Here is a 144,179-nt window from a genome sequence, read left to right as displayed (position 1 = left end):
AAGCCCACACACATTATCCAATTACCAAGGATAATCTCATATATTTAAAGTCAGCTGATTGTGGGTTGTTGGAAAAACACCTTTAAGTCTGCACCTAAGTGAGTGTTTCATGAAATAACTGGACACCACCGCCTAGCCCAGTTATCACACAAAACTTCCGTCCAGGTTAGGAGCTTAGGTGTCACTGAGGACTGATGCATTCAGGAGGCCCAGTGTCCCCAACTTCCCCACCTGCTGGGCCAGCCCAGTTCTGACTTTGATTTGTTTATCGTCTACTTTTACTATGATTCTGATCAAGTCTGCTTTTTCTTATTCTCTTAAAGGACAAGAGAATTAGCTGTTTTTGCTGAATCAGAAGCGAGATTTCATCATTCCTAAGATCCTACATCTCCAAAGACTATGGGCCATCAAATGTTCTCTCTGTTTTCACGGTTCTCCTTCAGTGCATGTGATCTGACTCACTTCACTGTCTGGGATGTTGAGTATCTTGATGGCAGAACATACTTCATCTTCACTTAATGGACACTTGATCACCCCGATGCTATTGGAGGTCTGGGCTCTTCTTGTCCCAAATGAAGAGTTGAAGAAAATATGGAAAGGCAGGAGTAAAACCAAAGATTTGTTAAAAGGGAAAGGAAAAGGAAAATGCTCACCCCATGGAGGAGAAAGCAGGTGGCTCAAGACCTCCCCATTTCAGGTCCAAGAGCTTTTAACTACACAGGAAAGGGTGAAGATCCCTGGATGTGTGGACCGTGTTTGACCGGTACAGATGACTGACTCCTCCAGGTCTTGCTATGTGTACTTTTCAGGAACCACCTCCCGATACTCTTGGAAACGATCATATGCATGAGATGTAGTTCATGTGCATATCTCTTCAGTCTGTACCCGTAAGTGGTTCGTGATGTCCCAAAGGCCACCGTAAGGAGCCTCCCCTTGATGTGCTTGTCCGCTGGAGCAGGTCTTTCTGGGTCTCACTTCCCAATAGTGGTTAGATTTTTCTGTCGAGCATAGAGGGCTCATATGGTCCAAACGGTACTCTTGGAGGATGGTCTGCTAATGGTTAAGTCCCTTCTTATGGCTCACAGTCAAGGACATCTGACCCCCAACTTCCTGATCCAATGGCTTCCTTAGGTAAAAAATAAATTTAGATGTTTTAGGTGTAGTGTATGAGTTTGAGATGCAGGCAATTGATGTAGGTATGTCTTCTATCTGTTGATTTCATTTATTAATAAAGAAACTGCCTTGGCCAGCCCTTAGGTGGGTAGAGTAGACAGAACAGGAAGAAGGAAATGAGGTAGATGGCTCAGACAATTGCCCTGCCTCGCCTAAGTGAGGCAGACCGCCATGCCTCTCCTCAGGGAGACAGATGCGATGGAGCCAGCCGCCAGGTCAGACATGCTGAATATTTCCCGGTAAGACACCACTTTGTGGTGTTACACAGATTATTAGATATGGGTTAAAGCAAGAGATGTGAGAATTAGACAATAAGGGGCTAGAAATAATGGGTCAGGCAGTGTTTAAAAGAATACAGTTTCCGTGTAATTATTTCGGGTAAAGCTAGCCAGTGGTTGGGAGCCAGGCGGCCAGAAGCCGGCCCGCAGCTCCACACTACAGGCAATATTTAAATTATTAATTCTAAACCATCCATTTGTTTTAATTCTTTGTCATTTATCACCACATCTGCTCATCTATCCTCCCACCCACCCACCCGTTCATTTACACATATATTACATCATATATAATACATCATATATTTTACATATATCCACTTACCCAGTGCATCTCTGGTTTTTGAGCAGCTGTCCTAGTCACTTTGTTGTTGCTATTCTCTTGCCAACTCGATAAGCTAGAGTTAGCTGAAAAGAACCTCAACTGATAAAAACCCTTATTGGTCTGTGCATCATTTTCTTGATTAATAGCTGACATGAGAGCCCAGCATACTGTGGGCTGTACCATCCCTAGGTAGAGAGTCCTGAGTTGTATAAGAAAGTTGGTTGAGCAAGCCAGCGAGTAGCTCCCCTCCATGGCCTCTGCTTTGGTTCCTGCCTCCACATTCCTGCTCTGTGTGAGTTCCTGCCCTGACTTCCTTCAGCGACGAACTACAATGTGGAAGTGCAAGCCAAATGAACCCTTTCCTCTCTGTCGTAGAGTTGCCACTGCTGTGATAAACACCATGACCAAAGCAACTTGGGGAGGAAAGGGTTTGTTTAGCTTACACTTCGACCATCACTGAAGGGAATTGGGACAGGAACTCAAATAGGGCCAGAACCTGGAGGCAGGAGCTGATGCAGAGGCCATGGAGGGATGCTGTTTACTGGCTTGCTCTCTCTGACTTGCTCAGCCTGCTTTAGAACCCAGGGATGGCACCACCCATAATTGAGTTGGTCCTGGTCCCATTCTCTTTTCCCTTCTCAAATAATTTTAACTTGTATTAAGGTTGACAAAACTATCCAATACACTCACTAACTTGCTTTTAATTATGGTGTTTCATCAAAGCAATAGTAACCCTAGTTAGGACAGACATTGGTTACCAGGACTGTGGAGTTATTGGTGTGATGGATCTGACCGTGTTTAGGGGAGGATTGTGGAAGGACTGTGGAACTTTGAGCAAGAAGGGCCGTTGAGTGTTGAGAACTCTGTGGGACGTTCTATGGGAGCTGGGAAGACAGGAATGCTGAGAGCAGTGCTGGCAATTGAGCCTGGGCCGTGAAGCTTCAGAGTGAAGTTTGAAGACTCTCCTGGGGCCATTTGATTTTTGAATTAGTTGTCTGTGGTTCTGGTTAACTGGGGCTGAAGAATCAGCTGTGATTAACAAGGTAGCAGAACCACTAAAGTGGAAACTCTTGCTTTGCTAGATGCTCAGGGCTGGTGAACTGAGGGATTAATGGTGATCTAAGCAGGTCTCTTAATCGCCAAGGTGAAATCTGGAAATTGTTTCCTTAGGACCAGCACACTGAAGCTGTGGTCCAGAGGTGGCCAGCGTTGTACCCTGCGCTGGCAGCTGAAATTGGTCATGTGTAAAAGTCACCCACGTGGTGCTGGTTTTGAAGGCATGAAATGTTATGGAAAGCAGCTAAGCCTTGGCTGGGCGAGAGGCCAGGAGGCCCCTGGTGAAGGTGCAGCCTCAGTAGCTGTGGAAGGCCCAGGATTAAAGGGGTCATGCAGAGAATTGAGAATCAAGTCTTGGCACCATGAAGAGATCTCAGGAGAGGCTGTTGGTAAAAGTGCAATAGCATTTTGGAGATGCCAATACCAAGGGATGAGCACCAGGAACAGCAGTAGCCAGGGAGTGGAGCTGACTCTAACGTGGAGGACAAGCTGTGCAAGGCAGGAGGAGCCAGAGCAGTGGCCAGGATCCCAGAAGATCCTGACTGGGTCCAAGACATGGGAGGGATTTGCGTAGTTGGAGTTTGGTTTTGCTTTGTTCAGACTGTGACTAAGTCTTGGTTCTTTCCTTTTGAAGAAAGCATTTAACTTAATTTTTATTTTTACAGAAGCCCACAGAAGAGAAATTTTGTTTGTTTGTTTGTTTGTTTTTTAAGGAGCCTGGGATTTGAGAAGAATGTGGACTTTTAAAGTGACTTATGCTTTACGTTGTGATTTTAATATTACATGCCATCCTGGGGATAAATGAGAAAGAAAAGATTCTAATTGAAAAGTGAGGTGTCTGTGTGTTGACAAGGGGTCAGTTGTTTTGGTCTGGTTGGTCTCTTGACAACTTGACACAAGGTAGCGTCAGCTGAGAGGAGGGAACTTCAGTTAAGAAAATGCCTCCATAAGATCAGGCTGTAGACAAGTCTATAGGGCATTTTATTAATTGTGTGGGAAGGTCCAGTCCATTGTGATTGGTGCCATCCCTATGCTGGTGGCCCTGAGTTCTATAAGAAAGCAGTCTGAGAAAGCCAGTAAGCAGCCTTCCTCCACAGCCTCTGCATCAACTACCACCTCCTGGTTGCTGCCTGTTTGGGTTCCTGTCCTGACTCCCTTCAGTGATCAGCTATAGATATGTAAGCGTAAGCCAATAAGCCCACTCTTCCCCACTTGCTTTTGGTTTTGGTGTCTCATCATGGCAATAGTGACCCTGGCTAGGGCACCTTTATGTTTAGTCCTCTTCGTTGCCTTCTCTTGCTTAGGTGCTTAAGGGGATGGATTCCTCTTGTGCTTTTTTACTCAATGTTGTTTCAAAAACTTAGTAAGGCTAATAAAAATGCACGATTCCAGGAAACATGTTCTCTTGATTTTACATTTAATAAGGATGTGAACTTGGACTTCCTGCTTCCAGGTAGAACTGATATCACAGAGAGATAATGGCTGGGCATCTGGCACCCGTCATTAGCAACCAACACAATAAAAGTCATATGTGAGTCATCCTGGAGAATAATTGGCAACTGAGTGAGTAATTTCTTGAACCATTCACATCATTTTAGAAAGTCTTATTTCTCTGCTGACCAATCCTATCTCACATTTACAACTGCGTTTTGTCAATGAAGTCTTGGCTTACTATCCCTGTGGAAAATGGAGAATGGAGACAAGAAAACACTTTCGAAAGTTCAAAGTAGGATAGACTTTTGGTAACAGCTCCTGAGTACCTGCATCATCCACCCCCTGCCTCTACAACATCCAGAAAGAACCTTTTGAACAAAATTCAAGAGCGTGAAGAATTTGGGGGTGCAGAGGGGGGGTTAGTTTGGTTTAGTTGGATACATCTAGGCTGGGCCTGATAGCAGTGGTGTCTTCAAGAGTAAGGACCATTGCAGCTTTCATCCAACACTGGCTAAGATGACATCAGTCAATCTCTGGTGCTCTTGACAGAGAATATATTCCAGAATATACCATTTGGAACTGGGAATCTTACAAGGGTCTCCTCCTGCTTGTCAGAAAGAAATTTCCCAAAAAGTCCTACTTTAAAATGAATCTGAATTGAGAGGATGGGGGAGTCACGGAGAATTATATTAGATGTTCAGCTTCTGATGTCAGTTCAACAGACTAGTCAGTCCCCCTCCATAATTATGGGATGGTAACCTTGCCTACGTAGCTGCTTTCTGAGCTTCCACAGCCCAAGCTGTAGGATGGGTATTATGTGTTCAATCCAGTCGATATGATAAATACTCTGGCAAAAGGCAACTTATGGGAGAAAATAGATTATCTAGGCTTAGAAATCCTGGTCGCAGTTGATTGCTGTGGGGAAGTCAAGGCATGAACTTCACGGTCCCGTCACGTGTCTCATCAAAAGCAAGGGACATGAATGCACGTGTGCTCACTAGCTGGATCGCTCGCTCACTTTCTCTGCTCTTTTTTGTTTCTTTTTCCTTTTTTTCCTTTTCTTTCTTTTTTTTTAGACAGTTTTTTTTTTCTGTGTAACAGTCTTGGCTGTCTTAGAACTCACAGAGACCCACCTGCCTCTCCCTTTCAAGTCCTGGGATTAAAGGTGTGCACCACCACCGCCCAACTCTCTACTCTTATATAGGTAAGGGTTCCCTGACTAAGGGGAATGGTGCCAAGCACGGTGGGCTGGATCTTTCCACACAAATTAACTTAGCTGTGACCACTCCTCACAGACGGGCCCACTATAGCCAACCCCACTGAGACTCTCTTCTCAGCTGATTCTGAGTCACGTCAGCTTGGCAATCAAGGCTCACCGTTGCAACGCGTGAATCATGCGGGCAGCTGTTTCTAGGGGTTTCCTTTTAGCTCTCGCATCTTCAGGTGTCTGGGAAAAGTCTCCAACGTGCTTCACAAAGTGGTAAAGTTACCGATCCTTGAGCAAAGATGTCCTGTCTGCTTTCCTGTCTTAAAATCAGCGCACATAGAATCCTAATTTTCGTTTCAGTTGCCTTTCCTGTCTTTGTCGTATTTTGTGATCTAAATACAAAACACGCCATATTTTGTTGCTTTAAAACCCCATAGAAACGCATGAAAGTAGGTGCCACTTCTGTGTTGCTGTGGCAGAATGCCATGACCGGGGCAGCTGACAGAAGGAAGGGCTGACTTGAAGTTTACAGGTCCAGAGGGTTAGAGTCCGTCACGGAGACAACACGGCCCCAGGCAGACGGGCATGGCACCGGTCTAAGAATGCTCACATCTCGATTCTCAAGCAGGAGGCGGGGGGGGGGGGGCTACCTGGAATGAAGCAAGACTTTTAATTCTCAAAGCCCATTTCCAGAAACACCCCTCCTTCAGCAAGGTCACACCTCTTTATCCTTCCCAGAGAGCGCCATCTGAGGACCAACCACTCAAATGTCTGCGATTCATTAGGGGAACCTCATTCAAATCACTGCAGCAGGCTCACTCTCAGACATCCACTAACACAAGCAAAGAGTCTAAAATGAATGGCCCAGTATTTTCAACTCCTATATGTATTTTCTTTACATCCCCTGTTGCCATTAGAAATCACATAACATTTTTATTTTCCTATTTATCTGTTTCCTTTACTAAAATGCAAAGCTGAGGAGAGCAAAGACTATTGGACTTGTTCCCCAGTGTGCCTTTGTCACCCTGAACATATTACATAAATACTGAGATGAATATTCAATAAGTGAACTCTGAAATGGGCATTTTTATTACTTGGCTAAATATGTGCTCACAGCCTCAATGCCCTCCTGCTTTTATTATTTATCTTGTCAGATGTGACATTTCCAATGTAATCTATTTGGACCATCACTTGGTGAATATGTAATTTTCATCACACTGTGCTTTAATACTAATCAGAAGGAAAAGACTCCTTTATGAATGCTCACTGAACTTGGTCATGTCTGGTGTTTGCAGAGTGAGGCTGGGGGAGACTGCACGGAAGATCCAATCCAATCTAATCAATGGAGAAAACGGAGCAAGTTTAAAGTCAAAGCTAGCAGTTGAAGGATTGATAAAATGTCCAAGACTTTGGTGAGGTTATTCGGGAACAATGAGGAGGACACAAAGAACACAGGGAACAATAAAGAATATACTAAGCACAAGATGTAGCAGGTGCTTAGGATCACAGGGCATAGGATCCCTATAGACCCAAATCTTAGACTGGACAGTTTTACAGCAAGTGTAACTTTGCAAAATTAACTCCAGAAGAAATAAAAGCTCAGAACAAACCATTAATGGTTAAAATATTTTGTATAACTTCATTCTAAGGTGAGAAGAGACTGGAAGAAATTCTTAGCTCATTTTACTGCAACACAAAACTTGACAACAAAATACGTAAAATTATCCTAAAAAACACCAAGTAGACAGCAGGATTCAGCTCTCACTGTTTACAAAAACTGGAAGCAAAAGGAAAACAGATGGGGACTCTTTAATCTGATTTTTTATAAAAAGCCCAAACAAAGATAAGCATGAAAGAAATAAACACAGAACTCAGATAATCATGGATAAAGCTGAGGAGGTGTGTAGGGTTTCACTGACTCGTGGGTCCACAGAAGGCCTCGGCCTTGAGCAGGACATTGCTCTTTAGGCACAGCCTCTGGATGGGTGAGGGCGAGTGGCTGACCTCAGCTTCAGAGGACCCAGATTCTATCACAGCAAGGCCAGACTCCTGTGTAGGAATAGAGAGAGAGAGAGAGAGAGAGAGAGAGAGAGAGAGAGAAAGAGACAGAGAGAGACAGAGAGACAGAGAGACAGAGAGACAGAGACAGACAGACAGACAGAGTCAGAGAGACAGACAGAGAAAAAAGAGGCAGAGACAAATGATTTGAATCTCTAATTATGAGGGAACTAATCCCACTCACAGAAAGTCAGAACTCAGGAGGCAGAGGCAGGTACATATGTGTGAGTCTGAGGTTAGCCTGCTCTGCACAAAAGTTCTGCACCACCAAGTGCTACATAGTGTAAAAGTGTAAATAGATCTGTCTAAAAAGTAAATAGATTATTTATTTGCTTAATTAGTTAATTAATCAAAATTAAAAGCAAGATGACTTCATATTCCCAGGGTAACAATCAAGGACATATCTTCCAAGAACAGTGTATTTATGTTTGTAAGACAAGACTCAAGTGCTTTACAGTTTCCTATTGGAGTGTTAAGGAGAGAAAAGCAGACCCTCTATAGACAGCACCCTGGGCATGGTACTCAGTCACCCCCTGCAGACAGCACCCTGGCATGGCACCTCGTTACCCCCTGCAGACAGCACTCTGAGAATGGCACTCATTCACTCCCTGCAGACAGCACCCTTGGCAGGACACCCAGTCACTCCCTACAGACAGCACCCTGGCATGGCACCTAGTCACCCCCTACAGACAGCACCCTTGGCAGGGTACTCAGTCACCTCCTGCAGACAGCACCCTTGGCAGGACACCCGGTCACCCCCTGCAGAGAGCACTTGGGTATGGTACCTAGTCACCTGCCCATTTTAAAGTTCTTCAAAAAATTTTCTTGAAAGTCCAGACTTCATCTCTATGTTAACTGTCTTTAAACACTTGATTTGAATGAACTTTTCCACTCTTTGGTATTTCTGATTGGCTCTACACAGAGTTCTCGGTTCCTTGTTTTGATTTCAAGCAGAAATCACCGAAGCGGCATACCAACCGCAAACAAGCCTATTGGGACTTTTAGCGGACACTAACTGCTGGTCCAAACCATTTCCCCTCAACCAGCAAAATACCTGCAGGAACACCTTAGATACTGTTGTGTAACTGCACCCTAGGAACGAACCTCCCCTCCTGGGGAGGAAGGGGACTCCTAAGAGTCAGGAAATTCACAGTTCCAGGAAGCTCACGAGACATGCTCTTGACACTCACCAGGTCCCACGGTTCACAGGACTCCTCTGAGGCTGGAGAGTTGCCAGAGAGAGAAGATTCACCATTGGAACTGCCTGAAAATTGGACAGGGAGCTCCCGAAATACGGCTGTGTGCGTGTGCGCCGTCACCTATACTGGGATGGGCTTTCGGATGACGCGACTGTCTTTCTGTAACCCATGCTTCTGTAGTGACCACAATACACTTAAAGTTTTGCCATACTGCACGTGGGTGGGACATTTCTTTTATTTTGGGATGAACAGATGTTTGTCGGAATGAACCTCAAATCACCAAACGGTATTAACTTATAGCCTGTTCCCAACTCATTTCCTTGTTTCTGTTTGTACCCAAATGTCCTTTCTGGCTAAGGTGTCACATCTAGGAAGGTGGGGGGGGTGCTATCTTAGAGCTTACGAAAGACAAGCGTTTCTTGTGTAGTCCCCCGATAGTCTCAGCTGTGACATTCACCTACAAGTTGCCCAGCAATAAGTGGTTTAGTCAAAGCCCTGGGGATATGGATGCACGGTTAGACAGGGAGGAAATTGGAAGGCAATGAGCTATCTCTCTGAGGAAAGAAGTGTCATGGAGCCACGGGCCCTCTCTGAGGAGACTGTGAACAGGCAATTCACCAGAAAACAGGGACCCTGAGGAAAGAAGCCAGGCAGCAAAGACAAGGCTCCCTCTGGGTCAGTTCTTCGCTCCACTGACAACTCCCATTGTTCACCAATGCAGACTTTCAAAAGCTGAGGACAAGAGGTAAGATTTGAGGGGCTGGAACTCACCTGGGTTGATCTTTCAGATAAAAGGCATTAGCTTCTCCGGGTCATTGACCTAGGGCAGACTGGGTGGCACCTCTGCAGGCCCTGGCTCCGTGCAAAGGGATGCTGCAGGCTGCAGAGATTAGGCCTCTTGTAATAAAATCAGCCCTGCAAGCCATTCCGGAGACTCACGATAGGGATCACTACCCAAATTAATTTGCTAGCAAATAAAGAATGGGATGCCAAAATCAACAAGAGAGGGCCGCCAGCTGGTAGGCTGCAAGGCTTCTTGTTTCCCTTTGTTCTGGAGGATGCAGCTTGGTCTTTTCTAAATCATAGTGACTTAATTTTTCTCATGGTATTTATTTGGGGGCTTTCATAATAAGGTTTTTATTTTTGAGTTTAATGTTTTTATCTTTAAATGATAATTTTCCAGGTTGGTAGGTTGCAGGTATTTTTTGATACTGCAGAATAATTGATTATGCCAGGTAGTTGGCATAGTCTTCACCTCACACACACAGCTGCCATTTTTTAAAATTCACTTTTCAAGTTAATACTGAAAGTAAATTAGTTTCATTATACTGTTTTCTTTTTCTTTTTAGGTTTTAATAGTGCATGTGTGCACGTGTGCGTGTGTGTGTGTGTGTGTGTACATGTGTGTGTGGTCAGAGGACAACTTTGTGGAGCTTTTCAAGTCTGGATTATATTACTTAATATGATGATTTCCAGTTCCATCAAGTTTCCTGTAAATGTTACAACTTTATTTTCCCTTATGACTGAATGAAATCCCATGTTGTGTGTGTACCATGTTCCACAGCCTGTCCTTTCGTCTGTTTGGACAACTAGGCTGGTTGATTTGTCAGCTCTCACCAACTGCTACGGACATGGGTGTGCAGGTGTCTCTGTAATGTGTTCCCTCGAAGTTTTCTGGGTGTGGCTCCTGTAAGAACTAGGGCATCGGTACTGCAGAGACCACTCAGCAGGTAAGCCCCTGTGCTGTTGTGGCAGAGGACCAGAGTTCAGATTCTAGGACCCACATCTGGCTTCAGCTCACAGACACACATACACACAAATAAAATAAAACTTTAAAAAGTAAATAAAATATAAATATTCTGTTTCTAACACCAGAGGGTCCTCAGACTTAAATTTACCAGCTCTGGGCCCCTGTCTTCCCCAGCAGCTGGCACCTGATTACATGAGTACTTTTAGTGTTGCTTAGGGTGAAAATCTACAGTCAACTGCATGGCTCAGCCCACAAATCAGGGGAGGGGAGGGTACTTGTAACCCTGGGTATTCACCAAATGAATCTGTGCACTTGGAGTGAGTGCAGAACTGAGAGGAAGTGAAACTAAGCCCTAGAATCAGGAGTCTTGAGAGAGGGCTACTCTAGACAGCATAAAGTGTCTACCTCCCTGAAGGGCCCAGGCACTGGAGAAGACAGAGCCCTGAGGGATTCCAGTGAGGACAATCGAATCCACTGCTGTGCACTAACACAACTCATCAGCCGTGTTTGCCCATGTGTTTGCTTCCACCACTCGGGGTCTCCTGAATCCCTTATTATGGAGAAGGCCATGCTTATCACAGTGTAGAGCGTCAGTGCAGGGTCATATTGGAGCTCTGAGTGTAGGCTTGGGAGAAACTCCCCACTGATTTCCATGTGACCACGTCAGTTCATGCCCTCACCAGCAGCAAACAAGGAAAGGTCCTCTCCCCCATCCCTCTCTTAGCACATTTATCATTAGTGCATAAAAAATCTAATTTTTAAATGTTCGTTCATTCCTTTAGCTCAATAACTTATTAGAAGTACTTATTTGTTTAGGAGATTTCCACTGGTGTCTTTAGGGACTTTTAAACAGAGCATCACGGTGTCTATAAAAGGTGAGCGGACTTCTCCCTTCCCCATCTCCAGCTGGCTGGGATTCCCAGAATTGTGTGAAAAAGACTGCAGAGAGCGGCCGCCCTTATCTCACTCAGATTTTAAAGAAATGCTTTCAGGGATTTTGCTACAGTTACCACAATGGTGACTGTAGCTTTGTCATATACATGTCTGTCACGTATGTATGTATACATGTATGTATGTAAGCATGCTTGCATATGCGTGTGTGTGTATTATGTCCACCATGTTGAAGCTTGCATCTTCTGTTCTTTTATACTGAAGGGATGTTGAGCTTCATTAGAGAACGTCTCCTCATCTGTCGAGACAGTCATGTGATCTCATCCTCCAGTCTGTTGACTGCTGTGTCTCACAGTTTCTCTCTGAAACTGACCCCAGCCACCATACCTGGATCACAGAGGCTGAGAAGAAAGGCTCCTCCTTCACCGCCCACCTGCCTATCACTAAGGCTCACAACCGGGTTTGAGGTCGTGGGGGTCTATGAATGTCTCCTGGGGGTGGGACTCCCGTCTCTCACCTGACTTCTGTTTCTATTCCTCTGGTCAGGAAGTTGAAGCTCTGTTCAGCTTGCTTCTTATCAGTATACTGTTTTTTTTCTCGGCACTTTCCAGTTATCTTTCTGTTTCCTTGGTGAATTCCCAAGACTCTTCCTTGCTTCCTGTCTTGGGATTAAAATCTACTTTTAAAAATCTGACTCCTTTGCCAGGTCACACAGGGGCAGTGTCTAGTAATCAAATTCATGCTGTTCTATCATAGAGTCTTCCTTGAACCATCAGCCTCCTGACAGCATGCCAGGACAAAATGAACAAATTTGCAGTAGGGCCTCTGTCTGTCTGTCTTGTATCCCAGAGCCTCTGTCTGTCTGTCTTGTATCCCAGAGCCTCTGTCTCTCTGTCTTGTATCCATAGCTTCTGTCAGTCAGTCTGTCTTGTATCCCACTTGACAGTAAATGGGGATCTCCAGAATTTATCATTTAAGGGGAGGAGAAACAGCAAAATAAATGGAAATGCTGGGCACCTTGTAAAAATTATGAAAGCTTTCAAGAGAGCAAGAGCAGAGTGGATCCCTTGGGAGGATAGGCCCCTGGGTAACAGTGAAGGACCCTGGGTATCTCAGTGAAGACAAGCAAACCCTTCCACCCTTGACTTTAGAACTTGACTTTAGACTTGAGTTCTCTAATTTGGAATTTCTCTAGTTTCAGAGAAATGCTTTAGGTCTGAACTCTGACTTTAATAAAAAGCTGTGCATCCAGAAGAAAACAGTCAGGAGGCAGCTGCTTTGTCACCACAGATTCTTCCAAATCTGAGCCGATCCTGCGACACCGGGGCTCTGTCCTCTGAAATCCACGGTGACCTGGCTCCATTTGCATTCGGATCCTGCATTTGCACACCTGACTTTATATTCATGCTATGAGTTATTTGGACACATTGTTATGACATGTATCTGTTAGGATTTGACATTGTGTCAACATGAAGTACCGTCTCAACAGACAACATTTAATTTTCAATATGTTATTTCTCAAACCAGGTTCTACAGAAGTGTTCTTGGGGTGTCCCAAGTCCCAAGTTAGGGAAACATTGCCTTAAGTCTTGCCAAATTCTGTCATGAAGGTTTTGAAGCCTTGATGATTACTAAAGAGATCTGTGCGTGTCCTCGTGACTGTATGCCAGGAATACAGTCTGTTGATTAAAATATTGCAACCTATTGGGTGTGGAGCAAGGGCAATGTTACTAACAGTGGTGGGTTTGAGAGCATATGGTCTCAAACGTTTGTTCTCAGTCCTTTGATAGGGGATAAGTAAGAAAAATAACCAACGATTGGAAATTATTTGATAGTGTTTTGTTCCTGCAAAGGGTTCAAAAAGGGGCCACGGGCAGCACAGAAGTAGTGTGAAAACGGGGATTGGAAGGGGAAATTCCTCTGCCTGCACAGACTCTGACAGTTGTTTATGCATCTTACCTGAGCAGACAATGGGACGACCTTGACCACAGAGCAAAGTGACGCTCTTCCAAGTAACTTAGCTCATTCTCAGTGTTGCCAAGAGCAGTGTCTGGTCTGATGGCAGGTGACGGGGACACGAAGAGTCATCCCAGAGGCGGTGAGGGAACCCCTAAGATGAAGGAGGCAATTAAAATGCCACCCCAGGAAGAACTCGAATACAGCCTGTCTCCTACTGATGAATCGCTTCCAGAGTCAGCGTTTCACCACGGAGGGTGTCAAACCATGGTTGAAATAATGAAAATAAGGCACTAGGAAAATTGTGCCCATCAGCTAAGTTTAGGAACTAACATGGCTTCCTGTGTGACCAGCTTCCCACACAGTACACAATAGAATATCGCTGTTTGTTTGGGAAAAAAAATGCATTTGAAGCATCGATTTTCAAAAGAATAGACATAAAAGCATCTGAGGTCACTTTATGCTTTTGCCAGATGCAGAACAGGATGTCCTCTCCATTGAGAGTGGTGGATGTTTCCCCTGGCTTCACAAGGGGCAGCATGTGGCTTGGTCATGCTGACTGGGGAGAGACCCTGGGTGGCATCTTTGATGTCTGACCTCAAGTTGTTCAATCAAGCTATTTTCTTGTGATAGAAAATCTTATGTGCCAATCTGGAAGTGTTTAGGGAGAGGTTAAGTCATCTGGTGAGAGAAGAGCATTTTACAGGGTGGTGTAGTTTGGATCCTCCACACTCCCTATAGGTCTAATGTTCTGCCACAGGATGGACCACATCCTCTGACACCAGAAGGCACAAGGAAGCTTTCCTCTGGCATGTGTTTCTGTGTGTTGACCTCTAACATAATGTGAACCAGTTCCATACATGCATACACACACATACACACATGCACACACACATATGTGAACACACACACACACACTTCTCCTGGCCTCCTGAGTTGAATCCTTGAGCACTGTGCATACACATGTTTTGCTCAGTGGGGAGAACTGGGTTCTGCTTCCTTTCGATACAGTGAATCATTCCTAGTGTAGCTGAAATAGATAAATACCCAAGACAATGGGTTCAAACCTGACTTCTACCTCTTGGGCAAAATGTTTAATTATTTTAAATCTCAGTTTCCTCATCTTTAAAGTCACAATAATAAGAATGCCTAACGCACAGGATTGTTGTAAGAATTGGGTTGATGCAGGCAAAGTGTTTTCCCATGGTTCTAGTACTCGGTAAGTCTTTATCCCAGTTAACACAGACCAGAAATATGTATGCTGGAACACAGAAGAGTTAAATCGTTATGGAACAACATTAATAACTACCAAGTTTTGTTATCAACACTGTAGGGCGTGACTGACCTCACTTCATTTCTTTGCTCAGGGAAGAGGGTTCACTCGACGCTGGAAATGTGCCTCTTTTGCCAAGCATCTTGTTTCTCTCCCCTGGCAGAGATTGTAGGTCCCACTGCTTTGGTAGCTGCAGCGCTGACTCATGGGCTCATCAGCAGGCAAGCAGATAAATAGAATTTCACATCTCGGATAGATATTAGGGAGCTTTCCTGTGACGCTCACCTTTGGTAATGATGAGGAAGAGTTAAAATGTAAATGTACAATTATTGACTAGCTTTCTGAGGTCATGCCTGGTGTATTTCATTCTGAACGTCTTGCTCAATGCCTTTCAAATCTCTCCTGCTAAATTTGCTTCCTCGGAAATTATTCCTCCAAGGCAGAAAATTGGCAGTCAAGTAAATTTCATTGGCCTTTAGATCATTGTGTTTTTTAACTTGTAATTTTCCATTGCTCTCTGTTCTCCATTGACTTCCCATTGCAGACTACATTACATGTGGGCTACCAGCATTGATCTCGACCCATGATACATACTCCCTTGTCAAGAGCCAATCCATTAGGTAGGGTTCTTCCAGGAATGACTAGACTATGTCTGTCAATTGAAGAATGCTATGTATAGACACACAATGACAATTATAAATAACTTGAAAACCTATGCAGAGACGATGCTTCTCAGGAGCATTGAAACGAGCTTTCTTTATTTCTAACAGCTTACATCTATCACGGGTAAGTAGCCTGTGAGAAAGTTCTCAGTTTGGCCAATTACTGAAAGGAAACATATAACACAGGGGAGAGAGAGAGTGGGAAATCAAAGCACAAAGGCAAAGAAGGTAAATGACAGAAAGTTAGAAGGTTGTGCCCTGAGTTTGTTTGGGTGTATTTCAGACATCCGAGTGGAGGGGTCAAGACCCAGTTGGAAACAGAAGTCTAAAGTTTCGAGAGAGGTTGAGGATGGACACGCCCGTTGGCGAGTCATCAACATACACGACAGCTGATAAGCAATAGCAAGTGCTACGGAGAGGAAAACTAAGGAAGAGAAGTGGGTCAAGAGCTGAGCTCTGTGTGTTTTGAGATGGGACATTAGGAGCTCTGAGGCGTGCCTTGGGGTTGAGATGGTTGAAACTTGGCCGTGAAGAGAGTACAGAGGAATACCAACTCCAGTAGTGGTGCTTCATCTGTGTTTTAATAAATAAAGCTTGAACTTCAGAGAGTAAAACAGCCGCACTTGCCAGCCTCACAGACCAGGCAGTGGGCACACGCACCTTTGATCCTACCTAGTTGCTTACACTAGTTGCCATAGAAACCGGGCGGTAGAGCCTTTAATCCTAGTGGTGCACACCTTTAATCCCACAACTAGAGAGGATTATAAAACAGCACCCACTTGGGGCTCTCAAACCCACAACCCTGAGATTAAGGGTCTCTATTATTATTATGAAAGATATATGAATTCTTGTGAAAAATATAAGAATTTTCCCCTAAACTGTGAAAATTTGGGTTTGATTTTGGACAAATGGTAGCTATGTAGGTTACAATACAGATAATAAATATAGTCAATAAACAACCAGAGCAGCAACTGAAAGTGATCTAGACCAGAATCCATGGAGATACACGTTAAAGGAAGCTGATAGTCATAGAAGCAGCCTTTCCCTTTCTCCTTCCTAGTCAGTTAAGATATGAACAAGTAGCTCTCTCTAGCTCTGACCACTGTGGTGCTGATATCATGCTTGCCCCGTGGACTGTATTCTATTAAATCCAGAACCAAAATATGCTTTTTGTCCACTAAATGCTTCCTTTCATAACAACAAAGAATTCAAATAATCAAGTAATAAGAAAATTGGAACCAGGAGTGGGGCTGTTGATATAAATCTGATGCAGTTTTTAGAACTTTGGGACTTATTTACAAGAGAAATGAGGCAAGTTTAAGATTATAGACCGGATAGTCTCTTGAATGTTGTAAATTGATTATAAACTATATATTGTATTAATTATAAAAAGGAATAGTCTGAGCAGTTTGTTTCCCCCCTAGATTAGAACACAAGGATTTTTTTTTATTCAAAGAAACTTTCAGACTACCAATATGTCCATGAAGGTAAGAATCAAGGAGCAATTTCCAATAAAATCAACCAAAAAGGGCAACATTTTATTTTATAAATGACTAGTATAAGTGATGAAGGTAGTAAATAAAATTTGAAATTATATTAATATTAAATATTGGGGAACATTTTAACAACTATTTAAAAATCAGATCTTTAAAGCCAAGGCTATACACTTGTGACATGGAAGATTACCACATTCATAAAGGGATAATGAATTAATAATAATGAATAATAGGGAAGGAAGGAAGTGTGTTGATTTATTAAAAACAAACCAACAGTGTATCCTGAACAGAGGATGTATATGCTTGGGAGACTTGAAGGAACTCCTGATTTGTGTCCAATGGGCAGGAGGATGCCACCTATCAAAGAGTGACCCTGGATTCTTGAAAGAACCAATACTATGATTTATTTTGCCCAAATCATTGGATTTATGAATCATTTATTCTAAAACTATTCTGTTTTGTTTTACAGAGAAGACTTGGGAATCGGGAATGTTCTGGAATGACGAGGCTCTCCACGCCGAGACTGAGAGCTCAGCCCAGCCCTGGTCCATCCAGCTCATGCCGTGGCTACTCCCCGGGAGCTCATTTCTATTGCTCGTTCTCCTTGGCTTCCATATTTAGTGAACGCACGCTTAACTGCAAAGCTGTCATCAATAAAAGCTCTCATCGTGCCTCACGTGCAAGCATCTTCCATGTGTGCTAGGCATTTTCAAAAGCTTGATAGTCTGCGTCAGGTTTGCATCATCTTGTTTACACAAAGGCCATACTGGCCGTACTGCCTAGCGAGACTGGCTTTGAAAAATTTCAACAATTTTTGCAGCTTTGTAGTAACAATCTGCTTCTTCTGGGTTTGCAGAAATGGTTCTTCCCTGCATGTTTTTACAAAAACGGGGACAGTAGGTGGGCAGATAGTGGCTGGGAAAAGCGTCTAGGATTAAGAAGGTCGAGAGCTGACATATCCTTAGAGAAACGACTGATATATCCTTCTTAAGTCTTCCTCATGTCATGGCAGTGACTGAGCTCTTGGCTGAACCTTTACCAGGGAGGGGGTGAAGGCTTTGATTCCATTTCTTACTGCTCTGGGGAACCCCACCAACATCACGCTCTATGGAAATGTGACTCTGAAATTGATTCTCAGTCTTGTGGAGTAGTGGCCAATCATGGCTGCAGAGGCAGCCTTGTGACACAGCCTAGTGAGGTGCTCCAGAAGGTGACCCATGCTCCTCCTCTTGTTTAGTGTAAATCTGAAGGTGATGACTCCGCCCTGTGCCATTTTGTACTTAGGCTTCTTGGAGGGAACTAAAATTTCAGCCAAGCAGTAAGTGTCTGGCCAATACAAAGGAATGCATAGATAGCTCCAATGGAATATAAAAATGGTTCAGAGGGAGGCAGGTTAGTCTCATATAGAAAGGTCCCACGCAGGCATACGCACACATGTGCACACACGTGCGTGCGCGCGCGCGCACACACACATACACACACACACACACACACACACACACAAGTGTTGAAAGTATTACAACAAACCAGAGTCCTTAATAGTCAGTGCTCTGAAAACCTGGGGGTGTGGCTTTACTAACTTGGAGAGAAAGGGCAACGAGAGCAGGTGAAATTCTTGTGTCTACTCAACTGAGAGGTCTCGAGCTGTCAGTGATTCCTAAACTTGAGGTTCCATTGGTAAACATGCAACCTTCTGTATGTCAACATCATGCATGAGCAGCAGCGTGAGTGACGGGCATTGTGTGCACTGGGCACATTCTGGGCTTCATGCCCAATGGGCACTGTTCCATGCTACCATCCTCACGGTCACTCATGTTCCCATGCATCCCCAATCCACTGATTAGACAGAAGTGGAACTTTGAATCTGGTTTCTAAGACCTCTGTGGTTATGGTGGGCTTGGCTGATTGAAGGCTGCTGGTGATCACTCTTGCTCTTGATTAAGCCAGTTCTCTTTGCAGCTTAGCAATCAATGCTTACACAGGCTTCAATTAGGAGACTGGACCACAAGTGAAATGTCCTCTGGCTGTGGGTTCTCAGCGTGACTTGGGTCACTTCTTACCCTGTTCCCTTCCGGCCTCCTTCTGTCTATGCTACTCAGTTGTGAAACTAAATCTGCACCCCCTCTAGTGCCTGATGACCCCTAATACAGCCTGGGCTTTGACCAAGTACAGACGAGCAAAGACACGCCTTTCTCCTACAGATCTCCCTGCTACACAGTGCGTGGGAAAATGCCTCTCATTGCCTCCTGCAACCGCTCTCAGCTGCCTCTGGCCTCTTCTGATGCCGAGCTATGGCTTTTCAGGCTGGCTAGTTGGTGTCAGGAGAGGCAAGTGTCTACCTGAGGCTAGTTCCAACCACACGATGCCTTGTCTACTAGATGGAGTCACCACTCCACGGACATGTCTCAGTTCCCAGATGCCGTTCAAGTGGACCCATTTTATCATCTTAAGAATTAAATTAATGAATTAACTTTGGGGAGGGTAGCGAGCCCACCACAGCCCATGCACAGAGGACAACCCGTGGGAGTCAGTCCCCTCCTCCCACCATTTGGTTCTAGGGTTCAAACTCAAGTTGTCAAGTTTGACAGCGGAGGGCTCACCCGCTGATATATATATAACTCCCTGATCCTGCTCAGGGGACGCTGGCAGGAGGAGCTCACAGACGCTCAGCTTAGCGGTGGTCTCCTCCTATCCAGAGGCCATCTGGGCCATCTTCCTGTGGCACTAACCAGTCGGAACCAAGCACGATGGGTACCAGGCTGCCCTCACCGTCAAACGTGCCTGTGTCTTCAATATGAGTCAGCCTGGCTCATTGTTAGCGTCTTCCTTTTGTAAAATGGCTTTTTTTTCCCCTCAGGACACTGAAGCAAACCTCAAGGTTTCACACACATCACTTGGGGTTATTCCTAGCTAGACAGTCTTTGCTTTCCACATCAGGCCACATCCTCACGACTTTGTGGTCCCCACCTCTGATTCCAGGTGAGCTGAGTCAAGTTTCGTACTCGAGATTCCCAAGGTCTGCGATTAGAGAGCAGAGATTCGATCCAAAAGCAGGTAGGGTCTGTTCCTGGCAGCACCAGCTCAGCATGCGTTTCTACATGAACTCAATTTCATAAAGACACAGACAGTAGAGTTTCTGAGCGGTGTGAGGAATGGTCCCACCCACATGACAGCAATGTAGGAAAAAAGAGGAGACCAAGTCTCTGGGGTAATTGATACAGCTCAGGGGTTTAGGATGCTTTCTGCTCTTCCAGGGAACCCAGCACCCAGCTCACAACTGTCTGTAACTCCAGAATCAGAGGATCCAACACCGTCTGCTGGCACCCACAGACACATAAACAAAAAAAGAACTTTCTAAAAAGAAGATATCAAGTCTCTGTGGGGTTTTGTTTGTTTTGTTCAAGAAGGAGATGAAAACAGCTCTGGGTTCTGAACCCAGAATGAAGCCAAGGGTACTTATCCTGGGAGGACCTGAGTCTCGAGGACTCTCAGCTGCTCTACTTGCATGGGGGCAATACACAGGAGGCTTCAGGACTGGCCATAGGCATCAGATACTTTGGCAAGAGGGCCACATCCGGCAACCTTGTGATGATTTGATGAAGAAGTGCCTCTGAAGATGAGTGGGGCAACTTCCGTTCCCTCCTCTGCATATATACTGCACATCCCAGGCACCCTCCCAGTTCCTGCTCATCTTGCTGCCTTCAGAGCCCATGGGAAGAGGCAAGGCCTTCAGACAAAGGCAGGATGGCCTTCCAGGAGCCCAAGTATAAACGTCTGACTGCAGACATCTAATGTAATCTCATTGTACATCAGCTCTGGACAGTCAACACAAGGGTTGTTGTCCTTCTGCAGAACTCAAGTCAATGGAATAATCTATAAGGGATGTTTAGCATCTGACCACAAGTCAGAGAAGTAACTTCCACTCCCACTCCTGATCCTCAGTCTCTGGTGATCTCACGAGGACTGCTCGAGAGCAGCGGGAACCTCTAAGTCAAAGGTTGGTTGTAGTCAATTCAGACTTTGGCTTCAGACTTCCTCTGGGAGGGATGGTCTACTCCGCCACTAGGGGGCATCAGTCGCATGGGAAAGAGAAGTGTTTGCACTGTCCTGGAAGGAAACCAGGTCCCTCATTATTTTCTTGGGGCTGAGTGCAGCAGCAGTGCTTGCTGGTTTTGCTGGGGACCTGGGAGGTCAGGCCAGGGGTCACGTGATGTGAGGAAGCGCTCCCCAGGGACTGAGCAGCTATCTGTCCTGAGCATGCGCTTTTTGCCTTGTTGCCTTCATGACTCAGCACCGTTTACTTTCTCTATTCTCCTCAACCTGCACTTGCTCTGAAGTCCCTTTGAGACAGGCAATCCACCCAGTGAGCAGGAGAGGCCCGTGGGAAAAGAAAGGTCCTCACATTAAAGACTGTCAGGTCTTTCTTTTCTGCGTGTGTGTGTGTGTGTGTGTGTGCGTGTGTGTGTGTGGTGTGTGTATATATGTGTGTGTGTGTGTTCACGTGTAAAAACGCACATGTGTGTGCAGGAGGCCCGAGGATGACAAAGGGGTCTTCTGCTATTGCTCAACTTGTACAGTGAAGTAGGGTCTCTCCCTGAACCTGGAGTTCTCTGAGTTAGAGCTTCCTGCTGCTCTCTGGAGGTCTTTGTGAGTTCACAGGACACTGGGGATCAGGAGTGAGAGAGGAAGTTACTGCTCTGACTTGTAGCCATACTATGTGCTAAACATCCCTTATAGATTACCCTGTTAACTTAAGTTCTGCAGGAGAAGGGCAACTACCCCTCCACTGACTGTCCGGAGCTGATGTACAATGAGGTCATGTTAGATGTCTGCAGTCAGATGCATAGACTTGGGCTCCTGGAAGGCCATCCTGTCTTCATCTGAAGCCCATGCCCTTCCCATGGGCTGTGAAGACAGCATGATGAGCAGGAAGTGGGTAGGGACCTGGGATGCAGAGCAAATGCAGAGGAGGGGACAGAAGCTCCGGGAAACCCCATTTTTGGAGATCTGAGCTCAGGTCCTCATGCCTGTACAGTGGACACGTTAGCCACCAAACCATATACATCCTCCCTACTTCCTCTTCCCAACCAGATCAGATATTTTGCTTGTAGGCATATACAAGTTATGTTCAGAGATACCTGGGGTTTGTAGGAGTCCTTTGGTCAGTATTAGTCCTCCATTGTCTCTGAAGGTGACTAGACCCAGGGATGCCATAAATGTTATGGGCATCCCAGAATGCACATCAGGAGAGAGGAAACTGAAAAATGGTGAATTGACCTGTTTTGTCCACAACAAGGTATGGCCAAGGTAGGAGGACTCTTCCCCAGAAGGAGAAGTGTGCAGTGTCCAGCAACGGCCTGTCCAGGAGTCTGGAGGTCAAAATGGGCTCATTTCCTTAGTGAGTGTGGGAATTATCTGTAAGAAGAGTCTCCCCAAGGGAACCTCCCAGAAGACAGGTGCTTTAGTGGCCTTCACAATCACGTCAGCTGAGTAGGATCTCTCACATGCTGGTAAATCCTCGTTTGAGATGCCAGGCACTCCCTACATGTGTATTACCAGGAACTTTCAGCCAAACTCAAGCTCAGTCTATGAGATACCAAGCTCACTCTTGGTGTACAACCCAGGCGTTTACAAGGGGTTTGTGGATGGTCTTACATTCCTCGAGAACTGTGAGACCCGTAGATCCAGAGGGTAATCCAACCTCTGTTGGTGTTGGAAATAGATTGACTATGTGCTCCCCAGAGATCCCTTTGGGTAGTACCAATACTGTGAAACTGCCAAACAAAGAAGCACCACCAAATGGCCAGAGTCAACAGTTTCCATGTCCTAAAGCCACACAGATGCCTGACACACTCAGCAGGGTAGCTTTCTTTGACTTGAGACCTGTAGCTGGCTTATCTGATGGCCCAGAGCTGCAGACTGGTGCAACAGGGCTATGGGTGAGATATGGTTGGCATTTCCATTTTCATTTGGTCCACAAAGCTAAAGGGATGTGGGCTGGGAGCAGCAGAGGTGAGGGGAAGAGCCAACGGCAGAGGAGGGCTGTGCAAACATCTGCACCAGCAAATGGTCCAAGGCACAGAGCACAGAGTACACCCCCTCCTAGAACCCTCGGCTGGAGTTCAAGGTGAGCTGTGGCGTAAACACAAGATCAGCCCACTGTTCTCCTAAGGAAACGGGATGGAGGTCTGCAGAGGAAACCACTTCAAACATCCTGCATCTGTTGGTGCTCCCGGCAAACCACTTTTAGATGCATCTGGACTCTATTCATCTTCTTAGGTTTCCAGGCAGGAGCAGTCAGTGGGTACTGCACTGACCGAGACCCTGACCTGGCAGCAAAAACAGGAAAGCAAACCACCAAAACACTCAGAACCTTGGGAATGGCCAGGCTGGACACCTCCCTTTAAAGCTGTCCCCTTGAGAAAAGTCCTTTCTTGTGACTGCATAATGTATAGATTTGACACAATTGCTAACGATCACTAAGGCACCCCTCTCCTGGAAGTCCTTAGGGGAGACACTTCTCACAGATAATCCCCATACTCACCAAGGAAATGGATCCATGTTGATGTACAGATTAATAGGATAAAGGGCCGGCCATGCCTGGGACCCCATTCAGAAATGCCCAGTTCTTGCCTTAGTGTTCTGCCTTGGCTCTCTTGAAATTCTTAATATTGTTTGCACATAGAGTTCTGTGCTTTCATTTTGCCCTGGGCTCCACGACTTAGCCAGTTCTGGTAAGGTGACTAGGGCACTGAGAGGAAGTACGGTTGCACACTTAGTGATTGCCAGCTTGGACAAGTGGGAATACCCTCCTGGCCTAAGTGTTCTCCACTACAAAGCAGACTTACTGAAAATCTCTCCTGACACTGTGGGACTATTGTGAAATCACATGGGTTCACCTAGTGAATACAGGAGGTAGCCTGGGCCTGGGTAGCAAGCCAGTGAATGAAAATGATTTGCCTAAAGATTAATTAAACTGCACCCAGTTCTTGAAATACACAGTTATGTAACTTAATAAAATGTGTATTTCCTGAGCAGCTATTATACAGCAGCAACATCTGTATTGATAACGAGCTACTGCAGGGCCAATTTTAAGCTTGAAGGATTATTTTTAATTATAGTTTTATTTGTTCACTGAAAATTTTGTGCGTGCCTCCATGTATTTTGAACACGTCCGTCCCCTCTGCCCCTCTCCAACTTCCTCTGCCTTCCCAACGCATCTTCTTCCCAGCCTTGTGACTTATAAAAAAGTAATTCATTGAGTCTGATAGAGCACAAGGCTATGAGTCTACCCACCAAGCAGTCTGCTGGAGCATGGGCAACCCATGAGTGGCCAAATCTCCGAAGAAAAGCAACTCTCCCTCCTCCGGGAACCAGGACCTCTGCTGGCTTACCAGCTAGAGGAGGGGCCCCCAGGCTGGGATTCTAACTGGCTGGGGTTTGTGCGAGATGACCAGAGCTACTGTGAGTTCCCTGACAGCAGCCCACAGCCTTCAACCTCACCTCCGGCTCTTACACACATGCCTTCTACTTCCTCTTACTCAACGCTCCCTGAACCTTCAGGTAGGGGTGGGGAACGCCTAAGACCAAGGGTTTTTTTTTAAAATTTGACATCCTCCCCCTTAAATAAGAACAGGCTGTCATGTATTCAACATGATGTGGCCAGAGCAGTAGTTACCAACTGTGAAGCCAATCTCTAGGTAAACTCCTTAGATAATCAAGAGTTAGCAAGCCAGGCATGGCGGCACATACCTGCAGTTCCAATGCTTGAGAGGCAGAGATGGGCAGATCTTTCTCTGCAAGTCTGAGGCCAACTAGGTCCTCAAAGTGAGAGCGTGTCTCAGAAGACAGAACAAAACAATAAATAGCAAGTATCCAAGTATCCAGCGAGTGCTTCAGGCTTCATGTCCTATGTATGACATGACAACCTGCAGACCACAGGTCTTCCTGTCCTGGCCCTGCTCTGTCCCTTCCTGTCTGCCTGTCAATTTTCCTCCCTCTTTCTCTTTTGTCTTTATTCTTACTGCTGGTCTCCTCCAATTTGAAATCTGGCCATCACTTGGCTCTTATTTATTTACTTATGATTTGTTTTTATTTATGTGTGCACATGTCTACCAGTATGTATGTACGCTCACATACAGTAAAGTGCCACAGAGGTCAGGAGAGAGGACTAGATCCCATGGAGCTGGAGACAGGCGACTGTGAACCATCCCATGTGGGTCCTGAGAACCGAACTCTGGTCTTCTCCAAGAGTAGTCTGTGCTCTTAACCACTGAGCCATCCCTCCAGTCCTCACATTCCCCGGTTCTTGACCACTTAAGGGCGCCCCATGCCCCTCCCAAAGACATGAAGAACAACGATTTAACAGGTATGCCGGGCTCACTTCTGAGATGCTGTGTCAGCATGGCTCAGCATCCAGACCCTGGGAGGAGAACAGAAGCTGGCAGAACAGGGGGAGCTGGGCTTCTGGTTTTGTGATTCAGAAACAAAACCCACATATGGCCTGACCAGGCAGGTGCTGATGAGAGATCAATAAATAATAGTACCTTGAAGATTTTATCAGCAACCGTCTCTAAGGAAAGCAGCTTTCTGGGGCCCGTCCTCCTAAGAGCCCCTCCCCCTTTGTTAGGTGATGATTCTAGAAGTATAAATTAAGATTTGCTTTTGCCTTATGATTATTCAAGAACTTCTATGCTTATTTTCAAGGGACTTGTGTACAGTAAAGTAAGAATTCTCTGTAGACAGAGTACTCTGCTCTGCTCTGAGCCACTCCCTCCTGAAGGTGTGTGGCCCCTATGGAGCGTGGTTCCTCCTCTTCCAGTGCTGCCTGGAGGGGGTTACTTAAGAGCTCTTATGTCAAAGGGGTGCGTAGAACATCTCAAGCAGGCCCCTAGCTATGCAGGACTCCAATTCCCTTTACATACACAACAGGCAAGAAAATCTAAACAATAAACACAGATGGGGGAATCCTAGGCCTCCCTGCCCTTGCAGTCCAAGGTCTATGGCAAGAACTGGACCTGGGGCACCGTTACTGGGAGCCTATCCCTCCCTTGGCTCTGGTGCTTTTCTCCAGATGAACAAAGGTGGCAGGTACCCTGTCCTTGATAGTGACATAGGGACCAAGTGGAGCTCCATCGATTCGGGGACCGTCCTGGTTGACTCTGACTGGGCCTTGGAGCCTGGGAAGGAAAGACTGGTCCTCGAGCAAAAGCTTCTGCCCCACCCCGAAGTCATCGTTCCTTTCCCTTCCACAGCCTTCTCACCTGCTGACCGGCTGCAGCCTGGTTTCCATCTGCTCATCACCCCCAAACACCGGGTGCAGACTATGACAGATGGTGATAAATGGGGAGAAAGAAGTCATAGAAGTTTCAGCGCTGATCACCCACAGATTTACCAACAATTATAAAATTTGGCTCCTTCCGATTCATTTTCATCTGCGAGCCAACAGCGGTTGGTTGTATTAAAGTCCAGCGTCGCTGCTGTGCTTTTCTTGCCAAGTCAGTTGGAGACCAGATGGTGACGTTGACCTCCCCGTGTGCCTCATTCTTCCCAGGAATGGGACATTCGAGGAAAAGGTTGGCCTCTGGGCTTGACTTGGGAGCTTCAGTTTTGTTTGGAGCACCCACACCGCCCCAGGGCTCTAACTTCCTGCTTGTTCCTCTCAGGAGAATGGTGCACATTCATGCAATTGTAGGCGGGGCAAGCTCTTCTGCTCTATCCCCGCACCCTCCTGGGGGTACGGCACCTCCTCTTCTAGCCAAATCGTCCTCCCTGACTAATGAATACTTTTCTCACTTCCCAGGGTTAATCAAGTCCTGTGCCAGTCCCTTAGAGATCCACAAGGATACAAAGAGAAAGTCATTCTCTGAAAGTGAACTCACAAATCGGACGCTTCCCAGTTTCGCAGCGCAAATGAACTTGGAGACACTGTCTTCCCAAGTGCTGGGCGGGCTGGCATCAGTGTGTTTTAACTGCGTGAATCTGTTACTGGTCAACAACATTGCGGCAGAGGGGTAGGCTGGGGAGTTAACAACAGACCCCAGGCTCAAGACCGTGGGGAGATCTGGACAGATCTGTAGAGCCTGGGACCAACCTTGGTAGCTAACTGTGAAGCACAATCAAAGCATTTGGCACGGAACGAGCGCGCCGCTTGCCAAGCACCGCGGGCATCTATCTTCTGCCCTGCTAACCGCTGTCTTGCTCCCAAAACACGCTGTTTTCATAAATCTGGTCCTGAGTCAAGAAGAAGCCATTACCTGTGAATGCTTTCACGTGGAGGCCCCCAAGGGTGGAGTCTCTGGCTAAAGCAGGTGTCGGCGTTTCTCATTCCCACCTCCTTCCTCTTGTTGCTTAGGCGCAGCTCCTTCATTCTCACCATCTGGTGTCTCTGGGACTCTGGGGCAAAAGGGGTGAAGCGCTGACTCCGTCAGCAACTCCAGCAGAAATTCAACTCGTCTCATCTCACCCAGCAAAGGCATAGTGCGGAGCAGGAGCAGCCAGCTAGGGCCTTGCAGGGTTTGGCTCTAGATAAAGAATGCCTGGTCTTTTGAAAGAGATTTTGGAAATATTCATAATTCTGAAAGCCTTTCAAGTGTTTTTAAAGTTTCTATTTGTTTTGTTAATGTGCGTGCGTGCATATGTGTGCATGTGCATGCATGTGTGTGCTCGCGTGCATGTATGTGTGTGCATGTGTGTGTGTGTGTGTGTGTGTGTGTGTGTGTGCGCGCACACAGTGGCTGGCTCCGGGTTAGTTCCTGTGGACTTTCCCTTTGACTATGGAAAGTCCGGGTCTTCCCTGACACTTTGGATCTGTATTTCCCTCTGCACACAGCCTTGAGAATGAACCTGTACCAGGACAGGTTGTTTGAGCAAGGCGACGGTCAAGGCCATCCTTGCTGTCACTCCTATCCTAATTTACCTCAACTGTGGCCTTCACTGCACATTCCATGTGGCTTCAATACACTGCCACACATCATATTAAGACACATTTCACATACTGTCAGCACATTATATATTATATTAATAACCCATGCCAGCATATGAGCCAATAAGTCAGTACACACGATAAGCTATAGTGAAAATGACATATTGAATCAATATATGTTACAGATGGCATTAATAATACCTTGAATACCATGCCAAAATGTACACTGTGTCTTAGTTTTTCCAGTAGCCCTGACAAGAAAACAAAAGCAAAAGCAAAAACCCAACAAAAGCCATGTCAGGAAAACAGAGTTTATTTGGCTTACAGTTTGGGTTATGGTCTGTCACGGAGGGAGTTAGAGGGTGGAGCCTGAGAGAAGAGGCCATACCCCCATCCATAGTCGGGACTGGAGAGCAATGCATCGATGCATACATACAAGCACGCAGCTCACCCCCCATCTACACAGCCTGGGGTCCCCATTCAGAGGATGCTCACCACCACCCCCATCTATACAGCCTGGGATCCCCCATTCAGGGAATGCTCAGCACCACCCCCGTCTATACAGCCTGGAGTCCCCCATTCAGGGGATGCTCGCCGTCACCTCTTACATAGCCTGGGGTCCCCCTTTCAGGGAATACTCACATCACCCCCATCTACACAGCCTGGGGTCCCCCATTCAGGGAATGGCTTTGCCCACAGTTGAGATGGGTCTTCTCACATCAATTAGTAAGACATAGTTGATCCCTCACTGACATTCTCAGAGGCTCGTCTTTATCTTGTCACGTCACAGTAGTGCCTAGCTGCTTGCCTCCTAGATGTCAAGTTGACGGTCAAGACTGTCATAATACCTCATATGATTTACAGTATGCACTACTAATAGCCTCTATATGACATCATGAACACACTAAACATCATACTTGCACCCATGACAGCATTGACTGACATACTCTGTGTTACACTGACAGTACAGGGCATATTGTATCAGCAAGTATTCGTGTGAACAACACGCTACATGTTATACTCCAACACAGTCATTACCTCTCACAACGGTGAGCATGTCATACTATATCATCAGCCCTTCACATGACAGCAACAGCACAAAGACACGGGCACATTTTTATATCATATTAATAATACATTGCTCTATTAGCGGGCTTCATTGGTAAGAAATTACCCACTCCATCAGCACATAGTGGAAACCCACTCTGTAGTATGATTGAGTGCTTGGCACATCCTGCTAACGTGTACCACATTATCGTAACTATCCATACGTGCATCCTGATGTTGAGCACATCCTGCTAACGTGTACCACATTATCATTCTATCCATACGTGCATCCTGATGTTGAGCTAGAGGAAATGTCATCCCCTCTGGTCATCTCCAGTCCTGAAGCCGGTTCCTGATCCCACAACAACCAGACAGTTTCCTGCCATGGAGCTCCTACCCTTGACCTCACAGGGCTCCTCAGCTGCCTGAGAAATTCCCATCCTCATGCCTCAAGGCAAGTCGACAGCCCTTTGGTATGACTTTTACCCCCAAGAGACCCTGATCCGTTAAAATTGCTCATCAGTAGCTGCTCTGCTGGGGCACACACACCAGCCAAGGAGGGGCCAGCTCTCAGCAGCACCCAGAGTCCAGACAGCCATTTCTGGGTGCTCACCAGGCCCGATAAGGCAGCAATCAGTCCCTGTGCTAAGGAGAGGGAGGATACTGCATAAAGGCTGAGATGACTTCCCCAGCCTCGTACAGCGAGGTAGGTGGTGATCATCTATTAACGAATGACTTACATTTGAAGGCAATGTGACATTATATCTAGCCTCCAGGAAAAACCTCATTTGATTCCAGTACATTAGCCTTCCTGCAGGGTGAGGGGATGCTTGCTTGACTCCTGCCTCCCTCCCAGTGAGCTGCTTGTTCCTTGTCTCCACACGTGTGTCGCTCCTGCCTTTGGCTCCTTCCTTCACACAGGTTTCTGTAAATGCAAATCTCCAAAGCAGCAGATGTTGAAGCCTTTTACTGCCGGGAGCTTCACCAGTCCCATGACGACAGTAGTTTTAAGTGGACATTTGGCAGGAAGAGCTTGCCTCATGCTGGCTGGCTGGTGGCCCAGTTGCACAGAGGCTGCTTCAAGTATTCGTTCATTAAACTGCTGCTGCGTGAGAGCCTCGGACGCTGGGTCCTGGGAAGGACACCCTGGTGGCTCCTGAAGGATCACGCGGGCTGTCGTCCAAGTTCAGCTGTGGAAACAGCAATGCCGTGCATTGGCACCTGTGGCGTCAGGCCCCAACAGTGACGTCATACAGGCTACCACGCAGTGACAGTACTAAGGCACTCTACAGTGGACTGGACAAGTCACAAAGTGCACCTTGTCCCTAGCCTTCCTCCCAGCACGGCAAAGGTCCATCCGTCCTTAGCACCATCCTGCCCTGCAGATGAGGAAAGTGACCGACGGTGACTCCAAGGCCAGCACTGTGGCCTCAAGTCCAGAGCTGTCCCCACCTCTGCCTGTTCGCTGCTCTATGCAGTATCCAGATCACGTTCCCTACCCTACAAGACCCGTCCTGTTGTCCCCCCATGACCTGGGGTATCTGCTCTCCAGAATTACCCAGCGTCCCTGCCACACAGTCGGACCCTAGCTGCACCATCGGCCAGTACTGTTCAGGAAAAGCTAGGTGAGAGTACAGCTCATTGAGCCCCAGTTCTGCCAGCTAGCCCGCCCACCCTCACTCCTGATCCGTGTGGACAGGAAGCCACAGACCCCCATCCTCACACACACTGCAATGAATGATGCCGTCAAGGTGTCAGATGAATGTAAAGTTTTGCTCTAACTAGGACACTTTGGCTGGTGAAAGAGGATTGTTAAGAACTAGTCTAGGACCTCCTCCTGTTTGACCAGCCACAAGCAGAGGCTATGGGACCCAGTGACCAGAAGAAACAGTGAGCACTAGCTTGGTTTGGTCTTAGTTCTGGATCGCTGAGAACAGGAAGCTGTCACCACACTCCCAGACCAAACCTAGTGAGGAAGGAGGTCACACTCTCTTCCAGGAGTCTCCTGAGACCATGTTTCTTCTCACCAGGAAGGGAGCAGGACCATGACTGGTGGCCCACAGCTTCTCCTTTCTGTGCAATTCAGGCTGTGCTGGACCTCGGAATGAAGGGACTCTTTGAGGCCTTCTAGACTCAGACCTCTCCTCTCCAGGCCCTTTTCTCCTAGGACAGAATAGAGTTGCTAGATTTCGCTGTCTCCACATTTCTTCAAGGATTATCATCAGCAACCCCAGTCTCAAACAACTTCCTCTGCTTTCTAGAGAAACAGGGGAAAGACACCAGGATGAAACTGGCCCAGCATGGAGATGGGGTGGCGAATGGCCCAATGAGGGAGGCTGTAGCTTAGGGAATAGGATTTCTGGAAAATCAGCCTCAGCAGAGACCTCTCTACTTCACCCTTACTGATGAAATGGCTTTAAAGCCCATGTTGCTTCCTCTTCATCTCAAACTGAGTAACCGAATCAGGTGCTGGCTGACGGTCAGTGAGTTTTCCACCTGTTAACACTACAGCAAAACAGACCCTTGAGTCACCCAGTGCTACGGCTAGGGAGAGGCCTCAGAACACAACCAGACATTTCGGCAGCTTTACCTGAAGGTCACGCGCTACACTGTACACCTTATAAATATTTACCCACTTCATTATCACAGAAACCCTGTCTGTAGGCAGCCCTGTTATCTCCCCTGGACTAAGACAGAAACTGAGGCAAAAGCTGAGTCACACGCTCAAGGACACAGTGCTGAGAAGTCGTTTCATCTGGTAGGATTGGGTCTAAATCCACTACAGCCAAGGCCATGGGACAAGAAGTACGAGCCCAGTTTCTCTAACCCAGAAATGCCAAGGAAGAGAAACAGTTTAAGTCCATTGCTTCCTCTCCATCCCAAGAAAAAGTGAAAAGTTTCTCTCTCTCACACACACATCTAGAAATACCTAACAGAAAGGCAGAAGACAGTATTGTTTCGGAGCAAGGCCCATCAGGTTCAAGCTTGGGTTCTGTCTCACATTGGCAGACAGCTGATCACATTGCCTTCCTTCATGTGTGAGCCTTACATGAGTTCACTCTGTGGAAAGCACAAAGCATTGACACCCTGTGATTCCCTAGACTCACCTGTGAGAGAGAGGTCAGTCTTGCAGGGGATGGTGAATAGTTGGGACCCCCAGGTCAGCATGGCCAGGAATCAAGGTCAGCTATGCATCTCCAGGCCTCCATTTCGGTCTGGTGAGGTTTTGCACGGGTGTCCTGCTTGTTCTGGTTTGGGAAGGGGCACAGGGAAGCAGGAGGGTGTCCCAGTTCACTAAATCCTTGTTTATGAGACCAGCTTGGCTTTGATGGAAGTCACACAGCCTGGGCTTGCCTAAGGGTTGGGTTCAACCTAAGATTTCTCACTCTGAGCTCCATTGATACTTGGTCCTGGAGGCCACACGGAGCACTGTGGGATGGCAGAAATATCCCAGGCCTCCGCCACTAGATGCCAGCAGTGACCTCCTCTTGTTGTGACACATAAATAATAAAAATCACCACTCGATCATTCCAAATTCAAAAGAACCCTCTGTTGAGAAGTGCTGACTTACTCTGAGAACTCCAGAACTAATAAATATTGCTGAATTTAAATTTAAATTTAAATTTAGAACAGGCCAAAAACCTCTGGACTAAACCCAGTATTCACCTAAATATCTTATATATTTTAGGATCAGCCATGAAATGGCCTCTGACATTGGCTCACAGTTGGGGTGAGGAGGACAAAGCCATTTGGAAAGGGCTCCTCAGGAATGTCTGTGAGGTGGGGAGTTCTCCCCCTCTCATCCTAGGTTCTTTAGAGGACCTACCACAAATAGCCTAAAAGAACATTCCGCATCAGACAAATACGCTCATTAACAATGAGGCCCCAGGTGCTTCTGTCTCCTCCCTCATGTTTCCTTTCCTGACATCTTTAACGTTTCCTAGCACCCAGCTGCTGAAGCATTAAAGAGAAAGTTTGGACAGTGTGTAGAGTTTAGGAGGGCATGCCCAGAGCCAGGAAGGGGTGAGGGAAAAGGCGTTCTGCTCAGACATTACTCTTCTGTGTGCTGAACACTGTTCCATGACATCATGCGTCCTCAGCACCCAGCTTTCCTACGAGAAGAACCCCAGGGTGATGAGGCTCACGTACACCAGGCCATCATGCTAACTGCAAGCGCCTTTTGGGACATCTTTGTTATTGATGGGCCTTAGGTTAGACCCAGAGATAAGCCAAAAGTAAGCAGATCCGAGGATGAGTCAAGGGTTACTTAAGTTTCAGAGTGTCCAGTCTCTTCGCTGGGAAACCATACGTTAGCAGGCTCTTCCTTTCAACAACCAGATCCATTTCAAACACAGAAAGCATTCCAGATGGAAAGGAGATAGCTTTGGAGACAGCTTGTCTAGAGAGGTGTAATGTTCATCTAGGATGGGCAGAGCTCCAAGCGGGCCATGACCTTGAACCTTTCCTTCTCCTTGAGTGGGGTTGAGAGCTGTGGGCAGGGTAAGGTGGCTTCTGTGACTGCGTTCTACAGGTCAGAGGGATTTATGTAAATGGATTAAGGTTCCTAAACAGTTCATGAGAAGAGAGATTGCCTTTAGGGGACTTAATCTAGTCAGGTGGACTCCTCTGGTATTAAAATCTTAGATGGACATCAAGAGAGGCATGTTCTTCTGGCTTCCATGAAGCAAGCAGCCATAGCTGAGCTGTCTATCTCAGCGGCCACGTAGCCAACGTGACTGTGACCGACACAGTGACTTCAGCCTTACAGTCACAAGGAGCCGAATTCTGCTAAGGTTTTGTGAGTTTGGGAACATGCACAGAACCTCAGCTAAGACTGTCTGCTGTCTCTCTATGTCAGTGTGTCCCAATGGGACTGAGCAGAGGACATACCACCACCGTGACCAGATCCTGACCTGTAGCCATGACAGTTCTACTATTGTTAGGATCAGAGGTCAACTCTGGGTATCTCTCAGAAGCTAGGCTTGGAACCCATCCTCCGTAGCCCAACTAAAGGAGAAAATGATAGAGAAAAGCAGAGAATAAAGGTTTATTAAAGAGTGGGAACAGTAGCAAAGAGGTCCAGGCTAAACAGTGGCAAGAGGCATACATCGCTAAGTTGCTCTGGTCAAGGTGTGGTTCTGTCCACCACTGCTACCTTAGCTTCAGTTTCCCCTCCTCCAGTAAGATGGTCTGAGAAGCTTTCAGAGCCATGTGGCATCTCTCTTGGGAGTCGACTTTCTCTTGTCTGTCCCCAAAGTTCTGCTTTTCCTTTCCCTGGTGAGAGACTCCTAGGAAAATTCCAATTCCTTGGGGGTTCTTTGTTTTTCAATAGATCATTAGCCAAAGGGAGGGACATAAGTGCCATTTTAAATATGCTTTTAAAATGTATTCTTTAATAAGGTCATACATACACATGGCGTTCTCTGATCAAAGTCTTCCCCGCTCTGTCCTTCTCTATCCTCTCCTCTCCTCCCACCTCTTCTCTCAAGTCACTCTGTATTCATGTGTAACCCACTGGATTTAATTAGGGCTCCTTGCATGAGCATGGGTGGGGGGAGTACTCGCCTGAGTGGGGCCAATGCATCCGTGACTCCATAATGGACGCTTAGTTTATCTTCTTTCCTGTTGGGATGGTTATGGCAGGATTGATGGCTTCATGGTGAGTTACTAAGTCTGCTCATTGGTCATGTACCCAAAGACCAGCAATATGTATTTCTTTACAATGAACAAGAACTGTATTCTTGATGCGTTGGCATCTAGGCCTTGACTAGGAGGCAGGGAGCTGAGAGACTGAGAAGGGACTGACTGGTCCTCCCAGGGTTAGACAAATTCTAAAGATCCTGAAGCTTGCCCTGGAGCAAAGAAGCCAGCCTGGTGTCCAAAGGCTGAACCACCTCTCTGTCTGCCTTCTTCACTGCAGGAGGAAAGTTGTCTCCAGCTGTGTCACGCCTAGACACTCCAAAGCCCACTGCAGGTGTCCCCACTCAGTGTCCGGCGCCTGCCTGCTCTGGTCAACAATCCCTCACTCACCCACCCCAAGCGTAGCCAAGCTTTCTGCCCTGCTCTCCCTCCTCCTTTCTCTCCTGGATGGCTCTTATGCTTCTCCACATGGTTCTCATGGTGTAGGTGTCCCCTCCTCTTGGGAATTTGGAGCAACAAATTCCTTTTAGTGGTTGTCATCTCTCTATTGCCCTATGATGCCCAAATCAGAACAAATCTAAAACTTAACCTGCATATCAATAGGGAAGGAAGAGTTAGCAGAAGAATAAGGAAGAGTTTAAATATTCCAGACAAACACTCACCTGTTCCATATGCACCTATGGGCTTCACTTTCTATTTATGACTTTTGACAAGTTTCTTAAAATTGAAGTTCTTATTTCTCTTGTTGATAGTAGTGATGCACATAGCAGCTCTCTGACATGATTGTTAAAAAGCTGACAACAAACAGCATGGTGCAGAGGTATGATAGATATTCCTTGAATGTTATCTACTAATGTCGTTTTCTCAGGCGGTGCCATTGGCCACTAACTTCTGTGATTTCATTCCATTTGTCTTGTAGATTACTGCGAGAACGTCGTTTAAGTGGCACTACATTTTCTTCCAGGAAAGTGACCAATTATAACTTTATTTATACATTAGGAAAATTATTAGTATTTATAGATTTTTAGGTTGAAATCACTCTAGTCTTTTAAAAGTGTATTGTGTGGGTCTGTGCATATACAGTCCCAGGAAGATGTGAGCTACCTGGGGTGGGTGCTTGGAACTGAACTCAAGTCCTCTGCAAGGATAACAAGCATACTTAAACACCCAGCCGTCTCTTCAGGCCCCAAAGTCAAATTTTATTTCAAGGACATTGTGACCCTTAACTAAAACTTGTATTCCTTTGACTGTTTGGGAGTAAACCCAGCCATAGGAAGCCACACAGAACGCTGTACTTGGGTTGTGTTGCATCTGCCCTTCTATTTCTCAATGGCTAACGAAATCTTCTTAAATTTAAGTGAGAGGAGTTCTCCTGACCCCAAACAGCAATGAAGCAATAAAGCAAACAGACAAACAGACAGACAAACAAACAAACAAACAAATAAACCTAGCTAAGGCATGGGCAATGGTTTTCCAGCCACTGCCTGAAAGGTATGGAGGGCTATTTCTCCCTACAGCATAGTTTAAGGATTTTTTTTATTATTTCTTATAATGGATTTCTCATGGTACTTTAAAGATGATTTTCTGTAAAACAGATTAAAATTTGGAAAGCGTTGACAAGAATTACGCTCTCAGCCGGGAACTGCCTTTCAGTTGGCTGACAAGGAGCCGGGAGGGCATAGGGAGAGTGGATGGCGGTCTTTATCACATCTATTGCCTTGTTTCTTGTTCTTGGAGCTTGCTCAGTGTATAACGGCCCAGAGAGCCCAAGCCTGGGCTCTCAGATTGATAGCACCATTTATAACTGCTAACAATGGAGACGAAGAGTCCTGTCTCCCGATAGCAGCAGTTTGGCTGCTGCCGTCCCCTCAAGGCTGCCACAGGGAGACCACAAAAGGCACTTCATCACTGCAGCAGGAGCTGGGAGGGACAGACTCTCCCTGCTTTAGATGTAGGTGAAGGGTTGTCCCTTAATGCCATCGCAGTGTGACTCTCTATATAGCTTTGCTACATGGCCAGATGCATCTGCAGCTGTGTATGAACCAACCACCTGTGTGCTCTGTTGTTTGTGACCCCCGAATGTCATCATCGGAACGCATATGCTTCCTTCTCCTGGAAGTGCCATGGGATAATAAGGAGACCACACTGTCGTCGGTGGGGGCTCTGTTCTAGGATCTGTGCTGGTTACCCCAAATGTAGGGAATGGAGCATCCAGAGGTTGTGGGCCTGCTGAGGTGAGGCTGTGTATGCATAGGGAGGAGTGGGTAAGAGCAGGGAGGGGTGGCTAAGAGCAGCTTGACCAGGTGGGAAAAGGTCTACCCCCAGAGGTCATGAAATACAAAGAACCCCATGGTGCTTTGCAGCCCTGTGTCTTTCCCCTGCTGTTGTGTGATACTCCAGCAGTCCCTGAGACTCTTAGCTGAGGGCTTTTGTTTGTTAGTTTTTGAGATCAAGTCAACAAACAACAGCATACAACAAAATTCTCATATCTGGAGAGACCACCAGAGCTGGAGTGTTTTCTCCCAGGAGACAAAACCTAAGCTTGCTGTTTCATCTTTGGGCTTGTCCTGACAGACCCCTGGCCGAACCTGAGCACACCTGCAGGCTGCCCAGGAAACTCAAGCTGAGGCTCAGCCACCTACCTACACAGACCAGGGAACAATGCTGAGTCTGCTGAGTCACAGTCACCAGAAACTGTCCCCCTCACAGAGTTTGCTGCCCATAAGGGAGCTTGGGGACAGCTCCTCCTACAAACCCTGTGACCCCTCTGCCAGGTCCACACAGAGAAGGAACATTTACATCTGCTGATGGTCCAGGTAGGCCTGAAGACGTCAGAAGACTTTGAATGTGTTAGCGTCCAGGGGTGATGGCGAAAATTACAAAATAATCCCATACTAGTTCAGAATTACATATAATAAAGGGTTATTTATTTAGGGGAGACTCACAGATCACTGTCCTAGATCACAGTCCTCTGCATGAACGGGGAACAGAAACAGAGTCTAGCAGCCAGAAGCAAGAGAGAGAGTGCACACTTTACAGCTGCATTTATAGCATAAGAGACCATGCCCAAGTGGGCTGGTGTCTTAAAGGCTATTGGCTGCAGGAGTTCCCACAGCACGGGGTGGGTGACAACCCAGGTGTGGGACAAAGGTCAGGGAAGGACAGCAACAGGGAAGGGCTGGTGAATGCAGTGGATCCCTGAAGCTGCCCATGGGAGGCTATGAGTTCAACCTGGAGAATGTTGAGCAGTGAAACTGTGTCCTCCAAGGTCTCCGAGGGACTTGCTGTGCTGAAAATTTTGACCAAGCAGGGAAGTAATATTCCGAAGGATCTTTCTGGTTCTTCCTTCAAAGGGCTAGCTCAACTTAAAGTCCTGACAATAGAGGAATAGAGCCACACTTTCTGGTGAGCAGTTGTGATAAATGAGCAATCAAATCGACGTTGCTGGGCCACTGAAGACTGGTCACTTAAAGGGGTGGATTTCACATGGTTTCTTGTCTAGGGTAATTCCTGATTTGTTCAAGAGGAAATGGACGAAGCTCATGCAGACATCTGCAGCCTCGTGGTGTGTGAAGCCAGAGGACACAGTTCCTAACCAGCAAACTACCCACTTGGGGGATGGGACAGAAAGCAGAGGAGATGCAAAGACAGAATAACCACAACCCATGAGAGTGGAGGCTGTGATCCAACTGCCTCAAGATAGAGCATATTTGAACAAGGCTCCAAAGCAACACTTCTCCATGCCCATGATAATCAGACAGTTGTAGACACATGTGGGAACCAACAGTGAGTGACTCACAGAACAACAGAAATGAGAGTCGTGGAGTCATGAGGATTGTAGAGCATCCATGTCAGTGTGTGCAAGGGTTTTAAAGAAAAGATAGTCACAATGAGAGGCTCCATTGTGAATACTGGCAAGAGAAAAGGAAGACAAACACACACACATGCAGAGAGAGAGAGAGAGAGAGAGAGAGAGAGAGAGAGAGAGAGAGAGAGAAGCTGTACACAGAAATATGTGGAAAAAGATAATGAAACAACTAGACAGAACTAAAGAATATCTGAGAAAAAAACATCAGTTATTCACCTTAAAATCAGGCAAGAGGCAGTAGAACACACAGGTGAGGAAGATAGAAAACAATTAACAAAATCACAAATGTAAATCTCATCAGATAATTAACCCCATAAGCACAGATGGGGGAATCCATCAGGAGGGAACAGGAGAGAATAGTCAAATATAAAGGCCACCTCCAATTAACCATGCTTTGGGCTCATGGGATTCCAGCAATGTCTGTGGAGCTCTGATATCAGGGGCTGTTGAGGGAAGGGTGAGCAGAGGCTCCTTGAGGTTCTGTGGATGCCAAATCATGTGTCATCAATCCCTTCTGCCAAATCTGCAGATGGCCCCTGCTTTCTCAGTGACAAGGATGCTTGAGATTGCCTGATCACCTGCGGCTGTGTGCTCCTGCCCCTCCAGCCTCAGGACTTGGGATCTGAGGCAAAACAACTGATGGATGAATGGTCTCCCACGAGCTTACTGGGAGCAAGGGGCTAGGAGCTCAGAGTAGGATCTGCTCCCTGGACATTCTGCCCTGGATTTGATGGGTCAGAGGCCGAGGCTGAGACTTCTACTTATTAACAACCCCTAGAAAGAGCAAAATTACTTTCATTCTTTTAGAGTCCTATGGAGATAAAGTCAGGGTGATGGACAGCAGTGACCCCAAAAGGGGAAGTGTGGTCAGCGGGGCTGAGTGGGAGGGTGCTAATGTTTGAACTCAGAAGCTAAGGACCAGGCCAGGCGATGGTGGCGCATGCCTTTAATCCCAGCACTTGGGAGGCAGAGACAAGCGGATCTCTGTGAGTTCGAGACCAGCCTGGTCTACAGAGCTAGTTCCAGGACAGGCTCCAAAGCCACAGAGAAACGCTGTCTCGAAAAACCAAAAAAAAAAAAAAAAAGAAGAAGCTAAGGACCACTGTAGCACCTGGGGCTATGAGATGCTCCACTCTATTTGTTCTGATGTGGTCTCTGACTCTGAATAGACCATTCTACTTACACCAGCCTTGGCTCATTGGTGAATTAGTGTGGGCTATGTCGCTAGAATTCTCTCACAAGTAAAAGAAAACTCAGAGGAAACTGCCCTAAGCTAGCAGGGAGCTCACTGACTTACACACTTTGTAAGACTAGAGGCACAGGGCTTCAGAAACTACAGGATTGAGGGTGCCGTTAGGACTCCATCCCTTTGCCCTTTAGCTTGTGATAGTTTGGTTCTCAACCGTGCTGCCTGTAGGAGTTTGAATCCCCTCCCCCAGTCTTGACCCGAGTTAGTGGTTATGATTGGGAGGCATGGCCTTTCACTGGAGGTAAGCATTGAGAATGAGAAAGATTCGTGCCATTCTCAGTATGCTCTCTCTGCTTCCTGCTGGTGATGTGAAGATGTGAGCCTTCAGCTTCCTGCCTTAGCTGCCAAACCTCTGCTCCTCGGCCATCCGACTCTTGCCCCTCCAGAACTATAAGTCCAAATAAACCCTTTCTTCTTCATTACCTTTGTCACGGTCTTACATCACAGCAGAAGAGAAGAGACTAAGAAGGAAGTTAGTGCCAAAGAGTGGGGAATTGTGATGACAACCTGATCATGCTGTGTTGTTCTGGAGGATTGCAGAAGACTTCGGGACATCAGACTAGGAAAACAACTGGTTGCTGTTTAATGGGCCATCTTAGTAAGACTCTGGAATATGGTGCCAAGAATAAAGGGACTGGAGATGTCCAGCTCAAGAAGCGTCAGAGGGAAGCAAGGATTCTAAGAGCAACCAGGTTAGAGACTGGTCCTGTGAAATCTGACAAAGAATGTGGCTGCTTTCTGCTCTTGTTCTGAAGCTAAATTTCAAAGTAACGTACTAATTTTTTGGAAAGGGAGATTTCAAGACAGCCTCTGTCAAATGTTTGTTAGCAATTGCTCCTACTCAGGTCTACAATGAAAAGGAGCAGATTGGGAAGAAAGAAACAACAAGTACAGTTTGGAGAGGAAAGGAACGCTGGTGAATTTCATGTTGCAACCCAAATTTGTGATAACATAAGGATATTAGAGCTTTTATTGCATTGGAACCAAGGGAGGGGTATCTTCAAGGTGCCCCACCTGCCTCAAGATAGGTCTCCATCTTGAAAATAGAAAATAGTGTGGAATTTTCTGCTACCAGAAAACAAGCAAAAGCAACTGCAAATGTGACTCAAGGAGCCAGAGTCCCAGCCAAGCTGACAGCTGAGCTGGGCAGTGTCATTCACATGGCACTAGCTGTAGAGCAGTGATGGATAGGTAGATGATAGATAGATGATAGATAGATAGATAGATAGATAGATGGATAGATAGATAGATGAATGATAAATAGATGGATAGATGATAGATAGATAGATAGATAGATAGATAGATAGATAGATAGATAGATAGATAGATGATAGGTAGATAGATAAATAGATGGGTGGAATAGATAGATAGATAGATAGATAGATAGATGAATGATAAATGGATAGATGATAGATAGATAGATAGATAGATAGATAGATAGATAGATAGATAGATGATAGATGGATGGATAGATGATAGATAAATAGATGGGTGGAATAGATGATAGATAGATAGATAGATAGATATAGACAGATGGATAAGTAGATAGATAAACAGATAAACAGATAGATTAGATAGATAGATAGATAGATAGATAGATAGATAGATAGATAGATGATGGATGGATGAATAGATAGATTAGATAGATGATAGATAGATAGATAGATAGATAGATAGATAGATAGATAGATAGATAGATAGATAATGGATAGATAGGTATTGTGGGAAAAGAAAGGAAAGAACTCAATGGAATCCAAGAAGAAAATAGAATGAGGTACCATTTACTCCCCACCTGAAGTTCAGTGAAATTCCTCTTTAAGAATCTTTATTAACCTCCTAACACAATGGAAGTTAGCCATTCCTCAAATGGGAAAGAGTTTCCTGGTTAATTCAAGGTTGAGTTTTCTGTGTCTTGCAATCAAAGTGTATAGTGTCTTCAGCAATAGGGTCTTGCTATCTGCTTCAGGTGTGCAATCAAGAACCTGTGTCACCTGGGAGAGTCTAGGGCCTCATTGACCAATGGGGGGGATATTTAGTTTCTGGTTGAGTTTTTAATAGCTCATGCTTCTTGGAGCATCATTCTCAAGCAACATGGAATGCTTCATTCAAACTTCTTTGTAAAATTACATATAATCATTAGTTTAAATTTTAAAATAAAATGATACTAAGAGACCTTAAAGAAAATTTACTTGGTTTTCAGAAGACTTTCCCACACATCCTTAGTTTTGCTTAATCTACTCCCTACCCCTTCCTTTCTCTCATGGTGCCCATGTTCTCAAGCTAAACCTTAAGCCTCCAGTATGGCCCTCACCCTTTCATATTGCATGTATTTACTGTCCCATCTTATTATATATTATCTTTGAGCTGCAATATTGTATGTTTCTCTACAGCTTTTCCATGTACGCTCCACATGCAGACTGTTGGAAGAAATAGGGTCAGTGGCCTTTTCCATCTCTGGACCATGCGTGCCACAGTAAGGTTGTCCCAGGCAGAGTGTGCGCAACAGGACAGTAGTGGCAAGAATGGCTATGGGGATAACCAGTGTTTTCTGGATTGGATTTGAGGCTGGTCCTACAGAAACGAATTTATACCTGGTACTATAAAACTGTTCAAAACCCATGGTTATGGAGGTCCTACACCCTGGGGAGAACCTATTGTTATCTTGGTAAATGCCCATAGATTTTGTTGTGCTGACCTCATCCTTGGTCAGAGAAGCCTTGTATTGCAGAGGGTGGTGGGTAATACAAATGACTGATCCAAAAACTAAGAATTTATGACTATGAGCATTCAGATGTAAATGGGATGTTTATATTGATCCTTCCAAACCAAAGGAATAGGATGAGTTCTTTTTTTTTTTTTAATTTCAAAGCCCACCTCCAGTGAAATATTTCCTCCAACAAGGCCACAACTACCAAACATCATCGCTGCTGTGGGAACTTTTTCAGACAATAGCCTTTAAGATACCAGCCCACTTGGGTGTGGTCTCTTATACTATAAATGCCGAGGTAAAGTACACTCTGGTTCTCTTGCTTCTGGCTTCTGGCTGCTGGATTCAGTTGCTGTTCCCTGTTCATGCAGATGACTGTGACCTCTGAGTCTACCCCCAAATAAATAACCCTTTGTTATCCTCAGTTCTGAGCTAGTGTGGGATTTCTTTTTGGTGTCCATCGTCACATTGCCAACGGGGAACCAAGTGTTCAAATGCCCAAGACTGTGGGAGACATTCTTGTTCAAACAATCGCATGCCACTTCATAGCCCCAAGTGCTTATGACTATATCATAACACAGAAGGCATTAATCCAACACAAATGTTCCCATAGTCTTCCAGTCTTTGCACTTTAAAAGCCCCGGTGTTGGGGTCCCCCACTGAGGCTACATCTGTCAGGGCCCAGCCTCAATGCATTCATATGGTCCAGAGTAGGGGGCATATGGACTACACATGTCAGGCAGGAATACCTGTACTGCAGCAATACCCAAACCCAGAAGGACAAGCATCTCACCATCTAGCCCCATAACTGCTGTCAAAGGACTTGGATGGTTCTGCCCTTTTAAGTTGGTGGTCTGTATGTAATATACTTACCTCTCTTAGGGGGCTCCACTCCCTGTAATCAGCTCTCCTTGGCAGATAGCCTATGGGTCCAACGTCTTGGAGTCTGCAGTGCAACTCACGATTCACTTCCATAACTTCATGTGATGGTCTGTCCAGTTCTCCACGTGGGATCTCCCCTGTCACATGCTGTCTGGTCTCAGGGGCTCTCTGGAGTCATGGAAGACTCTATAACCCCTTTCCTCAAATTGAAGGGAAACACTACAACATAATCCCCCAATGTCTGCAAGACCACAGAGACTGTGAAAGACCGGGGAACTACTTCAGAATAACTGCATCAAGACACAATGGTGACCCATACCACAGGAGATTCTGGATTCTTCTCTGGGTACAAGAAGAAATAGCTACAAATGAAACATTTGGAAAGTTAGCAGAATTTGGATATGAAGCCGGGAGGTGGTGGCGCACGCCTTTAATCCCAGCACTCGGGAGGCAGAGGCAGGCGGATCTCTGTGAGTTCGAGGCCAGCCTGGTCTACAAGAGCTAGGTCCAGGACAGGCTCTAAAAAAGCTGCAGAGAAACCCTGTCTCAAAAAACCAAAAAAAAAAAAAAAGAGAGAGAGAATTTGGATATGAGCAGTGGACTAGGTAAGATAGTGTCAAAGGCAAATTCCAATTTTGATGACCATATGATGGTCAGAAAATTCCAGGCTGGTCAGAACTCAGAGCCAGGGGACCGATGGCTGCCGTTGACGTCAACTGAACGTATTGAAGCTCCTAAGCCAGAGTCTCTTGCTGCTGTTGAAACCAAGCTGCAGCAGGTCTCTTTTCTCCATGAGAATACAAAGAATTCAAAACTTTAGGAAAACCACTTCCAGGCTTTCAACTTGCTTCCAGCCTGTTTAGTGTCTGAGAGTTTTCTTCAGGATGGGGCAGAGATGGGACAGAAGACACTGGTGACTTGACTGGATGGATCCCTTCTCCAGCCAGGCCTTCAGACCTCTTGGCTACAGCTTCTCCCTTCTGTCAACTGGTCTAAAGGCTGAAAACCTCCAAGTTCTGAAGCGGGTCTGACTGGTTTCTATGAGGAGTTCTATCTAAATAGCCACATGCCTGATGACTTAAGATGTTTATTCTCCTGTTTCTGGAGCTGGAAGTCCAAACAGCAAGACGTCACCAGGCCCATCTACCCTTTGATGGTTCCAGGGGACCTTCCTATTCCCTGGCCAGTCCTTAGCCACATCATTCTGCTTTTGGCCTCCACCCCCACATGACTGCTTCTCTGAACTGTTCTTGATTGACTCTTTAGGGGACGATTTAGCAAACTCCATGTTTACCATAATTCAGCATGCTTCCATCTGGATCCTTAACTAAGCACCTCTGCAGACTCTTTTCTGAATGTCATAGTCTGAAAATTCAGGCAGGTGTGCCTGTGAGGAGTAGGGTTATTATGTGACAATTCAGGTTGTATATAGTGGAGAAAAGTCTAGAAACAATATTGCAGCCCTTCCAGGGTGCTGCATCAGGAGGGTCCCGCTTTGTGTTAACTCTCGTCCGTAACTCTCGTCCGTCTGTCCTGGCTCCTGTTAATATTCACTATATTCCTCCTCATTCATTTCCCTGGCTTCTGTTTACTTAAAGAAAGGCTTCCTGATTTGGGTAACAGGAATCCCACAGAGCAGATCTGTAGCTTCTTCCAGAAGAAATCCTCCTCGCTGGCAAAGAACTGGAGACAACCATTTCCTTTAAACACGACACGAGGTTTCACTGCCTCTGTCCTCCTGGAGTCACCCTGGCTGATTTGAAAACCTCCAGTTTTGTCTTATCTCTCCTTGATTCTAGATTTAGACATCATTGTAGTGATGGGAGCTGTAGTGTGAAGCGGTGGGCTGCGTCCGGCCACCCAGCCACCGGCTAGCTTTACACCCGAAATAATTACACGGAAACTGTATTCTTTTAAAACACTGCCTGGCCCATAGTTTCAGCCTCTTATTGGCTAATTCTCATATCTTGCTTTAACCCATATTTAGTAATTTATATAGCACAACGAGGGGTGCCTTACCAGGAGAGATCTTAACCTGCGTCCATCTCGGAGAGGAGAAGCATGGAGACTCACTATGGCGACGGCCTGAAGTGTCTCCCCCACTCTACTTCCTTGTTTCCACAATTCTGTTCTGTCTACTCCACCTACCTAATTTTCTGTCTCTTAAAGGGCCAAGGCAGTTTTCTTTATTAATTAACCAATGAAAGAAACATAGACAGATAACTCTTCTCCATCAGGGAGCGGCAGGCTGTGTTCCTGCCCGGCTCCCGGCCGCCTGGCTAGCTTATGCCCCGAAATAACAACACACAAACTGTATGCATTTAAACACTGCCTGGCCCATTAGTTTCAGCCTCTTATTAGCTAATTCTTACATCTTGCTTTAACCCATATTTAGTAATGTGTGTAGCACCACAAGGTGGTGGCTTACCGGGAAAGATTCAGCATGTATGACCTGGTGGCTGGCTCCATGGAGTCTGTCTCAGAGAGGACATGGCATCTGACTAACTTCCCTTCTTCCCAGCATTCTGTTCTGTCTACTCCACCTATCTAAATCCTGCCCTATCAAAAAGCCAAGGCAGTTTCTTTATTAACCAATGAGAGTCCTCCATCACATCATCATTGAGCTCATTCTCTCTGCCTGCTTCTCTGCCTGTCTCTTCATTCGCTGCTTTTTTCTTTATTCCATAACCCACAGAGACAGTCAAGCCTCTTCCATACCTGGGTCCTGCTTTCAGGACCCAGGCTCTCTAATAATCCTGTGTGTTTCCCTTCCAGGACCCAGGCTCTCTAATAATCCTGTGTGTTTCCCTTCCAGGACCCAGGCGCTCTAATAATCCTGTGTGTTTCCCTTCCAGGACCCAGGCTCGCTAATGATTCTGTGGGCTACCAGTGGATTCTCAGGGATTCTAACAAAACATGGTTTACATGGCTCTCTGCCGAGGGAAGGTATTGCCACAAAGGCTGTTGAGGTGTCTACTTGCCAGGCACTAGGGTCTGGAGGACTGTACTGTCATGTGACCCAGAATGGCTCCACTTTCCCATTTATCTCCATGATGGTGATTTTGCCTCTAAGATAAAGAAAAGTTAATGGGTTGCATCCTTCATCCGCTGAGGAAAACCCAGACTGTATATTTTGAGTCCTGGTCAACTAGAACTCCTTGCCTAAAGGAGTCAAATTAACGACTTCCTTCTCTTTCACATTGTAAAGAAACTGAGACTTTTTTGGTGCTCCTTTGCAATGGCCAGAAGACAACCTTGAAAATGCCAACCACCAGGTGAGGCCCCCTCCCTGCTTCGGGCCTGGTCTCTGGGGAGTAGTATAATCTCTCAGGCAGAGTTTGGTGAGGTTGCCTTCTGGGAACTCCTGCAGCTTTGGTGTTGGGCTGGGCTCACATATCCCCAGTGTGGGCACAGACAAGACCAACTTGTTCCCATTCTGGTTCAGGACTCTAGCTTTTGAAAGGGCAAAAAAGGGAACCTCAGGATTTGATCTTTACAGGAAACAAAACCCACTGGATTCTTGCCCAGAGAGGGTTTCCCCACCTGCTTATCCTTCTCTGTTTCCTCCTGTTTCAGTTTAAAAGGCATGTTATGAAACACAAGGACAGGAAGCATGGTATGTAGATGTCTACAGTCAGAGAAAGACATCTCCTGTTGATTTCCACTGCCACCCTTAGCATGGCGACACTGGATGCCTGGCCCACCCACAGCCTTCAGGCGTTCACCTGGGATGACAGCGTTGAAATCTAACTGGAAAGATGGAAGAAATGACATGCATCAAATCCCCTGAATGCAGCCCGTGCTAACGGTACAATAACCCTCCATCCCAGCCTGTCTCCTGACCCAGCCACCTTGGGATGGAAAAAGCCTGCGCTAGTGCAGCCAGCCAGGCTGACTCCTGCTCACCACATTACCTGGAAACCTTCTCTCTTTTTGTGCTTGACTTCACTCTTCCTGTGAGAGGGGAGGTCATGTCTTCTCTCCCATCCCAACATGAGAGAGAACCCTTGAGAACAATACCCTCAGAACTTTCCAGACAGAAAACATAAAGCAAAGACTGCCGTGGGGTACTGAAGAATGTCTATAATACTGATTCTGAACCTGTGGGTCACAACTCCTTTGGCACACCTCTATCTCCAAAAATATTTACATTATGATTCAAAACAGCAGCAAAATTACAGTTATGGGAGTAGCAGAAAAATAATTTCATGGTTGGGGTCACTATGCTATTAGGGACTGTATTAAAGCGTGGTAGCAATAGGAAGGTTGAGAATCACTGATCTGTAGGAAGCCTGTTTCCACTTATCTGGATCCTTAATAACAAGGGTGTGTGTGTGAACAGCTCTCGGCCTCAGCGAAGTGCACGCTGGGCAATTATTTCACCATAAGCTGAGAACTAGAAGCTTGGTATCTGGCATGGACCAACATCTGAAACACCTTTTCCCTTAATCCCATTCACCTGAGAGTAAACGGTCTTAATGAATGTCTCAAGAGGAAGTTACAAAGAATTTGTTTGTCCAGTTCCTTTTAACAATCTTTCCTAAAATAGGAAGTCATTCTTCCTGGCATCTCTCATGCAATACTTCAGTCAAATATGCAGTCAATATGGCCACACCACTTCTTCCAGAACGTCCCCTGAAGCCAGATAATGAAGAACACACCTGGTATAACAAGTGAGTACCAGAAAGTCGGGGCTCCAGTTTTCTGGTACTCTTGACACTTAGAGTAAATTCGTATTTTAAGCTCTGCCAAGAGAGATGCACCCTTGAACTAGGTAGCACCGTCCTACAGCAGATTGCTTACAGAAGAGCAAATGCATTTTGTTACTTTGAAAGGTTAGAGCAAATATTTCCGAGGCCTTCCCCCAGAGCTCCTTGGAAGAAGCATCCAACATTGCGTGAGGAAAGAGACGCGCACACACAATGAGCTCTGCCTGCATCAGGGAAGTGCTCACTGGGGAGGGTATAGGGAGCCTTTCAGAACCAGATCCTCAGTTGGGGCATCATGGCAGAGCTGAGGAAGGGAAAAGGCTTCTCCTTCACAGTGGTCATGCTGAATCCCACGAGCTGCCTATGGAGTTAACAGGGACTTCTAACTCTGCTCAAAACAAGTATCCAGGCAGAATTAAGTGAACAGGAAACGGCACGGGAAAATTAGCAAAGAACTAGTGGTTTTTCTGAGTATAGAAGTCATACACATGGTATTTGTACACAATGCAAAGATTTCTCAGCCAGCCACCTCTTAACTGTTCTCTCTTGTTTTCTTTTCTCTATTAAATTGTCTCTGTTTTTAATACCTTTTTATTTTATCTGTGTGTGTGTGTGTGTATACCACATGTGTGCAGGTGCCTGTGAAGGCCAGAAGAAGGTGTCAGATCCCTTAGAACTAGAGCTACAGGCCATTGTGAGCTACCCAATGTGTGTGTTAGCCAGTGGTCTTAACTGTTCTGTGTTTCTATAAAACTCTTACTTAATTTCCATGATTTTTGCTTAATTTAATGATATCCCTGTTTTATAATATCCAAAGGCCAACTGCCTACCGCACATATCACACACCAGTATTTCCTTGAGACCTGGAGTTTCACCTATAAGGTGTATTTGATTTCTGTATCCAGGCTGGCAATGTTGCTCAGCAGTAGAAACTTGCCTGCCATCCACAAGGTGCTGAGTCTCTTCCTCAAGACTCCAAGAGTATTAAAGCCAAACTAGTTTCAACATCTTGCAATCTACTTCAGAGTATATCCATATGTTTAAATATAAAGTATAGAGCACATAGAGGTTCGGGAGATGGGTTTTTACCCGTTAAAAACAGTTGCTGCTCTTCTAGAGGACCTGGGTTCAGTTCTTAGTACTCACACAGCAGTTCACAATCACGTGTAATTCACATATGGGGATCTGACACCCCTTTCTGGCCTCTGCAGGCACTAGACACACATGTAGTGCAGAGACGTACAAGCAGGCAAAGCCCCCATAAGCATAAAATAAAGATGAATACATCTTTAAGAATACGTTGCATATAAATGAAAATACAAGTAGGTAAATATAGCACTCATGAATACAAAAAGAAATAGTACATAAAGGGCATTAAAAATAGAATAGACCTATTTCTTCAGAATGAAATCTGGCACTTCCTGGCCTCTTTGAAGATTTACTTTCATGCCGTTTAAACACATGTCTAAGAATTCCTTCACCGAATTTGAAATCGCATGCTTAAAATACTCGATACGGCTGGAGGAAAACGTGATGTGCTCCGCTCCCCATCGTGTGCATGCAGAGAGAGGAGCAGGGAGCAGAACAGCATCTATTTAGGGATTTCTTAACCGCAATCCCGGGAAATGGAAATAAATGCTCTCTTCCAAGACTAGCATTGCTCTGATGAGACCCCACCTCTTCGTGACACAAAGTATCAATTTCCAGGAAAACAAAACTTACCGGTCTTGATCTTTCACTTCAAAATTCCATCCCTTAAACCTCAAGCCCTGCGTGGCATCTTGCTGGCCTGTGAAAACCAGAGTCACAGAAAACCAGAGTCACAGTGTAGCGAACGGAGACGTGAGGCTACTTGCAATAGTCCCCCATGCTTGTTCCCAGCATTGCTCTCGTCTGCTGCTGTGTATGGTATGTGTCTAACAAAGCCATGCTTTCTCCCAGCACAGCTTTCCCTGTGGAATTAAATACATCAGTATTTCCTCACACAGTGTCAAAGCTCGTTCTGTACTACTTGGCTCTGATTCATGCCACCACCATAGGGGGGACCTGCACGTGCATTCAGTCAACGGAAATACCTATGGACAGAAAGCAGAGACAGCTTTCTACCAGAAGGAATGTGTCCCCCTGGATCCCCCTGGTTAAGGAGTTATTTAAAGAAATGTCTCTGCTACGTGACTTACCAAAGTCTTACACTCAATATTTAGTTCTTCGATATTTTGTCTTTAGCCCATGAGACTATATCGTTGCCCTAATGCAGATATCACCAAGGTAAGGTCATGAACTTTAAGCTGTCGTTTTCAACAGCATCTTGTCAACGAGGAATGACCAAGCCATGCCAGCGCCCTGCAGGAAAAGGAACCGAAGTACGAACAGGAAGGGCTCACAGGAGACTTCTAAGGCCACCTTAGAGCCTGATCTACAGAAGTCTACAGATCTGAGAATGCCCTGAATCTTCCCATATCCCCCCTCCCTATGTGACTATTTCTGTGTCTAGATTTCTTCTAGTTATGAAGACTAGTCATGGATTTGAGCTAACGTGGGTAATTTTCAGTCTATTTCTAGAGAAACTCTCATTTCCACAAACTGGAGGTTATGACATCACCGCCTTTTGGGGGACACAGCAGGCCGCCTCTGCATGTCCTCCATAACCTTGATCACAGCGATGTCATTCTGTACGCTTGGCTCTACGCCTGCTGCTCCTCTTTGATCTGCAGTCACGGCCTTGCCTCTAGATCTTGCCGAATAGGTGAAAGTTCAAACACTGAATGTTTTTGTCCAGAAATCAGCCACAGGATGTTGTTCCAGGCTGCCATCTGCCCTGCTACCACAGCGGGCCTCCCTGGGTACTTCTAGGCCCTGGGTCTCCTGGCCACCTGGGGAAGTGGAGTTTCTCACAGTCTCCAGGGACACTTGGGCAGGTTTGGGCAGAAAGGGCTAATGTAGCAGAGATTAGGTTTAGCAACCTCATACCCAAATCTGCACTTGCTGTTGTTGGCCAAACATTGGGAAACCTATACCACTTCAGTGTGTTAGGTGTGTGCTCCAGCGGCCGCAGTGAAAGCTGATGCTTTCTGCACTGGAAATACCCAGGCTACACCGGAAAGATCCATTCTTGGGAACAACCAAATACTCATTTGTTATAGTTGTTCCCAGTCTTAAACAAACATCCCAATTCTTTGGCTCACTTGAATATTTTATTTATAATGACTATTCTGTTTAAGTATGTTTATCATCTATGGCCGCATAACGAATTACTCAAAACACAGGAACATAAAGCACAGTGTTCATTAACTCCCTGGCGCTGTGGTGAGGAGGCCTGAAGCTCACGGGATGGCTCTATCTCAAGCCTTCGGGAGGCTTTGGTTAGACCTTGGCCAGGATTTTGCAGATACCTATTGGCTAGAAGTAAGGAAGAGACTTCAGCTCTGTGCTTCCTGGACCCCTCCATGGAGCTGTCTGGTGGCCCCATCCATGCTGCAGGTGGCTTCCTCCATTGCTAGTGACCCGTAGCTAATGTGAGGGTATCCCCATTGTGTTTCTATCCCGGCCTCGGAAGCTATGCTCCATCATTTCTGCAAATAAATGCACTCAAAGTAATGGGGAGACATGAGCAGGCAAGGTGACCGCCGGAGTGTGCGCACATGATAAAATCACATGGTTCTCATGAGAAAGTCTCTAAGTTCTCAGAAAACGGTTGCACCAGGAAAGAGAGACTAGGAATGATTCCCTACTCCTTGAAACTAGTAAAGAGACCCACCTCACCAAAGCAAGGGCTATGTGACAGGGCCGAGCCATTAAGAAACCTGCCATTCCCAGAGCTTCAGAAAGCTCTCACCCCATCCCATGCCCCGGAGCCCGGAGACTCAAAGCAGGTGATTGGACCTGTCTCAGGGTTTGGGCAGTTCCTGGACATGGTGAAGCCAGACAGACTGAACCTCAGACCCTGTACTGTGTGTTCTCCTATACTCTTGGATATTGAGCTGTGAGCCACAGGTTCCACTGATGTCAGTCTCTCAGACTTATAAGCCACTGCTCCAACCATTCTGAGGTTGAACAGACTCTAGTCTCTCATTCTCCACCACTGACTTCTTACGTTTGGTGCCAAAGCTCAGAAAGGGCTTTCTGTTGTGTCCAGCTGGACCCAGCCCCTTCCTTACCCTGACACCTTTATTTCTTACTAGAACAATTGAATACTCACTCTAACAGGAACTAAGCCTGGCTTTACAGTTACAGAAATTTAAAATGTGTGCTACTTCAGCAGAGCCAATTCAGTCAGCCAAAAAGCCCAATTTGGAGGACCAGAATATCCGGTCATAGGCTTAGATGTCTGGTACATTGTGAAGCAATGGCATCTTTACTTGGTGACAAAAGGGTAAAATAAATGCTCTAAAAACATTTCATCTTCCAAGTCGAAAAAAGGAAAAGTGGAATTCTTGCTGTGTGCCATCAAAAATAAATTCCAGATGGATCAGACTCGAATGGAGAAAATCAGGCTTTAAGTAGCAAAGGAACCTGTAGAATAATGTATGCAGGAGATTGGGGTAGGAACAAAACTTTAAACTGGATATAAAATTGTAAATGGTAAGAATTTTTGACAAGGGGGTTTATGCATGGAAGAGGATAGAAAGTTCCAGAAGCAACCGCTAAAGGCATGGGTGTTACAGTGTGTGCTGGGAACGGGCTGAGGTATAACCGGAAGGGCCCTCGGAGAAATGGCTCGTTTGAAGTCTCTCTGCTATGTGCCAACCATGTCCTACACAGCGGAGTGACTTCTCAATACAGCTCAGAGCTGCAGGCCGTGGCCAGAGTTCTCAGTGTTGTTCCTTTCTGTCAGTAGTGTGACAGAAAGTTTCCTGTCTTTCTCTCACTGAGTTGTTTCCACTTCTAGGTCCTTTCCTCCATAAACGACCCACCTCCTAATTTACAGTCTCACATCTTGTTTTAAAACAGTCTCTATCCTCATGACAAAGGCTCGTTACTCTCTCTACTGTCCCTGCAGCTTCAAATTTTTATTTTACATGTTTCTTTTCTAAAGAGTTATGTTTTCTTTCTATGTATAAGTATATTTATCTGTGTGTCTTGTGTGTGCATGTATGTGCAGGTACCCATGAAGGCCAGAAGGGGGCAGCAGATCCCCCGGAGCTGTGGTTCTGGGAAAGTGGAATATCTGATATGTGTGCTGGGAACTGAACGCAGGAACAGTGTTCAGTCTTGACTGCTGAGCTATCTCTCCAGTGTTCTGTTCCGTGTACATAAAGACTGCACATCAGAGAGCCTTATTGCAGCTCTGTCCACCCAGACTCCAAACTGGAAACAATCCCAAGGCCTGTCAATAACAGAATGTAATGTGTGAGGTAAAGCCATTCAACGGGCTTCCACAGAGAGTTAACATGAATCAAGCTGAGCTAAGTGTGTCAGCCTGGATAAAATGCAGGAAGACCTGCGGATGGCAAATGCAAGATGCAGACTGCACTCTGGCAGGGCCTGGACAGTTACACCCTAAACCACATCTTCCCTGACTGGCTACTTATCTCAGCCTCCTTTGCAATTCAGTGTGCCGTGCTGTTGACCTATGGATGGGGCAAGATAGACGGACCAATGTGAGTAGTCTCAGGCCCTGGCTAGGGAGCCTCCCAAGCCACCCTCTACCTCTTTGTCATAGGCTGACTTCTAGGGCCCCTGAGCTGTTAGCAGCCGCAGTCCAGAAGGGACTACAAAGAGATCCCCATTTCCTCACCCAGATCAGCTGTGCTCTCTGGCCACTGTGAGTTAAAAACCTCCTCTGAGATTCTGCTTGCGCATTGCAGAGCTGCGTAGTAGCTCATGAGAACAACAGTCAGATGTCCTCAGCACTTTGGCCAGCTAGTCTCTGAGTTAACTTCTGCCAACTACAGAGATGTTTATTTAAGAGGCGTTTGGTAAGCAGCGGTGGGTTCCTACACAGGGCCCGCACCTTCCTTCACCATGGACTTTTGACCAGATTGATAATATCACACATGAGCTTCCCCCTTATGGAGAAGGCCTCAGAGCCAATCAGAAAGTAGTTGGTTATCCCATAACAGCCATGCCACTAGTGCACAGTGAGCACATCTTGATTGGCAGGTCAGTACTTAAACCTTCAGGGTCCAGTGCTAGTAAGACCACGGATGCCATTTCTCCCCCACCGGCCCACACAGCATTTGAAGGAAGGGAGTTTCCAGGTCAGTTCTAGCTTACGTCCTAAGTGTTGTGTCTTCAGCAATATGTTCTTATCGTTTGTTAGGGTGGGCAATCAAGAACAAAAACAACAGTCCTAACCAACAACCTGCCATTGTAGTTAGAGCTTCTCTTGCTGTGACAAAACACCATGACCAAAAGGCAAGTTGGGGAGGGGAGGGTTTACGAGGCTCACACTTCCACGTTGCTGGTCATCACTGAAGGAAGTCAGGACAGGAACTCAAACAGGGCAGGGTCCCAGTGGCAAGAGCTGATTCAGAGGTCATGGAAGGGAGCTGCTTTCTGGGTTGCTCCCCCTGCCCTGCTTCCCCTGCCCTGCTCAGTTCACCTTCTCAGAGAACCCAGGACCAGCAACCCAGGTATTGCACCACTCCACCATGGGGTGGGGTGGGGTGGGCCCTCTCCTCCCTCCCTCAATAATCACTAATGAGAAAATGCCTCACAGCTGGATCTCATGGAGGCATTTCCTCAACAGAGGCTCCTTCCTCTGCTGACTCTAGCTTGTGTCAAGCTGACACACAAGACCAGCCAGTACACCCACAACAAGTTTTCCCACACATAGCACTGAGGTTTTTATGTCTTCTGGGGAGAGCATAGTCTACCCATGAAGGACACTGGTGTTAAGCTCCTTTACAAAGTGCAGTTATCTTGGAAAGTGGTGAGATCTGTAAGGGTTTTTATACAACCTTAGCTTCCGTTAACTTACCTCCAGCCTCTCGTCTCTCCTCTCTCCTGCCTCCTCCCCGTTTTAGCTTTTAACCCCCAGTATCTCCTTTTACTTTCTAAGTGTGTTCTCTATCTCCTCACCCTTCAGGTTCCCCCATGGGCTCTATCTGTCTTCCTGACCTTTAAGATACCATAAACTAAGCACACAAATCTAGAAATTTGAAGCAAAGATCTACAAATAAGAAAACATGTAATTTGTCTTCCTAGCCTAGGCCACCTCATTTAGTGCGTATTTCCGTTCCACCCATTTCTCCTGTAGGTTTCGTTTTTCTTTACGATTGATTAAAATTCTGCTGTGTGTGTATCACATACTCACCACCCATTCATGAGTTGATGGAGCTCCAGGCTGATGTCCATTTCTGAGCTATTGGGAGTAGAGGAGCAGCAAGCGTGTGTGTGCTAGTGTCTCCATGTGAGGAAATGGCGCTCTTCGGGTGTTCTCCTGAAGGGTTATGGCTGGATCACAAGGTGGTTTTATTTCTGGCATTTGAGAAATCACCTTGCTTCTTCGCACAGCGACTGTACCAGCTTACAGCCCCACTCACAACAGATCGACTTTCCCCTGCCACACACCCTCGTGGACATCTGCTGCCGTTTGTTTTCTTGAAAGCTGCTTTGACGGGGGGTGAGTTCGAATTTCAGCGCAGTTTTCATTTGTGTTCCCCTGATGGCTAAGGATAGTGAATGCTTCTAAAATTTTTATCAGCCATTTGTAACTCTTCTTTTGAGAACTTTGTTTGGTTCCCTAGCTCATTTTCACTGGGCTGTTCGTTTTCTTGATGTTTAGTTTCCCGAGTCTGTGGTACACAGCAGGCAAAGGTTCTCCCCTTCTCAGGCTGTCTGGTCTCTTGATTGGCACTTTCCTTTGCTGCACTAAACCTTAATTTCATGAGATTCTTAGCCGATTATTGGTCTTATTTCATGAGTGGCTAGAGTCTGATTTAGAAAGTCCTTGCCTATGCCCATGTGTTCAAATACACTCCCTTCCCTTTCTGACAGCAATTTCAGAGTCTCAGGTATTCCACGAAAGTCCTTGATCTATTTGAAATCACGTTGGTGGGTGTTGAATGATGAAGACCTATTCTCATTCTTCTCTGTGTAGGTGTCTATTTTTTTTCCATTTGTTGCAGGTGTTATAATTGTGCAGTATGCATTTTTGTTATCTTGATTTAAAAAATCAGGTGGTTGTAGCTGTGTGACCTTGTGTCTGGGTCCTCTATTCTATTATTTCATTGATCTACGTATCTGTTTTTGTGCCAGTGCTGTCCTGCTATTGTTGTTGCTGTTATTTTAAATATTATCTCTTGAAATCAGGCATTGATACTTCTAACCGCATTCTTTTTATTCAGGATGACTTTGCCTACCCAATATCTACTGTGCTTCCATATACATATTTGGGTTATTTTCTATTTCTTTGAAGAATGTTACTACAATATTGGTTGGGATTATACTGAATATGTAGATTTCTTTGGACTACACAGCCATTTTTATTTTTTTTATTTTATTTATTTATTTTTTTTTTTTTTTTTTTTTTTGGTTTTTCGAGACAGGGTTTCTCTGTGGCTTTGGAGCCTGTCCTGGAACTAGCTCTTGTAGACCAGGCTGGTCTCGAACTCACAGAGATCCGCCTGCCTCTGCCTCCTGAGTGCTGGGATTAAAGGCGTGCGCCACCACCGCCCGGCTCACAGCCATTTTTATAAAATTGATTATTTCAGTCCACACTTGGTTCCTGGTTGCTAATGTCATTTATGAAGGTTGAGGTGGTGCCACCTTGCTTGAGGAAGTATATCCCTGGGGGCAGGCTTCGCGATTACAAAGTCTCAGCACTTCCGGTTCACTCTTTGGTGCTCACAGTTTGAGAAGCGAGGTTTCTGCACCCTGCATTGCTGCTTGCTGCATCCTGCATTACTGCTTGCGGCCATGGCTGCACTCCCCCAGGACCGGTTAGTCCTCTGGAACCACGGGGCAAAGTCAATCCCTCCTTAAGTTACATTCGATCACATGGTCCAGTCACAGCAACAGAAAAGTGACTGTCGCAGCTGTGCACCAACCACACATGCACACACAAACACGGGCACAGGTCTTGTGAGCACAGGCGCAGACAGGCACCCCTCCGCTCCAGAGGGACAAAAGCTAGTTCTGCAGCTAGGGAACTCATTCCTCTTTTTTTTTTTTTTTTTTTTTTTTTGTTTGTTTGTTTGTTTTTTCGAGACAGGGTTTCTCTGCAGCTTTAGAGCCTGTCCTGGAGCTAGCTCTTGTAGACCAGGCTGGTCTCGAACTCACAGAGATACGCCTGCCTCTGCCTCCCGAAAAGTCACCTGGGACTTTAGAACAAGGCATAACAGCAAGATGGAACAATCCCGTGGAGGAGAGAAGCACACTGAGAATACTTCCATGAGGGTAAGACGATAGTCTCTCTGGACAGGAGAGGCACTGAGGGAGGCAGGAGTCTCTAGGGGACTTAGACACGCTCAGCCATGCTTCTGTGGTGCATGCTGGCCAGAGAAGGTATAAGGTAGAACGCAAAGCCTGCCCTCCCCACCTCAACACATATCAAGGCACTCCTGAGCTCACAATGGGCGTGCCACTCCAAGGGACATCAGCGGCAGAAAGAGCACCCTGTGCATCCTGTGGAAGAGGGGATGCTCCTCACCGTGAGGCGTGTGGCTATGGCCACATGAAGGGCGTCTGTGATGGCTAGGTCTCCCACTCACTGGTGAATGATGCTGAGCTCGGAAGGTGTGTTCAACACGGGGATTGTTTCCATGCTTGGGACCATGGTTTCATGGTTCTGTGTGGACTGCTGGGCCTTCCTAAAGGAACGCAACGCGCCAGGCTGCGTCTTCTCCTTGATGCTGGGGCTCTCCCTTCTGACTCAGGTCTCTCCTGGAGTACCGGCATTGGCAAGTGCTTTCCTGTTTTCCCCTCCACTCTTCTGGTTACAGAGCTGTAGATAAACCCCAAGCCTTTAGAGGCTCCTGCCAATCAACTTCTGCATCTTCCAGTCAGTGGGGTTCAGTGAGTCACGGATAACCAAGTTACCAAAAAACTAAACCCACATTAAACACGTAAAAAAACGTAATGTTTTTCCCTTGCAGGAACATGCATTGTGTTTATTTGATCACCAAGCAAACTTGGGTTTAAAAAAATGCATTTTATTATTCTTCTCAAAATGTTTCTGATTTAGAAGGACTACTGCATTAATTATGTAGAGAGCAACTGTGATAAAGCTGACCCTTAGTACCTTTGGAATATTAGGATATCCGTGCATGCCAATGCCCGGTCCTGCAGCCGTTCAGTTGCAAAGAAATGCACAGAGGCCACATTAATTATAAACTGGTTGGCCTATTAGCTCAGGCTTTCTTATTAACTAATTATTACATCTTACATTAACCCATAATTCTTGTCTGTGTTAGTCAGTGGCTTGGTACCTTTTATCAGTGAGGCTTTCTCATCTTGCTTCCTCTGTGTCTGGGTGACGACTGCAGACTGAACCTTTCCTCTTCCCAGAATTCTCCTATTCTGGTCCCCCCCCCCCCCACCGCCGCCACTATACTTCCTTCCTGGCTACTGGCCAATCAGCATTTTATTAAACAAGTACAAGAAACAAATCTTTACAGGGTACAAGACCATTGTCCCACAGCATGCCAAAACCCTTGGGTCTTTTATATTAATCATTCCTGAATTACAGATAATACTCAGTTCAATACTACTAATATATAAATGGCAATTATTTTGTATTGTTTATGCAATAGTAAGAGGAAACATCTCCACACATTTAGAGAAGACATAATTTTTAAAAGAGAGAGAAAGAGAGGAAAGCACCTTGATCATGCCCTGAATAAACATATTTATAATAATTAGTTACTGTAGCCCAGGGCTCTGGCCAATCAGAGGGAAACACTCCAAAGACACCCCTTTCTAGGGAAATGCAACGATGTAATTAACTGATGTCGCAACTGAGGCCTGAGCTGAAGCCAAAGGACCCACTAAGCCCTTAAAGACAGTTTCCAGTGGGATTCCTGTTTGGATGGAGCCCTGATGCTCTGAAACCACCTCCGCTTCTTAAAGCCTGCATTTTCTTAGGGTTCCCAGGAACCATAGAGCATTACTGCTGGCATCATCAGGGAGCTCCTTCGGGCTCACATGTCCTGCTCAAAATGTGTGTGTTTATATTAATAGATTTTCTTCTTCGTGGAGAAGTCAAATACCAAGGGATTCTTTTTACCAATTTTTTTTTTATTTCTCAGTTTTAAAATTTGCCTAACATCTTAAGTCAAACAAGTCTAAGAATAAGGCAAACAGAAAGCTGGTGAGAGGTGTTTTGTAACTTGTGGATCAGCGTGCGCACCTGCTTGCAATACCTGCCAGGCCAGTTGGGTATGTTGCTGGATCACTTTCTCCCTGCTCAGACCACATCATGACCTCACCAAGCGAAAACACCTGCCTCTCAGCCAGGAAGCAGCAAGACAAAAAAGAAGCCAGGAAGCAACTATTGTGATGAAGGGCATGTCCTTACTCAGACTGTCCCACTAGGCTCCGTATTGTAAGGTTCCTCACATCTCAGGAGCACTGCCCTTGGGGAATGCAATCAAGGCTTTAACACATGGAATCCTGGATGACTTTCAGCATCCTGGTGAGAGCATTCTGTCCCCACCCTAATCACCCCATATCTGTGTCCACCCACTCCACCCCTAGGAGCCCAATCCAATGGTTAGAGTAGAAGTCTCAAAACTTGTTAGCCAGACCGAAGCCTCTCTCCTTTACAAGTTATTATTTCAGATGATTCACTATAGTGACAACTGAATAATTTGCTGATTTTTAAGACCATGTCCAGATACAAAATCAAGGATGTTCTGTTAGTTTAAGCAGCCTGTCTACTCTAAAATAGCAGGAAAGCAAGGTAGAAACAGTACCTTGAGAAGCAGTATCTGAAGCTGACTGCCAGCACATGCATACACCACACACACACACACACACACACACACACACACCACACCACACATACCCACTCCCTCACACACATGTATACATGCACAGACATGTATATACTCACACATACACACACATCATCATGCAAACACATACACATAAACATGTGCCCACTCCCCCATACATGTTAACATACACAGACATGTAATACTTACACACATACACACATAATACACACAATCATGCAAACACATTACACATAAACATGTACCCACTCCCCACACACATGTGAACATGCACAGACATGTACATACACAGACACACAATATACATATACACACATATACATACACACATGCACACAAACATGTTCCCATTCCCCACACACATGTGAACATGCACAGATATGTATACACTCACACATACACACACATGAACATATACACGCATACACATACACACTCATACAAAACTGTTTGGGATCCACATGGAACTCAGATCTTAAGTGTTCCCCAAATGTTATGGGTAGAAGACTTGGTCCCTGGCTGCTGGAACTATTGGAACTTTAGGAGGTAGGAAGATGTGGGCGAGTGGGGTACGTCTTTCCATGATGTGTTTCACCCCGGCTTTCCCTCTTCCTCCCTCCTGTCCACTGGGAGGGAGTAGCCTCTTCTGCTCCCCGTCCACAGTTAGGTGTCCTGCTCCTCACAGACCCCACAACAGCCAATCAAACATGGTCAGAAATCTTGGAAACTCTGGGCACAAGCGAACCATTCCATCTTTGATTGTTTACCGCGGGCATTTGCTGCAGTCATGGAAAGTAACTGAGCCGTGTCATCCCCTCCTGATAATTCATGGGGAGAGTGCAGTGGTTGCGCTGCCGCAGTGGAGGACCATTGGTGCAGAAAGAGATGCAGGCAGAGGTGAGCTGCAGGAGTGGCTGCTCACCAGCCCAGTATCAGGACCCTCCTGGAAAGAGAAACACAAATGCAGGCATCTCCACATTTACTTCAAATTTAACTCTCTTCAGTGAAGAACAGAGACAAAACTACTCACAATTAAACAAAACAAAACAAAAACAAAAACATTCTAGGGACTGGGAAGCCAGCTCAGTTAGGAAAGTGTAAAGATCTGAGTTCAAACCGTGGAACCCACATAAGAAAGCTGGGCATGGTGGTAGGTGTCTATGATTCCGGTGCTGGAGAACTAAGCCAGCCAGACAGATTTCTGGGGCTCGCTGAAGTTGGCCAAGTCACCAAGTTCCAGGTAAAAGTGAAAAAAAAAATATTTTAAAGGTATATGGTATTCTGAGGAACGCAACTCAATGTTGACCTCTGGCCTCCACCTGCATGAGCACACATGGGTGCACGCGTGCACACACCCATGCACTCTGGCTCACATACACACGGGGGGCGGGGAGGAAGGGAGAGACCCAGAGAGAAACAGAGACAGAGAGGGACAGAGAGAAAGAGAGACACCGAAATTGAGACAGAGAGACACAGACAGTCTGAGACAGACAGACAGACAGACAGACACACACACACACACACACACACACACACACACACACGTGCGCGCACAGTGTCTCTAAGCCTGGCTTCCAGGCTGAAGGGTGTAATGTTCTAAACCTTAGATGAAGCATCACCAAGAAGATGATTCCTAAGAAGAATTTTCCACAATGGAAGGAAAAGAGGGGAGGGAAATGTCAAAAGAATTAGATAAAAGTTTTCCAACACATGGCTGTCTAGGGCTGGCAGTGGAAGAACAAGAAAAACCGTGTCTCCTTCCCATGCCCCATGCTTCTGCCTCTCCTCTCCTCATGAAACATTCCATATGCAAATCTTGCTTCCAGTTAAAAATGCCCCTGAGGATGGGAATCCAGGGACATGGGACCCTCTCTACAGGTATGCAGGCATGACATCTGGGCCAAGTCCGTGCCCAGGTTCATCTGTAGAATTCGGTCCTTTCCCCCTGAAGGACAGACAATGCTGATTGGCCTCTTGTTTCAGGGCAAAGAAAGGGGACCGCCCTCTCCACGTGGGGTCCATGAGGAAGCAAAGAGCTGGTTGCTAGGGTGAGCTGCAGGTTCCTGGAAGGGCTCAGCTAGAAATCACTTCGGCTTAACACTCTCTTTACAATGTTGGTTGTGTAACTCACCTGTTTCCTCAAGGCTGCTGTCTGACTAGTGCAACTTCACAAACCTATAAACAGAAAGGACATAAAATTCAACAACTGATACAGGACATCCAGCTAAGGGGCCCTGTCTCCGTCACCTGGGTATCCCCAGAGAGCTAAAGGGCTCTGCAGAGATTGCACTCAGTAGGTCTGAAAAGTCCCTTCTAGGGGCCTGGCTCATTTTTATTTTCTCCTCTTTCTCCACTCTCTTTCTTTCTTTGAAGCACTTAAAAATATCCCAATGCAACCTGGGCAACAGCAAAGGTGCTGACTTAAACCATGCTTTTGGAGCCGGGTGGTGGTGGCGCACGCCTTTAATCCCAGCACTCGGGAGGCAGAGACAGGTGAATCTCTGAGTTCGAGGCCAGCCTGGTCTACAAGAGCTAGTTCCAGGACAGATTCTAGAAACTACAGGGAAACCCTGTCTCGAAAAAAAAAAAAAAAAAAAAAAAAAAAAAAAAAAAAACAAAAAAAAAAACACGTTTTTGGTATTCTGTAAAAGCTAAATAAGAATAATTATGTGGGGTGGGTGTGTGTGTGTGTGTGTGTGTGTGTGTTTATTGGAAAGGTACCACAGAGAGATATAAACATCCGTAGGCCACTGAGCAAGGCAAGGACAGAGAAAGGCCCCTTCCTTCTGGCTTATCTGAACATAATAATCCAGGTCACAGAGGAGATGCCCGTGTTGCCAGCGCTAGCCAGGCAGTCGGCTTGGATGCTCCTCTTCACTCTAAGTGAGAGCACAGCCTGTGTCTCCTGTGTCGTTGATGCTGTAACTGTACTGCTCTGCAGCAGAAAAGGACATTTTTCCTTTGATTTATCATTTGATGCAGATGGTTGGCTCAAATTTCTTGATCTTGTCAGCAAAGTTGATGTTAAAAAATTAGAACAATCATCCTGCTTGTTTAGGTGTCAGTTTATAGAATGAACACTTTTTAAACTGGAGCCTCTGAAGGAACCTTCAGCATGTATCTTCTTGACACACACGCACGCACACACACACACACACACACACACACACACACACGTATTTTATTTAATGTGTTGTTTCTTCTTACCTTCCTATCACCTTTCTCTGAGTACCAGTATGCTTTATGGAACAAGCAAAAAGTACCCCTCCCCCAGTTTATTTTGCTCAAGAAAAGGCCATCAAGAACCACAGAGCACAGTTTGGGCAGATGGCTCTGTCAGAAAAATGCTGGCCATATAAGCACGAGGACCCGAGTTCCAATCCTCTTCAGCCTTGTCAACAGTTAGGCACTAAAGTGTGCACCTGTTGGTCCGGCACTGGAGAGGCTGACACGGGGGATCCCCGGGATTTGCTGGACTCAGTCTAGCTGAATGGAAAACTGAGTTTAATGAGAGACACACGCTGTCTCTAAAAATGGAATCTGAGGAAGATGCGTATCCACATGTGCTTGCACACACAAATGCATACACACATGTACCTCCCCCTCCATGTGCACGTACACACACAAATGCATACACACATGTACCTCCCCCCACACGCACACAGTATGGACTTTCATTATGGCATTGCAGATGGCTAACCCTCTCTTGACCTATGAACTTGCCAAAGTCTTCAAAGGACACAAACAAGGAGGAATTTGCTGGGTTCTCAGGTTGAGACCTTCGGTAGGGGCAGACGACTGGGTGCCGCTTCCCTCTGCCCAGCTTCCTGTCTGAAATGGTTAAAAAGTAGCTAGGCAGGACTGGAGACACGAAAGCGGCTGTGGTAACTAGTTAAGCATTAGGCAGAAGCAGCTCTTGAACTTGGGCGCAGAGGACCGTCTGGCTCCCAGGAGTAACCTTACACTGTTGTCTATTTTCCTTTCCGAGGTGAATGGAAAGTTGCTTTCAAACGCGTCTGCGCTGCTGAATCCATTCTGTCAGGGGAAACCATTCCTTCTTCTGAAGCAGTTTCAGTGTTTACAGGCTCTAACTTAAAACAGAAACATTTATTTTTTCACCAGTTAAGTTCCTGGCACCGGCTAAGAGGGGGATTTAGGTTGTTTTGCTTTGTTTTTTAATGTATCAACTAACACTCGACTAAACACGACTTTCAAAACTGACTTTTCATTTTTATTTTTTTAAAAAACATAAATACATTTAGTTTGCTAGGGAACATCATACTTAGGTGTTTGATCCATAAAACTCAGTTTATCTGAGCTGTCTTTCGATTGTAGGTTTTACAAATGGCTGCTACAATCAACAGGTGGGACCAGGAATGAGTGTTCTTACTAAAAGCGTTCCATGTGTGCATTAGCACTCTTACCGAATTGAATGAACACCCCAAACCTGATGTATTCATTTACATAATTGATGGATTCTCTGTAATTTAGTGGAATTAATGACTATACAGATACAATTCTTTTAAGTGCCCAGGATTGGGAACATCACGGAACATATTGTACCTTATTGTAAAACAAAAATAGCCTTGGACAGACTGAGGAATGTGCTCTTACAGGATAATCACTTCTTTTCTGTGGTTTTCCTGCCAGTCGGGGAGCCCTGCGTCACACAGAGCGGATGCCAAGTGTCTGGTTTGCACTTTGGTAAGACATGTTTTTCTTGCTGCGAGCTTTCAGGTCTGCAGTTTCCCCCTGAGTGAGCAGAGAGCATTCGGGTCACCTTTCCGTGCACCTAGAGCCTAGCTTCTGCACCAGGTATTTCAAAAAATGGCCCGCATATTGGAGTTCAAAACAGGTGGGCAGGGCAAGTCCACAGACTTGGGATACTGCCTGCTGGACACTATTGATCTGTGGGCGGACATGGAAGTCCAGCTTGGTGGAATTTTTATCTCGTGTAAGTGACCTTTCTCCTGGCTGAGTTCTCTTCTATCAAAAACAAATTCGTTAACGTCTTAAATGAAGTGTTGAAATGGTGCCTTAAATGAACTTGGGTGGGGACATGTTATTAAATCAATATCCTCAGATGATACCTCCATGGAGTCAAAGATTTGGGGGAATAATTAACTCTCCAACCCCTCCCCCCTTCTTGGTGCTGGGGTTGTTGTTTAATAGGTTGCTTGCTTCTTCCCTACAGGACAATTTGCAGTAGGTTGATGACGAGTAGGAGCCCTCGGGGTCTAGTCACCTCTAACCCTCTTTATTTATCCCCTACTGTGTTTGGGGCAGGCAAGGCTGTGGTGCACTTTCTAGTTTCTCTTGGCTGTTTACTGAAGCAGAAAATGAAGTAAACAACCCAGGCATCTGATGGGCATGTGCTTTCCAGGCTGATCTGAAGTTCTTCCCAAACACCCACTCTCCTCACACATCCTTCTCTCGTGCTGGTTTCTGCCGCAGCAGTGCTAGCCCAGGTCACCTGTAAGCCAGGACTTCCCACAGGCTTCCTTGTGGAAAAGCACACTATAATCACTGTCTCTCACACACTTAGTCCCTCATGCAAGGCCAAGCCTGGAAGACACGGGGGGCCAGAGGAAAGACTCAGAAAAGGAGAGGATTTGAGGGTGGAAAGGTGATTCAGTCAGAAAAGGGCTTATCACACGAGTTTGAGGATCCATGTCTGACCCTCCCCAATGTTAAAAAGAAAGCACAGCCACATAGCCACATATAACCCCAGTGCTGGGGAGACAGAGAAAGAAGGATTCCTGGGGTGTGCTGCTCAGGCTGCCCAGCTGAATCAGTGGATTCCAGGTGAGCTGAAAGACCTTGTCCCCAAAATAAGGCTGGAAATGACTATGGGAGACACAGATAGCAACATCTAGCCTCTGAATACACACGTGCATTCACATACACACTCATATATACATACACATTCACATACATACCCACATATTCACACACACATATTACATACACACATGAAGAGATGACTTCATTCAACATTTAACTACTGAAGATTATTCCCAAAGCTGCTCATACCCGAGTTCTTAGACGGGTGTGTAAAACCCTGCACAGTCTCTTGCTGAAAGCACTCCCCACTCACCCAGACCAGTCCCCATGCCAGGCTTCCCCACTAAGGTTTTCTCTGTGTCTCTACAGGACTCTGACAGCCGTGGCAGCAGGACAGCCCCCTGTTCCCCACCACTCTCCAAGCAAAGGCAACTGGACACATGGTTGGTCTTATTTACCACTGCCGCGGTAACGCAGGGAGAGTGTCCATCAGTAGACGCCTAACTAAAGCTTGGTGGATGCTAAGTCAATAACATTCTTTAATCAAATGGTACAGTGCCCAGAAAAAAAAAACAAACTACAAAGATTCCATCTTTGCCCTCTCTGTTTAGAGACTCCATTGCACAGCGGAGAACAACGCATTGTCGGCTCTGTGGTCTATGATGCCAGGAGTTGGCAAACTTTTATCTAGAAAAGGTCAGCGTGCAAACATTTTTAGCTTGTGATACTGTTTATCTTTCTCAAAACCATGTCACTGTGCCATTTTATCAGGAGAATCTCAGTGAATAATCTGTTATTCTATGGACATGGCCACAATCGCATTAAACTTTACTAATAGAGGTGACAGGCTGCATTTGGCCTGAAGAGTGGGAGTTTTCTGGCGCTTTGACTAGACTTTTCATTACCACCCAAGAGCCATTTCCTAAGAGCCGGAGTGTGCTGTGTTTCTGAGCTACGGACCTGCGACCACCTTCCTTTCATTTAGACTTTTGGTCCTAATACTCGGATAAAGATTTGCTAAGTGACTCTCAATCTTGACTCTCCTTTGATCCTGTCTTTAGATTTGATAAAGCCTGGCCCACCTAGGAAATGTCCTAATGTCTCTTCTCTTTTCTCATTCCTCCTTCCCTCTCTCTTCAACACATTCTCTACAGCCCATGCAGGCCTTAAACTCCAATAAAGCTGAGAAAGACAGTGAAACTCAGATCCCTCAGCCTGCGCCTATGGAATTCTGGGATAGCAGGCATGCCACTGTGCCCGCTTCATGCTGTGCTGGGGACTGAACCCAGGGCTTCTGCACCCTTAGCAAGCGCTTAACTGACTGAATGCCAACCCTGGCCAGCCTTTATTTTCCTTTCCCGCCTCATCTTTTAAAAATAATGCTCATCTTTGTGGACATCTTGCTTACTTAAACAAGTAGGACAGAGCCTTGGTGTAGGGTTCCTGAGCTCTTTGTGGTTAAACTGGTTTCTCAACCACCAGAATCTAGAAAGGAAAAGAAAGGCCTAGGGCAGATTAGATGCCTCTGTTGGGGAACCTGAGTGTAGAAGCCAGGTTGTGACTTCTTCAAGCGTCCCCTGGCCTCAGAGGCAGTGCTCTCTGCCAATGTCGGGATGAGGGCACAGACTCCCACCACCTAACCAGTTGACTGATTCTCTTCCTTTATGTGGACAGGGCTAAGCTTTCCAAATGCTGGACACAGCCGCCTTCCTCTCCCTCAGGGTCTGACGGCAGCAGCGGCAACAGCGGGGAGACAGAAGTAGCAGCCTGTGTCATTGTCCCCATGCAGACTTCAGCCTTACAAGTGTCAGCATTTCTCCCTGCAGGCCTCAGGCGTGGGGACTTCTGATCTGGGCCAGTGGCCAGTGTAACTTCTCTGGGACTCAGGACACTCAACACTGAAGAGTGGACAGTTCCCTGCAACTCTCCAGATGCAGAGCCTGCCGGTTCTTCTCCCGAGCTCCCTAGAGCCTTATATCAATCCCCAGCTGCCACCTCTCATCTCTCTACCTCCCCTGCCCCTCCTCTACCCTGGGCACTTTCAAACTCTGGCTCTTCTTTTGATTGTCAGTGGCAATGGCCTCAGGGCACTGCCTCTGTTGCAGAGGTACTGGAGAGATCCATTACTGGAGAGACAGGTTACAACTTGGATACCTGCTATTGCTAAGGAGCCAGGGGACCCAGGGAACTCTTCATTAACCGGGTGTCAGACCAGCCAGCACCACTGGCCAGCAAAGCTGCCCTCCCATCAGGGACAGGCTCCTGGCTGGTATATGGGATTATCCGGATGGAACTGGTGGGCCGTCAGGAACCACCAAGTTCATTCTGATGCTGTGGGGTGGGCCAACGCCTCTCTAGGTAGCGGTTCCTTTGGTCCTCAAGCAGACGCACGAAGGCCTCTGCTCTGAGAAGCAGCATTGCCAGTGTTTTCTCTCCAGCAAATCAGGGACCAGAGTTGGGGCGCCAGGAACCCGCATAAGCAGGGCCGCTCAGTGTTTATAAACACTGGGGTAGTGGGTGGTATTGAGTTCTCATGTGACAATAGGAAGTCTGAAATCTATGGGTGACAGCAAGCGATGTGTTCGCGTGGCCATCGAATCTTCAGCTTTCCGACCACCAGGCAGTGCCCACATTGCCCGGTTCACACAGAGCTGTGGGATCGAGGCTTATTTGTTTAACTGCTAAGCCACCTCTGTTGCCTCTGTCATCCTCCACTGCTGCTTCTTTCTCCAGGCGTCCCGCACACAGCCTGCATTGCTGAAGGGAGGCAAGGCCACTCCGAGACAGTCTTCATTTTACCTGCTGCTGCAGTACCAGACGCAGTAGCCCAGCAGCGCATCTGCCAGCTGACCCACAGAGTGAGCTTCAGTACGCTGCCTATGTAGCCCCAGAAGGGGTCTTTGGGCCAATCACAGTCACAGCCTTGCCCCTTAGCACCAGTCACAGAGACTAAGGCTTGTGCGCTGGGCGGGTAATGCCCTGGTCCTTTAGTGCTCACTGATGGAAGCGACCCCTCCCCCAGGCCCCAGACAAGGTGGGCATGGCTTTTTTGAGAGGTAAGGCTACAAAATAACTGGTCTAAACTGTTTCAGGCATTTCGAACTGTGCTGACTGGGCCTGAACCTTCAAGATCCAGGGCAAACAAACACCAGGTGTTTATGTAATTGTTTCCAGGTGTGTTTAGGGAGCCCTAAAGCTACCTGGTGCTGACATAAGCACAGCCTGGCTCTCAAACTGATAGCCCTTTGGCTCTGGGTAGCTTGGGCTGTGCAGGAAAGAGCGGAAGCTGCTGAGGAGGCATTCCTTGTTGTCTTCGCTTAAAGTAAGAATGAACAGCAGGCAGAGCGCTTACAATCTCGTTAACAGGGCAGTGATTTCAGCAGTCTTCACAGTGCTTTAACAGTGCTCTGGCCAGGGACCCGAGGGATGTAGCCCCCTCTGTCTCACCTCTGTTGACTCTAACACGAGCAAGGGAGCAGGGTCTACATTCCAGGCTGCACGCAGACACCAAAGCAGACCTGGACCTTAGGACCTGACTATAGACAAGCTATCTATCCTTAGTCTGCAACTGACTTGCGCTGATCTCAGGTTTCCTCTACAAGAGTAGACTTCCCTGGCTGTATGGGATGCCCTGAATCTCTCTAACTTTCCAACTCTTCTTTCTAGGCAAAACTGAATCCAATAGCCCCCAAAGAGATCGCTGTGTCTGGGTTCATCTTTGACTCTTCATATTGCAGAATTTCTTGGGGGAAAACTATTCATCCTAGGCACTCTAAGCACTAAGGGCAGCAGTGCAGGTGGATGATGACAGTGGTGGCCAGGCTTGTGCTGTTTTTTTTTAAAAAGTGTGTGTGTGTGTGTGTGTGTGTGTGTGTGTGTACCACTGTGCATGGTATCAGGTGTCCCCTTCTATTACTCTGTGGCATTTCAGTTCAGACAGGGGCTCTTTTGACCCTGGAACTGGCATCTCGATATTTTTCTGAGCTGGTCTGGAAGCCAGCAAACCCCAGAGATCCTTCTGTCTCCACTGCCCTTGGACCCGGACTGCAGGAATTTGCAGGATGCCAGGCTTAGATACTGGTATCCAAATTCTGCTCCCCATGATGGCTTATCAAGCATTCTTTACTGCTGAGCCAACTCTCCGATTCCAGGCTTGTGACTTTTAAGGTATTTATTTTATGGAACAGATAGTTGCCAATAAGTTTTCTGGACCAAGGATCTTTTTTTTTCATCTTAAGGAAAGATATTCTAAGTAATTGTATTGTGGGCTGGATGGAGTCCAGATGGCTATCCCGGGAAACGGGACACACCCTGATGGAGATGACCACATGGACACCGTTCATCTAATGTGCTCTTGAAAGGGCCACAGCTGACAGGAAAAGGCAGAGCCACCCCCATGGCCACAAGAGGTTGCTATAGGTACTATTATCACAAAGTCTGAAGACAGCAGAAGGGCATAAGGGGCCCGAGACCATGAGAAGGCTTGGGGAAAAGGTAAGGAGTCAGAGACCCAATTCTAAATCTAACTCCACCTGATCCCCTTGGCTGGTCACTGCCAGTATATGATACCCCAATGGCATCTTTCTGTCCTCTGAGGCGAAGCATTCTGGGCCTGCCTTTGATTTCTTTGGAGTTCTTGGCCATTGTGCGAGGGCTGTGGCTCCTGTTAGGTTTCCTAGTCTACACTAAAAGTCTCCATGGACAACCTGGAAGAAGTATGTTACAGTCCCATCAGGAAGGGAGGCAAGGCTATGCGTGCAAGAGAGGCAAGGCTTGGAGCATAATCCCTGACACTCAGAACCACAGTGTAAGCCTCAGGCTACAAAGTTAGCATCTGAAGCTTGTTCTCTGTAATTGTAAATGCAAGCTCGAGACCCAAGTGGAGCCCTTTGGACAGGAGTGTTTCACGTCAGACACTATCTTCTGCTATGAGTTTAAGAGTTAGGCCAAGTCAGATGATAAGACCAGAGAGCGAAAGAAGTGTAATGTCTGCATGGGTACCGTCATGATCTGAATAAGAAATATTCTTAACAGATGCATACTTTGAAAACCTGATTCTTCAACTAGTGGTACTTTTGGAAGGTTCTGGAAACTTTAGGTGGGATCTAATTATAGGAAATAAGCTACCGGGGAGGGGCAGATCCTTGAAGATTTCCTGTCTATGACCCCTCATGGTATCTTTCTCTACTTTCTGCCTGTGGGGAGCTGAGGAGGTTCCTGGGCACACATTCCCTTTGCCGTAACGTTCTGCCCAGGTGCATGAGGCTAACAAACTTGTCTAAAATCACGAGCCAGGAAGCCTTTCTCGTTCAGATCAGTTCTGTTAGGTCACAGTGGTTCATAAGTAAGTGATACAGATGTAGAGATGAAAGATAGACAGAGACATCGAAGGAGTGATTGACTAACGTCAGTCATGGACGTGAACTCCAACTCTGAGGGCTCCTACGGTCTTCACGGCCACTTGTCAAGGTCACCTTGTGACAGAAGGCTGGCTTTCCTCTTATCATTTCTGGTTCATCTCTACCTGAGCTCTTTGTTTTCTCACAGGCACGGAGGAAAGTACTTTCCAGGCCTGCCTCCTCCACCCTCTCTGCTCCCTGAATTCTGAGGAGGAAACTCAATCCCCAGCAAACACTCGGATGTGCTCCACTGACGCAGGCTGCTCTCTTAACTAAAGATTCCATCTCCAGGACGCAGTGAACGGTCAAATTTCATTACCTTTACATGTGGGCCCCGCTGGCTCTACCCATGTGGACTTCTGTAACTCAAACGGCAGTTTGAACACAGACAGCAGCAGACAGAATTATACACGCACACGCCACTGGCTGGGATCAGCACACTGCTCCTGTCTGTTGATTGACTCAAGGCCGGACAGCACAAGACTCTGTCAGCAAATGAACAGCAAGGCTGCTCCAAGATCCGTCAAATACGATTTTAGATTATAAAACTATGATAGGAGATAGATTCTCACACTTGATTTCTGCACATGCAAGCACATGATCGAAGTCAGAAATAAAATGCTAAATAAGCCGAATGGCATAAACCCCGCAAATTACTGTCGCAGCGCAAGGCGCTTCAGGAAAATCAGCTTGATTAAATTCAGTTTCCTAAGAACAAGCTAATGAAATCTATTTATCTATTTATCTGAGCAATATAACCTATTTAGGGACTCAAATTATTTGACCTCCCCCCGACAAAAGCAACAGTGTAAGGCAGAAAGTCACAATGTTCCTCACACAGGGCTCCCCACACAGGGCTCCCCACACAGGGCTCCCCACACAGGGCTCCCCACACAGGGCTCCTCACACAATGCTCCTCACACAGTGCTCCCCCACAATGCTCCTCACCTAGTGTCCCCCACACAGGGCTCCCCACACCAGTGCTCCCCACTGCTCTTCTTGGAGAAGCTCTGGTTCTTTGAAGGGATTCACATTTTTGGAAGTATTTTAAGGTAGCTCAGGTTCCCAGAGTACAAATGGCGAACTCACAGAGTTTGAAGGGACTGGAGTGGGCACAAACAAAGAAAAGCCTGTGGATTTGCGTAGGGGGGTTCCTAGACACACGCTTGGGGAAAACAACACAGAACTTGCTATGGTGTAGGGGGGTTCCTAGACACATGCTCGGGGAAAACAACACAGAACTTGCTATTGCAGTGAGCAAATGCAAAGCAAGAAGTGTAACCTGAGTTTAGCTACTTTCACTATAGAACATTGATCCTCAGTGTCTCCTGAGAGAAGACACGTGGCATAGGGTCACCCCATGCTCTCCATCGGCATCATGCAGGAGCACGGAACGTGAATTCGTTATGCTTAGTTGACTAGCGCAAAAAGCAGTTTGGATACGGGGTTACCTTTTCTAGGTCCCAATTCCCAGGCAGCATCTCCAGACTCTGAACCAATGGCTAAGAGAGACTTTCATTAAGGACTTACACTAATCTCTGGCTACCTCAGCCCAGCTGACTTCCTTTCTGAAATCTGTGTGTATTTGGCAGGCAGTGGTATCTCCAAGCGTGAAGGGTTCTGATTTATGAATGAGCGAATAATTCATATGACTGCATAAAGAATGCACCCCAACTAGGGTACTTGGATTATAAAGGGAACCAAGTCCCTTCCGCTCCCACAAGTCTACGCAACTTCCTGCCAAGATGGACTAGCATGTCATTGGCGGGGGAGACTATAGCACTGCTCTGGGCATAGTAGCCAGGACTTGACTCATAAGACAAGCCACCGAGGAACTAACTCAAAAGTCATATTTGCCCAAGGCATAAACATGAGGCTAAATTTATAATCCAAGTACCCTAGTTGGGGTGCATTCTTTATGCAGTCATATGAATTATTCGCTCATTCATAAATCAGAACCCTTCACGCTTGGAGATACCACTGCCTGGCAAATACACACAGATTTCAGAAAGGAAGTCAGCTGGGCTGAGGTAGCCAGAGATTAGTGTAAGTTCCTTAATGAAAATCATTTGGAGAAGGGCAAGTCATCCCTCAACTCCCCACTGTGGGTTAGGGTGACTGCAACAGCAAAGCAACACCAGCGGGAAGGGACAAGTGACAGAGCCAGACCCCTCCCCGACAGCCCCACATGTGACCAAGGATGAATGCAGCAAAGATGCTGGGAGATGGCTCCGTGGGTAAGGTGCTGTCACACAAGCATGAGACCTGGTCTCAACCCCCAGCATCAGTGTAGAAAGCCAGACCAGCTAGCACATACTTGTAATCCCAGCACTCAGGAGGTAGACTACGGGATCTCTGGGGTTTGCTGCCCAATTTATAAGCCCAGTATCTCAGCGAGAGACCTCATTTCAAAAACCAGAGTGGATGATCTGAGGAGTGACACCTAAGGCTGACCATCTGGCATCCACTCACACACACATGAACCTGTACGCACAGGAACACATGGACACATGTGTGCATGTGTGTATACACACACACACACACTCACATATACACAGGAGAGAGAAAGAGAGAGACACGGGCACATGGGAGAAAGAGAGACAGACATGGGGGAGAGAGACACACACACACACGGGGGGGCGAGAGAAAGAGGGGGAGGGGGAGGAAGAAAGAGAAAGACAGGAGAGATAGGAGAGAGAGAGAGGAAGAAGAGAGACAAGAGAGATAGGAGAGAGAGAGAGAGAGAGAGAGAGAGAGAGAGAGAGAGAGAGAGAGAGAGAGAGAGAGAGATTAAATGAGCACAAGTTGATTTCCTTCTTAATGGAGAAGCTAAGAAAATCCAGTCACTCCCTTCTCAGTCAACGAGTCTATCAGTTTTGGAAGCTTGACTTTGGCTCATTCATAACTTTTTAGTTGCTTTAATTTTCCACTCTGGCTGTTGAAGAAAAGGACAATCAAAACCTATCTCCAGGGTGTCTCCAAGTGTGCTTCATTCAAATAGGGCTGTGGCCGTGAGTCCAGTGAGGTGGCTGGCTTGGGCTGCATAGCGAGCCGCCAGCACAGCTTCCCTTTAGTGCGCTCTTTTGCTCACTATGTGGACACTGCTTTCTAGATAATGTCCCGTTAATTCCCATCGTGACTTAGCTAAAAATAAGAAATAGGTGGGGTGTGCAGCCAAGGATCTAGAAGGCAGAGGTGCCCTCTTTCCCCACTCCTATTTCTTCATCACGAGCGTTCCTGGAGACCTTAATGACAGCTTGGCTGGGCTCTGTCACTTGACATCATTTAGCCAATTTTCATTGCTCAGTTTTTCCACAGTAACTGGAATATTTGGCAAGAAGGGACAGTTGTGCAATGGGAAAATTTCCAACATCAAAACCCAAGAAACACAGGTGTTTTCCCTTCTCTGCTTATAATAAATGCTGAGGGCGTGTTTGGGGGCTGCTAAGGTTTTTCTTCCCTGTGCAGTGTGGGAACAGGGTGCTTATGAAGAATCAGGGTTGCAACAAGGAATCCATAGGGTGTTTGAGTGAGGGTCATAACATAGTTGTACCACTAAGTGTCATAGTTAGATAAAACAATAGCCCCCAAATTGTAATGTGAACCCACAGTCTCTGCCAGAAGCCAAGCACTAACTTTGAAAAAGTAGTAAAGAGACTTTGCTTATGTTCAGGGGTGGAAGTATAGTAAAGAGGCAGATAAGAACAGGTGAGACCTGAAGGGGGGGATCTTTGTCAACATGATGATTGGAGGTGACAGAGGACAGTAGCTGCTCTCAGCAGATAGAACCAAAAGCCTCCCCCAATGATTGCTATCACCAACTCAAAAAGAGAGGTACCCCAATGCAATATCTAGTTTATCACCAAGTAGGGACCCATGGGGAAAGAAGTAGAACCATCTACAAATGTCTATTCCAATTTGTCTTTTATGTTACATAGGCTGACCATCACGAGGTCTGCAACAGACTATTTCAATATGTAAAAATGGTTGTTGGAGTGCAGGCTGGCTAAGAACCAAGCTGCTATGAATAATTTTCTCCGCTTGGACGTCTGGTGGAGACATGCCCAGGACATCTCTCTGTCTGGCTTAGGTAGTTACACACCTACTCAATGCATAGTTAAATAACAATAAGAGTTAACATAAGCCAACATTCAAGCTCATCTTCAGATGAACATCCAGGTTAGAATGTCCAAGGAAGGAAGGGTGGCTGTGGACGCAGTGGCCAGACCTGGTCATTTTACCCTGCAGGCAATTCTCTGCTGTTTGCCAGCTCACACGGTCAACAGTGAAAGCTAACTTCATAGCCACCGGTTAACGGGGCCAATGAGTACTTTGTCATTCACTGACACATGTCACCAAGAGGGACCTATAGTCACCAAATAATTCAGGAGAGGCTTAAAGAGCAAGCAGTTTCTGAGCAGAGGCCATGGGTCATGAACGTAACTTTTTAAGTTATATTTTCCCATTGGATTAACATTTACAGATTGTTGGCCACTGTCTATTTAGTGTGACTATATTAGAATATTAGAATAACAATTTTCATTTTCAAATTAATGTTTAACGTTAAAATAGGTAACTTCAAAACAAAGAGAGGGTGGCTGGGTGCAGCCATGCATACTTTTAACCCCCGTTATCTGGGTGTATCTCTGTGAGCCACGGCCCAGTCAAGACTACACAGTGAGACCCTGACAGAAAAAAAAAAAAAAACAAAGAAAAGAAAAAGAAAACAAAAGAAGCCAAGTATCCACATTTGAGTAGGGTGACCCACTGTAGCTGTTTGCCTGGACTATGGGATTTCTTAGCATTTCTAGTGCTAAGCCCAGAGCTGTCAGTCACCCTACAGAGAATAGCTTGGAGGCAATGTTTCCACTGAGTCACCTTTGGGTTGGTGATTTTGTGCCATCTGCCTAATGGAGTGTTGGGGTGAACCCTAACACTGCCTCGGTCCTTCCTGACGGGGTTGGTGCTGGGACCTTTGCACCCTTCTCTAAGATGCTGGTGGTCGCCCCATCAGTCCAGACAGGGCACTCTGTAAACAAAGCCACATTTTGTGCACAGCTAACCTGACTCAGAGAAGTCAGTATGTATTTGTTCCTCTCCCCATACTTCAAGGTTCTTTGTGCTTTGATTCAAACCAGAACTGAAAGCACCTGCAGCTTTCATGATGCCCTTTTAGAAACTGCTTTGGGGAGACGTGCCTCTTGAAAAAGCCAGATACAAATGCAGGTTTTAGATTATGCTCTGTGAAAATTAGACACATCTATTGCTTTCATTTAACTCGAAGGGAGGGAGGGAGGGCAAAAGGAAGGGAGAGGGAGGGGAGCTAAGAAGATTATGAACAAGCCATTTTGCTGGGCTTTAGGCTGCCAGATCAACACTTTAACCAACATGCTTGACAACAACCACTCATGTTAGATGCCTGCCACTTAAAATCTGGACCTTAACCCCAGGATGAGGAACAGATTTTGTTCACTGGATAAAAAAAGAGATTAATGACACAAAATATTTTTTGCCAGGGTTAAAAGGTTTTCCTATTCCCTTCAGCCTCCGAAGTTTCCAGAGATACCTAGACGAGTCGTTCAGCTGTTACTTCGTGCAAAACAGAGTCTGTTTCTGGTGACTGACCCTCATGGAGAGTTCTTCTAGAATTTTCTTACTTCTCCCATGAGCACCCATTTTAGTGCCTCACTTCATCTGGTGAGTTCTGTCAGATCGGCAACCACAGGATCTAATTATTGATTATTACCATTATAAAGAATGAAAAAGCAAGCACCATCACAATGAAGAACACTAAGAATTTAACTTTCCAGATGCACTCTTACTACTTCTGGCTAATTTTCTTCTCTCATTGTCATTATTATTATGTTATAAATTATTATTATTGTCTTCGTTTATATAAATGAATTTTGACTCTACTAGACATGACTCTGCAAGAAACCAAACTTGCAGCTGTTTTAAACTGCATGAGGTATATTACATGCTGCTCAAAGGAACATGAATAACATGTATACTCACATATGAACACGTGAACTTTCACATATGAACATATTAATATTTACATGCTTATATACATGCTTATATACATACATGTGAATATCTCCAGGGGACTAACAAGAAAAATGCAGACCAATGAAATACACACAGGCTGAGAAATGTCTTGAAGTCCATCTGCACTGTAGACCTGGCTCTGGGCAGATCATTCTCTCTGGTTTCCCCTTCCTTCCCCATAAGCAACAATTAATCATGCTGATATTCTGGTATGAGCATCGAACAGATAAAATTTGTGTAAGAATCTTACACTTTGGGGTAAGAATATTCGAACAATTGAAGCCAATGCTGGGAATGTGCATCAAATACAGAAGATGAGAATTGAAGCTCTGTTGTGATCACTACATCCTCCAGTGATGGCCTTTCAGTCTGCTTGGCAAGTACGTGTATTATACATCATGATACATATAATAATACCAATAATATGTAAATACGTGTATAAATGTACAAAGAGCAAGGATGCTCGTATGGACTTATGCTGTGCTGGGTATTCCTGGAAAGACATATTTAATATTTTAGACAAGTGAGGAACTTGAGAATGAAGCAGAGACAGTAAATGCCAGAGTCAGAGTAGCTTCCAGTGGTGATAACTGACGTATCAAATAGCAAGGAAAATAGAGATCCAGAGTTGGGGCAGGACTGTGTTAGGTAAGGACCACCCATTAGACATGTACCGTGTGGGTCAAGACCTGACTATGGTACGGGCTTAGTCAAGAACAGGGGTGGAGGTGCCTGGCAAAGTAGGGGGCGGGGAAGTGGGGAACATACAAGTATGCCCTCATGTTCTTTTGACAAAAAAAGTCTTTGCTCTTTCTAGTACTGCCTTTAGATCAGCAAAGGGCATCGCTACTCAGGAAGTTCCATGGGAAGCTATTCCCCTCTAAGGATGCTCCAGGATCTCTATATAAACTGCTAGAAGATGGGGGAAGGGAGAGAGGCTGTGGACTTCCCTTCCTGGAGGTTCAGGAAGGACGCAGACCCAGAGATGGTGTTTTGACACCCTAGAACTCTCCCTTTAGGGGTTTATCTCAGTATGACTGGCTACTTCTTAATAATAATAATTAATAAAAAGCCAGACTCTGAACAAGAATGCTAAGCCCTAATTCTAACCCAGAACCCCAGTCTGGCTCCCATTGTCTTGTCTGGAAGAAGCCGGCTTTACCCTTATCTTTCCAACTACTTGGAGGTAAACAGAATTAGTCCCCCCAAATCAATCAATCAATCAATCAAAAAATCACTGCGACCACAGAGGGCAGAACTGAAAACAACAGTTCCTCCCCATGGTGCCATTCTCCCTGGGCATAATCTGTGGTAGACATGGCTCAAGTGACTTTTCTGTCTCCTGCTCTCCCTGGGAGCCTGGATGCTGATTAGTGTTCATTTGGGGTGGGGAGAGGGAAGAGGGAGGGAGCGGGAACAGGAGATTCAGGCTGGCTCCTTAAGAAAGATAATCTGTTTATAGTTTACTTAGGCAAAGGAACCTTTAAGAGGACTTTGATAAGAGGGGACAAAGTTTCTCCAGAAATGAACCTCTGTTCTGTAATAAGGACTTCAGTTTCTTTTATACACAGGTGCCCGGAAAGCTGGGGAGTCGGTGCCATTCTGAGCTGCCCTGCACTGGTCTGTACTTTTCCTTAAGACTTTAAGTCATGCTGACATCATAGGATCCTTTCTCAGATTCCTCTCTCTCTCTCTCTCTCTCTCTCTCTCTCTCTCTCTCTCTCTCTCTCTCTCTCTCCCCTTTTCCCCCTCTCTCCCCCTCTTTCTCCTTTCTTCCCTCCCTCCTTCTCTGTCCCTCCTTCCCCACTCAATCTCTTCCAATCTCTTTCTTTCTCTCCTCATTCCCCTCAGGTAATTCCTACAGAAACTTGTACCAACTTGTTTTTGACTGACAGCGAGCAGCCAGAGTGTTTCTTCACTTTGAAAACCCTCCGCACCTATCTTTCCAAGGCACCCTGCATGGACTGATCATTTCCTTGCCTGGTCGCCCAGGAGCCTGCACTGGGCACTTTTTGCAGGTAAGAGTCAGGAGCCTATGTCAACGTGGGGGCGCTCAGCTTTCTGGAGATGTTTCTGAAAAACCTGACTTCTAAAGGTAATGAAAACCTTGCCCTCCTTCTAATACTTTATAAACAGTTCAAGCCGGCCAAGCTTCTCTGGGGATTTGCGGGGGGCAAAAGGAGGGGAGCGTGTTTTATCGTTGTCTGCAGAAAATAACATAAAATAAGCAGATGCTGCCCAGCATGGGGAGAGTGTAAGGGGTCTGGAGTCTGAGAGTTGCCCTGCACTGCTCGAATGTCAGAGGAGCATGCTACCGATTTCCAGGGCTACATAGTTTTTTCTAAGTCCCCTGGCTGTCATTTTCTTTTGTCACTGGAGAAGTCAGTTTAGATAGAAGTAAGGCAAATCCTCAACCAAACATTTAAAACCCTCAACAAAAAGAAAGGGCTCTGTTAGTTTCTGGGGTGGGTCAAGGAGTGGAAGGAGTCTGACTTAAGAAACCGCTTTGTTCGCGACCCAGGGAGAACACTGCTCTCCCTAATGGGGGTATACTTTCATGTGGATTTAGACTGCTTTTGGCTAATGAGCTCCGCGCTGGGTGAAGTCTCCCACCGGCCCCTGCAAAGCCTGCTTTTGTCTTTTCCCTACACTTCCGCGTTCAGTCGCCTGGAGGAAGTAAGAATTTGTTTCTTAGACATTCTGTGACCCCACAGATGCTTTAAGTCACAAGTTAGAAAACTCACAGCAAATGTAGAAATTAACTCTGGAAAACTGAGGTCCAAACCTTGTCCCCTCCCCACAATCCAAATGTCCAGCCAACTTTCTTTTTATTTGAATGTGCTCACCCCTCCACCCCAGACCCCAGGTCAGTGTCCAGGTTATTAATGGGCTTCAAAGTCCCCTCTTGGCAGTCTCAAATCACCAGCTCACGCTCACACAGCAGCCTCTGTGACTTCGGACCCTTCTCTGCTCTGCCCGCTCTCGTGAAGGGTTAAACAAACAGGTCACCATCAGTAACAGCCTTGGGTGACAAATTCTCTCCAATTTACAGCTGTGCTTAGGGAAAAAAATCAAAGGAAAGTGTCACGTAAGGCTGGAATGTGCTGTTGAATGCTGCTCACGTGTGGACACTACACAAGAGGGTGACCTAAGATGAAGCATTAATTACAAACTCACCTCACATGTGGGTCCCAGGGAAATGCTCTTTCCAAACCTTCCCGGGGTTTGATTTCCTAACAACTTGCCTTCTGAAGTAAAATAAATGACCACAGAACATGAACCAGAGGTCACGTGTGGGGTTTCCACACAAGGCTGGAGGCTGAAAAACTTTAGCCAGGCTGCCTGCAGTCCTAGCCCCAGAAACATGAGTCCTAACAGATCAAATTTTTCCCCGGGTACCCATATGAGCACTGTGAGGGTCTTAGGGAAACAGATGGAGCTGAAGTGTGTGCTTCTGCTGGCTTCAGGCAAAATGAGTTTCTAAGAAGCCCTCCCCCTCACCACTCCTTCTTCCCACTAACATCCGTGGCCACTTTACAAAAGTGCCACTCCCCAGTTTCCCCACTCACACATGTAGCCCATGCAGACAGCTCACATTTTGGGGGTAGAAGGGTGAGACCAAGGGCTTCTCACGCCAGCGGGCACAGAGCTACAAAAACAGGTTTTTTCTGGCTTCTTCCCTCAGACCTGAGGGCATGCCTCCTCCCTCTCTTCAAGGAAGAAATATGAAGGCTTCTGTGGTTGTTGGGGGGAAGGTGTGTACATATGCATGAATGCATGTATTTATGTTGTGTGTGCATGTATACATGTGTGTTTGTGTGTATGCATATATTTGTGTTCTTGTATGTGCATATGTATGTGTGCTTGTGTGTCATATGTATGCTTAGTTATATTTATATTTACCTGAATGACAGAATGTGCTGAGAATCAGAGAGCCTACTCAGGAAGCTTTAGTCAGCAACTTCAGAGAAGCCTTTCTCTGATTTACACAGTCAGTGTCGTACACTTTCCTAGGCAGTGGTCCACCCGCTTGAGCCTTGCTGCAGCCCACCGCTTCCCTTGAAGGGACCCTTTAGAGTCCCAAGTTTAGAATAGAATAAATTTGTACATAATCCCAGCATGAGCATGGCATGGTGAAGGAGGGTGGGCAGAGAGAACGTGAGTGCCAGCCCCTGGAGCACCTGTAGGAGGCGGCAGACGCCTCTGAGGGGATGCCTGAGCACCTGTAGGAGTGGCAGATGCCTCTGGGGGGCGCTGCCTTCTGATTTCCTTCCAGAGCCACAGTTTATACTTTCCTTTGTATGTGCAGCAAACGCAGGGCCTCGTTCACATCCTCTCGGGGGGAAATAGTTATTTTTTTTCGACTGCAAAAATAGTCAGGAGGTTCCTGTAAGGATTAATATTGCTTTCTACACCAGCAAAGAGTTGCTTATGGGTCGTCAAAGGCAAGAAGCAGAGCAGAAAGAGGTTGCTGCCTGCTTTCTCAGCTACTCTACCCTTCACATGTATCTCCTCAGAGCCACCTCCCTTTCTCTGAAAGGAGGAGGTGGCAAACATAGCACAGGAGCAAAGTGAGCCACAGACAGGTCTGGCCCTGGGCCCCTCAAGGACGCAGTGCCCCACAAAGACGCAGGTACAGCCCAACACTCCTGGCTCCTTGCTGCTGTTCAGGTGGCTTCCTGGATGCCGCTTCCCCTGTCAGGTAAGAGCACTTTGCCATCAGAAGTTCAGAGCCAAGCAACCTCAGGACAGCAGAGTCCTAGATTCCTCCTGGATTGAGGGGATGGAGGGAACCAGCGTTTTCCTTCCCTTCAAAGGGCACACTGCGAGCAGCAGGAGGAGAAAACATTAACATGGTTAAGCAAAGGACTCCCAGAAAGAAGCCTCGTTGACTAAAGGTTGTTTTGTTGAGAAGGAAAACAAATAGAAACACGGACATTCCTTCTAAAAGGCAAGACGAGGGCATAGCTCAGCGGTAAAACATGTGTCTAGCAGGCGCCGAGCCCTGGTCCTGCCTCCTGGATGCAGGAAAAGCCAGGAGGGTTGAACTTGAGACAGACAGCTGCTGCAGTGCTCTCCGGATTCATTGAGACAGCTACGGGGAATCTCTTCTTACAGTGCAGCTAAGACCCTTGTAGAGGGTCACACACATTCCCGGGACTTTGAGTCACACACATTTGTGCCCTTCTTTAACAAGCGACCTGCATTCCCTCTGGTTCGGGAAGACTTCAGCGAGCCCAAACTCAGTCACAGCCCTGTGTGCTTCTCTGCCAGATTCTCTAGACATCAAGTCCCAGCTATTTCAGCCACACTATGAAGACTAATCAAGGCAGTCTGGTCATGCTCACAGCAGAAGGCACATAAGAAGGAGACAGGGTTCCGATCTGGGGCACTAAAGCACACAGGTGCCCAAAGCTGTTCCGTGCCCAGTATGAAGCAGTTAAATAGAAACGCATGTGTGAGCCCCATCCCGGTTAAGGACATAACGAGAAAACCATGTGAAGAATGATCGCCAGAACGGACTGGGTCTTGTTGGATACTTCCACTGTGACCTCACAGTTCACACCCCCGAAGGTGCAGCCATCCTCACACACCAGCAGGGTCACCTTTGATACCAGGATGCTCAAAATCTCCGTGACAGCCCTGAGTGCTTCTGCTTTGCCCAGGGGTCAGGGCAGATAGCACCTCAAGTCTACCGTACCCATGCTGATCCTCTGAAGCTCAAGGTGGGTGGATTTGACACAGAAGGAGCAGTGTTCAGACCTGGGAGGTCTGGCTGGAGCCCATCCTGTCTCAGTTAGTCATCTTGGTGTAAGGGCGATGGTTACAGAATTCTTGTGTGTTTTATTTCCCGCCGCTCAAAGCTGAGGTTGGTCAAGATGTCATAGAGCCCAAAGATTATACAAAGCAAGGCTTTCATTAAGGAACATAAACTCAAAACCATGGCTGTAAAATCAGAAGGAGGTTTTGGACAGGGCTTGTGCATGTGAATCCCATCAACTCGGGATAAGTCCACGCTGGGTCTTATGTCGGAAAGCCTCAGGCTGATTCCCCGGTGAAGGGACAGATGTGTGCACATGGTAGTCACCAGCTGCCCAATGAGTAACTCTGGGAATAGGCGGAGGCATGGGCCTGTGCCCCTACATACGTGCTCACCAGTGGGTTAAGAAAATTCAATCTCATGATGTCTGGAATGCTCCTTACATCACTGGCATGTGACCATGACAGATTTCCATAGGATGGCTGGTCCTTCCGGTCCCATTTAGGCCTCAGGGCAAGATGCAATCAGCGTACTCAATCCTCCCTCTCACCGTAGAGCCCACGCGTCCTCTCATGGAGTCCACGCTGCACAGTTTCCACCCGGAAACTTAAGATACAAAGAACACATTGCGGGCCATGAGTCTGGAACCGAGAATGATGCCAGATTGGTGAGCAAGGCACATCTTCTCCAGTGAACTGTGTGTTCTCCGGTGAAATGCCTGTGTGTCTGGCTGGGGCTCTCCTTTCCCTCCCCGGTTTCTGTGAATGAGCGCTGTTTCCGATGTCATGTATCAGTTAACTGTCATCGCTCGGGATGAACACTTGCTAAACTCATGTCTACCAAAGAATGTTCTTCCTCGCTGATGTCTGTGCTCTCAGGAATTCGTGGGCCATATCTGCTCTGCCCTTATCCTCTTCACTAAGGAATACAAGGTTGAGGTCTAAATCTTGCTATCTTAATTCTTTCTATCCATTCCTATAATTAAAAAACAAACAAACAAACAACAACAACAACAACAAAACAAAGTTCACATCTGGTGAACCCACCTGTCAATCATTCCCACAGACCAGCTAGGAGTTAGGAGACATGAGAGTCTGGACACCCCCGGCTGGATGGGGTATCAGACTTGCTGCAATACTACAAAGTAAGAGTTCTGCCGGGTTCCTGGCATTTTGTGCAGGTCTGTGGAAGGAATTTACAAACGGCTAGCGGGCTGCACCACACACAAGTGTACACACGCAAGTGACAAACCGTGGGAGCTCTCAGCTAGCACACTAATGCTAAAACTAAAATTGTGTAGGCACAGTCTATTCTGACGTCATCCGTGCCAGCGCAGCCACACGCCGGTCCCAATAATTTGTTCGGTACACTTCTCATCTTAACTGTAGAAAGCTTTTATTTTTACTTTATAATCATGTGTATGTGTGTGTGCCTGAGTGTGAGATTGCACACAGGAGGGTAGTCCTCGGAGGCCAGAAAATGGCATCAGATCCCTTGGAGCTGCAGTTTCAGGTGGTTGTGAGAAGCCCGATGTAGGAGCTGGAACTTAGCTCTGGCTCTCTGCAAGTGCTTTTAACCAGTGAGCTGTCTCCCCAGTTCCTATGAGTCTAAGAGGTCTGTACTAAAGGCTCGAGTTGCTCGGTTGATTAATAGAGTGCTTGTCTAGCAAACACAAATCCTTGAGAGGTATCCCCAACCCCACACGAACTGTGTGTGGTAAGCCCAAGCCTGTAATCCTAGCATTCAGGAAGAATAGACAGGAAAACAGGAGTTCAAAGTCAATCTCACCAACACAGTGAGTTCAAGGCCAGCCTGGGAAACATGCGACCTGTCTCAAAAATAAATCAATAAATAAAGTATAAAAGCTAACCATGAAGAGCCAAGGCTGCCTTGTAAGGACTGCTACGCTGGTGTGGGCATGCCACCAGGGACCCTACTGCATATGTGTGGTATTAAATGGTTCTAGCCCAAACAGCGTTCTGATCCTCCCATCAACAGGTACTCAAGAACCCAGCTTCCGGCCCTACACGCTGAAGCTATAGTCTCCTGGGATGTCGGGAATCCTCTTAGATACTAGTCCTGTCTCATCTCCTATCACCTGAGGAGCTTCCCGCTCTGTCCTGCTGGTGTGCAGAGTCTAAGAAGGGGCCCATGCAATTCCAACTCTCAGGCTCAGGAAGTCCTTCCCAGCCTGCAGGTCCTGGGCATTAGCACATTAAATCTCCAAGCTCTGCAGCAACCAGCCTTTAGCTGCGAGACTGCTGGACACCCGCGTTAGACAGGAAAACCATCTCACCCTGGGTCTATTTACTCCTCTGGCCCGTTTTCATATGGCTTCACTGCACAGGGTGGACCCTGATTAGTGGGGAATGGTAGGAGTCACGTGATCCCTCTGAGAACACTGTGTAATGACCTCACAGTACGTTGTGTGCCCCTGCAGGTGACAGCAAGTGGACCTGCTTGGTCAGCCCTAGAAAAGCATTTCACATTTTGTCTCAAAGCCAAATGTCTCTTATTTCTCTTTAGCCACATTCCTTCTTTCTTTTGGGTATGAATTCGTACGTGTGTACATGCACGTAAGTGTGTATACACACGCATGCGTGTACCATGTGGCATGTGTTCAGGTCAAAGGACAACTTGCAGGAGATGGTTCTTTCCATCATGTGGTCTCTGGGGATCATTTTAGGTCTTCAGCCTTAGTGACAAGTACCTCTGCCTGAGCCGCTTTGCGGCCCGTGAAGAAATAGCTTTACAATCTCTTGTCTATGTTCACTATGTCATAATTCCCGAAAGATGACGTCCATCCTCTGCTGTGCATGCCTTACCTGCTTCTTTACAGTCTTCTGTGTATCATCTGGTGGCCCACACTGATGTGGTTAACTTTCCCCAGGTTTAAGCTCATATCTAGCTCAGCACGAGGACACCATCTCTGGCTTAAAAGCTGGGGCTAGCACCTTCTAGAATTTTCTTCCATTCTTGGATATAGGTTTTTCATTGACATTATAATAGCCTAGTCGCCCCTCTAGGCAGGCCTGAAGTCTCTTTGGCGATGGAGATTTTAGATCCTCCTCTGTGCTGCTGATGTGTCGCCCAGGGAAAGCCATGCTTGAGTCTGTGTGCGCACCCACACAAAGGTAGAATTGCTGTGTCTTTGCCTCTTTCCTGGCCTCCCACATCTATCCCAGCACAAACCTCTCATAGGAAATGTTGAAACACATATCTGAAAACTAGTAAGTGAATCTTCATCTCCCTTGGTGAACCAACATCCTGTGCCTACAATACCATGATGCTCTGAACCTCAAAGGGGGAGCTAGGGAAACACCCAGAGTGTCTGGGGAAGAAGAAATGCGGGGAGACTTGAGATAAGGCAGAGAAGGAGCTCAGAGCCTATAAGGTGCAGCGTGGAGGTGGGGCTGCAGTTCTGTCCCAGGAAGCAAAGAGAAGGGAAATGAAGGTTGCGCTGCCTGGGTGTGAAAGGGTGAGTCAGTCCACAGCAAGGCCCATCCAGGAGCCGACTGAGCCAGTGTGTTGGCTGCCCTCAGATGCTGTTTCACAAGGGCTGCACTGGGTGCATGGCAGGAAGGGTATTTGACTCTCAGAGGTTTTCAGATTTTAGTCAAAAAGAAGTTTCTAGGTTTTCCCCTCTAGAGCACGAAATACTCTGTCAGACCCAAAGTCTGGAGAGCTGATTTGCTATAAATGCAACCGAATGTGTCTTGTTTCAAGACGTCCAGACTCTTTATGCCTTCATGAGAATATGCATATTTAAACACAAATTCTTATAATTACGGATATTAACTTGTCTAGTTCAATATCCTGGGTAGGTTTCTTAAAGTATGCTTTCCATGCAGCAGTTTGCTTACTTTTCAATATCTGTAACTCCTATGGTTGGTAGAAATGTTTGTTAAATGAGATTTAAATCAATCCCCCTTTGTATCTTGAATACTTAAGCTCTGACCTTAGTTACCTTTCCCTAGCCGGTTCTTGCTGGGAGCTTTCTCTATTGGAAGTTGAGCAGTCTTTCATCTCGCCAGGTGATAAGATTTAGCCCTTTTAATTAAAATTTTAAAACTGCTTTTATTTGGTGTGTGTGTGTATGTGTGTGTGTGTGTTCCTATACATGTGTACCATTGTGTTCATATTGAGGTTGAAGGACAGCTTGTAACAAATCAGATTTTTCCTCTATCACATGAGTTCTGGGGATCAAACTCAGATTGTTGGACTTGGTTCCAAGTACAATATCCTCCAAGCTTTCTAGCTGGCCCTAGAAGTTAGATCTTGAACTCAGAGAAATTCTGGATGTTACTGAGGACAGATGTGGGTAGGGAGGGAGATGGAAGAACTATGGACACCCAAAGCCTAGGAACAGCTGTGGTACATGGGAAAACATGAGAGCTGAGTGAGGGACCTTTGCAGAGGTAAAGAAAGGGGAAAGATTCTGGGGGAAGGTACTAGGGTATTTGAGATGAGCCATGAAGAGCAGAATGGGCTCCAAAAGTGAGGGGAAGGAGGCACCATCAGAGGTCAGAGAGCAATATGAATGGAATAAGGCTGGCCAGGCCATGCAGAGTGGCTGCCATGTGCCCAAGGTTTGAGTTTGTTGGGGGAAAGGACCGGAGAGAGATGCTGCCAGTTAGCATCCCTGACAGACTTACACCCTACACAAGACTGGACACGGGGTTGAGAACTTCCGACCCACACAAGGAACCTTACCGTCTGCCCCTTGCCGGCCAGGCGAGCAGGGGACAGAGGCTGAGTCTGTTAGACACAGGTTTCAGGAGTGGAAGCTGATTTGCCTGGGAGAAGTGGGTGAGTAGCTGGTCTTTGCCAGGAATGTGTTTCAGTTTTCCAAGACAATGAGCAAACTACAAGCCTGTTCTTGAACGCATTTCCAATAAATTAAAAAACAAAACAAAAAAAAAATGAGGAAAGATAATGCTGGATCCAAACTTGCTAATTACTGTTGTGATTAAAGCAAGACCTTTCATGTTAATTCTTTCATAAGATTTGCGACCTTGGAGCACAGACAGGACCTGAAAGCTAGTAGAGCCAAGGCAGTGAGAACAAGGAAGTCATGCCAGTTCCCCGGGGGCCGTGGGCCTTTTTACAGCTCCCAGTTCCTGTTTCCGGGTCTGTCTTCTGGGTTTCCCCAACGGTGCTGTGACCTTGCAGAACACGTGGTAGCAAAGTTGAAAACCACATAGGTAGCTTGGAAAAGCAATCACAGCTTTTTTGTGTTTGTTTTAGAAAAAGTAGAATGAGAGCCAGGTGTGATCCAGAACCTTCTCCAGCTCTTGGGAGACAGAGACGGGTCTGTCAGTTCAAGGTGTGCCTAGGCCATGTGTTGATGGGCACCTGAAGGAAGGGAAGCAAGCAAGAAAGACGGGAGGGAGGGACAGAAGTTAATCTAAGGAGTAACACTCATTCTGGAAATTTCCTGACAGGACAGAGAATACAAATGCATGGTAAGAGTATTTAGAATTAAGAGATAAGAGAGAGTGAAGTGCAGAGATGAGAGAGAGGGTACAGAGATGAGGGAGGGGGTGCAGAGATGAGGGGGTGCAGAGATGAGGGAGGGGGTGCAGAGATGAGAGAGGGGTACAGAGATGAGAGAGGGGTACAGAGATGAGAGAGGGGTGCAGAGATGAGAGAGGGGTACAGAGATGAGGGAGGGGGTGCAGAGATGAGAGAGTGAGGGGTACAGAGATGAGGGAGGGGGTGCAGAGATGAGAGAGGGGTACAGAGATGAGAGAGGGGTACAGAGATGAGAGAGGGGTACAGAGATGAGAGAGGGGTGCAGAGATGAGAGAGGGGTGCAGAGATGAGAGAGGGGGTACAGAGATGACAGAGGGGTACAGAGATGAGGGGGTACAGAGATGAGGGAAGGGGTGCAGAGATGAGAGAGGGGTGCAGAGATGAGAGAGGGGTACAGAGATGACAGAGAGTGAGAGGTGCAGAGATGAGAGGGGGGTGCAGAGATGAGAGAGGGGTACAGAGATGGGGGTACAGAGATGAGAGAGGGGTACAGAGAAGAGGGGGGTACAGAGATGAGGGAGGGGTTGCAGAGATGAGAGAGGGGTACAGAGATGAGAGAGGGGTGCAGAGATGAGAGAGTGAGGGGTGCAGAGATGAGGGAGGGGGTGCAGAGATGAGAGAGAGGGTACAGAGATGAGGGAGGGGTGCAGAGATGAGAGAGGGGTACAGAGAAGAGGGGGTACAGAGATGAGAGAGGGGGTGCAGAGATGAGAGAGGGGTACAGAGATGAGAGAGAGTGAGAGGTGCAAAGATGAGAGAGAGTGAGGGGTGCAAAGATGAGAGAGAGAGAGAGAGAGAGAGAGAGAGAGAGAGAGAGAGAGAGAGAGAGAGAGAGAGAGAGAAGGAGGGAGAGAGAGGTACAGAGATGAGAGAGGCAGCCCCCTAAGGGGGTAGCAGAGAACCAGCTGAGGGTTATTTGATGAGACAGGCAGCCTGGCCCCATGTAGTTTCTGGTCCTTGGAGTCCAGATGTTCCTGAGGTGAATTCCAGGTGTTCCAGATGTGGAGGAAGTGGTCCACAGAGCACTCTGGGATCTACCCTTCCCTTTGTCGTCTTCCTTTCCCCAGAAGAAAAGTGGAAGCTCTTTCCTTGGGTCAGTTTCAGAGAGAAGGTGGGAGCTGGAGGAAGAAGTCCCAGATTGCAGTCTCCATTCACAGGGCAGCTTCATCTGGGTGAGCTAATTTTCTCTACCTGAAAACCCCAGAAAAATGCCTACCACAGGGATGATGAGAGCCGCCTGTGTTGATTTGAGTGAAAGCGTTTGTAGTCAGGAGTCTTGTGTTGTATGAACTGATAGGGAACAAATGCCTTCAGATGACCGAAAAGATAATTCCTAACTTCCTCCTCCACGGGCCTAATTCCCTTATTAATCAGTTCCACTTTAAAAGGAAAAAAAAAATTATTTCGCAAAGAAATCCTAAGATCTGGTGTCTAAGTTGTGACCCCTACAAAGTCTCTAAGAACTGTCCTTTAGCCTATGCAGGGCACTGCAGGGCTGCGATTGTGGCTGTTTGGTAAAGGTCTTGCCTTGCAACCTGAAGACCTAAGTTTTAGCCTCAGAATCCATGTTAACACAGTCAGTACTTGATATCATGCAGATAATTCCAGTGCCTGAGAGGCAGAGAGAGGCAGTTCCTATCTCAGTGAAGTAGTCTTGCCTGCCTGGAAAGTGCCAGGCCAGCGGGATACCCCGTTTCAAATAATAATAATAAATAACAACAACAACAACAACAATAATAATAATAATAATAATAATAATAATAATAATGGGCCTGATGAAGAACACCCAAGTTTGCCACACCACACACACACACACACACACACACACACACACACACAAGGTATCCTACTACAAAGCCTCTTTAATTGACAAACAAGACCTGGGATGGGAGAGAACTGATTAAGAGGGTTATTTCTAGAAGCACTGTGGTTTTCCATGCTAAGTGAGTTAGATAGTATTCCCCCAGTTCTTTAGGGGCCTTTCTTCTCGTCTGTGAAGAACACACAGAGGCCTTCAAAAGGTAACGCTCCTGTGTTTTAGTTGGAGAAAGGAAGGAGTGACAAAAGAACAAGTCTGAACTTGGCACGCAAGTGAGCCGTGCTCTGGAATCCGGGTGGGTCTAGGAAAAAGCACAGACCTCAGTGGAAACATAGATGGGGGTGCAGGAAACCCCCATAAACTATAAACTGGCTGCATTCTGCTCAGGCTGGATGGAGAGAAAACCTCAAGGCTTTTGGAAACGAGGAGCAGGAACACCACGTACCTCCTGCTCTCAGGAGTCTCACTGCTACCCTGGGAATCGGAACCAGGCTAACCACCAACAGCTTGGATGCCTCCCTTGAACCTGAGCATCCAAGGCACCTGCCATTGTAGCCTAAGCTGCTGGGAGGGTGGGGGAGGGGAGGCTGGCTCTTCTCTCTAAGCTCTCCTCGCCAGCCCTTCCACTCACTCATTCTGGTCCCACCTCTCCCTGTGAGGTCCCGTCCAGTCGCGGAAGGGTTTTTCCCTCGTCTCATGGCAGTGCCCCTTCCGGGAAAGCTGGACTTTGCTTTTCCTATTAGCACCTCATTATCCATTTCCCCAAACTCTGATTTCCCCAGACTCGGATTTTCCAACCTCATAAAGCACGACCAAGCCTGCATTCCCGGAACTTCATCTTCTCTAGGCTGAGCAAGCTCTCAGTATGTCTGTGATGCGTCTGTGACTAGTGGGTACTGGCCTGCGACTGAGTGTGTTTGGGGTGGATACCTTTACACGATCAAGTCCCTGGAAGATTGATGACATTTTGTGTTTGGCTACAACAGGACCTACCATCTTTTACTGGGGCTAGGTCCGCAACAGTACTGGATCCAGAACAACGTTTACCAACAAACAGGTTTATCTGGCTGCCAGATAGTCTGTTATGAAGGGGAGCTAAGACAGAAACCTGAAAACAGGAACTGAAGGCCACTTGCTTGCTGGGTCATCCTAAAGATGGAGGGAGAGACCTCCTGGGAAGGGGCTGGGTGGCTCCCTCTCCCTCTCCTTCTCCTCCCTCTCCCTCTCCCTCTCTCTCTCCCTGTCCCTCTCCATCTCCCTCTCCCTCTCCCTGTCCTTCTCCCTCTCCCTCTCCCTCTCCGTGTCCATCTGCATGCCATCCATGCAGGACACTGTCGACTGGACACGTAGAGCTCGTGAAAGCCTGCTTGGCCTTTATATTTAAGGGGAGTGGCACTGCTAGGACCTGTGACTTTGTTGGAGTAGGTGTGGCTTTGTCGGAAGAAGTGTGTCACCGTGGAGGCAGTGTTTGAGGTCTCATACATGCTCAAGCCATGCCCAGGGGTCTCAGACCACTTCCTGTTGCCTGCACAGGATGTAGAACTCTCAGCTCCCTCTCCAGCACCACGTCTGCATGCACGCTGTCATGTCACACCGTGACAATAAGGAACTGAACCTCTGAACTGTAAGCCACTCCATTAAATGATTTCCTTTATAAGAGTGGCTCTAGTCATGGTGTCTCTTCACATCGATAGAAACCCTAATGAAGACAGGTTTCTTGCCTGAATGTATCTCTGTGCACTATGTGTGTACAGTACCTGTGGAGGTCAGAAGAGGGTGTCGGATCTGCTAGAAATGAAGGTACTGACAATTATTAGCCACCACCTGGGTTTGATAACTGGAACTGAACCTGCATTCTCTGGAAAAGTGCTGGACCATCTCTCCATCCCTTGTTTCAAATACTTGAAAGGGATAAAAGAGAGGCTGAATGCATTCTTCTGAGCCCTCTGGGCTCCTGGGGAAGAGTCCCATTAGCAGAGCCTCCTAACACTAGAGAAGCCCATCGCTCTCAGTCCTCATGGAGCAATCTGCTGCCTTGCAAAGACCAGGGACTTAAGACATTCTTGATCATTTTCTAGATGATCTACTTCAATGTCCAATCTGTCATCTACCTATCACCACCGGCAATTCCCCAGACCCCTGAGGAGTTCTCCCAGCAGAATTTAGATAGTGTATTTCCAGAGGGCAATTCATTTTAAAATATGGTAGGTTCCTAAAGTTTGGAGCTTGGAGGGCATAGGCCTGGTACTGCCTTTTGGAATATGGACAGTTAAACATTCAGAACAACCATTAAAGTTGCCAGTGAATGCTCAGATTTTCACCTTCACCATTCACCAGGCTGGAAGAGAACCTTGAGGTCATTTCATCCGAACCTATTATTTTACAGATGAGGAAAATGGGACTAATTGATAGCCAGGGATGCTAAATTACAGTTTTTCTCTCGCCAGATAGCAGGGCCAGCAGGCTCCTCCGTGTGTTCCGTTAGTTTAGAAATTGCACAAGCTGGCGAGTGTGCTATGACCCCAAGATTCCACCTTCTGTGGCTTGCAAGTGTTTATGTTTCTAACGTGGGGTTTGCAATCTCCTGCTGCAGTGACCTTTACTACTAAGGCTTCTGGGGCCTCCGGCCAGAGTGACTCACTCCTTCCATACCCAGCCAGCATTTCTAGGCTGCTCAGTATCTACGAAGTACAGCAGGTGAAACAAAATACAAGTTCCCTCTTGACCATCACAAGACCCTGATGCTGGCCAAAGCCTTCTCCACAGTTGTTGCCTTCTAGCTGTGAGCCAGGAGGCAGCGTAAGTTTGTCCAATGTCCTGCATCCCTTGGCCCCTTCCACCAAAGTACCTGTGTTCACACCCTTGAGTGTGAGTTATTTTTCTCCTTGTTTGTTTCTAGGCAGGATCTCAAGGAGCCTAGGCTGGTCTCCAACTAGCTGTGTAGTCAAGGATGACTTTGAACCGCTGAACCTCTTCCCTCCACTACTCAAATTCCAGCGTTGGAGGCATGCTACTAAGACGCCCAGTCTCTGTGGAACTAGGAATGTGAGCCAGGGCTTTGTTAGTGCTGGGTGAGGACTCTGCTGGTTGAGCTACGTCCCATCCCCATCCCTCTTCAGTGTGAGTCTATCATTTTACATGAAAATAAACTCCATAGAGCCAACATCTTGCCTGTTCATCGCATCCCAATGCCTGTACACCAATGTGCATGCAGTGGCTTTATTCTTTGAAGCAGGTGACCCTTCCTCTCCAACGCCTACCACTGTGAGCATTAATGCCTCTTTATCTTCCATCAAACCCTCAACCTATGGTCATTCTTATCCACCACCTTCTTAGTTAGCTATTTGGATAAACTTTCTAGCCATCTGGCGACTTTTGCTCTGATCCCTTCCTGGACAGCCCTCCTTCTGTTGGTGCAGATGATCCCTGGGCTTGTCTCACCTCAGTATCCTCTGAGTGTCTTCCAGGTTTCTCCATCTAACCAGCAAGTCCAACATCCTTCCCGCTATCAGCCACTCAATGCCTCTTCATGTATATCTGTGTGAATTTTACCTGATGGCAAACCAAGACGAGGGTCTACCTGGGCTCATGCACAGTTCATCCAAGTTCAGAATCCTCCAGATAATCTTCCAAGGGTACTCTCCTGGCCATCAGTCCACCCAGCTATGAAAATGATCCTTTCTGCCTGTTGAAAGTTCCAACTCCCCACCTTCTGGTCTCCACCTCTTTATAAAGTCCATTACTAATATGTTGTGCCACAACCTGGCCTTGTTCTACCTTTGCTTCTGGTTCCCCAGTGATCCTCAACCAGAGATATATACTAGAAACAAATTAAGAGCTTTTTAAAAATGAGCAAGACTTAGGTCCAGCCACATGCCCTCTCCACGAGATTCTGACTGTCTTGTGCTGAAGCCAAGGCATCAGCCCATCTGAAAGGTGCCAGTGAAAAACACTGGTGTCTGATGAAGCCTCTTATCAGTCGGGGGAGAACACTCTGGGCATTCTTCACCCACCCAAATAAAACCTGGTGATCTCTCCCTTGTGGCAAAGCTCTTTCTCCAGTTTCTTCTTGGCTGCAGGAAATTAGCAAAGACTGCTTTGACTTTCTGAATTGAAACTAATCTGACTTTCTCCTGGAAACCCCCAGTCTTCTCTATTGATCACATTCATTCGAGTGTACCCGTCAACTCTGTACCGGATATACGCAAGGTGGAGGTAAAGATCAGATCCTTGCCGGGCGGTGGTGGCGCACGCCTTTAATCCCAGCACTCGGGAGACAGAAGCAGGCGGATCTCTGAGTTCGAGGCCAGCCTGGTCTACAAGAGCTAGCTCCAGGACAGGCTCTAGAAACCACAGGGAAACCCTGTCTCGAAAAACCAAAAAAAAAAAAAAAAAAAAAAAGATCAGATCCTTGTCCTTGCTGACAATCTTTGGCAATGAGTGATGAGTGAAACACATGAACCATGGAAGACCAAATATTATCATAGAAATGGGTAAGCATCCACGAGTAAATGGGAACTGTTTAGATATGAAGAGTCTGCTGTGCTGGGTATAAAAACAATGACATACAGGGCATCTCTATCTGATGGTGTATGTTTCAGTGCTTGAACCTCATCACACTCTTTATGTATTTGAAGGACAGAAAAAGTATTAAATGCTTGCAGAATGAATGAGCAAACAAATGAATGTCTCGGAGGTGAGGCCTAATTGGAAAAGAGAGGAATTTCCAAGAAAATGAAATGGCACTATAGTTCAGAGTTTGAGGCAGGGGTAAGGGGGTTCCACCAAGGCTCAAAGTTTCATATCATAACTTTCAGTCCTAAACTGTGTATAAGGATTCTACACCCTCCTGCCTTCCTAGAGTGTTTTTAAAGTGAGAATAAGACTTGCATATTTAAAACTAGGTCCCATTTCTAATGACTAAGAGGTCAAAATGCCCCTCAACTTTAGGAAATAAATGCTGGAGATGAAAAGTGGTACTCAGGTGGGCGGAGGAAAGAATTGAGGGGCATGAAGAGGAGCCACCCAACAGGCCAATAGCCTTCCCTCCTTCTCCCTTGACCTTGACATGATTCCCAAGTTGAACTCTTGAGCTTCTTAAAGTTTCTTGTTGATTAAACTGTTTTCATGGTCATCCATGAGTGTAGCAGTATTTCCTGTGGTAATTTTATGCAGGTGTGCTGTTGGTGGGGTATGCAGCCTAAGTGAACAATGACCTGCTGTGCATGTAAAAGTTGTTGCTTTCTCTAGTCGAAACCTTTGATCAAACATACCCTAAAAAGTACAACATCCTCGGGAAGAGAAGCTACCTCTAAATGTCTGTGTGCTCTCTCAGAACATCAATGACACCTTCAGGAGTGTCTCAGTAGCCAAGACAGATAAACACACATGCATCTTAATTCAGGGGGATTTTAAAAACATGGAAACCCATTTCCTAGAAAGATAGGACAACGTGCAAGCCCAGAGCCTTTCTTTTTTTTAAAATTAATTTATTATGTATACAATGTTCTGTCTGCATGTGTGCCTGCCCACCAGAAAAGGGCACCAGATCTCATAGATGGTTGTGAGCCACCATGTGGTTGCTGGGAATTGAACTCAGGACCTCTGGAAGAGCAGCCAGTGCTCTTAACCTCTGAGCCATCTCTCCAGCCTCTGCCCAGAGCCTTTCAAAGTCAACAATTTAGAAAACTTTGCATGCAGTGATAAGGGCATAGGAACCACTCATGTGCTCCTGGTCGTGCCTTTGATGGTAATTTATGTTTCATCTTATGAACTGACTAATGATCCACTTCCTGGTTCGTGTGCTGGCACATTCTAGAGTCATGAGTCATAAAACAGTTTTAGAGACTTATCCTATGCCAGGGTCTGTTGCTGAGAGCACAGGAGGAACTCAGCCCAACCCGTGTGCCATGCGGAAGGGAGGGGCACAAAGCTCTGGAGCTTTAGGCTACAGGAGTAAGGAAGGTGGTGTCACAACTCCCTAGTGGTGAAGGAGATGGAGAACTCTTTACTGCCTCTGCGCTGGGAGGCGGGGAAAACAAGCACTGATTACAGCTTCAGAATGGTTGCTATCAGAATGGTTGGCTCTTCACACAGGGAAGACAGGAGGAGAAGTAGAGCCAAGGTGACCTGGACTGTGAGAGGCAACTCCAGAGAGTTGGCGGGGGGCTGGATGAAAGAAACCTGCAATTTGGGTTCAGAGTTGTCATTTCGTGAAATAGGAAATGAGGAGCAATGAGGTTTGAACCAGGGGTAGAATGGGATAGGGGTTGCAATTCCTATCCACACAGAAGTTCTCATTTTTAAGAAACTGTTCTGGCATTTTAGAAAAATTGACTGTAAAATGGGGGTGGCATGAAGAAGGTTCATTGTAGCCTGAGAAACAGCAGACAACATGTTAAAATGATTTGCAGAGAAGACACTTAGGTCTGCACCAGGATGGTCTCAAAAGAACAGAGAAGCAGACGTGGAAACAGATTGTGCAGGAGCTGAAACAAGATTATAGAGCTACAGCTCCCAGGGAGGGGAGATGGAGATGGAGCTCTGTGTCTGACTTGTATGACCGTGGGACTGATCAAAGAACATGGAACAATAGTAGGTTCAAGGGAAAGGCTGATGACATCCCCCTTGATAACATCACACTGTAGCCTCCAGGCAATGCTGACATCCTCCATCAGCAAAGAGTATGCATGGTACAGAAGTGGAGAGTCCCTTGACTCAGCCCCTAACTGCAGCTGATATGCAGAGTCATTCATTATAGGACTCTGGGCTACTGCTCTACAACGGCAGATTCACGTTTCCTTTTCTTTTCTTCATACATGCACACACTCAACACACACTACAGCCCCACTGCGTCCTGGGCCCAGGTACATATAGTATAAGTAGTTTACACTCCATTGGGAACCCCTGAGCTATGATGGAGGGAGGGCTGGCATTGAAAACAGACAGACCATGGTCTAGACATAATCACAGGCCAACTCTTAAATTTATCTCGACTTATTTTTATCAGAGTCTCACTGGTCATTCTGAAATTTGGACTTAGAAGTATGTACACTGCCAACACAGTGCTGGACGCGTGTACACGGACGCGTGTACAAGGACGCGTGTACACTCTCAGCCCTCATTTTGCTAATTATCTTATTACACACAGGCATGGAAGCAAACAGTTCCACACGGGGAGCTAAGGGGTCTCGGAGATAAAAGCCCAGTCAACATGGAGGGAAATGCTGAATCCATCACCACAACTAAGAAAAGCACCTTACTGGAACGATCAGTGTCTCAAAACAAAATCAGAAAAAAAAATTCAGGAGGCAAAAGGAGGCAGGTTTTGCAGAAGGGAGACCATGGCGAAAGGTGAAAGGTATTGTTAGTCAACAGAGCCAGCTATCAAGACAGCTGTGAGTCACTCCGCTTGTGCAGGCAGAGGGCCGGGGAATGCTCCGTGTCAAAGCCTGCTAGCAGGTGGGCTCTCATAGCCCAGGGGTGAGGTTTTGACTAGAGGATAGTGGGTGTTGCTGATCTGGGCAGCAGATGACTTTACAGGATCCTCTGAGGTAGCAGAATGTAGAACATGCTTAAAGGAAAATGACCTGAGACAGGAACTTCAGCGCAGCGCAAAGCTATTGTCAGCAAAGAAGGACAGACCAAGTGATGGGTTTGGGACCAGAAGAATCTACTAACAGAGGACTTAAAATGCTTAAAAGAAAATTGCAGGAAGTTCAAAAATGCAAAACTTGAATGTGCCCCACACAACAAGCCCTGTGGGGAATCTGTGCAAGCAAAGGGAGGGAGTAACCACACCCTGCTGAGGGCCTTAGCCTCCCCCAGCTCACAAATCTCAATTTTCCGGCCACACAGCCTGAGTGTGACTCTCCTTGACTACTTTTCTTATCCTATGTGCTGAGGATGAAGTACTTGCTTCTACACTGGAACATGTGTGTTTTTTCCTTGTCATAATTCCCTTAATAATCTAGTACCACTGTTTTCTAGAGCCAAAGCCAGGCAAGTAGGGCCAACTGTAGATTCACATTCAAAAGGTCAGGAGTGATGTAATTTTACTAACAGAGAGCTAACCATCTAGATAGTTGGGTTTTAGAGGGACCCCTGCAGCTTCACTACATAGAATATTCTAGAACAAAGATGACTTGAGACAGGGACCTCAAGTATGAGCCTGTTGGAGTTTCACCAGAACTATACACACCCAGAGATGACTGGAAGTTTACAGAACTGTAAAGAGAGCTGGCAGTGTCTGGGGGAATCGCCAAGTTCATTCTGTGAGGCAGACTAGGAATAAACAGCTGGAAAACACGGAAGACTGATCTGAAGAGAAAGTGAAACAGCTCCGTTAAGAACGGGAGGGGCCCAGAGCTGAGAGAGCGTGAACAGAACCTCTGGTGGGTGTCCTATGGTAGTCCCCACAGCCCCAAGACAGGCATCTTGGGTTCTATTTTCATGCCCTGGTCTGTTGGTCTGGCAGTGGCAAGAAGCTGTAGGGCACACAGAACTAATGTGGAGGCACCGCCAAGGGCTGCCAACCACAGTCCAGCCCCAGGTCTACCATCCAAGAGGGGTCTCTTGTCTGTAACAGGGCTGAGGACAGATCCAAGCAAGAATATGGGCACTGACCGACCAGCTTTATAAGAGTTAACTCATTTCAACCAGGAAACTTAGTGTTCTTTTGCCACTTCCATCATCCATGGCTTTTGTCCCTCTTAATATCACCCTCACCCTCTCAGACATCAAAAGATTAGATGCTTCGTCTCTGCTTCTGTGAGCTGTGGACCTAGGTAATTAATCCCATGTTATTTTCCACTAAAACCAGTTCCACGGTAGAGCACATACAGTAATTAAAACTTATTTTCAGGCCTAGGGTAATAGCTCGGTTCCTTAAGTGTTTGCCTTGCAAGCATACAGATCTGCGGTTGAGCCCCCAGAACCCACATGAGAAGCCAGGTGTGGTGGCGTATTCAGTCTTCGCATTAGGAAGGCAGGGACAGGGGGATCCTGGGGAAATTTGTCTAACCTGCCTGGTCTATTTGGTAAGCTCTAGATCACTGAGATCTTTTTGTCTTAAGAGAAGTTCATATAAACAAGACAAAAGTAGTCTTTGGGAAGCTGTAATAGGGCACACAAACATGAACTGAGAGAGTTGATTCATTCAGTCGACGGTGTCGTGTGTGTGTGTGTGTGTGTGTGTGTGTGTGTGCTGCTCCTCCTCTCATTTTGGATGGAGAGGACCTGTGTCCCCTCCTTCAGAGTGTGAGTCTCATCTGGTGCGTTCTGCAGCCAGCATGGTCAGGGTGACCAAGCCAGAGCTGCCTGTCCTGACTCAGCAGTCCCAGCTTGGTGTGAGCCTCACAGGAGCTGCGTGACCAGGAGTGGTCAAGACCTCAGTCTCCAGCTATGTTTCCCAGCAGAAAAGCTTTTAGATTAGAGCCAGAGCTGGGAAGGAGTTGCTGACTACAGGACCCTTGTGTAACACTGCATCGTGATGTACAAATGATGCTTTCGGGCTGAACATTTTTTCAGAGGGAATGCCGTCGGTTGAAGCAGGTTTCCCTCAGGGCCCTCCCTATCATGATATACGGCAAAGTGAACCTTTGTGTCCCTGTACCGTAATTTATGGGTTGACATAACTCATATCTTCTCTTTTATGCTTGGGGTGACACTAGTGACTGCCACCCACAGGAAAAATGGGAAGTCAGCCACTCGGGCCCCTTCCTGGGTCATCTGTCCTATGGTTCAGAGGAGGACCCCGGCTCACCCCGACACAGTGTGAGCTGCGGCCCTTCAGCCCTGGTTGGCCTCACATGAGGCAGTGGGAGCTGAAGATCCTCAGACTTCAGCTAATAATTTCCGAATAAGAATTTTCATGCTAAGTGATCCCCAGGAAATGTGTGCATATTTTGAAACTCAATAATTGTTGGTCTCTAAAGCCGTGTGAATTCAACAGGCTTAGAAGCTCAGGACTATAATCCCAGTATTCAGGAGGCAAAGGCAGGAGGAACACCATGAGTTCAGTTCCAGAACGTTGTAGGCTATAGAGCAAGATCCTGTCTCAAACAATACTAAATACACATACACATATGATTACAATATTTATGATTATTCATCTCCCCTAACCAAGGTTTGGGACACACATATATGGTGTATGAAGATTCTTATTTTAATGGACATGTATGTTCACTTAAAACTACATACCATGTATAAGCATTTAAAGGGATAAAGTAAGGCTCAATAGGAGTCACTGTTTATATATTTGATATATAATATCAATATTTTTCATGTCTATATCCACCTGCATTATACTTCACCACACTAGAGACCCCTGGGCTAAGCAGGCAGAGCACTATGTAGAACCCTGCTCTCTGATATGCTGATTGACACACCGCATACACGATCTTCATAGGGAGACTTTCATCAGGCTAAGCTGGGTGCACTAATGCCCATCAATCTGAGGAATATGCAGATAATTTCCTCTCCAAGCTAGTGCTTATGCTGTCAATCAGCATATGAAATCTAGATCTTCATTTCCAGTTGATCATTCCTGTGGGCGAAGGGTCCCCCACATGCTTAGCTGTGGACCCATGTTCACAGCTACAGCACTGGGTGCGGTGTCTAAATGAGAGGCATGGTTATGAGCCAGGGGTCTCTGAGTTCGTTCGGACAGCACCTCTGCCCCCCTTGGTCCTCCCTTAAATGTTAAGTCCCTCATATGCATCTAGGTTTATCTTTTAGCATGAGTGATAAAGGCTGGGTAGAGGCCTCACTCTGTGAAGAGCTTGTGACGTAAACACGGAGACCTGAATTTGTTCCCCGGGACCCTCATAAAAATAAACTGCTATAATAATTGAATCTAAAATTCCTGTAGAGACAGGAGAATCCCTGGGCTTGCTGACCGGCTCAGAGAGCTGAATCAGCATGATTCTTGGTTCAGTGAGAGACTGTGTCAAAAAGTAAGAAGGTCAGGCGGAGGTGGAGCACACCTTTAATCCCAGCACTCGGGGCACAGACAGGCGGGTCTCTGTGAGTTCGAGGCTAGCCTGGGCTACAGTGTGAGTTCTAGGACAGCCAGGGCTACACAGGGAAACCCTGCCTGGAAAAAATTATATAAATAAAAGTAAGATGAATAGTGATTGAAGAAGACATATACAACATCAACCTTTGCACGTCATACATATATGCACACACATGCACCCACATACCTGCATGCAGTGCAAGTGTGTGTGTGTGTGTGCACACACACACACGATGAGCTGAGCACCCATCCATCTACAACCCATCTTTGAGCAGAAAAGACGCATTCCAGAGCAGAGATGGAGGGCAGCAGAGGTGCTGACAACATGCGAAAGGCCGAGGAGATAGGCAAGGAAAGTGTTAGCATCGGAGCCCATGCGTCAGCTGGGCTGTGAGGAGCGAAGAGGAGTTTGCAAGGCGGAAAGGTCTCCGGAGTGACTGACCTGCCTGAGCAAAGGCATCAGGCAGGAATCTGCTGTATCAGCAACCCCTCCGGGCCAAGCGCAGACTCCTCAGCCAATTAGAGGAAGCCTCAAGCGAACAGAAAATAATAGTCCTCGCTGTTCGCTGCAAACTAGGCTCTTGGACTTGCACAACTGGAACATGTCTGAGAGTAAATGATTCCACAGATTTGGCTGTGGCAGGGTATGGAAATTTTCTCCCATGGACACGGTAAGTACATCTCGTTTACAGTAATATCTGGACGGACTGAGAATGAGCCGTGCCGGGGGAAATTGAATTTTCAGATTAACGGCATAAAATGGAAAGTCTGGTTGGAAAGCCTTTCTAATTGTGTTTCCTTTGAAGAGATGAGAACTGTTGGAGGCGTAAAGCATCTCACTTTAATCTTACCTGGAGAGGCAGAGAGAGGGAGAGCACACTGTGTGTTCAGCCCTGCCGACCGCCTTGTGAAAGGCGTATTAGAACCAGACATAGTGGCGCATGCCTGTTATCCCAGCACTGGCAATGCAGAGGCAGGGGGGTTACTATGAGTTAAGGCTAGCCTGGTCCACCCTGGGCGTCTGATGCCAGCTTGACTACAGAATGAGACCCTCTCCATCACCTCTGAGACCTTCTCTTCCTCATTCTGTATCGCCCTCACTGCGCCCCAGACACCCGCTGACTCTACGGGAGCCCACAGCCCACAGGTTCTCACCTCTCTCAAGCAGCTGGCCCCAGCCTGGGCTATACCTCAGTCTTTATTCAGCTTGAATGACTGGTGGTGCTAATTAATTAGGATGTCAGGATCTGGGTTTGCCAAGCCATTCTGTATGGTATCAAAGCAACCACCCGGTGAGCATGTTAAATCTTGTCTTTCCTTTGAATAAAACCTAAGAAGTTTCTCATTTTCCCAAGACATGAAGACATGACAGATCTCAAAGAATTCCCAAGGCCCTAACTTCTCGCCTGGACCATGTAGCCTCCCCGTACCAGCCTTCCTTTCTGGAAGGTACCGAGCTCCATCTACCAGGGCTGTTGCCACAGACACCGGTTCTCACCTGACCAGATGTTGTTCGGTTTCTTCACTCCTCCCTGGGAAACCTTCCAGGAACCCCAGACTAGAACACACCACACCACACACCCACGCTTTCTTCTGTCTTCCAGGCTGGACTCCCTCCCCAGAACACCCAGGTTTGTCTTTGAATGGCTGCCTGATGACTTGTGCAAGGCCCCACCTCCCCGTCCTGTTCTAGAGGACAAAGCCAGCGACTTGTCTTCACTGACGGGTCCACACGGCACTCAGCTCACAGTAGGTACACAGCAAGTTCCTGCTGCAGGTGGACACACACTGAAGAAATGAAATATCTTTTCAGCCTGTCGCATGTTTTCCTCTGTGTGTTTTTAGATGCTGCAGATAATGGTTCTTTTGGACCCATGAGAACTTTGTAGATTCAGATAGAATTCTCCGCACTTCCTCTGCGGCGAATGCAATTTCCTCATGGCCAGTGGTCTGTGTGCTCCTTCTGCTGGGAGTCTATAAATTGACAGTGAATTCTCTTGTGACACGTGGTACAGCAGATGGATTTTAACCTCTCAGTCTCTGGGGTCCGGGTCTTATCATCCCTCCATTCTGTACTTGAGGACACCAGGTCTCCGAAGGGTTAAGAATCTGTCCAAAGCTGCACAAGGTAGTGTCAACAGGAACACAGTGAGTACTCGGTCCATCTTCACGCTACAGTGCTCAGTGTATCTTTAAGGACTAGAGGATGTCATGCTCAGCTTGACTCTGAAGGAGAGGTGGGATGAGCCAACAGCAGAAGGAAGGAGAACCTTCAGGAAAGAATCAAGCGTTCCCAGACACGGAGCCCTGAGGGCACTGAGCTATTCTGGAAGAGGCCAGCACTGAGCTGGAAGCCAGGCTCGTCCTAGAGAGAGCAAAGCTGAGGAATGAGGGCCTGAGCGGCAGGCACGGTGCCTTTTAAAGATTCCTTATCACCTGCCCCACCGGGAGTGGGAGCCACTGGAAGATTTGTGAGTCCATGCTCTGTGTGCACATGCACCCTGCAGGACGAGTATGTCTTCTCCTTCCTGGAGAGAGCTCTGCTGCAACCATGGTCATCCTTAGGCAGAGCTGCGGCTCCCTGGTTCTCAGAAACACCATGCACCACTATGAAGAGCAATGAAGACATACGGCTCTCAGCTGTTTTCTCTCATTTCCTCCACTGTTTCCATGTCAGAGGACAGGGTGCCACGGCTTCTAGAGCAGTGGGTGTTGGACTGCATCCCTTGGGTGTGAGCTCAAGATACTGACATAATGTCCATGCCTGATATCGTGTGTGCCGCTGTGTTGGAAGGGAGATTGTGGTTATTTATTTATTTTAAAAGTTTTTGCTACGTTTTTAGTGAGTGAGGAGTGTGTGTGTGTGTGTGTATGTGTGTGTGTGTGCGTGTGCATGAGTGTGTGTAAGTGCCACAGTATATGTGTGGAGGTCAGAGGATAACTTATAGAAGCTGGTTCTCTTCTTCTGTCATGCATGTCCCATGAATTGAAATCAGATTATCATATTTGGCAGCAAAGATTCATGCTATATTTATAATATAAATAATATTTTAGACCTCTGACTGTGTTTTTGGGGAAAGTAAAGAGAGAAGGCTGGGCTAGGTCGACTGCCATTACCAGAACCATTGTGTTTAGACTGTATAACTTAATCTAAATCCAGGCCCACATGCCTGGTGAATGAGAGAGGGTCTCAGATGAAGGAAGAAAGGGAACTCTTTATTTTCAGTGACTTTACTCATACAAACTTCCGTCTTCTTTACTTTCAATGTGTGCAGCAGACTACAGGTGTGTCAGCTCCAGCAGTGACCCCGTCACAGCCACAGCCACCGCCACTCTATTGGCTTCCCAGTGACTTTGAATGGCCATTTCTGTTCACTGCACTCAGAACAATAGCTTTCGCTTAATGACTGTAAAAATGGCTTTTACACACTGACTTACCTCGGGACTGTACAGCGATGCTATTGCTGGTAATCCCCATGATTTGTCTTTATCTACTTAAATGCTGTACTCCAAGAAGGCAATCGTGTGTCACCCAGAAAGTGCTTCCCAGCCAGGCATGGTGGCACACACCTTTAACCCCAGCAGTCGGGAGGCAGAAGAAGCTTGAGGCCAGCCTCACGTACAGAGTGAGATCCAGGCCAGCTAGAGCTGTTGTACGGAGAAACCCTGTCTTGAAAAGCAAAACAAAACAAAAGTGGTTCAGAACCCCTGAGCCAAATTTTCAAAAATAAGACCAGGGCTGGGAATGTGATTCGGTCGGTGGAAAGCTCACCACCATGGGCAAATTCCTGGGTTTAAGCCCAAGCGCTGCATGAACCTGGCATGGTGGCACATGCCCACCATCCCCCAAACAAACAATAGATAGGACTAGACTACCAGCTTCCAAGTCGTTTCTGAGAATCATTCAGGAAAAGGCTGCATCCCAGTGCCACAATGCCACAATGCCTGTGTTTGTTTTCAGAGTTCCTAGTACCAAGACACTGTTCTTCTAAGAACACTGTCTATGTATAAAACCCGGTCTTTACATGTTTTGTCCTTCTAATCTACTCTGGAAGGTAGATTTGTCCTTCTCAAAGAATATAAGATTTAGGACAGCCGGGCGGTGGTGGCGCACGCCTTTAATCCCAGCACTCGGGAGGCAGAGGCAGACGGATCTCTGTGAGTTCGAGGCCAGCCTGGTCTACAAGAGCTAGTTCCAGGACAGGCTCCAAAGCCACAAAGAAACTCTGTCTCGAAAAACCAAAAAAAAAAAAAAAAAAAAAAAAGATTTAGCACATATGCCGGGTGGTGGTAGTGTATGCCTTTAATCCCAGCACTTGAGAGGCAGAGGCAGGCAGATCTCTGGGAGTTCAAAGCCAGCCTACAAGAGCTAGTTCTGGGACAGGCACCAAAGCTACAGAGAAACCTTGTCTCAAAAAAAAAAAGATTTAACACATATAAATAAAGACCAGTGTGCTATCTATAAGTCCATACACATATATACATATATAGGGAACACATATACATGCATTTCAGATCAACCATAAATAATTTTAGTGTATGAATACTATTATTAAATATTACCATAGTTATAATAAAAAGTATATGCGATCCATTTTAAATTCAGATTTAACCGAGCATCTTGTGTCATATCTGGCAATCCTAACAGGACCAAAATTGAGCCAAACACCCTCCAGTTAATTAAGTACAGATGACATCAGTGTATCGTGTGTCCCTGTTTACCCATGAAGGCTAGCTAACTGTCATAGGGCTAAGGTTTTGACTGAACGTGAAAACATTTTGAAATTGGAAACGGGCCCTGTCACTCAGAGATCACATGTGACTAGGTGTTGAAGCAAACAGTTCAGACGTATCTCTGGTCCTCTCATCGTCCTCTGTGTTAGACTGTCGGTATGCACGGTGCTCCCCTGAGACCTGAGTGCTCCAGTTCCCATGTCACAGGCATGTGGTCAAAGCACGGACTGACTGAGCCGGGGTTGTGAAACACTTTGACACGGGTCCCGCTCCTAAGTAACTTGGTTCCAAACCAAGCAAGAGTCAGTCATTTCCTTTGTCTGGAATACGATTCCCATTAGGATAATAACGAGCAGGAAAATCAACAAGCAGAGGAACTCCAGCCGCAACGGCAGGTGAATCGCACTGAAACCCACGCGTCACCATCGAATCACCCAGGTCACAACTCCATTAAAAAAAAAAAAAAAAAAAGATAAAAGTATCATGGAGCCTGAAGGAAAAGACACCACATTCACAAGATGCTTCCTGTGCTTCTTTGCCTTTGTCACCGTAAAAGTAAAATAGATGCCGAGACTTCACGTGGGAGATTTATTTAGGGAAGTCAATCCGAAGTGTTGTAAATTACTTTAAGGACGTATGGCGAGAAGGCAGCGCTGCCTGCTCAAACACCTTCAAAGATAAGAACTAAGGAAAGTCATCTCCTTGTTCCCTCCACACTTGCATTTTCATCAAAACACATGATATAAGATGCTTGTTTGCCCCACAGTCTGTCCTCCAACATACTCAAGTCAAACAATCCCCAAGGCTCTGCCTTCTCCTTTACCAAACGGAACTGCTAATCCATCTTCTTCCCAGCGTTTGAATTGATCTCAACAAGAGCGGCAAGCGAGACTGAGAGACTTCGGGAGAAACGCGTTCCCTGAGGAGAACATTTTGGAACGTTAACACAACACTCTTCGCCTTGTTGTTTTTTCCCTCCAGACATAAATTTCCCTGATTCACCAATCACCTCACAACAATGCATGTCCAAGCCACGCTGTGATTAAAGGGGAGAGGATGCCTATTACCCGCGTTCTTCACATGTTGGAGCAAGCGAGACCGAGGGTGGTAAACCAAAGGAAATTTCCACTTGCTCCTAGCTGCTGCACGTCGTCCCTAGTCTATAAGAAAGCCTGCTGTTATTAGGGAAGAATGTTCAGCTGAAGTTGATCACTCGTAACAACAGACAGATGTATAATGTTTTATTTGGGTTAGCTAGCTCTCCTGCAAGTAAAGAGCCTAAAATTAAACTGTCTTTACAAAAATACACAGCAAATGATAGCTCTGACTTACTCTAGGGCTCAGATTCTTTGCCATGGAGAATGGAAAATGAGTCTGCTGAGCATGATATCCGTTTAGACTTGTCCTTGCTGGGGAGAGAAGAGGTTGACATTCTATGGAATGAAAAAGAAATTAGAAGGAATCTGCATTGAGGAAAAAGGGTACAACTATGCAAACCACATTTAAGGATGGAAAGGGAGCTCTTTTTTAATACTTATGGAATTTAAAAGAATAATAACGGAACAAAGACATAGGAAGACAGCTAAACATTTGACCACACAGGCAAATGGGCTTCTGACAGGGTCCCATGGGTTGCAAAATTGGGCTTTAGTCATTGAAGCGACATTTGTTGCTTGCCCTGTGTGTCACAGGGTAAAGGATAAATTTCTCCAAGCCACCCCTGCAATCTTTTGGGAAACTGAGTTCCTTTTAAGGCTTGAGCTCATGGGAAGCACCTCCAGAAGTTTGGGCTTATTAGCTTAGAGGTGGGACCCATGGGAGAAGAGCGAGCTCCCCCAAGGGATGCTGATGCTGCGATTGAAGGGTGCATACACTTCAAGGCCTCCTGTGTTCATAATCCAGTGAGTGGACAGCTAGAGACATGTCATGTTAACCAGGAATGACCTCTGCTGATGGAGAGGCCTGGGAAGCACGATTGTGTTCCAGCCTGAGGCCAGTTAGCTGCTGGCTGAGGAGTCTTTCACACTCTTGGATCCTCTTTAGATCTGGGCAATCTGAACCAGATCAGTATTCCCTAGACAGCTTCCAAATGTCAGACCAAGGCTGGACGCTTCTGCTCAGGTGTGGTATGAGTGAGTGCCATGCACACCCCTCGTGGTACAGGAGCTAACACTTGGCCCCACAATGGCAGAGCCAAGGAAGGACGTGGACGAATGCATATCTCTTATGTGACATCCAAGCTGGACTTGCTACAAATGCCTTTAACGCTACTTTGCCTTTAACGAGTCAGACGATGCTTGGGGACCCATCCCTGGAGTCCAGCTATCTCTGCAGGTCAGGCCTCCAGAGTTCTTACTCAGTGTGGAACTGAGGGCCTCTGTAGGATGGTGCTTACGCAAGGAAGAGACTTGGAGTAATTTTCAACGGAGTGTTCCCCATCCAAACCTCTCCAGCTCTTCGTCATCATTGTTTATTCCCTGAGACAGTCCACTTGAGCTTCCGTGCTTTGGGGACATTTCGAGGACAGCTGCAACTTCCTGGCAGAGGGCTCACAGACACATAGCTGAGCCTTCATCAGGAATTACGGCCGTTAACAGTAGTAACTGTGTTAGGCTCTACATGAGGGTCAGATGCGGTGCGTACACAAGGGCTGGCAGGGCATAAGCGATGAGTAAGGGATGGCTGCTTATTCTACGACAGGGCAACCATGCAGCGTGCAGTTTCGTCACAAGTCACCGAGAAAAGGCAGGTGTCACCATGTCCCTGTGATGGTGTCGTAGCTAGGAGGACAATGCCAAGGGTAGACAGAGCTGGTTCTCTGGACAAGATCTGCTGCCTCCTGGCTGAATGTATGTGCATAAATTACCTAATCTCTCCACTCTTAAGCTCCCCACTTAGGAAGTACATTGTTTTTTCTTCTGCTGGTAAAGGGACCGATGAAATAAAAAAAAATGATGTTGCTTTAAAAAGCCCCCTCCTGAAATCAAAGCTGTCGGTGGCACAGAGGTAAAGACCCAGGACATTCCGTGTCTTTGAGATTACAGGTCACGGAGCCATCAGATCCGCAGATCAAAGGAAGTTTGGAATGGAGGAGTGGGTCTCCTATGTGCCATCTTCTGAAGAGTCACCTGTGTCTTGTACCTAAGTGCTGGCTTTGAAATGACCTCCTTCCCTAGGCTGTGCTTAGAGACCAGACACACCCCTCTTCCTGCAGACGTCCGGTTAGACTGCCATTATTTCTTTGCTCCAAGTTCTCATCCTAAGGCCAGCCTTTGGAGCATTTGGCGGTCCCATGAGGGCGATTTCAGACGTCTATGCCTTTCTTTAAATTCCATATTTTTAGACTAGCATGGAATCTGAAGTGAGGGTTTCTCTGTGCCAATTTTCACTAGGTTTTGTCTCTGGAACCCAGACCTCCAAAACCTCCATGACTCACGCAAGCATCCCTTCTCGCCTGTTACAAGTTAGCAGCCGCTCTGAGATGGTCCAGCCCTGGGCATCATCTTCCTCCCCCTTCCCCAGAATAAGGAGCAAAACAGCTCAAGAGCAGCCCAGGAGCATCACAAGACCCATGCACGAGCCCAGTGCCTCTGCTGGGGTGTGATGAACCACTCATGCAGAAAAGTCACATGACCTCCCCACCCAGGCAGCAGAAGCACATCCAGCCCGAAGGCCTAGGTCAGGATCCTTTATGGGATCCAGCAGTGAAATGCTGGGAATAGCTGGAATCAACATCCAATTACACGCAATAACCGAATGCCACACAACTCTACCTGTCGAGACCACTGACCTGGGAAACCAGCTCGTGAATATGCTGGTGTGCATGGGCAAAGCGATGGGTGCCCTGCCCCATGCTGGAGAAGTTAAACTGGGTTGGGAACTCTGCCAGCCAGTCTTTGCAGGGAATGGATGATGGTTTTGCAGAGGAGAGAGGAACCCAGTACAAGGCTGTAGCTCAGATCTCCTGGTGTGTGTTTGTGTGACCTGTCACAGGGTCCAAAGGACAGTAAGCCTGGCTGGTTTTATTTTCAATTACTTTTAAACCTTTCGAGTTCAGTGATCCCTGAACAGATTCTTGTCAAGCACTTTGTCCTACTTAATATTTAAGCCTGCATATACTTAACATGACATTTAAACTCGGCAATCTCTGGGCTTGTAGATTATCGAAACACACACACACACACAAACCCAAAAACTCAGTGTCAAAAGCAGCTGATATCCAAGAAAGCTTTTCAAGCAACTTCTCATATCGACAAGCGGCTGCACGTCGTCACGGTTTAAGTCAGAGCCTTTACATTTCCTTAGTCCAGAAAAGCAAGGTACGAATTGAGTCAGGTTTTGTCCGCCAGCACATCCCACTCCTTGTGAGCCATGGAGTGGGGACTCTGGAGACTTGACTGAAAAGCAGGCAGTTCCCAATCAAGGGAAAGACCAATATTTCTTCTTTCTGCTGGCATACCCACCTTGTTTGTCTGCCATGTTGAGTACAACATGATGTTTTCCCAGGATGAAAACACAGGAAACTTAACAATATTCAATTAGAAATAACTTTAAACTTTTAGGAGGTTCCCAAAGCTGTGCTAACTGGGAGGGGAAAGTGGTTCTTAAATGAGTTTTTTTTTTTTGGAAAGTATCTGTGGCAGGTAGTAGATCCTATTTTTGAGAATTGGGGGGAAAAGGGTATTGTGTAAAGAGGAGTGGGCTAGCAAAAATAAAATGATGGGTGAAAATTGTGAATGCTAAAAATATCTCTGTACTCAATTTTGGCCGGAATTATTTTATAATATATATTTAGGCCAAAATATAAGTAAAATATTTTTATAAATTTGTGTAGATTAATTTTAGCTAGAATTATTGACACTGTGCAAATAAGTAATATGATAAGTATTTAATATAAATGGTATAACATATTTAGCATACATTTGATAGTACATAATATATATGTACTCTATAGCCTACATGACTTATAAATACCCATAAAATAAATATAAATAATATGCTACAGTTTTGACTAAAATCTATTTCTGATTTCAAAAGTTTTGTCCCTGGCTCTGGACACCGGGGAGGTGGCATTTAACCTGCAAGGGTGGTGGAGCTGGACATGCCTACAGAAATAGGCTGGTGTAGTCAACACCGGGACAGTGGTATTGGTCAGGGTGCTGAGAGGAAGCAGGGAGAGGAAGAAGGCTCATCCTAAAGTGAGGAAAGCGACCACCCCAGGGTGGAAACTGCTCACAGGCAGGGAGGTGCCCTGAGGAATCTCGTTAGACACGCGCGCGCATCGCTGGGCTTCAGTCTTGGGGTGGTTGGAGGCCTGAGCCCAGAGCACTCTGTCAGGCTAGAGAAAGCTGTGGCTCAGTGCTGCCATGGGTCGGTGTTGGGAGCCTGAAAGAGTCACTTCTCCATGGCCACTGTGTGTGTCCGGGTGGCCTCCAGGGCAGACAAATGGTAGCGCCCACCTTGCAGGACTTCAGTGTTGCACATCAAGGGTCCCATGTGGAGAGTACACAGCTGAGGTGTGGCTGCCATGCCAGGGTGTTCTATTATCTCTGCGGATTCTATCGGTACCACAGTGGTCCTGTTACCCGAGTCTTTCTGATTTGATTGATTTTAGTCTAGTCTGCATCTTCTCTACTCGGGATGCTTCTAGCCCTACTCCTCCCTGCTATTTCCTCACATGTTTCTAAACGGTCCACAGCTTCCAGGACCCTCACAGGTTGTTCACTTCCAAAGCCCCTCTGTGTTCAATGTGGTTTCCCAGGTCCCCCATTCTCACGAGAGCTCGTGCCTCTCTGTCAGAAGACGTCTCTTCCGGATGGCTCTTTTCCCAGTTCCCTGCAGACCTCGTCTCATCCACGGCGCTACCAGAGCAGCTGCCACCTACCCGTCACCCAGCCAAGAGCCTTCCGGCTGTCTGCCTGCTGTTTAGGTGCATTCAGACACTGGACTTTTCTTCCCTTTATTTTCAGAAATCAAATGGTATACTGCAGAACGAACTAACAAATTCATGCCCCGTGTCTTTCTTGGCTGGAAGTAGGAAAGGGCCATCCCGACTTCTCTGTTCAATATTTTAAGGATTCCAGCGAAGAGATCACAGTTGTGAGAATTATGATCCCAACCTGTAAGCTTTGATAGCGTGAAAAACCTGGGAAACTAGATGTTATTTCCAGAGACCAACACTGTGCGTATGGTTTTAATGGAGTACTGCCTATCTAGAGGATTAAGAGACAGGGAATCATATGGCAATGCCTTTTTATCTTTCTACCCATACTTAGCTTGTAGAAAACTATTGATGTCTCAGCAGAAGATAAGCCATGTGGATTGTAGAAACACTAGGGAAAAAATCAAAAGCTATGTTATTAAAATTAAAATGGGAGTGCTAGAAGCAGATTTTTTTTTCAATGCTGTGTATTTATTTAATGTGTATGTATGAGTTCCTGGGCATCAGTATGCATGCAGTACTCTTGGATGCCAGAAGAGGGCATCCAAAGCCCTGAAACTGGAGTTACAGATGGCTGTGAGCCGCCCTGTGGGTGCAGAGAACGGAACTCGGGTCTTCTGAAACAGCAGCAAGTGCTCCTAACTACAGAACCATCTCTCCAGCACCCGCGAAGCACACGATTTTAAAGAAGGCTGCAGAAAAACATATAAAGTAAATCTAGAGAATGTAGTGAAGTATAAAGCCAATGAAGCAAACCACCAAACTGATGGGTACAAGGCAGGTTACCGGGCATAGAGAGCCGGGAGCAAGAGGTTGTCCTCCAACCAATCAGTGGACACACTGAGATCTGCTCCGTATGAGGCTCAGGGAGCTAGCAGGGGGGGATATACCAACTATATAATGGCTGATCAGCAATAAGGAGCGTGTGTGCCTGAGTGAGGCCCATACACGGGTCTAAAGATCAATAGAAAAAGATGTATAACAGTCAAGGTGGACAGATGGAGGACGAAGGTAGTAGTAGCCAGGTATAGGAGAAACGCTAATAAATAGTAGATGAATAGGTTATCTGATAGGTACTGTGGCATAAGTTATAGGTAGATGATAGATAGTAGATAAAATCAAAATGATAGATGATTGATAACTGGTTGATAGATGACTGGCAAATCGCGCAGGCGCGCGCGCGCAAACACACACACACACACACAAACACACACACACACACAAACACACACACACACTATTTCAGAAAAGAAGAACGTGAAGCACCTTGAGTTGAGCTTAGACCAGGTCACACAGAGCAGAGAGGACAGGGGATTTTGTGTATTGGGAAGAGCATGGCTATGTCTCCCACAGCCTTTGCACCTCCTTCCTTCCCACCACCAGCTGAGCCTTCCCCTCTAGGCTTCCGTCTTCTCTATGGTCTGCCACTCTCCGTGACAGTGTTGAAGATCCTCTTTACCTCTCTCTGAGTCAACAGGAGCGATGCGTTTCCACCGGCGGTGGGGCTATTCTGGACTCTCCCCTCCAGTGTGCGCTGTTTACTTCCTCCGCACTTCCCCTTCCTGCCGCCTGCTCAGATCACTGTGGCCCCGGTGGGGGTGGGCTGACCCTTTCTCTCCAGCGCCTTTTGTCAATGAGCTCCCTCCAGGGGCTGGATTCATAGCAAGGCTGTGGTGGTAGCAACGGTTTCTTTCTTGAAAGTTTTTGGCCATTTAGCCTGTACTGGGCACTGTGCCAGATGGCCAGGGATTCGAAGGTAAATGCCACACCCGTCGCCTTGAGGGGATCTTCAGGGGCCAGTTCTGCTGGGTGCTCTGGACCTACCTGTAAACAGCACGTGTCTGTCCCTCTTTCTTCCAGGCCATAGCAGGACCCCATGGTAGCCAGGTGGGTGAAGGGGAGCGAGGACGTGCCACTTGCCCAGCAGAAGATTCCTGACTTACAGAGTGAGTGACCAGGTAGCAGAGGAGGGTTTGGAGGGCAGAGGGTTCTAGACCGGGGGCTGGGGTTGGAGGACAGAGGAGATGGGCCATCCCGAGACCCACGGCCCTCAGAAAGGGATCCATGCCCTTCTGAACTGTGCCCTTGCGGAGGCCCCAGGTCCCAAACCCTGACTTCCAGGAAGCAGGGCTCAGGCCACTGACCCCAGAACCAGGTGCTCGGGCTCACAGCCAGGGAGCGCTCACAGAAACAGGAAAGCACACTGGTCACCCCAGGCCAGGTCAGCTCCCCAGCGAGGGCACGGGACAAACAGAAGCCCCACAGTGCTACTTTCCAGCCACAGTCCCTCCCACCCCCCAGAATGCTGTACGGCGAGCATCTCTGCCGAGCGCAGGACACTCATGTCTTACTTGTCCTGGAAAACCTTGTTTTGGTTTTAGTGGACGGGGTGGCACGCAAGGTCACGCACCGTTTTCTTTCCTCTGTCTTTCTCCTTAAGTACATCCATCACTTGCATGTAGGCTGTGCTTATCTTCGGCGGGTCTCCTGTCACCGGCCTGTCCCCATTTCAGGCAGGTCGGCAGGCTCGTTCCAAGCCTCAATGGGGTTGTTTTTCCCTTCTCTCATTATGAACTAAGAAGTGTAGTCCAGGGTACCAGAAGGAAGAAGGTATGTGCTCTCTGCGATGTCCCTGGCTTCGAAACAACAGATCCCAGGAAAGGTGAAGCAGGTTTCAAGAAGTTAAAGCTCTGAGTAAGGCAGGCATGGCCTTTCTTTGCAATGAAATCAGAACAGTGACTTTCCAAGAAAAATTCTAATTTCAGTAAGGAATATTTCATAATGAAATAGGAAGATTAAATGGCCCAGTGGCTCCATTTTGCATCCTGAGCAGGTGCTGGCCTCCACTGGGAGCCCTGCTGTTTCCATGAAAAGATCTGTCTGCATTCATTGTAAAACTTTTATTGACATAATGCCCCACTACCAGAAAGATTAGCATCTGAATCATAAACTGCCACATTTTCATCTGTTGCTTTTCAAAGGGGGGTTTCCCCTCCAATTCTTAAAATACCAATGAGGTAGGGCTAAAAAACATATTTCAGCCAGCCAGAGTTACTCTATCATTGCCAACGGTATCTTTTTCGTGGAATGCCGGGGTCAGCAGCAGGCAGGTACTATAAGATGCTCTGTGGGCTCACAGTTCTCCTCCGACTGCTGGGTGTTGAGGCAGAGCAGAGCCTCCCTGGGTCTGAGTGGGGAGCCCAGTGCTGCTTCTGGGTAGGTTTTTTAATTCTTATTTATTTTATGCTGTTATGTTAGATACCCTACATACCCTTTCATTTTTAGATACGTTTGTTCTTAAAATAGACTCCTTCAGCTGGTTCTATTTTGATCTAAAGAACAGGGCAGACTTTTGTGTATACCTAAATATCACACCTAAAATGACATTGGTGGTACGTGTCTAAGAATAACCTGCATGAGATGTTAAAAAAGTTTAATTACTTGCTGTTAGTGGGACGTTTGTTGCTTGATAAGTTGACTTTTCCCAAATGTCATGGGAACCAGGAGAAACTATAGATAGTAAGTTGTTCATTGAAGGAGGGAGGCAAATGAATTGCTCCAAAGTATGTGAGTTAAAAGGAAGATCTAAAAATGTATTAATATCACTTTGGCTCTGAAGATGTGCAGTAATATTCTCAATTGCTATACCAAAATTATTTTATAGGTGGTTGATCTAACATGTAAGATCAGTTCTGGATCTAGTCAAATAAGTTTTAAGTATTATCATGGTAAGTCATTAAAGCGGACTATACATAAATGCTGGTAACACTTCGTAAGGCATTCACATAACCTTTTGTGTTGTCGAGAGAAAGCAATTCTGTTTTTAGAACAAGGCTTTGTTTGGATGCTCACATGACCATCTCAAAACCTTGTCATGTATGAGTAGGACAGCCACAGCTCTTGGCCACGAAACACAGACACAATTACCTGGAAAAGAGCAATCTCAATCAAGGAACTGCCTCCACCAGATCAACCTGTAGGCGTATCCATGAGCCATTTCATTGACTGATGATTTATGTTGGAGGTTCAAGCCCACTGTGGGTAGTGTTGTCCGCTAGGCAGGAGGGTATGGGCTGTGTAAGAAAGGTAGGTAGTCAAGCAGGACAGAGGAAGCAAGCCTGTAAAGAGAGTTCCTCCATAGTCTCTGCTTCAGCTCTTGCCTTGAGTTTCTGCCCCAACTTTCCTCATGATGGCCTGTAACCCATAAGATGACATACACTCTTTCCTCTAAAAGTTGCTCTTGGTCAGTGCTTTATCACCAGGTAACAAAAAGCAAAGAGGGACAGAGTTGATTCTGAGATGGGAGCCCACACAGGCATTAAGGACTCGCCCCCACTTAAAAATGAAAGAGTTGTGGTCCAGAGAGCGTGAAGGTTTATGCTGAGCCACAGCTAATCGGCTGCAGAGGCATCTTTCAGTCATGCCAGCTCTCCCGCAAAGCCTCAAGCCCTTCCTCCACTGCCCTCATCATGTTGGCACGAGCCACCTAGGGTGGCCTTCACAGTTCCACTTCCTTACGCATCTCCACACTCATCTTTCCATCTGCCTCCAGAGTCCTCTATCTGTAGGTTTGAGCTACTGAGGGTCGAAGATACTGGGCACGGTTGCACCTGCGCTGGGCACATGCCGACATTTTTTCCTGAGGTCATTCCCCAGCAGACAGCGCAGTAGCTACTTCTCTGCATGATATGCTTATCATGCTAAGTTTTCTAAATCGTCTAGACAAGGTTTGAAGTACTGAGGCTAAGATGCACAGATCCCATGCAGTGCTTACCTAGAGGAGTCATGATCACTCAAGAGTTTTGTGTGCACGGGGTGGGGACAGAAACAGGGCCCCTTGGAAACTGTTTTAGCTTTGCTTCCTGGTGCTGTGTTAGAATACGCCCACAAAAGCAACTTAGCGGGACTCCGCAGAGATGGTTCAGCAGTTAAGACAGCTTATCACTCTTGCCGAGGACTGGAGTTCGTTCCCAGCACCCGAATCAGGCATCACAAACATTCTTCACTCTTCAGGCTTCTAACCTCAGTAGGCACAACCTCCCAACACACTTACACAAGCAAGTGGAGAAAGCATTTATTTTAGCTCAAAATTCTAGATTACAGTTCATAACTGAGGGGAAGTAACAGAGACAGGAGCTTGGTACCGTTGGAGACATCACATCCACACTGGAGAGAGTGAGCAAGGATGGCAGTTGCTTAGCCCACTTTCTCTACTCTCCTATGCTTCAGGTCACTCTTCCCAAGTAATGGTGCCACTTAGAGTGGGTGGTTCTTCCCACCACAATTAAGACATAACCACAGGCCAACTGGATCCAGACAATCCCTCATTGAGACTCTCTTCCATGTGATTTCAGATTGTGCTGAACTGACACCTAAAACTTACACAGATACCAAGGGACCACTTAGCACCCAACCCTTACTCCACGTGGTAACAGAACGCAGTTATTGCACGTGGTAGAAGGTCGCAGCCCAATGTAACAATGGGATTCTGCTAGTATCTTTACTACTTTCTGGAAGTCACACCAAAAACATGGTAAAAACACATCTTTGTTATTTCTTTAGGTGGTCCCAGGAGCCTGAAAATGGATGCCATCCACATTGGCATGTCCAGTGCCCCCCTGGTGAAACATGCCAATGGAGTTGGACTCAAGGCCCATAGACCTCGAGTCATGTCCAAGAGTGGACACAGCAATGTGAGAATTGACAAAGTGGATGGCATCTATCTGCTCTACCTTCAGGACCTGTGGACAACGGTCATCGACATGAAGTGGCGGTACAAACTCACCCTGTTTGCGGCCACATTTGTGATGACCTGGTTTCTGTTTGGAGTGGTCTACTATGCCATAGCATTCCTTCACGGCGACTTAGAACTTGGGGACCCTAATTCTAACCACACGCCCTGCATTATGAAGGTGGATTCTCTCACGGGAGCCTTCCTCTTTTCCCTGGAATCCCAGACAACCATTGGCTACGGGGTCCGTTCCATCACGGAGGAGTGTCCTCACGCCATTTTCCTCCTGGTTGCCCAGCTGGTCATCACCACGTTGATTGAGATCTTCATTACAGGGACCTTCCTGGCCAAGATCGCAAGACCCAAAAAGCGAGCTGAGACCATCAAGTTCAGCCACTGTGCTGTCATCAGCAAGCAGAACGGGAAGCTGTGCTTGGTCATCCAGGTGGCCAACATGAGGAAGAGCCTCCTGATCCAGTGTCAGCTCTCGGGAAAACTCCTCCAGACGCATGTCACCAAGGAGGGAGAGCGCATCCTCCTCAACCAGGCCACCGTCAAATTCCACGTGGACTCCTCTTCTGAGAGCCCCTTTCTCATTCTGCCCATGACCTTCTACCACGTGTTGGACGAGACAAGCCCCCTGCGGGACCTCACCCCGCAGAACCTGAAGGAAAAGGAGTTTGAACTGGTGGTCCTTCTCAATGCCACCGTGGAATCCACCAGTGCCGTCTGCCAGAGTCGAACATCTTACATCCCGGAGGAGATCTACTGGGGATTTGAGTTTGTGCCTGTGGTTTCTCTCTCCAAAAATGGAAAGTACGTGGCTGACTTCAGCCAGTTTGAGCAGATCCGGAAGAGCCCGGATTGTACCTTCTACTGTGCGGATTCTGAGAAACAGAAGCTGGAAGAGCAGTACAGACAGGAGGACCAGAGGGAGCGCGAGCTGAGGAGCCTCTTGCTACAGCAGAGCAATGTCTGACCCCGGCTGACCTCTGGACCCCCTCCCAGAGCTGCCTCCTCACCAGGTCTCCTCTCAAAAACCAACAGCTGCTGCGAACATGGGCCAGGCAGACCTGATACCAAACCACGGAGATAGCCATGGCCACCTGATACCAAACCACGGAGAGAGTCATGGCCCAGCTTTCTCTTTGTTCTGACAGCTGAACAAACCTCTCTGCATATAAAAGGATTTCTTCAGAGTGCCTGGTCAGGACTGAACACTCAAATTCAGATTTTCACCCCCTAAAATAGAGCTATATATTAAAAGAAACAAGCATAGAAAATGGAGGGGATTCCTGTTCGGGTGACAGACAGGTAGCCATGTTGACAGAATGAAATGTGTGACTGTAGAAGAACATCATCTTATAATCTGAAGTATGTATTTAATCCACCTATCAAGGGCATTGTCAGTAGGTGAGGTCTAAGGCATGATTCACTATTTGCTTGTATCACTGCCTGCGAACCTGCTCCTTCTCGTGTTTAAGTATGTATGCTTTATTTGCAATGACGGCTATCTGGTAATGACCAAAAAGTGTTGGGAAAGCAGGGACTTCAAGCTTGAAAAATACATTCATTTCATTTTGACATTTTCCAGTGGACTTAATTGTGTGGCGTGAAAGGAACCAAACCAGAATCTGAGAGTTCTGCAATATATCTGTATCTTGATTCTATCATCCCCGTTACTCTTGGGGGAAGCATGCACCAGCCTCTTTTTGCCTTCAAGACAAGCCAACAGCACCATTTGGGGACATACTGGCAACATACACAATCAGGTTTCAGCCAGGCTTACAGAACCATCAGTAGTATAAGCTCTGCTTCGAGCAGTGTGGTCAACGTCATTTTTTCTAGATCCATATGAAAAAACTGACTGAGTGGGTTCTGTGTCCTTATGACCGCCAGATCCGCCCTCCTGTTGGGGTTGTCAGTGAGTGTATCTCTCAGACATTTCAGTGTTTCCCTGTGTGCATATCTTGACCGCAAAGAAATTACACAAAATCACCGATGTCTTAAGAATGAAACAGCTCCCTGAGGGCTGTGATTGTCACAGCCATGATAAGTATGTGGCTTGATCATTATAGTCCCCTCAAAAGAAAATTGAAGCTATGTCACAATACAGGATGTCTGCATAGATCCTGCAGTTCCTGAGGCTGGGTGATAACAGGAAGAAGGGGAGAGGAGGGAGAGGACCCCTCGTGCAAGAGCCTAAACACACCTCCTACAACTCAGCCTTACAAGGGGACATTTTGCCTCTGAAAATACTAGAGTTTAAGGCTTGCATTTTGGGGGAGAGAGAATAAGTGGCCAGGAATGGGTAAATATGTAAAAGGTGTGTGCTCCTTTTATTCAAATCAGAGCAAACTGTAAATTTGCTCAAGTGCCATATGACCACGAATATGCAGGCAACACACACATATACACACGCACACATACATATACACACATGCAAACACACACACACACGCCTCATACAATATGTATATGTGTGCCCTGGTTCTGCAAACACAATCTCAAACTTCTGGCATCAGATGTCACACATAAGAAAGTCCACCAGCGTTACCTTCATGTTTATTTGATTTTATAAGAAGAAGATGAACACTTTGACTCAGAGAAGTTGGGGAGACTTTAACTGGATCCAGCTGCTGGTGTGAGCTGCTGCACACCCAGCCATTATCTTCATGTGGCCACATTTGCAAGTGTTCTTCCTTTGAACAACAACAACAAAATGTGAAAGTAAAATCTCTGAATTGGAACCGAGTTAGTGTAGCGAGAGTCAGAGACTCATTGAGGAAAAGTTTGCAGAATAATTTCTATTAATAAAGGGAGGATTTAGGGCGGGAGAAATGGCCCAGTGCTGAGAGCATACAGTCACCAGTTCAAATCCTCAGTTCAAATCTTTGCTAGACCCATCTAAAGAGCCATGGAGGATTGCATACACCCGTAACCCCAGTGCTGTGGGGAGCGGAAATAGGAAGACAGCGCAGCTTCCTGGCTGCCAGATGAGCTCCAGGCTCAGTTAATATGAGACCCCATCTGGGGGGAATAAGGCAGAATTGATGGAAGAGGACAGGTACCGACTCTTCTGGACTCCAGGCATAGGCACACGCGTGTGCACACACACATATACATATGTGCATGCAGACATATGCACACAAATAAATACACACACACACACACACACACAGAGAGAGAGAGAGAGAGAGAGAGAGAGAGGGAGGGAGAGAGAGAGAGAGAGAGAGACTATTATCTTTAATCATTCAGGAGTATTTTTTTTCTGTTCTTGATTTCATGGCAGACTGTTTTAGGTTGCCACTCTTCAAAAACTGTTAGCTGTTTGCCTGCTTAGACACTAGCCCCTCTAGCCACTGCTCCTGTGTATTGTGTTGTATATAATAGTAGAATCAATAGGAAAAACCACGCCACAGGGTGTTGTGGTGTCTTTTCTATTGCATTATAAAATTCCTCACACATCCACCTTGGTGCCCTCTGAATCCGACTGATACCAGCAACTCAGTAACTAGACCCACTTCTGTTGTAGACGGTACAGTGAGGACGTGTCAGACTCAAAATCATCTTTGCTAGACAAATTTGGAATATCTGATTATTTGATTTATTTTCAGAATATATACATAGCGTATATGTATATACATATATACGCAGAAATATACACAGTGCCTTCAAAACCAATGTATGGGCCAGGTGTGCTGGTACATGCCTGTAACCCCAGCCCATGGGAGGCAGAGGCACAAGGATCAGGAGTTCAAGGCCAGCCTTGATGACGTAACGCCTGCACTACATGAACTCCTCTATTAAAACAGTACAATAAATCATACTGCAACGTAATAGTTTCTAAATATTTCTATGGCTGACTGGTTTGAAACTCAACAGTCTCCAGAATCACTTAGCTATGATCACTTTGAATCCCAAGTTCTCATGCTGATATACTAACAGAGGAGTTAAGTAGCGTAAAGTTACTGGGCATGATCTAGACAGGCTTCAGGTGGAAACAGATTCATAAGCATCATCAAAACCATGGAGTGCTTAACCCAAGACAAGCTTTGTGATTTCCAGAAACACAGTGCATCCGCCTTCTCAGTGAATGCTCAAAATGTGCTTCACCGTGGAGGCCACGGGGCCAGCAGCAGCAGATCCGTGGAGGCCACGGGACCAGCGGCAGCAGATCCGTGGACACCCACGTCATTTCTTCTGCCTTGCTGCCCGGGACCCCAGACACCAAAGAGAGATGCAACCTCTGACTTGCACAATGAGCCACCTTGGGCTGGGGGTGGGAGCTAAACACTGTTGCTCTTTTTACTTTTTATTCATGGGGAAAATTAACAGTGCAGTTTTTGAATATCTACAATTAATGCATAATGGTAAGAAAAGATAATAATATTCATTAGTGGACCAAATATTTAGATAAATGTAAACACCCATTTTGTTTGATCTTTATTTGAATTAAATTTATTCTTTGAATTGGTTGTGGTTTTGACATCACTGAAATTAAAATTAAGTTACATATATATATATATATATATATATATATATATATATATATATATATGGCCATTTGCTCCAGTGTGGAGAGGCCTTTCTACTAACACAATCCTCTCTCACTTAGATCATTGTAACACATGGAAAGAGAACATGACAGGCTGAAAAGAAAGGAACAGGGGAGAGAAAGCTGATAGAAAGTGATTGTGGGTGTGTGTGGGTGTGTGTGGAGGGTGCTTGGGGGGTAAACCTGGCTTCTTAGGACGCTCACCACAGACTTATTGTAGGTCTTGATTCTGTGCCTGGTGACCATGGGCTATGATGGATGTACCGCCATACCACCATGCACAGGTATCCTTCTTCCTAGGCATTCTTTGCCTATACACTGTTTGAAAGAGTCATTTCAGATGAAGGCTAGCTTACCCTAGTTTTCCCTGATGAGATTTTTAAAACTAAATCTACTCTACCTGAGTCTTGATTTCTACTTCCTGTGTTGCATACTGTTAAGGCAGCATCCAGTTACGGGACTGAGGCCCGCTATGAGGTTATGCAACCCCCCCCCCCAAGCCTTCCCCTTTTAAGGTCTAGCACTTCTGATTTCACTTCCGAGGGTCACCTACACACTCTGCCCATGTGGCCACCATGTTGCCATTGATCCAGGTTGCTCGCTCACTGATCTTCAGTGACTGGCAATAGGTGGTCACCTGCTTCAGAATAATGACATCTGAGCAGCTCTGAAGTCTTCAGAGTTCAAATCAGTAGCAAAATGAAGGAAGCCAAAACTTGGCTGGGGTTTTAAAGGATAAAGGATTGACCTGGTTCTTGAGGGGCTGTTGTCAGTCAGTCTCTTCATTTTGTGTCACCATTTTGTTTACTTTTTTTAAAGGAGTCACAAACATGATCTTTGGCTTCAGACTGAAAAGGAAGCCAGGAAAGTGCACTTGTGTGCTGGGGAGCTGACTCATGAATATGCAGGCCTCATAACCCAAGGACTTGAGTTCCATCCCCATAACCCAAGAAATGAGAAAGTCAGGCATGATAGCATGGGTTTATAGTTTTAGCAGTGGGGAGGTGGAGACAGACAAATCTCTGGCTCATTGGTCAGCCAGTCTATCTCACTAAGCAAGTTACAGGCCAGTGAGACTCTGTCTCACAAAACAAGGCAGAAGTCTGACCTCAGCTGCTGTTCTTCATACGCCCCACCAAAGTGGAATTCGATGTTATGGAACAGCAAGCTGCCATCAGACCCTTCTGAATACCAGGACTTTCCTAGAAACACCAATGGATGGAGTCCAGGTTCTTTCCAAAGCTTTACCAGCTGTACGTCACAGAAAAAGAAGCAGAGAGGCTACCTCCACCAACCAATGGGAGCAGATGCAGAGACCCACAGCCTAACATTAGGCAGAGCTCTGGGAAGCCCTAGGAAGAGGGAGAGAAAGGACTGTAGGAGCCAGAGGGGTCAAGGACACCATGAGAACTCGGCCCACAGACTCAACTAGGCAGAGCTCTTAGGGGCTCACAGAGACTGGAGTGGCAATCATGGAGCCTGCATGGATCTGAGCTAAGTCCTCTGCAGATATGTTATGGTTGTGTAGCTTGGCGTTCTTGTGGGACTCATAACCGTGGGAGTGAAGAGCATCTGTGACCCTTTTCCTCCTACTGGACTGCCTAGTCCAATCCTGATATAAGGGTGTGTGCCTAGCCTTTCTGTAACTTGATATGCCATGCTTGGTCGATACCCCTGGAGGCTCTTCTCTGAAGGGAAACAAGGGAGGAGTAGATTGGGGGAGAGAGAAGGTAGGGGGCTAAGAGGAGTAGAGGGAGGGGATGTAACGTATGAGAGAAGAAGAAAAGAAAAAGAAGGAAGATGGGGAGGTAAAAACTGAGCCTCGGTCGTGCTACCTCACCCCAGCTACTGTGCCCAGGCACACTCTGTGTCCTTGGCTCCTCTGCACCGTCCACCCCACTTAGGCAATTCATTTTCTGGGCTAACAAAAGGTCAAACCAAGCTAGAAGCATTTCTATATCTAAAACTATATTTAAAATTTCCCGACTCCAGGAACATTTGTTTTCCTGTTCTTATGCTATAGGATGATGTTTAAAAGTAGAACCAAGGATGGCAGTGAACTGGGGTTGATAATCAACAGTCAGTTACTAACAACATGATTGGAAAGTCAGATGGTGTGATAGATACATGAATATAAACGCCTCCAATGAGGCTGGGGGTGTGGCTCAGCGGCAGAGCATGTGCCTGGCTTATATACCTCCCGGGTTTGATCCCCAGGACTGTAAAACAAAATCACCAAATGCCGAGGCCGCCACAAGAAAGTAAAAGCTGAATCATCCCGGAACACTAAATGCTATAGAGCGGGTGATGCCAAGTGGCCTGGACATCTTTTCCTGTATCTTCCGTCTGGTCGTTCTGTCCTGTGTTCTGTAAGGATGCCCTTCAAGTCCCGCAGTCAGCAGTTTTCATATATATATATTCATATATAATCAAACGTCCTAGTCAACCTTTAAAACAACCTCAAATTTAGGGGCTGGAGAGATGGCTCAGCAGTCAAGAGCCCTTGCTGCTCTTGCAGAGGACCCAAGTTTGGTTCCCAGCTCTCACACGGCATCTCCCAACCACCTGGAACTCCAGCTCCCTGAGATGTGATATCCTCTTCTGGACTCTATGGACACCCGCATTAGAGGGCACATAACTCCCTACCTGTGCACACATACACATAGACACATAATTTTAAAATAATAAAAGTAAATTTTAAAACTCTTCAGGTGTAACTCTTCCAGCCTCTACCCTACCCATCAAGCCCGTGGAGAGCAATCACACAACCCTGAGCGAGGCCCATTTCTAGAAAGGGCCTAAATGTGTGTCCCTTTTCCTGACGTTAGTGTGTTCCCATGGCCACCACCGCAGAAGCAGGTCATCCACACACGTCTCCCTGACCTGTACAGTCAGCAAAGGCACATTTCAATGGAGCGTGGAGCCATTTGTGACTCTCCTAGCCAGTGCGGAGCCTGCTTAGCTGGGAGAAGCCATTTCTGGTTATAGCCCTAAGTCACAAGTGCCAGCCCTCCATGCCACAGCTGTGAAGAACGCAGACTCCGGGCTCTGAAGCAGGTCTATGCTTCCAGGCCCATAAGGGACAGATCTACAAAGTCAGCCTTCATCCATGCAAAAAATTAAAATCCATAGCAAACACATTTATTTGTATGGTAACCAAAAAATTCATTAAAATCTTTAAAATGGGGTTATCTTAAAATCCTGTAATCAAATTCCCTGTGTTTAACCACTTACTCTATATGATAGAGCCCTTAACTATCATTGAAGTTTGATTCTTGGTCAAATTGCATTTAATAACTTTATTTCCCCATGCCTAGTGACTTCTATCTTGGTTCCCCCAAAATGTACAAGTAAGTAAAAGCTAGAACACACTTGAAGCCAGTTTCCAAGGGAACAACTATTGATATCAGCACACATTGTCCCTAACAAACTAAAACTCAGAAGTTACCGTCTATGAAGGAAAAGTTTCTACAAAAAAAAAGTCTACATCACCTATTAGCTTATTAATACTACAAAAAGTAGCTACATATGCATTCAATACTGTGGGAAAGTAAAGAGAGGAGCCCAGAGGCTATGGTGTTTCCATCAGAGTAAAACTCCTTTCTCCTTTCTGCTGTCATCGCTGAGGAGTGAGGATGTTGAACTGAACTGAACTCTCACAGGAAGCCTGACTATGACAAAAGGAAGCCTTGTGTGTGTGCAGACCGAGCATTAAATAGCAGTCAGGAGAGGGAGGCAGGATGATAGCCAGCCAGGTCTATTTCTGAAGGGTTATTTCTGTAGGTTGTTGAGGAAGCCTCAGTACAAAAAGACTTCAGTACACAGAACCTACAATTCCAAAGGGTGCGCTCCAGGAAACGGCTTAATAAAATTCACACGGATGTAATGGGGACCCAATCTCAAAGAACAGTCTGATTTAGGAGCCCACAGCACACTACTTAGGACAACTGGCAGTGTATTGTCTCTCAAATCCTGACACCCCCGTTCTTGTTATCATGTGACCTCCTCACTGTGATATCAAGATGAACGACCCCACTTTTCCCAAATTCACAACTACTCTGAGGCTAGCATTTACTGTATCAGGATAGCAATGCGTGTTTCTCAAAGTTGGAGCATGGTTTGTTGCATGACGGAAATACCACGCTGACTGCCATGTGCGTGCACGTTAGATCTGAGCCCAACCACAAACGAATGGACAAGTGTAAATAAATCCTCCACACTCGATGAACCTGTTTCTCTGTCACACTAACTCACTGTAGCATGTGTATCCACAAGCAGCATGCTTCTGTCCTTGTTACCATGGGAACCACTGCTACCCGGGAAAACCGGATGCTATCAGGGTTTGGTTTTCATTCACCCGATCTTAGTGGCGTAGTGCTGATGCTGGCTCAGATGGAGAGAGTTCTATTTTGTGCTCAGATATATCAGGAATAAACTTACTTGCAACAGCCTTTCCTAGGAACAACAGTCACAGAAGGGAGGACGTGACCAGGTACTAAAGACTATTTAAGGCAGCGCTGTTGGTGGTGTGTGCGTGCGCATGCTCAGAACCAAGGTCTTGCGCATACTAAGTTTTTTTTCTGCCATTGAGCTCTATCACAGACCTTGTTGTTTGTTTGTTTCTTTTATTTGCAGACAAGGTCTTGCTGAGTTGCCCGGAGTGCACCCACACTTGCCAATCTTCCTGCAAAGTCTCCCCAGTAGTTGGGATTCCAAGAGTGTCCCACCCCCTGTGCAAGGTGCTATTATGAGTCTGAAGGAATGTGTCTGTTGCCGTTCTAATCCTAGAACAGAAAGTAAATCCTGGCCTCATCTCTTCTAATTCCTTTCATTTCTCCCCCCTGCGATCAGAGATCCACCCAGTCACTCTGTCAGGGCCTCCTTTTACCTGAGTCCTTTACTAAATCCTTAACATTCCATGGCTCTTTGATAGGCTCAAAGAAAGACTCATCTTGACAGATGTCTTCGAGGCTTGGATACGGGTGTGGCTGTAAATCAACACACCTATTTAGAATCCACACCGCAGAGTTATGTGTCCCTAAGACAGCTGCTAGCAGTCTCCCGTGGAAACTAAGCACACACACAACAAAGAGACTGTGAGTCCCAGTAGGGAGGCTTCTCAATGGCAGCTGAGCTTGTCTAACGTGACTTCCCAGTGCTGATGAGGCCTCGTGCTTGGTGTGAATATTTGACTTTTGGAAAGAAATACGCCTGTGCAGACGGTAGGTTAAACCTGAGGACGGTGGGTTAAACCTGAGGACGGTGGGTTAAACCTGAGGACGGTGGGTTAAACCTGAGGACGGTGGGTTAAACCTGAGGACGGTGGGTTAAACCTGAGGACGGTGGGTTAAACCTGAGGACGGTGGGTTAAACCTGAGGACTGCATTTGGAGTTTCACAAACACGGCAGGGCCGCCAGGCTAGGCTGTGAGCTTGAATTTTCAGGAAGTTTCTCATTCTGTTTCATACTCCACTATTTCACCGGGTGATGTCACCTGAGAACCGAGCTGTCCACGCCCATGAGGTGCAGCGGTATGGCCTTTATACAGCCCTCCCTGGGGACAGGGCACACGGAATCCGGATGTGAAGTCATGACTCTAGAGTAGCCATGTGGAAGCTCCATGTTCTCCTCTGAGAAAGCCCTGGTTTCATTCGCCTGACGGCAGCCTTAGAAAGCTCACTCAAAGGCTGGAAAAATGGCCCAGGACTAAGTGCTTACTGCACTACCATGGTAATCCCAGCCCCGTTCCTCAAACTCACACAAAGGCATAAGGAGGGAACCCACAAAGTTGTCCTTTGGGTCTGCAGGAGTGCTCCACATACAACATGTGCCTGTCCTCACACATATAGCACATGCACACAGACACGGACACACTAATAATAATTAGCAAAATAAAAATCACAAACAGGTTGATTTGCTAAAGTCCATACTTTCCCAGAATCGCTTGCCTGGTGAAATCTGTTCTTTTTGTAGCTTGGCTACTCCTTTACTTGAGTTTGGCAGTGTGCTAATACTTTTACATTCTTCTTCTAAAAATGTATATTTATATGATTCTATGTGTGTTTCTGGGTGGGTGGGCATGCAGGCCCCCTCGGAGGCCAGAGGTGTTGGATTCCATGGAGCTGGAGATACAGATAGTTATGAGCCACTCGATTTGAGGGCTGGGCACCAAACTAGATTCCTCTGAAAGCGGCAAGTGCTCTTAACCACTGAGTCATCTATCCAGCTCCCAAATAATAAACTTCTATAGCCCCAAACATGTCAGGAAACTGCAGGCATCTCATATTCTGTGCAGGAGGTAGGACAGGTCTAACTGTACATTGTAAAAGACCCTGGAGATCCACTTATGCAGAGTAATCTAGAAAACCCACAGCAGTCATTTGAGTCTTGCTCTCCTCACCTACCCCCTGATTTCTGTGTTTGTCATATACTTCTACTTGTGGGGCAAATTTCCACACGAGGTGGGTCAGACTGCAGGCAAGTGTACTAACAGAATGGATTACCCAGGGATGCATGAGATCGGAAGCTGGGTAGAGTCCTTGGAGGCCTTCTATTCAACAGGGGATGTGTTATCCAGGAACTGAGGACGTGGGTTAAGGATCCAGATATAGAGACAACACAGTGATCATTTACAAAGCAGACAGGAAGGAAGGTCTGGGGAGCTAGTTCAGTGGGTGAGTTACCCACTAGGTAAGTGGGCAGTCATGAGGTCCTTAGTTCAGAATGCTAGCACCCATAAGAAGGGCTGGGTGTGGCCAATGCCAGGCAAACAGAGGCAGGTAGACCTCAGGAGGTCCAGCCTGTCGAGCTAATCAGTAATTCCAGGTTCAGTGAGAGAGACTGTTCTCAAAAAGCAAAGAGAACAGCTGAGGGATGTATACATGTCAATCTCTGGACCCCATAGGCATTACACACACATCCTCAACCATACAGCACACAAACAAACCAAAAAAATAAGCACACGGTAGTGTGGCTGCCAGTCACCAAGACCAAAAGAGAATACCCAGCTCTGGTGTCCACCTTAGCATGGACAAAAGCTTGCCCAAAGACAAGACATGGGGAGACCAGAGTTAAATAACACCAGGAGAAAGGTCATGGTATGTAGGCAGAGTTTTATGTTGGGACCACAGGCTCTCAAATAACCACATAGAGATTTATTAATGATAAATGTTAGACTGACAGCTTAGGCTTGTTACTAACTAGCTCTGACAACTTAAATCCACCCATACTTATCTATTACTACCACGGGGCTCAGTGCCTGTTTTCAGCACAGCAAGTTCACCTCCTGCTTCCTCTGCTCCTTTGGCGACTCCACCTTTTCCATCACTACTCTCTCTTTTCCCCTACCTGCAAGTCCCACCCAACCGTTTCCTGCCTAGTTATTGGCCATTAGCTCTTTATCAAAGCCATCATTCCTCCTGTCCCACTCAAAGGCACATCTGAATGACCTAAAAGCTTCTCAACAAGTCCTACTATGTTGGGACTTGACCACCTCCCAATAGGACTAAACAGAATAAATCCTTTAATACATGCACCTTTGTGGGACATTCAAGAATCAAACTTGATGAAAGGTGGGATGAACAATAGAGTAGCATAGTAAAGCACACATTAACTCATGGAAGGCCAAGAGAATGAAGCTCCAGAGCACAGGTTTAGACACAGTGCTTCCAAACCAAGAGAGTCGGCAAAGAATGAAGGAACTCAAAATTTCTATTGTTGGGCAACACAAAACGAAGGCTGAACCTCCAGTAGCAAGAGGTGGGCCAAGACAGGAGTGAGAAGTAGCTGGAGAAGAGCTGAACTGGGTAGGACGCTGGGATGTGCTAACTGGAAGGAGGGTTTGCAGAGAGCTGAACCTGAGGAGGGCAGGCTTGGCCCATGGCACCTCCAGGTCTCTCAATGTAATCAGAAATGGATGCAGAGCTCATTTCCTGGTGAAAGTTGGGGGACAGAAGCAAGAACCATGCTATAGCCTGTCTAGTTCATTTCAAATGTCAACTTGTCTCAAATGACAGACTGTTGAGACCAGCTTGACCTGTGAGCACGGCTGTGAGGGATTGTCCTAACTGTTAGGTGATGTAGGAAGATGCTTCCCATTGTGAATGTCACCATTCCCTAAGTCAGGGGTCTTAAACTATGTAGGACAGGAAGGCTAGATAAGTAGCTGAAGTAGGCATCATGGGTATGCCCACTTCTACCCATTCTTGCCTGTGGATGGGATACAACCAGCTACTTCAAGCTCATGCCTTGACTTCACTTCAAAAATGGACTGCAGACTGGAAATAAGCCAAATAATTTCCTGCTCCATATTCTTGGAAAACAACAAATTCAGATAAGTGGTTCAGGTCTCTTGCTAATCACAGACTATTCTTGAGTTCCAGCTGACCAGACACCATATCTTCTTAATTAAAATGTCACATAGACAGTGCCAGTAGAGCATTTGCTTCCCTCTGGGAAGTTACAGGCCACCTCCATTGCCTGCAATGCCCTCTATTCTCATCGCCCAAGTGCCCACAGAGCATCCCACTGAACTCTGATTACTCAGTGACTTTTCAGGTCTAAGGCTTGAACGCCATTACAGTCTTCCTCAAAAACCATGGTCAGGTCTGTCACATCAATACCCAACTCCTGGTATCAATTTCTGTCCTGGTTAGGTTTCTACTGCTGTGATGAACACTAGGACTGAAAGCAACTTCTGGGGGAAAAGAGTGTATTTCACCCTACAGCTCCACATTGCAATACATGGCTGAGGGCTTCCCTCCAAGAAGCACATCTGCCCTGGGCTTTCACATCCTGCAGAATAAACAGAGGTCAGCTTCTAGCAGATAGATAGATACAGGGAAGTTATTCCAATGGACATTCTGAGACACACTTAAGAAGTGTTTGGTCACCTGAACCACTATAATTTAAGCTGTGAATGTTCATCAAACACCCATGTGTCGAAAGCTTAGTTCACAGCCTGATACTATTTGGGGGTGAGAGAACATAGACAGTGGATTCTAGAGGAAGAAAGAGTATTGGACACTAGACAGAGATACTGGGACTCAAGCTACTTCCTCCTCATCTTTTGCTTCCTAGATGCCACTAAGTGAGTAGCTTCCTTCACCACTTGTTCCCATTCACGATGCACTGTGCCATCACAGACCCAAAGTAACACAAACAATCAAGTAGAGGCTGAAACCTCTAAGTCCGTGAGTCTAACCCAACCTTTCTTCCTGTTAAGTTGATCATCTTTGATTCTTTGGAAATTCACTAATGTAAGTGCCTAACGGGGATAAGTGAACGGTTGGGAATGAAGAGCCTGTCTCTTGGCAATTGCCTCAGCTGTTCTACCTCAAGGAGAACATTTCTGACCTGGTTTTCTAGTAGCAGAGGCTGGAACACTCTCTATGAACCAATCATGTACTGAGCCTCCTCGTTCAGTCATCAAAGAGTTCATTGGTTTCCTAATGGCTTTGAGAAGTTTGGAAATATTTGACCCCCACAGGCATTTTGTAATAACGTGTCTGCCATTTGGTGGGAAGTGTGTCCTACTACAAAGGTTGGGGGATCCCTCCTACAGTCCAGGAGATCAGGTGTGCACCACCACAGTGGAGTTGGGGGGATCCCGCCTACAGTCCAGGAGATCAGGTGTGCACTGTCACGTGGTGGTTGGGGGGATCCCTCCTACACTCCAGGAGGTCAGGTGTGCACTGTCACAGTGGAGGTTGGAGGATCCCTCCTACACTCCAGGAGATCAGGTGTGCACCATCACAGTGGAAGTTGGGGGATCCTTCCTACAGTCCAGGAGATCAGGTGTGCACCATCACAGTGGAAGTTGGGGGATCCCTCCTACAGTCTAGATCAGGTGTGCACTGCCACAGTGGCGCTGCATGCATTGTAAGCTAACATGCGACTGGAAAGTCATCCCATTTGTATCGCTGTGCTGACCTGAGCACCATCGCATTGCTCTGAGGACGATGCTCATACACACTGCGCTCCCTTACAAGCCCCTTCTCTGGAGCTAGAAGCCTAAGAGCCATCCTTGTGCTGTGCCCCCCAGCCCCCAGTTTCCATACTGCCATCGTCCACAACCCATGGAATGGTGTTCAGATTTCACCATCTCTACCACACTAACCCTCCTCCACCTTCAGGCCAGCTCCATTGGTTGGCGAACAGGTACCATGTCTCTAGTCTCGTCCCCTCTTTCACTCACACTGTGCCAAGGCTGCTCATGCTAAAACAGAGGTTGGCTCCTATCACTTAAGACTGATCTTTCAGAAGAAAGGCCACAGCACCCTCGCCTGGATCAGGTCTGGATGCCTCCCCTCACCCTCTCTTCCTCTCCACTCTCCTGGCCCAGGTCTGGATGCCTCCCCTCACCCTCCCTTCCTCTCCACTCTCCTGGCCCAGGTCTGGATGCCTCCCCTCACCCTCCCTTCCTCTCCACTCTCCTGGCCCAGGCAGGTCTGGATGCCTCCTCTCACCCCTCCCTTCCTCTCCACTCTCCTGGCCCAGGTCTGGATGCCTCCCTCACCCTCCCTTCCTCTCCACTCTCCTGGCCCAGGTCTGGATGCCTCCCCTCACCCTCCCTTCCTCTCCACTCTCCTGGCCCAGGCAGGTCTGGATGCCTCCTCTCACCCTCCCTTCCTCTCCACTCTCCTGGCCCAGGTCTGGATGCCTCCCCTCACCCTCCCTTCCTCTCCACTCTCCTGGCCCAGGTCTGGATGCCTCCCCTTACCCTCCCTTCCTCTCCACTCTCCTATCTCTAACAACACTTGCAAGCCCATGTGTTTGCTCCTCTCAGCCTCTGGGCTTTGCTTATTTCCTCTCTTTGTTCAGGATGCTCCTGCGCAACCCTGTCCAGCTCCTGCTTGGGGAGCAGGCTACCTGGTGGTCATGGCTTTCTTGATAATGTCCATCACCCCGCGTCAGGATGAGCCAGTGACATCTTCCTCTCCATTCACGGCACCCACCCTTTGACAAGTCACCTGCTATCATGACTGGTACCCCAGTCAGCATCACCTCCAAACACACACAGCCAAGGGTTATTTGAAGAAGTCTAAATGGGAGATTTTCTTGATCAGATTGCCTGTGAGCACATCTTCTGGGAATTTTCCTCATTACAAATTGAGGTAGGAGGACCTAGCACACCCACTGTGCGTGGTACCATTCCTAGGAAGGGGTCCTGGTGTAGGAAGAGGCAGCTGTCTGGATGCTAAGGAACATTCCAGAAAATAACGCTCTTCCACGGCCTCTGCTTCAGTTGCTGCCTATAGGCCCCCACCCTGAGTCTTTCACTGATGGACTGCTACCCAGAAATGTAAGATGAAGTAAACCTTTTCATCCCCCAAATTCTCTTTGGTCATCGCTTTTATCACAGCAACAGAAAGCAAACTACAACAACAGGACTTGCAATATGTAATATAAGGTAATCATAAACACTATCCATATATTATATATATATATAAAATATATATAATATATATGAGCATCACCAGAGTCAGCATTTGTAACTATGGTGTGCCCACTTTAGGGGGTGGTTCTACTCTAGTACATATTAAAGTCAATAGTATAGAGAATAACATGAGATTCTGCTGTGGGTAGGATGTTTGGGGAGTACTAAAATCTCAGCAATCAAGATAATTTAATATTTTTGCATAAAACTTATATAATACCCATGACAGACACGATTCTAAAATTTTAGATAAAGATGGGGTCAGTAAGAGTTTGGGGAGTTTATTTTAGAAAGGAGGAAAGATCTAATATTTCTTATCTCAGCTATAGCTTTAGGAATTAGAAAAGGAATAAATTAAACCCAAAATAGGATGAAGAGAATTAATGAAATTGAAACTAAATCATCAAGAGCTTTTCTTCTAAGAAATCTACATTCTCAAAAAGAAGAAAAATATTAGGAAAGTTCTTAAAACCAATTATAGAAGAACTCGAGAGAATGATCAAAACAGCAAGCAGCCTTTGGAGGGAGTAGAATGTTCCTGAAAGCAGCCAGCACACGGAAGTTCCCATGTTCCTTGGCTCTGTCCTAAGGAAAACACCACTCGGGTGTTGCTGTTTTTCGGACTCTTAAAAACAGGGAGGTACCAGGGGTAGTGATGGATGAGAGGCGTCCAGGGATGCAGACCAATACGCAAAACCCAAAGCATCCCAACCACGTCAACACCTCTGAGACCAGCTCTGGTGTTCAGCTCTCACCAAGCTGCATCAGGATGGAAGCCCAGATGCCAACTGACGGATGCACGGATGAGGGAAATGGGGTGTGTGCACAATGGGGTCACACGCATCCATAATGGAGGAGGACAGAATCGTTTGCAATAAAAAATTAACAGAACTGGGAAAATTACATTAAAGTGAGGCCACCCTGGCTCAGAAGGGCAAGCAGCATGGTTCCTCTCGTGTGCAAAGGTTTCATGTGTGCAATATATGTATCAGGGCGGGAGGAACCGAACCGAGAAAGTGAGAGAACCCATGAGAGAAGAAAAAATAAAATAAGAGGCTTTAGAGTAGTGTATAAATGGGGTGACAGAACACGGGATGTAACGGGGTGGGGGGGGAAGATACGGGGGCAAAGAGCATGAACGGGAAAAGACGGGGAAGAGTGCAGGACAGAAGGAGCTGATCTGCCAAAACGAAGAATGTATGAAAATGTATCAAGGAGACTCGCTGCTCAGTAAGCTAACTTAAAAACATTAATAATAAATTTTAAGAAGAAAATAAAGAGAAGTAATTGTAAATGGAGGTAGAACTTTTTCTTTTGTCCTGGCCACTTGGTCCCCAACAATCACACAAAATCTTGTACTAATTAAAGAATGTTTGGCCTATAATAGTTAGCTCTTATAACTTGAATTCATTTCTATTAATCTATATTTTGCCATGTGGCTTCGTGTACATCTCTAGCACATGTGTTCCCTAACACGTCTTGTGTCCCCCCAGATGGCTTCTTTTCTTTCTCTGACCCCGCCCTTTTCCTCTCATTTTCAGTGTGACTTTTCCACCTGGCTTTATTCCACCTTGCTATAGGCTGAGGCAGCTTCTTTATTAACCAATGAAAGCCACATATATTCACTGAAAGGGAAAAGAGAAAGCTTCACGTAGCTAAGCTTGCTTAGGGGAGAATATCCCATGCTACGAGCTCACAGTGGAACTAAGAACTTCTGCATCTCTGATAAAGTCTGGAAAACAGTCTAAAACTAAACAACACACAGTAACCCACTCTCTAGGGAAAAAAACAACCAACAGACGCTCACATAGGATGAAGAGATGCCAAACGTATTATACAAAGGTCTTAAAGCAGTAAGTGGAGTGATCCTGAATGAGGTTGGGCTTCAGCCCAGGGACAGAGGGTTTGAGTAACCTGATAGGCAAAAGCAAAATAAACCAAAGCAACACCCTTATATTCAAATGGTAAATAAGTACATGATATCAATGAGTAAAAATGTAACTCTCACTAGAGGATGGAGATACCCAAGCCGAAAATTCAGAACTAAAAGTAAATCAAAATTTGTCTAAAATGATTAAAAGGTAGTGGCAAAATAATAATAATTAGCTTGAATATAAATCAACAGAATTATCCAAACTGAAGAAAAATAAGTTGAAAAACTGTATCAGATTCTAAAAACCCATGAGTCAGTAAATGTCTATTGTGTGAAGAAACAGTGTCCTCAGAAATGGAAAAAATATAGTTTGGAAAAAAGATTAAAAATACAGAGACAGAAATCATTTAGTGAAAGACGAAATTCAGACTGACAGTCTCCAGAAGCCCAGAGGTTCCCAGACAGGACACAAATCCGGGGTGTGTGCTAAGAAATGCCTGTCAAGATTCTATCAGCAACAACGGCATCACAAACCCTCTGAAAGGAACGAGGAAACTGCCCCCATGTATACAGGAACATGGAGATCCCACTGCCCACCGGCTCCAGAAGAGGAGCCCCCCCCTCGCCCCCCCCCCCCGCTGACGAACAGGAACAGTGCATGAAGTACCTAAATGGAAAAAAGTTAGTTCAGAATTCCAGTGCCACCAAAAAGAACTGCTTCAAGAATAATGAACAAATACATTTTTCAAATAACAGAATAAGAGAAATTACTCTTCTACCAGAGCCACAGAGAGATGTGTGTGTGTCTGTATGTGTCTCTGTGTGTATGTGGTCTATGTATGTCTCTCTGTGTGTCTCTGTGTGTCTCTGTGTGTCTCTGTGTCTCTCTCTGTGTCTCTCTCTGTGTCTCTCTCTGTGTCTCTCTCTGTGTCTCTCTCTGTGTCTCTCTCTGTGTCTCTCTCTGTGTCTCTCTCTGTGTCTCTCTCTGTGTCTCTCTCTGTGTCTCTCTGTGTCTCTGTGTGTCTCTGTGTGTCTCTGTGTGTCTCTGTGTGTCTCTGTGTGTCTCTGTGTGTGTGTCTCTGTGTGTGTGTCTCTGTGTGTGTGTCTCTGTGTGTGTGTCTCTGTGTGTGTGTCTCTGTGTGTCTGTGTGTGTCTGTGTGTCATGTGTGTGTCCGTGTGTCATGTGTGTGTCCGTGTCTGTGTGTCTACGTTAAAGGGATATCTTTAGGTTTACAGGAAGTAATGCCAGATGGAAACATCAGGAAGAAATGATTTCCAGGATAAACAATAAACACATGGAGACAATGGCTTGCTCCTAACTTCCTACATGTTCCTTGTGGAATGTATAAATGTGTGTGCTCCTCACAGAAACACATAAACAGCTCACAGAAGATGAGGAGTAGCCAGGACACCTAATCTTGTAGGCTTAAATTGGATATAATAGTAATTCTCATAAATTTGAAAAGTTACAGTATTAGTATTAAATCCTTAGGGAAAGTTATTTGAACTGCTAGCTTGGTTTATAAGGGCACATGGTATAAGAGCTCAGTTACAAAATAAAATCTCCGTTCTACTTTTACAAAAGTTCAATCTATATTTTTAAGGGTCACCAGTAGCACAGATTTAGAAAATAAAACCTGAAAACTGTATGACCACCTGTCACTCCGTCCCTTGGGTATCTGACACCCTCTTCTGGTCTCCAAGGACACCTGCACTTACGTGTACAACCCCACACACAAACACACACATGTGCACATGATTAAGAAAACAAAACAGAATATTTTAAAAACAGCCGCTAAGTCAAATGCGAGAGAGTCTTTAGAGAAGCCGTCATATTCTGTTGACGCAGAACAGCCACTCTTAGTTTTCTTTAAAAATTAATCCGAAAATCTACCAGAAAAATCTGGCTGAGCCATTCTTTCAGCATTCCAGCCTGGCATGAAACCAGCCGTCTCCTCGGGCCCCTGCACCATTGTCTGTAGATGCTGTATTCCGAAGCATTCCGGAATCTGTAAGCAGTCTGTTTACCAGCAGATGAGAGGGTAAGCCAAATGGGTCCACCCAATGGGATACCATTAAGATGGAAGATCTCTAATGACAATAGCAGTATAGACAGATTTCAAAGTCTTCATCCTGAGCCAGACACAAACGCATCCTGTAAGACCCAACACAACAAATCCTAAACCATCTAACACAATCCATAGCAACAGAGTTGCTAGGGTCGGAAGAGGGAAAGGCGGCTTGCAAAGGAGCATGGTAACGGGGTCTTAGGGTAAAGGAAATTATATTTTTTTTTATTTAGAGAATACTTTATTAGTTTTTGTAATCAAACCCACGTAGATAAGACCTTACATATTTAATACAGTGCGTTACCCCTGTACAAATGGGAAAAAAAATTAAGTTCAACATTTCTAGACCAATATGGCTGTTAATTTCTGTACAATGCCAACTCAACACAGTAAACTGGGATACTTTTTTCCAAAGTTGACAGCACAGCTAAAGTTTCCAAAAATTCAAATTATATATATGTATATATATATTTATATTTATATAAAAAGACCAATAATAGCAGTATGTTATGCATCAATAGCAGCAACAGCTTTTCCAGGTTCTGCAGTCATTTGAACAAAATTGTAGAGACATCCAGCACATTCCACTTAAAAAAAAAAAAGTAAAAAACAAAATCCCAGAAAACAGCACAGTTCTTTTACTCTTGTGGTACCTGGCACCATTTTTTTTTTTAAATTAGCTTCTCAATCATCATCTGGAAAGAAAACATTCTGAGCAACATCATTAAAAACAGCTCTGATAAAGCACGGTCACTACTATGTATCATAAAGCAGGGACACTGAAGCTGAAGGAGGCTTAGGGGAGTTTGGATCAGTCTAGAAAGCAGAGACTGGCCCTTTTAAGAGGGGCTGCTCCTGGCTTTGGGAGTGTCCCTATTTCAGATAATGTTACAATCATTTATTAATTAACACAGATTGCTGAGACCCCTGGGTGGCAGTCAGGCGGAAGGACAAGAGACCCGCTGTGAGAGGACTGAGAGTTTATGAACGTCTAACCAGGAGTCCCACCCTAAGTAGATACCCACCTCTGAGGCTCCTCCCATCCATCTGGTGTTCTTTGTTGTAACAATGTTTGCCATTTTAGCTGTTTTCCCTCTGTGGCTGTTTTTTCTCCAGCCCCTTAGATGATCTACAGCTGTCAACTCTCTCTGGCAGCCCCTCTGTAGGCTCCAGGTCTGTGACACTCACTTCTCTGGACCCCACCATCCCCCAACCCCATGGTCTCCAAATGTCACTCTCTTCCTGTCCCTCCCTCTGCAGTGTGGGCCACCTCGCCTCTAATCAAGGTCTGTCACTTTCACTCCCTGCTCACGGGTCATCCTCCCAGGACACACAACTCAGAGGTGGCCCCTAGATGACCTCCCCTCATCCAGGAACTCCTAACAGAAGGATGGTTCGCAAGTCCCTGCTTCCCTCAGGACATCAACCTGGACGATTCACATGGTTTCAGCACTTGACATGGGATTGTAAGATTAGTGTGAGCCTGGTGCCTGGTGGTTAAAGGGGAGAGGTTCCTGTTTCACCTAACCTGGATCACTGTTGAGGTTCTACATTTGCAAGACTCTCCCCTGAGCAGCCTCTCACCTGCTGGGCGGAGTTCCTAACTTCCAGGACCCTAACCCTCAGAACCTCTCATTCCCAAGAGACAAAGGCAGAGGGCACTCCAGTTTGAGGCCAGACTAACATTCACGGTGAGACCCTGTCTCAAAACAAAAGATTACCCAATCCACATAAGGTTCACCTGGAGGTACTTGGATGAATCTTTTTCTCACATGTTACTAACACGTGTCTATCAACAATGTAAAGCTGTATCGTGTGCCCAAATTCCTGTGCTGAGAGCTCCGGACCTGCCAATTTGCTGGAAACAATCATAACAGAGTCTGTTCTGACTTCCACGTTAAGGGCCCACATCCTCTCAGCCATACTGACACTCAGCTATTTCTCCATCTAAAAGCAGGCTGTTCCATAGTAAAGAATATGGAGACTAAGCCTCGCACAGGTGAGAGGACTTCCCCCAACACCACAGTGTTGTGATTGTCACAAAACGCCTAAGGAATCAAGGGAGGAAATATCTGTCTGGAGCCCCAGTCTCAGAAGTTTCCACCAGGCTCTTCCAGTTCCATGGCTGCAAGCCTGCGTGGTGGGAAGAACATCATGGCGGTACAGCGTGTGGTGAAGCTGCAACCCTCCCGTCGTGCATGCTGGAAGCAAAGAGGAAACCCTGGGGAAACGTCCTTCAAAAGCCCACTTGCATCAGCCTCCATCCTCCACCTGAGCCTACCTCCCCAGCCCATTCTACTATTACGGTGGGTCACTTGCTCATCCCATTGACGAAGTTATCACCTTCCTCATACAGCCCCCTTTTTATACTGCTACCAGCTCGGGACCTGTGTCAGGTGAGACATTAGGGGAACATTCCATGTTCAAATCATAATGTGTGTCGAAGAGGAAGCTTCAAGTCCAAGCATTCCGCAACGAACCTCTCCACACTGCGTGCCTCCTTCCCACCCTGTGCCCCCCCCCCCGTTGCCACGGCGAGCCTTGTGTCCCCCCCCACACCCTGTGACCCACTTCCCCCACAGCCACAGCAAGCCTTATGTCCCCCCAGTGCCACAGCGAGCCCTGAGCCTCCCGACACACACACAGCCACAGCGAGCCTTGTGGGCAGTGGCGGCGAGCCCCGAGCCCCGAGCCCCGCCCCACCATGGTGAGCACTGTAACTCTCACACCCATTCGGACTTAATCCTCACTGCCAGCTTCTTTTCCAATTGCTGTGACAGAAAGTGACTTAAGGAAGAAATGGCTTCCTCTGACTCACTGTTCCAGGGTGCAAACCATCGTGGCACGGAAGCCAAAGCATCAGGGGCTTGAAGATTCAGTCCAGTGGCATCCACAACCAGGAAGCTGAGAGCAATGAATGCGTGTGCCTAGCTCAGGCGATCCTTTTAATACAGAGCAGGACTCAAACCCAGGGAGTGGCGCCACCTGGCAAACAATTCTTCACAGGTGTGTCTGGAGGATTTCTCTAGCTGATTCTTATCAAGCTGACAATTAGCACTAACCATTAGCCTCACACAAAGAATATTCTGCCACACGTCAAGAAGGGCCCTCACTGCACCCTCAAGCAGCACCTATGGAGCACTGTCCTGATCCAAGTCGCCAGGGCTTTGTTTGCTTCTCTGAGACTGGCGTCCTTTATTAATTAACCTAGCACCATCAAAGTCTACTGTGTTTTTATGTCTGCCAAGAATATGGGCTGTCTGGTCCTCAATATCATCCTCTGTTCTCTGACAGTGGGGTCATCTTTTTGCAAAGGCAGTCTGTGCTTTACCCTATGGTCGTCTCATTTAAGAAAGTCCACAGCCTGGTCTACAAGAGCTAGCTCCAGGACAGGCTCTAAAGCTGCAGAGAAACTCTGTCTCAAAAAACCAAAAAAAAAAAAAAAAAGTCCACAGGATGAGAAAAGTATATTATGAGCTTCTGGAGATTGGAGGAACGGTTCCAGCCTTTACCAGGGAAACAGGAGGCTATTCAACATCCCTGGAACTGCAGAAGTCAGTTTAGACTAACGCGTGGTGTGACTGCAGACAAGATTTAAGGCCTTATGACAACTTACCTCTGGCAAGCCCACCAAGTATTTCCATCCACTTGAGAGAAAAAGCGGGCCATCCCCTTCCTAAGGACTCCTGATTCCAGCTGATAAGGAATTGGGGGATGGGATGGACAGCTGGGAAAATGGCCTCAGGGGAGCCATGAGATGAATCAACAGTCTCCCCTACAGTAGGCAGTAGGCTAGCACGCAGGGAGGGAACTTCCTGAGGGGAAGAGCAGCGGTGACAGAAACGATTAACCATGACACGGACAGAACCGGAGTGGAAGGACTCCTGAGAACCTTAGAACCCATGCTGATGCAGGAGACTGGACAGGCTGACCCATCAGAGCCCTCAGTAACCACGCACTGCCTCAGCGAGTTCCTAATTCTTTGGGACTTTGTGGGTTCCACATGGAAGACAGAGACTGGTCCAAGAGAGGCACTGGCCAAGCCTACTTCCCAGCTGAAGCGGTGCGGCTTGAAAACAGCCGAGCAGCAGCTTCCCGGATGTCCCATTGCCCCTGACCAAACAGCATGTGGTGAGCTGAATGCCATGAATGAGAACCAGCTGGATTTAATTTCCCTTGAAATTGAGGGTGGGTGAACCCTGCCACAGTTTGGAATTGCTGAATGTCTCAAACTATTCTTTTTTCCCAAGTGCTTTTGGTTCAGGAAAACCAAACCCACGGTGTTTGTGAAGCACAATCCCCCTCATTTGGAAGAAAAGTCATGTATTTTTAAGGGGAATTTGATCTACATTGTTCAACTTCTTTACACTTCATTTATCGAAATACATAATGAAATTTCCAAGAACCAAGAGAGACCTTTTATCTATTTAAAAGCTGTGTTTGTTTAGGAAAGAAAAGAGGGGGAAGTTTGGAACATTTTCATCCCAGAAAAGGTGAGCTTGGGTAGGCCACACTTTCAGAGGGTTCTGTGTCCCAGAATTGCACACATACCTGTCACATGTGCTCAGAGGGTACACTCAAAAATCTCATGGCAGGCCAGGGATGTAGCTCCAGAGTAGACTGCTTGCCCCTCTACAACGGTCAAAGCCCTGGGTGTGATCCCCAGCACTTCACAAACTGGCCTTGGTGGCACATACCGATAATCCCATCAGTCAGGGTGCAGGGGCTGGAAAAACCAGAAGTTCAAAGTTACTCTTCACATGTGGCAAGTTCAAGGTCAGCCTGTGCTATCCGAGACACAGTCTCAGAGAAAAGCAAGGGTAAGATGAGAGAGACCATTAAAGACAGGCTCAGCAGAGGCAGGGAGTGGAGCTACTTTGCTCCCTGTTGTCTCATCTCTGGTTACCAGGGTAACAGGTCTGATGTGGGATGCCCCTCTGTGTGCTGTGAACATGTTTTATTACCATTGGTTAGTAAAGAAGCTGCTTTGGCCAATGGTTCAGGCATATTCCTAACTAGCTCTTATATCTTAAATTAACACATTTCTATTAATCTATGTATTTCCATGAGGCTGTGGTTTACCACAGAAAGGAATCTTTCTCCTTTGGCAGCTACATTGCGTCTCTTTGACTCTACCTACTCTCTCTCTCTCTCTCTCTCTCTCTCTCTCTCTCTCTCATGTTTGGATTTCATGCCTGGCTTTATTCTGTCCTTCCATAGGCCAAAGCAGCTTCTTTATTAGTCACTGGTAATAAAACATATTCATAGCATACAGAAGGGAGATGATGTTCTATGAATATGTTTTATTACCAGTAAGCCACAGCCTTGTCTCTCTCTCTCTCTCTCTCTCTCTCTCTATATATATATATATATATATATATATATATATATATATATATATATCTTCCAGCCTGGCTATATTCTGTTATGTTACTGGCTGAAAGCAGTTTCTTTATTAACCAATGGCAATAAAACATATTCATACATACAGAGGGGAATCCCACATCACATATACACACACATACACACACACACACCACACACACACACATACATATGCCCATATATACACACATACAGACACATACCACATACAAACATACCACACACATTACATACACACACACACACACACACACACACACAAATAATCATAAAATAATGGCAATATCTAAAGCTGTCCAGTTCTAGCCATGCATGTCTGCAATAAGAAGATACTGTTGTAGACCCTGGTTCTCACAATAGGCTGTGATTGGCTTGCGAGAAGACTGAATTCCACCACTTAGAAATCAGCCAACTCGCATCTGATCCATTTTGTCAGAAAGGTTTATCTTTGGCAGGGGTCACGATCTTTGGGGGCAGAATGGAAGGGGCCTGTGAACAAGCCATACAGACCCACCCTATTCTTGTCAGACAGAAAGGTCGGTAGGTAGGTTACCGAGCCTTAGCGGCAGGCCTTATACCACAGGTGGACACTGCCTCAGCCCTCCATGAACCAGCACCACAGCCTTTGACCCATGGTAGCGTTGGCTTCACCAAGGCTGAGCTGTCACTGTCCGTCTGACAAGAGCTGAGATGGTAATCTAACCCAGGTGTGTTACTCTCAAAGTCTGATCCCTTAAGTCAGTGGTTCTCAACCTTCCTAACACTGTGACCCTTTAATACAGTCCCTCATGTTGTGGTAACTCCCAACCATAAAATTTACTTTGTTGCTGCTACTTCATAACCGTAATTTTGCTACTGTTAAGAATTATAGTGTAGATATCTGATATGCAGGATAGTTGATATGTGATCCCCTCAGGGGTCATGACCCGCAGGTTGAAAACCACTGCCTAAGACACCCAGTAGAGAGAGGTTTAGCCAAGGGTAACAGTGACCACGCCCTGTCTCCAAAGTCAGAAAATTTTACTTGAACATTCCTTTGATCTGGCTAATATTTGACTCTCTGCATCCCATACCACCTTCTAGGCAGGAGTTAGGGAAATACAGCCCCACTGTGCCCCAGCAGCGGGAGCTGTGCCTCAGAAGTCCAACCCATTCCTCAAGCAGTAGACCCAGAAACACCTAAGCCCAGTCACTCTGGGGTTACCAGCTACGCAGTCCATCTGGGCCGGGTCTCCAAGCTGTAGGAATCCTCTGTCTCCCTCTCCCTCTCCCTCTCTCTCTCTCTCTCTCTCTCTCTCTCTCTCTCTCTCTCTCTCTCTCTTTAGGTAACTAAGCCATTCCCATGATAAAAGTCTAAAACCTTTCAATAGAATAGAGTCCCCATGACATATTCACCTCCATTAAGTT

General features: G+C 46.5%; 1 protein-coding gene and 1 long non-coding RNA gene across 9 annotated transcripts; one reads left to right on the top strand and one right to left on the bottom strand.

The window, feature by feature from the left end:
* The first annotated feature begins 78,492 nt into the window (after positions 1-78,492).
* Positions 78,493-119,039, top strand: Kcnj15 (potassium inwardly rectifying channel subfamily J member 15). Of its 8 annotated transcripts, none has more exons than XM_038346399.1 (3): positions 78,493-78,532; positions 78,808-78,930; positions 117,282-119,039. In XM_038346399.1, exon 3 carries the CDS (start codon positions 117,302-117,304, stop codon positions 118,427-118,429), a length of 1,128 nt encoding a protein of 375 aa, XP_038202327.1. In that variant the 5' UTR covers positions 78,493-78,532; positions 78,808-78,930; positions 117,282-117,301; the 3' UTR covers positions 118,430-119,039. The 8 variants fall into 8 exon arrangements, with proteins under 8 accessions (XP_038202327.1, XP_038202324.1, XP_038202323.1 ...); XM_038346395.1 differs by lacking the exons at positions 78,493-78,532; positions 78,808-78,930 and adding exons at positions 78,954-79,007; positions 113,580-113,665; XM_038346392.1 differs by lacking the exons at positions 78,493-78,532; positions 78,808-78,930 and adding exons at positions 113,151-113,475; positions 113,580-113,665.
* Positions 106,353-109,885, bottom strand: LOC119825501. Its single transcript, XR_005287226.1, has 3 exons — positions 109,569-109,885; positions 107,111-107,211; positions 106,353-106,697 (listed from the first exon to the last, which is right to left on the bottom strand). It is a non-coding gene; the product is annotated as an uncharacterized LOC119825501 (long non-coding RNA).
* Positions 119,040-144,179: the final 25,140 nt, after the last annotated feature.

The sequence above is a fragment of the Arvicola amphibius genome, chromosome 10 (genome assembly GCF_903992535.2).
Source record: "Arvicola amphibius chromosome 10, mArvAmp1.2, whole genome shotgun sequence".
NCBI classification, from domain to species: domain Eukaryota; kingdom Metazoa; phylum Chordata; class Mammalia; order Rodentia; family Cricetidae; genus Arvicola; species Arvicola amphibius.
Note: the sequence above shows the minus strand (reverse complement) of the source record. Positions and strands in the feature narration are given on the sequence as shown.

Excerpts from the sequence above, each read along its gene's own strand:
- Kcnj15 (XM_038346395.1), top strand. The coding sequence starts at position 113,596 with ATGGTAGCCAGGTGGGTGAAGGGGAGCGAGGACGTGCCACTTGCCCAG. Across the intron at positions 113,666-117,281 it reads GAAGATTCCTGACTTACAGA|GTGGTCCCAGGAGCCTGAAA; the intron begins GTGAGTGACCAG and ends TTATTTCTTTAG.